The following is a 144,179-nucleotide window of genomic DNA, read 5'->3' on the forward strand; positions in this document are numbered from 1 at the left end:
ATGGCGGTGTAGTGTGTTACTAATGGTAACCGTTGAGACTGTGGTCCCGGCTCTCTTCAGGTCATTGACCAGGTCCTGCCGTGCAGTTCTAGGCTGATCCCTCACCTTTCTCAATTGCGCCAACAGTTGTTGCCTTCTCACCAATCTGTTTGCCTATTGTCCTATAGCCCATCCCAGCCTTGAGCAGGTCTACAATTTTGTCCCTAGTGTCTTTAGACAGCTCTTTGGTCTTGCCCATAGTGGAGAGGTTGGAGTCTGATTGATTGAGTGTGTGAACAGGTGTCTTTTATGCAGGTAACGAGTTCAAACAGGTGCAATTAATACAAGTAATGAGTGAAGGATAGGAGGGCTTCTTAAAGACAAACTAACAGGTCTGTGAGAGCCAGAATTCTTGCAGGTTGGTACGTGATCAAATACTTATTTCATGCAATAAAATGGAAGTTAATTATTTAAAAATCATACAATGTGATTTTCTTATTTAAATAAATAAAAAAAAGGCTGCACACATAATTACTTAAGTTACTTAAAGGGATAGTTCACCATAAAAAAAAAAGTCTGGTGTTGTTCTAATGTTGTATGACCTTTCTTTTTTAGACCACAAAATGTAACTCTCACTCCCAAATCAACATGATTCACAGTCTTCAAAGATGATTGTTTTTGTGTAATTCAAACATTTCTTTACACAAAATCAGCAGAGGAATATTGCTTTGCAATGTCACACTTCTTCATCGCGTTATGCTCCAGTTTCTATGGGACGTTCTGTAAAGTTTGTGTGAGCAAAGAACAGTAACCAATGGGACGGTGCTTAGTGAAGGGCGATTGAAAACGCATCTGACACAGACAACTGCATGTTCTGGAGAGTAAGGTTTATGTCTTCTACATAATAAGTAAGGTGAATTTCAACTTGCGACCCAACATAAATGTTTGCCATCAATATAATGCCTTCGTTTCAAATGGCTGAAATCAGTTTTTGTTTTTTTCTATTTAGTTTTTTTCTTCTTTGTATCTGTAAGAGGCACCTGCAGTCCCTGCAGACAGCGATGGAGCTCTGACTGACTGATGGCCTTCTGTAAATACTGCAGGACTGATGAGTGAATGTAATCAATACTGTCACAAACTGCTTCAAGATGCCTGTTAGTTTTTAAGTGTACCAGTACACCATCGGATATGAGAATGTTAAACATGGCTTCCAATGGTTGTGTCGGCATGCAACGTGCGCACTGTGTGTAGAGAGACCGTGTTAGGAGATGTAAGCTACATTCTAATGGTGCTATCTTAGGCAGTCATGCACTTTCAGATCCTGTGTGCATGCGAGTGTGTGTGTGTGTGTGCGCTCTGGAGTAATGCTACCAACCCCCATCTACTACGGAGTCAGAGTTGAGAGGATCTATTCAGCACCGCTCACCTCAGTCACCAAGATCATCCACAACCAGTTGTCTTTGCCCTCATATGCACTATGTTTAGAGACTATTACTATTATTGTTATTAATATTATTGCTCCTATTATATTATTATTGCCACAGTTATTGATTATTACCATTGTTATTTTGTTCATTAGAGTTAAATTTTAAATTAACTTATATTTTTTATACAAAGTTTAGCATTTTTGTTTTGTACAGAACAAATAGTACATTATGGAATAAAGCGAATGGTCATTTAGAGAAACTGCATACTGTTGCCCGAGATAAATGTCTCGACTCTAAATGTACGAACAGTAATTACTTTTATTAAATATTTCTGACAAATACAAATTGTGTAATATTTATTCTGTGAAATTTTTATTTGTTTACATTTGCCACGGATATTCATATCTAACATGAAATGGAAACAGCACATTGTATTAACTAATAAAATAAACAAAAATATATAAAGTAATACACAAACATTAGTTGTTTAGAAGTTGTTCTGTGACTTTTAAGCAGCGGGTGGCATTGTGTTTTCACACAGGTCTCCTAGAAGAGTAACCACAAATAAAGCTTTTACCTGAACATGATCCACAAGTGTCCAAATAGCTCATCTGAATTTTGAACATATGTCTAGAATGAATACAGGTAAAGTGAGACATTTCAGCTTAAGCGTCTTCATTAAAATCAACATTAAGTTTACTATTCGGAACGACACAAAGGGGTCTCATATCAAGGTGACACAAAAGGGTTTCTTTAATGCCATTGCACACTGAGTCCGAATTTTTCGTCCGAAATTTTCGCACGTTGAAAAATAAATACGACCTCACGTTTTGTCAATCACGTTTGCACACTGCCTCCGAAATTTTCGTCCGTCAAAAAAAAATTCGGATCGGGTTCGATTTTTTGCGTTATTCACATCCGTATAAAGCATTTTGAGATGCTTTGAGAAGGTGTTTTGACAATTCAGAGCCACCGTACAAGCGAAAGCCAAAATCCAAAATAGTGTCAGACAAATTAATACACTTTGTCTTGCAGCACAGCACACTTTATGACAAACAAATTGCGGAATACAGAATATAAAGAACTGCTGTAGCCTATTTTTTATGCCTGGCGCGCACCTTTCCGATGCCGCAGTTCGGTGTGCGTGTGTGTGTGTGTGTCTGTGTGTGTGTGTGTGTCTCTATACCTCAGACAGTCTCTGTTCAGGATAAATTGGTTCACGGAAATTGGTGGTCTTTTTATTATGTGGATTCAGTATCACTAGCAAAGTATCAAACTGAGGCATTGACATCCTGAAATAAACTTTGAATCTCTCGAGATAATCCCGCAGCTTTTTGATAAGGAGGTGGAACCTTCCTCTCTGCGCAATTTAAGGATTGGATGGACCCAATATTTCCTTTTTCTTTTTCTTTTTTTAAAAAGAGAGAGGACAACAAAATCATCCTCACTGCTTGAAGACATTTTGTATAGTTTTGCGATTTTTTTCGCAACGGATTAATTAAAACGCATCGGACTCAGTGTGCAAGGTCTCTGTGCGTGACGAATTTTTAAGATTGCGAATGCGAAAAAACGCATGCGAAAAGAGACCTTAAGGGTGGGAAACATGCAAATAAATGAATTAATAAAAGATCATTTTAAGGTTACGGTTATGAACAGTCAGTCTGGTATGGGACACAAGTGTGAATCAGGTTTCAGGTTAGAAATGCTTGCATAAAGACACTGTTTGGGATCCAGCTGTGAGATAAACTACTGATCATTGAAGTTGAGAATCTCCTACAAAAATAAGTTGAGAGAACTCAAAAATCTGCCTTAAAATTTTAAATTGGCTCAATTTCTTTTTTTTTTTTTTACAGTGTACACACACATTATCATAAAATGATGTTGCATTACGCCAAACATTTTGCCTCGAGGCAATTCACTGAATTTGTACTTAGGAAAAAAAATACAAATAAATAAATGTGCCCGGTGACTATACTTTTTGGCAATAATGTAAGTATTTATATGTGTTCCTTACTTTTGAAAAACATTTTTCTAAAACATGCTGTATCTTTTATAAAAACAGAATATAGGCTATAGTTATGTCCCTCAGACTCAAGCCCCGTCACACTAATCGTTCTCCACCCGTAATAATTTAGAATCCAACCATATGTGACAATCCAGGTCTCTTTAATAGTAGTGCATAAGTGTCATATACTGTCAAGCTTAACAACTAAACCATAAGTATATGCAGTGTACTTATTTTATTCCTGCTATATATGTGAGAACACTCCCACACTACACCAGTAGCAGTGGCCATTAAAAAAACCACAACAACAACAACTCCATCACACTTAACTTTGTCACATATGTATATTTATCATTGTTTTAGGGTTGTAAACTTGTGACAGGGTTGATTCACTTCATTTATCAATAATGTTAAATATAGATGTCATGTTTCAGTTAATATATGCTTACCAAAATCATAACTCATATTTATATTATAAATAGAATATTTGTCCACTTAAATTTTGACAAGCATCAGAAATGGCACCAAGATAATGTTGGGTGTGCTGATATGTTGACCCAGAAAGAAGGGTACAATATGAGAGAGAATCACCAAATCCCAGGAATTACTCATATATTTTTGGATATTTTGAAATACACTTTAACAGCCAACTGCTGCCTTCTAGTGGCACTTCATGAAATGCACTGTTGCACTGAATGAATGAATGCTGGAGCTGAAGCAGATTTAGGTGTTTGGTGTGATCTGTTTTCCTGCCTTTGACATTATTTGTATATTCTGTAAAGTGTTGTCCATTAAAAGCTAAGCATGAATTATTATAATGTATGAATATGATTAATATCTATGAATATTAATTTGCTGCAAGGTCTATGATGTAAATAGAAGTCTTCTTTTCATTAAAACATTTAAAAAGGTAGCCTACGAGTTATTTACATTTGGACTTTTTCACGCTAGGCTAGATATTAAATATTAAATATATTTGAGGTGAAATGTTAACATTGATATACATGACACGCATGATTGCAGACATACAGGATTTAGAAATGAGAGAGTTCAAATCAAATGCAGTGTTTGCACTATATGCTCGGTGTACAGGCAGGGACACTACAGATCAAAAGCAATCTTCACTGTATTTAAACATTAAAAAGTAGCACTTCATGGGAAAATCTGTATTTATTTTAAAACCTGACATGTGCGTGCTAAGGTTTAAAAGTCTAAACTCTGGTAGATGTTAAAAGCTGATAACTAAACAAGAGGACGTCCCCATCTGTATCAGCCAGAACATGTACACGGAGCGGGTTTGAATCAGTAACATTGCAGTCCATACGATAAGAAAGTGTGTGAACAATTGCTCATGAGCAGCAGACACACCTAGTTAACAACTATACAGCATGAGTGCTTACTAAAGAGATAACAGTTCAATTTAAAACATAAATAAACTATTGACAGTTCATGTTGACTTTGAATCAATCAAATATTAATAATGTACAAACTTCTGGAGCTAAATCATCAAATTCTTAGAACCTCACATAGTTTTCAAAGAAAATCCATTCAACTTCCGCCTTTTCTGACTTAGTGCGCTGTTATTTTTGACTAAACTAATATTTCTAACTTTATGCTTCCCAAAAATATCAAAATGAATTTTAATTCAGAAATTAAAAGCAGGTTCCACATAAAAGCGATTCGGATTTCTGTATTCTATTTCATTTTTAAATACATTATTGTATTATAAGAAAATAAACGTCATGTTATTGACCCATAAATCTTATCAAAGCCTTGCGATCCAGTATTACTTCATACATGCAATCACTATGGCTCATACAAATTCCATAACCAATAAGCTGAGCATAGGTCTTTGAGATTACCAACAGTCTGTCAGTGGAAATAATAGTTGAAATGCGATGGCTCTAGATTAAATTATTGTATGTGAGAGGAGACCCTCTTCTAGCCAAAGTGTGAACTGCAGGTAATCAAAGCAAAAAGTTGATTACAGAAGGGGAGTGTGATGATTCACTGAGAGAGCAAGCCTCAGCAAGAGATTGGACCTTACCTTTAACCTCAGCACCAATCAATGCCTTGCTGTCTGCTTGATCTAATCGCAGTTCAAAGTCCCTTCCACGAGGCACTATCAACAGAGTCTATTTGTGCTGCTCACTCTTTTCTTTCTAAGCCCTTCGGCTTTATCGGTCTCCCCTTCTTTTTGGACCCTACAGACCTCATAGGACCCAGGGTCACATCATGTTTCCACGTGCGCTGCCGCTGCTGCTGCTATGTATCTCCACAGGCTTGGCTGCCACGCTTATCCAGGCCTCTAATGATGCAGCTGCGGTGGATTCTCCAGCTGACGGCTCTGTTTTACCTGAAGCTCAGGCTGGTGAAAGCACAAATGACATCTTGATGGCAGATGTCCCTGTTGAGGGAAAACCTGCAGAGACCCAGAGCTCCACGCAAGAATCTGAAGATGATTCAGACTGGGGCTTAGGTTCTATCAGAGGGGGTTTCCAAGCAGTGAATGGCTATTTTGACTCTATACTGGAGCTGATGGGGGGTCGAGATGGTGTATGTCAGTACCGCTGTAGACATGGTAAGTGAAATAGTACTTATATTTTAGTCTTTTTTACTGGAATAGTCTTTGCCTCGCTGATCTGAAACAAGCCCTCGCTGATCTGTCCTCGCTGCTCATGTTGACAGACATGGTGTGGCATAGGGCAAGTCGATCACACCACTCTACAGATGACAGTAATGAATCAGAACGTGTCATATGCTTATACTTCAGAATTTAGGAAGTACTTTATTTATCTCTTGACTCCTGTGTATTACTGATTTAATTCTAGAATGACAGACTTGTTTTTCTTAACCTTTGACTGTTAATTGAATACAAATTAATGGAACTTACTTAATACATACAGAAAATGGTTTAATTAGTTTAAATTTGTTGAGTTAATGTTCTTAATATTTAATGTTGCCTAAGGAGGGCAGTGAATGTAGTTTATTCAATCAGTAGTCTTCATACACAATAAAAGTGGTTAATATATAGGCCTATGTAGTTTTAACTGCATAATAAACTTCATGCGGGTTTGAAAGTCCTACTGAACCTTTGGTTCCAGGGCCTTGACTAAATGCCAAAGCTTAGATAGCAAAGTAGTTGTTGTGTCTAACCTTATAATGCCACCATAATTTAAGACAATTAAAAAAATGTTCCATGGACAGTGTCACCTTCTCTTGAAATGATAAAGACCATGCTCTGAATACCAAATGTGGAAATGTTTGAGACTGTTTCACCTTGCAGGCTATAGGAAGAAAATCGCATTTACTCACAATACAATAAGTGTCAGATATGTGACACAAATATATAATTTATCTTTTATTAAACAGGCAATTAAAACTGTCACAAAGAAATTAATGACTTGAAAAATATATATTATTTCACATTTACTGACATTGGGGTTGCACTTTATTTAACAGTATGTGAACTTACATGTACTTACAGTGTACTTAAAATGTACCTACCTAAGAAAGTACTGATAATATAAGGTAACTACATGGGGTAAGTACAGGTTTAGGGGTAGGTTCAGGGTTTGTACTAGTTATTGTAATTACAATACTAAGTACATAGCATGTACATGATTAACATCGCTGTAAAATAAAGTGCTACCGATATTGGGGTTACCTAGGGCTCTGTTTTAGGACCTCTGCTGTTTTAATTCTATATTTCACATTTAGGTAATTTTATCAGGAATTTTGTGAAATTTTTAATAGCTATGCAAGTGATATTCAACTGTACCCTTCAGTTCAAGTTCGGGAAGATCATAATTCCTTAATAGATACTTCTCAGCAGATGTCCCAAAGTATAATAATACTGAATAAGACTGAATTAACTGTAATGCTTAAATACATTCAGAGAAAAAAATAAATGCTTGGAAAAAAATGGCTTCTTCAGTTTCAAATGTTATATCTGTAGAACAAAAACCTGGGTATTGCTTGTTTAGTTTCTGCTTTTTTGCATTATCCCTTATTTAATTTTATTTTAGGTTACCAAAGTTGAATACTGTAATTTAAGAAACAGCGTGAAGCCAAATTAGTCCAGAAGAATATTCGAGAAAAATAATGTTTTTGGTGCATTATAAGTAGACCTGATTTTGTGCAATTGCTTTAGATTTTTTTTCCCATATTTGTAAAGCTCTCAATGCTATTGTTGTATAAAATGTATTCTAATAAAAGTCAAAACAGTATGTTAATCCCTTATTAAAGATATGATATATTATGTTTTTCAGGTAAAGCTCCTCAGCCTCGTGCTGGATATCAAATGCCGGAGCCTGATGGTTGTAGCACCTCGCTGCTTGGCTTCCAGGTACCCAACAGTGTATGTGTCTCTTTATTTCTACTAACATTAGAGATTAATCTGCCTCCTTCAATCTTTGAAACCGTATGTTCTGTCCCCATGCATGAATATGTGAATCTGGCCAATGAATCAAAGTTGTACTGTAAATAAAAGATCCATCCAAATCAACCGATTCACATTTACATGTTAGACAGGAGAAAAATGTGATAATTATTTTATACCTTTCGTGTCTGATACTTCATAACACAAAGACAGCCCTGCTTGTTAAAAGAAGAAAAGCACTGACAAATGTACCGTACAGTGACATAATATGAAACACTGTTACCGAATTATTATATATATTCATGAAATAACCATTACTGATATACAGACTTGCATGCATTTAATTTCCTTAATTCATATTAAAGTGGGACTTTGACAGGATGTAATAGGTTCTTGCATTTTTTGTGACTAACAAGTTCTTTGTGTGTCTGAACTGTATGTGGTTGTTTGTGTTGTAACAGTGAAGTGCGAAAGAGTTATAAAGCTGAAGTTGTGTAATTTGCTGTTACTCCACAGTTTGATATTGGTGTCCCAGCCATGACCAAATGTTGCAATCAGCTAGACATTTGTTATGACACCTGTGGCTCTAACAAGTACCGCTGTGACACCAAATTTCGCTGGTGCCTCCATAGCATCTGTGGTGACCTGAAGAAGAGTCTGGGCCTCATAGCTAAAGTTGAAGGTGTGAAATACACACACATATTGTGTTTCCATGTTTTATAGGGACATTCCACAGATCTAATGTGTTTTATTTATATGTACAGTAATGTATATACGTAATGGTTTTTGTATATATCTGTGTTGGAACATATCCATTATCTGTTATGGCAAATATTTTTGACTGATTATATGGATTGTCAGTTTTTTTGCACACCAGACAAAACCCCTCATATCCCTTCTCTCCCACAGCCTGTGAGGCCTTTGCGGACACCATGTATAACACCGTGTGGACTTTGGGCTGCAGGCCCTTCATGAACGGCCAGAGGGCAGCCTGCTATTGTGAAGGAGAAGAGAAGGATGAGCTGTGAAGACCACAAAAACACACCACCTTCAACACATTTAAACACTTTACAAGTTTAAACTACTCCACACTAGGGGTCAGTATTAGGATGAATCTCATTAAGACACACCCTGGTCACATTTCACCACATTAATGAAAAGAAACAATTGGGCAGATTTGCTGCAATGCAAAACAGTGGTGGTTTTTATTGGGTTCTCATTAGTTTTATTTATCATTATTTTTTATTATTATTATTATTAACTGTAATTATTATCAGCATACATTAAATGATGTATATGACATACTCCTGCAATGTATAAATACTATTAATTTACATTTACTAATTTAAATATAATATTTATAGAGTTTTTTTGCATAACCGAAATCAACATTTTGCAGAAATTAGCCTAAACTTCCTAAAAATGTCACAAAGAAAACAAACAAAGGTATTGGTCCTAAAAACTGACATGTTTTACATTTCCATCCATATTTTGGTGGGAAAATATTACCTTCACATTTTTCTGACAAGTTTTTTTGAGATTCACCCACTAAACCTTGAACTGGTGCTAGTGGATTAGTTTTAGTTCAGCAGAAACTAAAAATGTTTATGTTGTATATGTGAAAGTGTCTATCCCACAAATTTGCAGTGTGTAGGTTTGTTGTATGGGAAGACAATATCCATAAAATATATAGTTTGTGACAACATATGTCCAATATGATAAACAATATTAATTTGCTTAAAAAAAAAAAAAACAACATACGAAATCCCTACAATATCTGACAGTAGGTTAGTATAGAGCTACTGGTTAATTTATTATTAAAGATCTTTGTTCCAAACTAAAGTTGTTTTATTTAGAAATAATCAAACTATTATGATTGTTGGACCTCCGTTTTTTGTATGAATATCATGTTCTGAAAACTCAAATGTTCACCTAAGCCAAGTAGTTTTATTTGGTTTTTGCTTTAAATGTAATTAAACACAGAATGGGTGCTAAACATTAACACACATGAATGTGTATTGCACTGAGAGAGACTGTGACAAAAATCATTTTATTGTCTGTATAATCATTTTATTTTCCCCAGTAAAACAGTGCTGAACTCATATGCCAATTAGATGCATGCACATGGAAAGAATATTTTCTAGTGAGGATTTATGTAGTAAATATAATGTCTCAACTGATAAATGTAAGATTTCTGCAGATACTGTATGCAGTATGGATGTGTTTAAATACAGTAAAGTAGCCTGTAGATGGCGTTGTGGGTAATAGATTTAATTTTGTTTATGTGTGTGGTCTCATGGATCTGGCAGTATACGAATGGGTCCACTGGAAAGTACATGTTGCTCTTGGTGCTGGTCAGTCCAGAGATGTCTCCTCAAGCGCTTTCGGCAGCCCTGTGTACAACGAGATTCCCCTTGTTCCTGCCCACACACCAGCACATGGCAATGCAAGAACACCTCCTAATACATACACAGTACACACAAAAGTTTCAGCAAAGTAATAGCTAGCCCATTAGCGCACAAAAGCACATGCATCGGACAAACCAGACAGCTGAATTTCCCAGCATGCACCAGTTCCCTACTCACTCTATTGTCCTTGCCAATGAACTTGAAGACAGGGACCTGGTAGTGTTTGGAGAGCTGATCTTTAGCAGAGAACTGACGCACAGTACCGTCTGAAATGCAGCTGAAAAATATAAGGCCATTAAAGCACAACACTCTGAATATAGACTGCCTTTGTTTAAAGGTGTACCCACAACCTCACAGATATGACGTAACTGAAAAAGGTGTCCTGAGGAATCACAGCTGCCTTTGCAACAGTATGTGCTAAACACCCCAGACAGCACACATACGTCTGCAAGATGACTGTTAAAGATCTCTTGATTTGTACAAAGGTCTGATAGACGTCAGTTTTACATGCATTCTAAATCATATACATCTTATATACATCTATTTGACATCTGATAGGAAATGTCCAATAGACATATTGCAGATGAGCAAACACCCTAAAAAATACGTCTTGCAGACGTAAATGTAGATATCAAATAGACGTACACGTGCTATCAGGGACAGCTAAAAAAAATTGACAGGAGAGCCACCCAATCAGCTCCTGTGCCTTTTATCTGTCAGGTTTACTAAAGTATTTAGGTATGTTTTGATGCATGGCAGCTGGTTTGAGCTGGTCCTTAGTTGCTCATGTGCTGGTCCTAAACGGTTTAGCTCCTGCTCAGGACCAGCTTATAAACAGCTTAAACCAGCTCATGACCAACTAAGGACCAGCTTAAACCGCTCAAACCAGTTGCCATGCTTCAAAACATACCAGCATACGCTGGTTTTTCAACAGGGAAGGGATAGGGTGGTCTAATTCTGTGGCTAGGAAGTTAGTAAAATCTCTAAAATCACTTACCCATCTCTGATAAGGTAATATTTTAAGGCCTGGTCAGCTTTGGGACCAGGGGTGGCAAAACAGCTTTCTACAAAAGCAGCAAGGCCATCCACCCGCTCTCGAGGTTCGACGCCAAAGTACAGTGAATCACGCAAATGCAGTTGTGGAGGTTGGTTGTATGACTCTGAAAATTCTGCATTTTTGAAGAGCTCCAAACTGAAGGGGAATATTCCTTCGCTGTGGCCCGCTAACTCGAGTGCTGTGTTACGCAGACTGGGCAGGTAGCCATCCGACACCTCATACTGCCGTGGAAACTCACACGTAATTGGCAGCAGTAGTTTACTGGTGCGCACAATCAAGTCCCCATTGCTGCTGGGACTAGACCGTGGCAAACCTGTTACCAAGTTGGTCCCAACAATTTTGTCATCAATGACCTGGAGAAGAGAGAAAGGAAGATGATGCTCCACTACATTCCCAGAGAACTATCAAATAGTTAACATGTAATTTCAGTAATGTGCGAGTGAGGAAAAATATAAAAGCTGGGACTTGATTTTATCCATTAGGGTTGGATTCTGAGTAGGTGTAATGGATTCGGTCTTGCAAGCTGCAGATTATGAAGGAATACCACTGGCAAGTACATTTGAGGAGACTTTTTGACCAGGATGACAGTAAAGATCACAGTATTTCCCAATGGTAACGGTTCTTTTTGACTCCATTATGATTTACTATTATTGCCATGAGCTGCATAGCGATACCATTTACACTAAGTGCAAATACACTAAGTGCAAATAGCATGTATTTGCTATTTCCGCTAAGCGAAAATAGCATATTTTCTTAGCAATAGATGCTATTTACACTAAGTGCAAATAGTCATCGCGTCTATTTACACTGTGTAAAAATAGCAGTATTTTCTGCTCTTTATACTACTTATTGCAAATAGTGGCAAATATCTGCACCTCAATATTGTAGTATATTATAGAACAGTATGCAATAATAACGTATTGAGTGTAAATTATAAGTTAGGGTAAAATTAATAAATTGATGCTGACTTATTGGTGCAATAAATCCCTCCCTACACCCAATCCTAACCCTACCCTTCATTTTCAACTTTTCGATTATTTTCCTTAATTTTTATTGAAAATAAATGCCTTTTCAATGTGATATGAGATGTAAAAAAAAGGGAAAAGAATGAGTTTGGCAAAAGGCAGATTCGAACTTGGGTCGATTGCGTCAAAAAGTCTGCACTAAATGTTTTACCACTTACACCACTTTGACAGCCGTCTTATATAATGTTGAATATCCCAACCGCACATTGGTGGGTGAAGTTAGTGTAAATAACCTCTGCCAACAAGGTGGGTATTTGCACTTAGTGTAAATAGACACTCCATTAAACTGACAAGTTTTGGTCCTGGTGTGCAATGACTGATCAAAGTTTGAAAAATCCATAATAATTTTTACCTGGACCACAGTGCCACATGTCTTCAGACTAAAGTGGAGGTTAATGTGGGTGCCATTGGAAACGCCCCGGCAGGAAGTGTTAGACAGGAAGAGTTCAAGTCCTCCCACCAGGTCTTTGGGAATCGAGACCACTATGGAACTAGGATCACACTGCACAGGGACTGCACACAAAACAAACATCGAAGTGAAATCTACAAACCCTGACAGAAAGAGGAACAAGGTAGGAGAGATGAGTTCAGCTCACCTTGACAGGTCTGTTTGTCATCTCCCAACGTCAGTCCCCGGGGACAATGACAGTAATAAGAGTCGTCCTCTGAGGAGCATCCATGGCTGCAGCCTCCATTCACACTGTCACAGCCAGCAGTCTCTACACACAACCACAGAAACCACAATGCATGAGATAAATGAAAGCCTGCCCATATTCAGGATGCTCTGGTTTACCATGTTCTTACCTTTACAGCTCTTCCCGTCCTCGTCCAGTACTTTACCTGGTCCACACTCACATCGACGAGAGCCCTTGGTGTTGATGCATATTTCTGCACATCCTCCATTGCCTTTCTCACATTCGTTCACATCTTAACACAACAGATCACAGTTAAAAACAGAAGCAGATAAGTGAATGTGGAGTAGAAACTTTGAAGGCAGCATCCTAACTGAAATACACTTAGTTGGAATGCACAGGCAGCAACTTTGTGCGTCATTCAATGCTTTACCTGAGAAGACTAGACTCGAGTGCATTTGAATTGTTTTCTATATATGCAACGTTGCTTTAGAATTTGTCTGTCTGTCTTTAACAGAACAGTCTTTTTGTCAGGAGCAACTCAAAATGCTGCCTTAAAATGTTCCCTCTGTAGCTGAATGACTGTTTTGCAACAAGGCCAGTAATTTATGTTGTGCTGGAAGTGGAATTGATATAAGTTAAGTTTCTCCTGAAGGGTAAAATGGTTATAAAATGCTTACAGGAAAAACTGAAAGCTAGAGAGAAAGAATCAATGTGCAGGATAGATGGCTTGATGTCCTTAAGTATATCCAATCCAGTAAATGAACACATTCAATTACATCTATTTGTTTTCACTTATTCTGTTTACTCCTTATTTTCCTGTGGTGTTTTTGCCCCTACAGCAATTGGAGTTGACACTTTCCTCACCAGCTTATGAAGTAGGACTGCTTCATGCACTGTGTTCCTTCTGCAAATTAAGGATGGATTTGAGGAGTCTAAACCTTCCAATTAGGGCTTGAATCCCCCAAGCCTCCAAGTCAAACTAAATGTTGGAATGTCTTTTTATTTTATTTTAACTGTGTTTCAAGTGGGTCAGTGTGTGTAGACTACTTGGGCCTAGTGTCCAATCCTGGTCCTAGAGGGTCAACATCCTGCAGAGTGTTGCTCCAACCCAGCAGCCTGGATCAGTGTTGCCAAGTCTGCGGTTTTACCACAGAACTGGGCTACTTTTACACTGTTGCAGGTTGCATTTTTAGTTCACGGCTTAAAGCGATCCCAAGGAACGTAATTTCGATGGAGGGGAAAACCATAGAAAAAATTGCTATTGGGCTAGTTGTGAATCACAATTAGGCTTGTTTTGTTTCATAGACCTGGTAACCCTGACCTGGAGTATACTAGTAATCCTGAAGACCTTGATTTGCTTTTTCAGATGTGCTTAATAAGACTTGGAGCTACATCTGCAGGACCTCCAGGAGCAGGATTGGACCCTATACAGTCTTGCCCTAAACTTCTATATATCCTTGGCCTCTGGCTGTTCTTGTAACAACTACATATCCTTAAGAGACAGAGACTTGTGAACATAAGTTATGCTCATTCTGAGAGGTAACCATAGCAACAGAGCCAGAAAAAGTTCTCCAGTTCTCCAAGACAAACTTCAACAGATTGTATCCTGAAAATTACCTACAGAAATTACTTTAAAACTGTAAACCCATTGAAAGTTGTGGCATAATTTGCACTCTCTTCTTTTCCACCATTAAAAGCATTGATTTAGCTGGCTGCCTTCGTACATTAGTGGATTGTTTCTCAATTTCGCCTTTCAACAGTCTGTCTTGTGGTCTCTTTTTCATCACTGCAAAAGCACTCTCTCATTCTAATCACAATATAACTCTTCGGCTCTATACGCATTTATCTTGGCCAGGCATGGACCACACTGTTACTCACCCAGACATGTCTGTGCATCCGGGCCTAGAACCGTTCCTTCAGAACAGCGGCATTCTGGCTCGACAGGACAGTCAGCTCCGTTACACTCCACCTCATCGCATATGTCATAGAAATCTATGGCAACACACATAACGAAACTGATGGAGGTCACTTTTATCCAACATATCAGAGAGTACCCAGTAAAGCAGGAGGAAGACTTACAGCCACAGTAGACGTGGAAGCAGACGGAGGGTCGGGGCAGGCGGTAGACATAGTAACCCTTAGCACAGGCCTTTACATCCACATTAGCTGTCCAGTGACAGCAGTTATTATTGAAGCTAGCACACGCTGGGAGGGTGACAATGCCATCGCTAGGCCGAGGGTGGCTGCCGTTAAGCCAGATGGGAGCATGGGTACCACACTGGTTCTCCTCGATACAGAAGGTTGGCATAGCATCCCCAGCCATCCCCGTAAAGCGATACCACTCTCCCGCCACATGCCGGTCGCACAGAGGGACTCCCGCAGAGTTGTTGACGTGGTAGTCAGTGTTCCGCCATGGTTCATTCAGACTGATATACGCTGAGCAGGGATCTAGAGCTGAGACTGGTAAAAATTGGTCATAACTTGTCAGCACATATTATGCATTAGTACATGCTTGTGCCGCCACCAGACTGATGGTGATACTTTTTGTTCAAATAACTTGTCCTCTGAATTAAGAGAGATAACTATAAATAATCCCACAACATACTTAGGAAGCATTATCCCATTTGTATTCGATTGATTCAGATTTCCTGCTTCAATTCTGTCACTAGTCATTAACACCTGAGAAATGCCAGTGAAAAACAAGAAACAGCTGATCAAAAAGTAAAATAAAAAAAGCAAAAATGTAAATCAAAATCCTTCAAAGAGGTCTCAGCCATGTCCTCATCTCACATATGAAGCACTTGCATGCATATATAGTTATAGATCTTTTATTTAAAAATATTGATGGTGATGTAGGTGCTGTTTGACTATTTTTAAGGTTTTCTGACCCCGAGACTCAACTATTTTCTGCAATTCTCCAGCTGTGGTCCTTGGAGAGTCTTTAGCCACTCACTCCTTCTCACTGTGCATTAGGACGATATAGACACACGTCCTCTTCCAGGCAGTTTCGTAACATTTTATGTTGATTGGAAATTCTTAATTATTGCCCTGATGGTGGAAATGGGAATTTTCACTGCTCTAGCTCTTTTCTTAAAGCCACTTCACTAATTTGTGAAGCTCAATTATCTTTTGCTGCACATCAGAAATATATTATTTGTTTTTTCTCATTGTGATGGATGATTAAGGGAATTTGGGCTTTGTTTTCCCTCCTATTTATATATCTGTGAAATAGGAAGCCATGGCTGGATAATTTCATGTTCATAATCACACTGGAGTTCTCAAAAAGGGATATTTTACTCATAAGAATTTCTAGGGGTGCCAATAATTGTTTCCAACGTGTATTTGAGAAAAACATTTATTCCATAATGATATTTCCCCCCCCCCATTTAAAATTCTTATTATCCAATGAAAGGTTAGATTTTTGTGAATTTTTCAAATAAAAGATCAAAAGGATTAACAATGCAGATTAATTTTCACAGCCTTGTTTGATCATATTTACCATGGGTGCCGATATTTTTGGCCATGACTGTATGTATGTATGTATGTATGGGATGGCATGAAGGTGGAAAGGATGGAGTTTCCCTTTAATCCCTTTCCCTGTATTTTTTGTGATCCGCTGTGCTGCATTTTAATTGTTGTTGTTGCACTAGATATATGTTTGGCCTTTACTTTTTTAATACTCAAGTACCATTTAAAGTTGTACTTTTTTACTTTTACTCAAGTATGTTTTTGGCCAGAGACATTTACTTTTAATTGAGTTAAATTTTCACTGAGTATCTGTACTTTTACTTGAGTACTTGAGAACTTTTGAGTACTTTTTACACCTCTCCCTTGTGCTATTCCCACTGTTCCAGCCACTAGTGTCATTCCTGCAAACCAGTACCTCATCTTTTTAACTATTTATTTAAGGAATCTCTTTGTTTTGAGAATAGGATACTGTTCACGCAGTGTTTTTTATTTACTAAAATGAAACTGGTTCAGCTCATAAGAGTCGATCAATCATGAATCGGACAGACTACACTCTTTTGCCTGTAAAAGCCTGAAAGGACAACTTAGAAATAATATTTTATGCCATTATTTTATGCTAAACATTGATTTTAATGCATCACATTCATTTGAGTTAACAATCTAAAGGGCTATTTATAGAGATTTTTTATTATTATTTATTGATTTTAAAATTGCGAGAAATTTAACCTGCAAGACTCAGCTTCACTTGAAAGATCAACAAGCTTTACAAGTTTTGCTAGGCCAATACTAAACAGCATTATCTAGTCAGGAAATGTATGCTGGTCTATGCTGGAGAAGAGCCTAATATTGCAGTGCCATCTCTTTCAGAATGTGTTTTTAACCAGAGCAGGTTTACTAAAGCTGTACAGATAAATTCCTCTCCCTACAGCATGAGCATGCAACTGCTTGTTAAATAAGATCTGTCAGTACAAAACGCTTTTCCTTCAGTTGGTTGGCAGCTTTCAAAGGAAGGCTAATCAATACTCTACACTGCACTACTGGGGGAAGTCGTGGCCTAATGGTTAGAGAGTCGGACTCGTAATCGAAAGGTTGCGAGTTCGAGCCCCCGGCCGGCAGGAATTGTAGGTGGGGGGAGGGAATGTCCAGCGCTCTCTCCACCCTCAATACCACGACTGAGGTGCCCTTGAGCAAGGCACCGAACCCCCAACTGCTCCCCGGGCGCTGCAGCATGGCTGCCCACTGCTCCGGGTGTGTGTTCACGGTGTGTGTGTGTGTGTGTGTGTGTGTGTGTGCATTTGTTCACTACTCACTGCTGTGTGTGTGCACTTGGATGGGTTAAACGCAGAGCACCAATTTCGAGTATGGGTCACCATACTTGACAACACGTCACGACTTTAAACTTTTTACTGCACTCTCCCTTACACTCTCAAATGAATTAGGTCCTCATATGAAGTTGGGCTGCTCTGCTGGACCATGTGGAAATGAAAAATGATGCAGCATAAGGCGTGAATGACCATTAGTTAGGAAGCAGCCGCAGCTTGATGAGGCATAGAGGGAGAATCCTTTCCACAGCAAATTATCACCTTAGATAAAACAAAATTCAATCAATCAAATCAATCTAATTCCAAATCATCACAGCAGAGGTCAGCGCTTTTCATGCAAAAACACAAACCTTTAAGTGGATTGACATTTGCCTCCTCAAAACCCTCACACAATGCATTGAAATGTGACTTTTACATTTTCCGAAGGAAATGTGAGCAGTGCTTATCTATGCAAAACCAACTACCATAATGCTAAGGTGTTGCTTTTTGTTTACTAAGAGGGTTTGTTGTTGTTGTTTTGGCTTTTTGCTATGCTGTAGCCAGGGTGTTTTAAATGGTTGCTAGGTGATTGCTTACTGACCCAAGTGAAAAGAGCCCACCCAGTTTCTGTTATTCTGGTTTCCAGATATGGCTCATCTGATCTCTTAGAAAAGTATTGACATCTCCTGCGAGTTGCATGATTTGCCATAATATTCATGTTTAATCATTTGAATTTTCCAAATCACAAAGACTTTGTAACCGTGCCTTTGAAAACAGCACTTTCACACTCACAGACATGGTTTAATATTATAATTAATATTAGAGGGTAGTACTATCAGCACAGGCAGACTGTAGATAGGTATGTCTCCTAGGGATGTTCAGTTGATACAAGAACTGCCGGAGGTCAAGGATAAACGGATGTTCAGGTCATGACTGTTTGCGGTAAACACCGCATTCTTGGACACGGTTACAATAAATTCTCATCTTTCACATCTGCTGCATATCCACATACAACCCAACCTACCCACACCCAGAAATGTTTTTTCACTCCAAATATCGTTTAATTCTTGGGCATCTTTTGATATTTAAAACAAATGGTTTATTAGCTCAAATGGAGAATGAGTCTTGATGAAGAGGTTTTGATTAATGATTAAAATTGGGTTAGAATAGAATAGAATAGAATAGAATAGAATACTGAGCCAAAAGCATTGACTCGTTTTAACCTCCAGAGATGTTTAACTAAAAAATAACAATACGATTTTTTATCTTTATTTCTACAGCTATGATTAAGTAATAACATTATTAATATTGCTTATAATCAGCTTTGGCACATAACTCATCCTGCATCATTTATGGTAGAATTATAATTGATAGTTCAATTTCTTAATAAGCAGATGTCCGCTAAGTGACCAGATTCATGATTTCCATGAACTTACATTGAGGTACATGAATCCTATCTAGAGATACTTCAAAATTTCTTCTTTTGTATTCAGCAGAAGAAAGTCATACAAGTAAGGAATGACATGAGGGTAAGTAAATAATTTTTACTAAATAACCCGGTAACACTTTAGAATACTGTTCCATCATTAATGAATAACTAAGAACACATGAGTAATGCAATATGAGCACTCTAGTAACTCACTAGTTATTACTGAAATCATTGTAAACTTGTTTTTCAAGGTTCTGGTTAGTAATTAATTTTGCTAGATTTGGTAACACTTAAATCATTACTAGTGGGTTACCGCAATCTTTAGAATACTGATCCAAATAATTAGTAGTTCCTTTAGAAGGATTTGGTAATACTTGAGTCATTACTAGTGGGTTACCTTGATCTTCACTTTAAAATGAATTATACATTATGCATATTTCACATTAATTATGACCCTGTATATACACTGTAAAAAAAAAAGTTGAGCCAACTTAAAATTAAGGCAACCAGCTTCAGCAGATTTTTGAGTTTTCTCAACTTCTTGTTTTAAGTTTATACAACAAAAAGTTGAGAATCTCCTACAAAAATAAGTCGAGAGAACTCAAAAATTGCAAAAAGCTGGTTAAGGACATTTTTTACACTGTAGTTCTTAATAGTTCTCCAGGATATATAGAAAAAAAAAGTTATTAGCTAATAGTTAACTACCAGTTTCAGCTGAGTGCTATTACTTACTAAACCGTTAATCAGAGTTTATTGTTAGTTAATAGAAGTTACTACAATTTTAATAGTGCATTAGTCATTTGTTCCTGTGTAGTTATTCATTAACGATGGAACAGTATTCTAAATTGTCACCAACCATTTAAGTCAAGAATTAAGATGGGAAGTTCCTGTAATACAAAACATCAAGGGCAAGCTTTAGCCACCACATACTGTAGCAACACACAAAAACACTCTAGTCATTATTCAGTTGAAATCAGTTCATTGTCGATTAATTTTGGTTCAGTAACTGTAAAGTCCATCAATTTTGGAATGAGTTTAATCTATAAAGCAGCTCTGGAGAAAACATCAGATATGTAATACTATAGCAATATGCTGATCACCGTCATTTGAAAAACTGGAAAATGGAAAACTGGTTGGCAGTTTCCTTTAGAATGAAACTCAAAGAATAAGCACTTAATAATTATAAGCAGTGTACATATAAAACAATACGTGCTTACCGATGGCCTGTGCTGTAGTCACAGCTTGTAGAAGAACAACCAGAGAGAAGAGCATGGCCATTGGTAGAAATAAACTTATTTAACGAGAAAGCCACAGACGTACACCCAGTCATTCCAGTCTGGTCACAGTTTGTGGAAGAGCTTTGTGATTTAATAGTGGATTTTGTTATCTCTGTCAATATGAAGGATGGGTCTACAAACACAATGACTGTTTGTCGTCTTCCCGTGGATAGGACATCTATCTCACCTTGACCTCTTCTCGTGTCCCTTTGTCCCATGTCTAAGAAGACCCACCCCTCCAGATAGAGACAGGACCATCCTCTCATTGTTACTAGAGTCCGGTTTATTCATCCCACTCTAATACGGTACATCTCCCAGAATCTTCCCACCCAACATGTCTTCAGTTGCTGGCTTCACTTACAGCAGTGACAGCAGTGCAGATGTGATGCATTTAGCAGACAGTGTGTTAAGATATTCAGGTGGAGTTTCATCTCATGCTTTCTGTAGAACTTCTCATAGATGTTACTGGCTTATAAATCAGACTATATGCACAGAAGTTCAACACTTAGATTCATCCAGCTACTTCACATCTTCACAGTTTACCATCTTCAAAGTTCTTTCATTTTCTTCTTATTTGCCAGATGTAGCATTTTCTTTGTAATTTGGCATTCCAGAATCTTTTCTTCACTGTTACTGGTTAATGAAGTTTCTCAAACTAGATACAGATCCTGTAGCTGTCCTTATCTTTATTATGCATCAGGGCTGTCTACTTATCAGTGTCTCTTTACCCTGTTTAGATCTGGTTTGATAATGTCAAAAATAGTTTTCAGCCATTTCTAAACCAAAAGACTTGACAGTGTACCTAAAGTTTATACAGTAGGCCTACTGCAGAAACTGAATTGCTGTCAGTTTGTCAGTTAGAGGATATATATTTATATGTATGCATGTATGGCCAAAAATATCGGCACCCTCGGTGAATATCAAGTCAATAGTCAAGTCAATATTATTTGTATAGCGCTTTTAACAATGCAAATCGTGTCAAAGCAGCTTTACATCGGCTTGATATAAAGCTTTATATCAGCTTTACAGTATTTAGATGGGAAATAGTTTGTCGAAATAGTGTCATTCTCCTCTGGCCAGACAAAATCAGCAGTTTAAATCTAGGCTAAAGCAGAATCAGATTGTGCAAAGGACTCATCTGGTTCCTGTGGTCTTGTCCCGATGGCCGTCTTGGATACAGGGTCTTCACTGGGGATCAGTCTCTGGGGTTCATCTGGGCGTCCTGGCTGTAGAGGTCATCTCTAGGTGCTGATGCACCATCTGATCTGGATACAGTCTGGATCTGGGTGGCTACGGTGACCTCGGAATAAGAAAGAAACAGACTAATATTAGCATAGATGCCATTCTTCTAACAATGTAACAAGTACATCAGGTGTTTTGGGAAGTGTTCCCGGTTCCGGTTGACCTAATTAATGCAGCCTAACAATCCTTTAACGGATTTGAATTATAGAAATGCGATAGTGTATTATGTGTAAGCCAGGTTAAAGAGATGGGTCTTTAATCTAGATTTAAATTGACAGAGTGCTTCCCGAACAGTGTTAGGTAGATTGTTCCAGAGGTTGGGCGCTAAATAGGAAAACGATCTTCTGCCCGCAGTTGATTTTGATATTCTAGGTATTATCAAATGGCCAGAGTTTTGAGATCACAGCAGATGTGAAGGACTATAATGCGATAAGAGCTCACTCAAATACTGAGGTTTCAAACCATTCAGGGCTTTATAGGTAATTAGCAAGATCTTAAAATGTATACAATGTTTAATAGGGAGCCAGTGCAGTGCTGACAGAACCGGGCTAATGTGGTCATACTTCCTGGTTCTAAACCTGCTGCATTTTGAACCAGCTGGAGTTTGTTTATTAAACGTACAGAGCAACCACCCAATAAAGCATTACAATAATCGAGCCTCGAGGTCATGAATGCATGAATTAATGTTTCTGCATTTGACATTGAGAGCATAGGTCGTAATTTAGATATATTTAAATGACAATTAAAATACACACACATATACATACATACATATATATATATATATATATATATATATATTACAAATAAAACACACACCCAAAATTTATTAATGTTTAAATATTTAGTTAAACATTTAAATATATTTAAATATTAAATATGATCAAAGAAGGCTGTGAAATTCATCTGCATTGTTAATCCTTTTGATCATTTATTAAAAAATAAAAAAATAAAAAAATCTAACCTTTCATTGGATAATAAGAATTTAAAATGGAGGGGGTGGGGGGGGGTTATGAAATAAATGTTTTTCTCTAATACACATTGGCCACAATTAACGGCACCCTTTATTCAGTACTTTTTGAAAGCTCCATTTGCCAGTTTAACAGCTCTAAATCTTCTCCTATAATGCCTGATGAGGTTAGAGAACACCTGACAAGAGATCAGAGACCATTCCTTCATCCAGAATCTCTCCAGATCCTTTAGATTCACAGCTCCATGTTGGTGCTTCTTCTCTTCAGTTCACCTCACTCATTTTCTACAGGGTTCAGGTCAGAGGACTGGAATGGCCAGCAGAAGCTTGGTTTTGTGCTCAGTGACCCGTTTTTGTGTTGTTTTTGAGGTTTGTGTTTAGATTATTGTATGGTTGGAAGATCCAAACATGGCCCATTATAAGATTTCTAACAGAGTCAGTCACTTATTGATTTTTTATCTGTTGGTATTTGATAGAATCCATGATGTCACGTGTCTAAACAAGATGTCCAGGACCTCCATCAGAAATATAGGCCCACAACATCAAAAATACAGCAGTATTTTGTACACATGGGGTACTTTTTAACCCTGTGTTCACCAAACCCATCTTGAGTGTTTGCTGCTAAAAAGCTCATTTTGTAGTTTCATCCGACCATAGAAGCCAGTCCCATTTGAAGTGCCAGTCCTGTCTGATAACTGAATATGCTGGAGATTTTTGGATAAGCTGGGAGAATTTTTCTTGAAACCCTCCCAAACAACATGTGGTGATGTAGGTGCTGTTTGACAATTTCTTTTAAGGTTTTCTGGTCCCGAGACTCAACTATTTTCTGCAATTCTCCAGCTGTGGTCCTTGGAGAGTCTTTAGCCACTCTCCTTCTCACCGTGCATTAGGACAATATAGACACACGTCCTCTTTCAGGCAGTTTCATTACATTTTCTGTTGATTGGAAATTCTTAATTATTACCCTGATGGTGGAAATGGGAATTTTCACTGCTCTAGCTCTTTTCTTAAAGCCACTTCACTAATTTGTGAAGCTGAATTATCTTTTGCTGTACATCAGAAATATATTTATATATATCTTTGGTTTTTCTCCTTGTGATGGATGATTAAGGGAATTTGGGCTTTGTTTTCCCTCCTATTTATATTTCTGGGAATCAGGAAGCCATGGCTGGATAATTTCATGTTCATAATCACCCTAGAGTGCTCAAAATTGTGAATATGAATGGGAATATACTTCAGAGATATTTTACTCATAAGAATTTCTAGGGGTGCCAATAATTGTGTCCAACGTGTATTTGAGAAAAACATTTTTGTGTTTAAATTATTAGTTAAACATAACAATAAACTAACATTAACAGCTAATTTTTACATTTTAAACTTAAATCTAGGTCTGTTTCTTACACAAAGATATCGTATGGCTTCATAAAGATTGGAATACAAGTAATAAAATACTTTTATTATAGTTTTCAGTTGCTTTGTCTTATCAGTTTGGAGATAAATACTCCTTCAAGTCATCCATTAATCGGTAATCAGTCAGACTAAGCTTTGCACTTTGTGAAGTCTGTCGTCTTTCCTTTGTCCTTCACAGCAGCACAGGAAAGGCACGACAATGTGCTAATCACTGGTATCATTAGCACGGAGTGGAGGAAAGTGTCTGAAGGTTATCGCAGAGACAGAAGAGAGGAGATTGACGAATGAAGAGGTGCTGCTGGTTTTCTCTAGTCTTACAGCTTAACAAGCATGGATGTGTCTTTTTTAGTGTTTTCTTCACATTCAAGTAAAGAAGAGCCTACCTAGTAATCCTGTTTTCTTGTTGCTTATGATCAGTCACAAAATATCAGAGTAAATGCAGGCCTTGCAAGAATGAAACCATGAGAGAAAAACAGTCTAGCTTTCTTCACATAGGTAGAGAAGATACATCTTCTTTAAGGGCATTTGATTGCATACTAATGCAGTTTAGAGTATGCTGCTGGACACTGTGAACAAACAGAAGTCTGCTATCTGGTAGGAAGTTGAGCTAAATGTGGGAAGAAGCAGGAGTCGAGTAGGTCAAGGCAAACATCATTGTTGAGGTAAACATGACTCTAAAACAAGTGCTGCAGCTTAATTAGAAACAAAGTATTCACTGTTATTTTGACAGAGTCCAGTTCACATGGAAACTTATTACATATAGAGTTGCGGTCAGAATTATTGGTACCCTTGGTAAATATGAACAAGAAACCTGTGAAAAGCTTAATCCTTTTGATGTTTTATTTAAAAAACAAAATACAAAAACCTAGCCTTTAATTGGAGAGTTAGAATATTTATTTCTCTCTCTCTTATACACGTTGGCCACAATTAATGATACCCTTTTATTCAATAGGTCTACTTTTTGCGGTCTTCTTTCGCCAAGAGAACAGCTCTGAGTCTTCACCTATATTGCCTGATGAGTTTGGAGAACCTGACAAGAAATCAGAGACAATTCCTTCATACAGGATCTCTCAAGACCCTTCAGATTTCCAGCTCATCTCATTTTGTAATTTTCTTCTGAACATAGAGCCCGTTCCAGTTTGAAGTTCCAGTAGTGTCTTGCAAAAGAATATGCTGGAGTTTGTTTTTGGATGAGAGCATTTTCATTTTAATTGAAACCCTCCAAAAAAAAAAAAAAAACATTGATATTGGTGCTGTTTCAAGTATACTGTATTTTTTTAACTTTCTGATCCAGAGACTCAACTATTTTCTGCAATTCTCCAGCTGTGATCCTTGAGAATCATGTTCCCTTTCAGGCAGATTTGGTGGAAATGGGAATTTTCGGTTCTTTAGCTCTTTTTTATAGCCACTTTCTAATTTGTGAAGCTCAACAATCTTTTCCTGTTTGCTATATTGTTTGGTTTTTCTCATTGTTATGGATGATTAAAGAGATAGTTCACCCAAAAATGTAAATTACCCCATGATTTACTCACCCTCAAACCATCCTAGGTGTACATGACTTTCTTCTTTCAGATGAATACCATCAAAGTTATATACACTCATCGGCCACTTTATTAGGTACACCTGGTCAATTGCTTGGTAACACAAATTGCTAATCAGCCAATCACATGGCAGCAACTCAATGCATTTAGGCATCTAGATGTGGTGAAGACGACTTGCTGAAGTTCAAACCGAGCATCAGAATGGGGAAGAAAGGGGATTTAAGTGACTTTGAACGTGGAATGGTTGTTGGTTCCAGACGGGCTGGTCTGAGTATTTCAAAAACTGCTGATCTACTGGGATTTTCACACACAACCATCTCTAGGGTTTACAGGGAATGGTCTGAAAAAGAGAAAATATCCAGTGAGCGGCAGTTGTGTGGACGAAAATACCTTGTTGATGTCAGAAGTCAGAGGAGAATGGGCAGACTGGTTAGAGATGATAGAAAGGCAACAGTAACTCAAATAACCACTCGTTACAACCAAGGCATGCAGAATACCATCTCTGAACGCACAACACGTCAAACCTTGAAGCAGATGGGCTACAGCAGCAGAAGACCACACCGGGTGCTGCTCCTGTCAGCTAAGAACAGGAAACAGAGGCTATAATTCACACAGGCTCACCAAAATTGGACAATAGAAGATTGGAAAAACATTGCCTGGTCTGATGAGTCTCGATTTCTGCTGCGATATTCAGATGGTAGGGTCAGAATATGGAGTAAAGAACATGAAAGCATGGATCCATCCTGCCTTGTCTCAACGGTTCAGGCTGGTGGTGGTGGTGTAATGGTATGGGGGATATTTTCTTGGCACACTTTGGGCCCCTTAGTACCAATTGAGCATCGTTTAAATGCCACAGCCTACCTGAGTATTGTTGCTGACCATGTCCATCCCTTTATGACTACAGTGTACCTATCTTCTGATGGCTACTTCCAGCAGGATAATGCACCGTCACAAAGCTCAAATCATCTCAGACTGGTTTCTTGAACATGACAATGAGTTCACTTTACTCAAATGGTCTCCAGAGTCACCAGATCTCAATCCAATAGAGCACCTTTGGGATGTGGTGGAACGGGAGATTCACATCATGGATGTGCAGCCGACAAATCTGCAGCAACTGCGTGATGCTATCATGTCAATATGGACCAAAATTTCTGAGGAATGTTTCCAACACCTTGTTGAATCTATGCCACGAAGAATTAAGGCAGTTCTGAAGGCAAAAGGGGGTCCAACCCGGTACTAGCAAGGTGTACCTAATAAAGTGGCCGGTGAGTGTATAAAAAAAAGAAAGTCCTGACTCTTCCAAGCTTTATAATGGCAGTGAACAGTGGTCAAGATTTAATTTATAATATATACTCTGCTTTATAACTGAATGTGTGTATTTTATGTTCTGTAACTGGTCACAACACTGTTGCATTAAAATGTTGCATTATAAATAATTTGAATTTACAATAAATAAATCAAATCACTACCGGTTCCAAAACTGGATAAGTGTTTATTGATAATTGAATTACATTTCTCTTTTATACACATTTCATAAATGATACAGGATTTTACATTGTCATTTTTGAATTCTTCTAACATTACAGCATCCGATGCCAATGACAAAATGAACAAAGAGAGAATATGAAAAATGTTTTTCATTCAGCATAACCCATTACCTTTTTTCCCCAAAATATAATTTTAATTTTAAGTGCACATGAAGAAAACTTTAAAATGATACACATAACTAAAGGATAATCAGTGTGGGAGTATAATAAGGCGCTAAAGAAAGATGTTTGAGAAGGTCAGGTCTTCCATACTCTCTGTTTTCAGATCAGAATAAAGGCAGCACTGCAGCGATCGAGCAGCAGCTTTGAGATTGAGAGAGCAAAGAGAGGCTAAAAACAAGACAATGTAGAGGTGATCCTTGCAGCTGCCAAGAGCGTGCTTGCTGCTGGATCATGAAGGGTGAGGGATTGGTTGAAAAAAAAAAAAAAAAAAAATACTCTTGATGAACCAGGAGTCTGTTAATCTGCAATCAGCATTCATAATAATCTTTGCTTTTTTGATTCATTTATATATAATTTCCCCATGTAAACATACATTCATGCAACACCCGCTTTAGAATAGATTCAATATATTTGATATATTATTATTTAAAAAACCCTGAAACAAACAGAAAATCCTACAAATAAACTAGAAGTAGTTCAACTTATCAGATAATGACCAGACCCAAGACCTCTTATAGATGTTCAGTAGGTCGAGGGATGTCAAGTGTACTGGGCATCTTGGAGAGTGAGATGGTTGACTTTCTGCCCAGAAATGACTTTGGAGTGTGTTTATAAAGGATGAATTTATGACTGTTTATCACATAAGTGAAGAAGAATGGATGTTTTTATGCTTATGATGCGTCGGCTGATTTTGACTGCTATGGATGAAGGTTATGCATGAACAGAAATTTCATGAAGTCTGAGACGAGATGCTCACACCAACTGCATATTGTCACAAATGTGCACAGTGACCTTGATTCTGCCTTCGGTCAACATTCTTTATTGATCCTTTATAAACCAGACAGATTTTAAGCTTGAGGTGTAGGATGATGAACATTGATATAATCAGTCGCTCATTTCCTTTAGGGTGATTAATGCTTAGGTTCAGAACTATGCCCCAATGTTGTTTCCGGACCAATAGTTGATATGCATGTGTCTTGTACCCATCAGCTACGTCTAGAGTGATGGAACCATAGTTTGAATTTCATTTTATAATAGGGCTTACAATCCGATAAACCCTGTTCAAACAAACTCAGATAAAAGAGAGAAGCATCTCCCCTGAAAGCAACTGGGTCAGGCATAATGCAGTTATCAGGCTGTTATCCAACAACAAAAAAAAAAAATCACCTACAGTTCAGATCTTGCTGTGTTAAATCACAAGGTAAATCACTCAAGCACATCCCATTGACCTGAACTCCTCACCAACAATAAATAGTCACTCTTAAAGGGCATCCATCACAACACCTACACTTTTAGCCAGACATGCAAAATCCAAATTGTGGATTGTGATCCCCAAATACTTTTGTCATTATTTACCATAATGTCATTCCAGCCCCATGACATTTATTTATTTATTCCCAATAAGCACAAAACAGAGAAAATTTGAAGAATCTCCTTTTTTTCTAAAACATTAGGCTATATTCCAGGTCTCCTGAAGTCATACAATAGCTTTGAAAAGTTTACCCACCCTTATGATATTTTTAACATTCTCCCATCTTTGTACATCTTTTGAAAGTCCACACAACAAAAACATTGGTGCATCAATCCATATGAATCAAGTGATTTAATCCAATTAGACGCAATTACTTTATATGATGAACACAATTAATTGGTGACACGTTACAATAAATGTACCAGTTTTGTTTGTTCTTGTGTCACACAAGAATGCTTGACATTCTCAGACTTTAAGCAAATAATGTGGAGCTTCCTTTTACCATATTTGATGAGCTCCATTTATATGCATTGCACAAAGAATTAATAAAAGACTAAATTAAATATCTTCTTCATAAACGCTCATGTCTCTTTAGAAAACTTGAATTAAACCACTTGATATACAAACGTTTTTTGTACTTTTTGATACATCGAAGTTTTGGTTGGATGAACTTTCAATGGATGAACAGAAATGTTATCCTTTTTTTTGCATTTCAAAGAAATAAATGTCTTAAAATTTAACAAATATTGTAATTTTTGGTTGAATTATCAATTTCAGTCATCAACTGCTAACAATTTTCCCCATTTTGCAACTGAAATATGAAGCAGTGTTTGAATCTAAAAATGAAACTAAATCAACATTTTTAGAATAAGGTCAATCTGTTCTTCAATTTATGAATGGCTTCCGAAGACTTGGAATATAGAGTCATATTAAATAATGAAGACTTGACAGCCGTGGTCAGTATGAATGTTGTATAGAAATGAGCTGCGCGAACATTCTACTAAATTTCTCCTTTTGAGTTTCACAGAAACAACTTTTTTTGGAGGAACTCTTTCTTTAATGTTCCTTCTATTAGAGCTGTAGGCTGGAATCTCACCCTGTAATATTGAAACACATGGTAAGAATGGACACAAGCTGCTGCTAAGGGCATTTGAGACTCTATGTGCCCCTTCCACCTATAAAGACACAAACGCAACATGAATATGGCTTTAAAAACGCTTAATGGCACAAACATGGACAGCCGGGCATAATGAGCAGACTTCTGCTACAGAACAGAGCTATTTCTCCACGGGGGTCTGAGAGTGTAGGGCAAACCCACAATAGACAACAGGATTATGGGTCACGATAATGCCCAAAAAACTCCTTGATATGATCATTTTGTTAGAGAGCAACAAGAGTCAAGTCAATTTCACATCCCTTAGATTCAAATAGGCTGGTTGCCCATTTTTGTGGAAAACAAAGTGAAATATATATATATTTAATCTCATATGATAAATAACGGGACTGAAAATGCATGGCAAAACCGATGAAAACGATGTTGACGATCAAGCTCAACCCATCTAGAATCATTGCTGTCGGCTAAAGATAGCACATATAGACAAAGGATGCGACGCTCTCTCTCTATAGCATGCCACGAAGTGTGCAAAACACACCCTAATTCTAGATCTAATATATTACACATTCTCTGCATCTTCCAGAAGACTTGGCAGATATATGCAGCTAAAAACGCCACATGAATGATGGGAAATCGATCGCGCCTGGAACCTTTTTCCAGAAAAATAAATCACGCTTTACACAGTGACCTGCCTAAGGACCGTTCGATGGGTCATTTTCTTGGATCGCGTCTGATAAACAGGTGTTTCGTAACAAGCACGCTGCAGCAGATGCTGTGAGGCACTGTGGGAAAATGTCATTTGATGATGTTCGAAAGAAGATTTATAGAGGATAGAGAAGACCTTTAAACAGGATCCATCTGCCAAGCAACCGTGTGTATGTGCGTTTCTCATCAACATGTAAACCGATGGAGTGCATCATATTTCTAAAGAAAAAAAATCAGATGCTCACAGCGACTATTCGAGCTTCATTTGATTATGGGGATCTCAGAAAATAAAATATCAGAGCAGCTGCAGATACTGTATGTAATGTCTGGTGGCATGGTTAAAAAAAAATTAAAATCTAATAATGAGAAGAAGAAAAGTTTCTACTCATTTCTCTTTTTTTCCATCATCATAAACATAATATGGCTTTTAAAATAAAAAGTGGCAAAATTCTTTGATTCTTTGATTCTTTTTGGAATAATAGAACACACAGTGATATTTTAGCTGTTAGATCTGTCTTCAGCTCTTAACAGGCCCGTAAGGAAGCGAGAAAGAAATCAAAAGGGTTTCGCTCAGGCGTTTCAGCCACAAGAGGACTGGCTTGATGGTAAACGGATCTTTTCTGAGATGGAAAAGAGCACCACATCCCGAAATCTCTTCTGCAAAGTGTCAGAGTTAGAGGGATATCAGCAGTACTCCAATGTGGAAAAAACTGTTCAACCCAAGAGCAGATGGTTTTTAGATTTCAAAGTCTGTTTCCCATGCATGACGTGGGGTCATTGTCTCATAGCGATGTTCTGGTTCAATCCCAATGTCTCAACTGTTTCTCCGTGAGGTCCTGTTGCGAAATTAAAGCATCTGTCCTTGCCATCCATTCAGGGATGTAGTTTTGTCATTTCGTTTAATTGTATCTCTTCTCTGCATAGACTTGCCAAATTAAAAGAAACGATAAAAAGGATAAAACTATGAAGCTTGCTGTGGATATGGTTTTTCATTGAGGTTGTAGAGATAAAACAAAAAGATAAAAAGAGACACAAAACAAAACTCAAAGAGGCAGAAAGGGCTTCTGGTTCTCATCAGTCCTTGCTGGCATTGATTTGCAGGACAGGGAGGTGCAACTGCAGCGGGTCTCGAAGACGCTTTAGATCCAACTCTGCCTGAAGCACAGAAAGAACATAAGGATGAATGAATTTGGTTAAAGGAACAGATTACCCTAAAAATGGAGATGTTGGAGAGAATGTCCATGCGGTTCTTTTCCATACAGCAAATCAGACTTTCAAAATAAAAGCTACAAAAATTACAAAAGGGTTTAATTGAAGGGTTCTTTAGCTTTCTTTTAATGACTGATGGCAAAAACAATATGTAGAAAGCAGAATCAGGCAGTTCTTTGCCTGTATTGCACACCTCACACTTACGATCCTTCAGAAATCATTCTAATATATATACATTCATGTTTTGTCAAAACAGGCGAGAAACATTGTCATGAGTGACGTTTTCGTTTTTATAACAGCAACATTTAAAACTAAACTATAAAATAAATAAAAAAAAGAAAAGAATCTTGAACTTTTTAAAGAAAATTAATCCTCAAATAAATGATGATTTATAGATAGCTGAATATGCAAAATAACTATTAGCATTTCATGTGACAGAACAGTTGCTGATTAAAATGAAAATTAAGTACATTATGAATATATTACTATAAAGGGGAATAATATCATCTTTAAACAGCATTTAGTAGTCAAATATATTCACTGCGGTCCATAACAATGCTGTAAGTAAAAAAAAAATGCTGTATTCGCTGTATATCCAAGCTAACAAAATCATACATATTGTTTCCTGCACTAAACCATAATATTGAACACCGGCACATGTCTACGGAGTATACAGTCCAACAACAGTTTTCTGTTCCTTTAAGAGAATGAAAGGAGCATTTGTGTGTGAATGAGCTTACCTCAGCAATCGCGTCCTTCAGTTTGTTGTACTTCTCAATATCAAAACGTGTTCTCTTCGCTCCCTTATGAAAGAACAGCAGGTACTGTCTGTCCCTGGCGTCTGGGTAAATATATTCCTGTGTGAGAGAACAACAGCAGAGAGGTCAGATGGATCTCCTCCTCCCGTGGCACCCGTGTATTCATCACAGGGACCTTGTGAAATTCTTCCAGGGCAAGTCGCGGGGATAAAGAGCTGGAGCTGCTCACCTGACGTGTCAGCACGAAGTAAGCATACATTGCCATTGCTGTACCATAGGTGATAAAATACGTGACGGGCTCCATGATATCCCATGAGTACTCCCACCAGGTCAGCCGTGCCAGAATGCCAAACTGTGTGGCCATGTATGCCATCCCACCCCACAGCACCCATGTAGTCCTGCGCTCTGCTTTCTTACTCAGCTCTTCTCTAACCTGAGAAAAAGTCAATTACAAATTAAATTGCAAACATTCAAAAATATTACCAGCACACTACTGTTCAGTGGCTGTCAACACTATATTTTGCTATGTTTTGAAAAGTCAAATGACAAATCATTCACAAGAATTTCTCATACATATGGTACACGCACACACACACGTTCATAAATTATAAACATTTGTGGATAGACAAGTACTATATGTAAGATTCCGTAAAATTAGGCAAATGTTAATCAAGAATGTGTCACATTAATATCAAAATGCACCAGAAGACTAAAGACACACAACCTTCTCCCATTTAAGAGTTAATAAACCTTTTTATTTTGCTGTCCTTGTGGAACAAACAAACAGTGGCCAGTCCGATCTAAAGTCGGTGAGGTTTTCAGTCCCTTCAAAGGAATTGTTGTTGGCTTTATTAGTTCAGTTTTGCTCATTTTCTAATGCTGACGAACACAAAACTCCCAAAAAACAAGGCTCAGTTGCTTTAACAAAACTTTGCAATTACAAAATTAGCAGTATTCAGACAGCTCTCAGTGTGTAAAAACCCTCTCTTCTACACACTCAGTATACTGTGCAATTAGACTCTCAGCTTAATTACCAGTTCTCATTATGATCAGATAATGTGTGTTAGTATCACTGTAGATGTTCCGTTCGCGGTCTATGATTTCCCACAATCCTGTGTGTGCGGTTCAGTGGTTGGTGGAACTAATAAGAAATGGAGTACATAAATTCATTAACGTAATTATTTTTCCAGTTTATGATTCCATTTACACTGAAAAGTCTTAAAATATATTTTTTTGCATGCATTTTAAGATGTTCAGTAATCACACGCAGAAAAAAAAAAAATAGTTGGTGAGATTTTTTCATCTGAAGAGGCAACCACATAACCAGTGTAGTAGTTCCCAAATCAGATAAAATACACATCTAAATGACCAAATTACGTTTATTATCATATTAAACATGCATCACATGGTTTGGCACTTTAAATATGACAGAAATAAGACTGGAATTGAATCAAGTGGTTGTACTCTTGGTCAAAGTGCCTATTCTGCTGGATGCCATAATGTTATTAGTGAACTGTTATTGTCCATAGCTTTTGAATACCTCATCACAGATGATATACTATACTGTAAATTTACATAATGCAGGGCTAAAACGGTGTACACAAATTTCAACAGTTCGTAATACACCATATTGTGAACAAGATTATTTATCAGTGCAGGAATCAAACTCACTTTAGAATGCCGACTATTTCTGTTTTCCACGGATCATTTTTCATTATATCTCTGCATGTGGGCAGAGACGAATCATCAAGAGCAGGGAAACTGCATACAGTAACATTAACTTCTCCATTTTCTTTGACAGAAGATGAATCATGAGCGCTCCACTGTCTTCACTTCAGCCGTCGCATAACATTGCTACTTCAAGTTACATCTCTGTAGCATTGCTGGAAAAAAATTGACTGTTGGCACCATAGAGTACAAAAAAACTAAAAAGGTAATTGACCATATACTGTATCTCATTTATGACTTTATATCACATTTTGCCATTATTATTGCAGCACATACTCTATATCCTGTAACCGTTTCTTGTAATGGCAACCTTATTTTCATTTTTGCAATGTGAAATCTCGTAAATGCGACTTTATATCTTTCAACTGGGATTTCAGATTAAAACATACTGTAAGTGAATTTTGCAATTGTGACTTTGCTTCTTTGGTAACACTTCAGAATAGGGAACCCTAATTCACTATTAACTATGACTTCTCCCTCAATAAATTCCTAATTTGCTGCTTATTAATAGTTAGTAAGGTAGTTTAGTTTAGGTATTGGGTAGGATTAGGGATATAGAATAAGGTCATATAGAATTAGGCATTAATGTGTGCTTAATTACTGCTAATAAATGGCTAATATTCCAGAAATATGGATGCTAATAAGCAACTAGATAAGAGACCCAAAAATAAAGTGTTACCGTTTCTTTTAAATCACAACTTTATATCTCACAATGTGGCTCTCTTATAACTGTCACATTCCTATTTTAAACTCTGAAATCTTACAATTACCTTTTAATACATACATATATATATATACATATACATATATATACATATACATATACATATACATATATATATATACATATATACATACATATATATATATATATATATAATCTCTCAAGTAATAATTTCTACCAGACATGTCCACGTGTATCTATGGTATTTTGGTGCAAAATAGGTTAAATAGGTGCAAAAAACCTTGTTTGAGAAGAATAAATTGGTCAGGTGTTTTGTGTTTTGGTGACATTAATCCAAAGAGTTCACCTTCTGCAAGGGCTGGAGCTGAGAGTTGAGGTCCTCCAGTCGTCCAATCAGCTCTCTCTCTTTGGTGAGCTGATGTTCCTCTATGTGCAGGGTGGTGTAGAGCTGCTGCACCAAGAACTTGACATCGTTCAGTCGATCTGCTTCCTCGTGCGGTAGCAGATCTGCAACAGATGCCCACAGAATATCAAAAAATCCACTGGGCCTCTGTAAAGTCTTGCACATAATGACCCACAATGCAACAGGGCAGGCTCACCTCTCCTGGGCGGCTGCACCAGGTATGTTGTATCATTAATGACTAGCTTAAAGCTGTCCATTAGTAAAATGTCAATTCCTGTCGAGGACGCCATTCTTGCTCCATCTACAGAGAGAGAAGGAGGGAAATTAGAGGAATGCAATCCTCTCACTGAAATGGTTACGTAATACGAGAGCCAATCTCAATGCTTATCACAAAGGTTTCCTGCTCTGCGTTAGTATGCTCATCAGGAAAAGAAGCGATTTCCAATCTGAGGTGAGACAGAGAGAGGTAAAGACAGCACATAACCTCTCTCGCTCATCTCAAGTGCCTCTCAGACGGGAATAATTGAGCTTGAAACAGAGCAAATATGCGGTTTGCACAGACTACAAATGAGTCTTGCTCCTCAATTAGATTAGATGATGTACTATCAATTAAACATGTCAGAGACTCTGCGTTCATCTGCGATTTGTGGATTACAAAAGAATTTGCTAATAACTTAAATTTGAATTTAATTGTGCCCCTAGAGCTGAGAACAATGAATGCGTTTGAAGGTGCAATGCTACATTGACTATTCTTAAAGGGATAGTTCACCAAAAAATGAAAAAAAACTGTTGTCATTGTGTCATTTGTATACTACCGTTGGGGTCAGTAAGATCTTTATTTTTATTATTTTGTATAGTTTTATTGAGCAAGTGTGCATTAAATTGATGTCACATTAAATATTTAAAATATGTTTCAAATAAAAGCTGTTCTTTAAAAAAAAAAAAAAAATCTATTTACACAAACTATTAAGAAGCACAACTGTTTTCAACCATGATAATCATAATAAATGTTTGTTAAACAGCCAATCAGAATATTAGAATGATTTCTGAAGTATCATGTGACTGCAGTAATGATGCTGAAAATTCAGTTGTCACAGGAATAAATTACATTACCTTTATTTATGTAATAGAAAACAGTAAATTTACATTGTAATAATATTCTGTAATAATAAAGTAATAATAATATTGCTGCCTTTAATGTTTTTTTTGTTTAAGGCAGCCTTAGTCAGCATATTAAATTTCTTTAAATGTTTGCTTGAATGTGTGTTTAACAGAAGACAACATATTAGATATGCTGACTAGCTTGCAAGTATGATGTCAGACACTGTAATATGCTCTGGTCCGCTCCCTGCTTACCGGGGTGATGAGATACATAGCAGACTGTCGTCACTCAATGGCTGGATGTCTAAGTGGTGCCCACAGAATAACATAGGTTTCATAGACAATTGGAAGAATTTTTGGGCCAGACCTGACCTGTTGAAAAGAGATGGTCTTCATCCCTCTTGGGATGGTGCCGCTCTTCTCTCTAGAAATATGGCACATAGTCTTAGAGTTCATACTTGACTAACTGGGGCCCAGCTCAGGAAGCAGACAGACTGGCTAAACCGACCGTGTGCTAGCCGCCTCACGTCACCGAAATCAGTTAATTCTCAGCACATAGAGACTCTTTCGCCTAGATATCACACTATAGAGACTGTGTCTGTTCCCCGAACTAGAAAATACAGAAAGCATCCAAACCAAAGTAAGAGTAACAATTTAATTGATGTTCAACAAATAAAAAACAGATATAATACAGATTAACAAATGATAAAGCTTGGCTTATTGAATATTAGATCCCTTTCTACAAAAGCACTTTTTGTAAATGATATGATCACTGACCATAAACTAGATGTGCTTTGTTTGACAGAAACCTGGCTAAAACCAGACGACTACATTACTTTAAACAAGGCGGAGGTATTGCCACAATTTATAGCAATATTTTCAGTATTTCTCAGAGGTCGGGTTTCAAGTATAATTCGTTCGAAGTAATGGTGCTTCATATAAAGTTATCCTAAGAAACAAGTGTTAATGATAAATCCCCTGTGATGTTTGTACTGGCTACTGTATACAGGCCACCAGGGCACCATGCAGACTTTATTAAATAATTTGCAGATTTTCTATCTGAGGTAGTGCTGGCTGCAGATAAAGTCCTAATTGCTGGTGATTTTAATATCCATGTTGATAATGAAAGAGATTCGTTGGGATCAGCATTTATAGACATTTCTAAACTCCATTGGTGTTAAACAACACGTTTCGGGACCTACTAATTGTCGAAATCATACTCTAGATTTAATACTGTCATATGGAATTGATGTCAGTGGCATTGAAATATTGCAGCAGAGCGATTATATCTCAGATCATTATCTAGTTTTGTGTACATTCCATATAGCTAAAGCTGTAAAGCCAACTCCTTGTTACAAATATGATAGAACCATCACTTCTACCACAAAAGCTGGAGAAAAAAACAAAATTAGAGGTATTTCGTATTGCTTGGCAGGAAAGTACCCTATCCTACAGAAAAGCATTAAAAACTGCTAGATCTGCTTACTTTACGTCTCTTTTAGAAGAAAAAAAAACAACCCCAAGTATTTATTTAATACAGTGGCTAAATTAACAAAAAATATAACATCAGCAGGTTCAGACATTATCCAGCAGCACAGTAGTAATGACTTTATGAACTGCTTTACTTCCAACAGTGAAACTATTAGAGATAAAATTGTAACCATGCAGCGGTCAGCCACAGTATCGCATCAGATAGTGCACTATAGATCCCCTGAGGAACAATTCCACTCATTCTCTTCTATTGGAAATGAAGAATTGTATAAACTTGTTAAATCATCTAAACCAACAACCTGTATTTTAGACCCTGTTCCATCTAAGCTCCTAAAAGAGCTGCTTCCAGAAGTAATAGATCCTCTTCTGAATATTATTAACTCATCATTGTCATTATGTCCCAAAAACCTTCAAACTGGCTGTTATTAAGCCTCTCATTAAAAAAAAAACATAACTTGACCCCAAAGAATTAATTAATTACAGACCGAGCTCGAATCTCCCTTTTCTGTCAAAGATATTAGAAAAGGTAGTATCACCACAACTATGTTCCTTCTTAGAGAAAAATGATATATGTGAGGATTTCCAGTCAGGTTTTAGACCATATCTTAGTACTGAGACTGCTCTCATTAGAGTTACAAACGACCTGCTTTTATCATCTGGTCGTGGTTGTATCTCTTTAATAGTGGTACTGTATCTTAGCAACGCATTTGACACTGTTGACCACAACATTCTTTAAATAGACTAGAAAATTATGTTGGCATTAGAGGAAGTGCACTGGCATGGTTCAAATCGTACTTATCTGACTGCCATCACTTTGTGGCAGTAAATGAAGAGGTATCATACCAATCACAAGTGCAGTATGGAGTACCTCAAGGCTCATTATTTGGCCCCTTACTTTTCACGCTTTACATGTTACCCTTGGGAGATATCATTAGGAAATATGGTGTTAGCTTTCACTGTTATGCTGATGATACCCAGCTCTATATATATTCGTGACCTGATGAAACATAATAATTTGCAAAACTAACGGAATGTATGGTTGATATCAAAACCTGGATGACTAGCAATTTCTTACTGCTAAATTCTGAAAAAAACAGAGGTGTTAATTATTGGACCAAAAACTTTTGCATGTAATAATCTAGATCACTGTCTAATACTTGATGGCTGCTCTGTAAATTCTTCGTCATCAGTTAGGAACCTAGGTGTGCTTTTTGATAGCAATCTTTCCTTCGAAAAACATGTTTCTAGCATTTATAAAACTGCATTTTTCCATCTTAAAAATATATCTAAATTACGACCTATGCTCTCAATGTCAAATGCAGAAACATTAGGTCATGCGTTCATGACCTCGAGGCTAGATTATTGTAATGCTTTATTAGGTGGTTGCTCTGCACATTTAATAAACAAACTCCAGCTGGTTCAAAATTCAGCTGCTAGAGTTTTTACTAGAACCAGGAAGTATGACCACATTAGCCCAGTTCTGTCAGCACTGCACTGGCTCCCTATTAAACATTGTATACATTTTAAGATCTTGCTAATTACCTATAAAGCCCTGAATGGTTTGGCACCTCAGTATTTGAGTGAGCTCTTATCGCATTATAGTCCTTCACATCTGCTGTGATCTCAAAACTCTGGCCATTTGATAATACCTAGAATATCAAAATCAACTCCGGGCGGGAGATCGTTTTCCTATTTAGCGCCCAAACTCTGGAACAATCTACCTAACACTGTTCGGGAAGCACTCTGTCAGTTTAAATCTAGATTAAAGACCCATCTCTTTAACCTGGCTTACACATAATACACTATCGCATTTCTATAATTCAAATCCGTTAAAGGAGTGTTAGGCTGCATTAATTGGGTCAACCGGAACCGGGAACACTCCCCAAAACACCCAATGTACTTGTTTCATTTTTAGAAGAATGGCATCTACGCTAATATTAGTGTGTTTCTTTCTTATTCCGATGTAACAGTAGCCACCCAGATCCAGACTGTATCCAGATCAGATGGTGCATCAGCACCTAGAGATGACCTCTACAGCCAGGACACCTAGATGAGCCCCAGAGACTGATCCCCAGTGAAGACCCTGTCTCCAAGACGGCCATCGGGACAAGACCACAGGAACCAGATGAGTCCTTTGCACAACCTGATTCTGCTTTAGCCTAGATTTAAACTGCTGATTTTGTCTGGCCAGAGGAGAATGACACTATTTCGACAAACTATTTCCCGTCTAAATACTGTAAAGCTGATATAAAGCTTTATATCAAGCCGATGTAAAGCTGCTTTGACACAATTTGCATTGTTAAAAGCGCTATACAAATAATATTGACTTGACTAGACACAATATTCAAGATTGATTTTCCATGGAAGTGGATGGTGATTTAAACTGCCAAGCTCCAGGACGACAATAAAACACCATAAAGGGAGTCCATAGTACATACATACAGTACGTGGTAGTACTGCACAATACCTGTGAAGTCACATAGAACATAAATCATTACAGCACAAGTAATATGAATTTTTGTATGAATCACCTTCCACTTTCATTCATTCATGGAGAAAAGAATTAAGAATGTCATGGGTGATATAATTGATCACCAGTGTTGGGGGAAAGTTACTTTTAAAACTAATGCATTACAATATTACGTTACTGCCTAAAAAATAACTAATTACGTTACTTAGTTACTTTTTATGGAAAGTAATGAGTTACATTACTGTTGTGTTACTTTTTAAATATGAGCAGGGCTTGATTGTTTTTAATATAAGAAGTTCTATTTATAGCAAACGTAACACCAAACAGTGTCATGAATAAACCTCAGGCTGAAGGAAGAGTAAATTCACGTCTGTACAGAAGAACCCAGGAGAAGAAAGTTCAACACTCTTCAGCAATAAAAAAAAAAAACAATGAAGCACAATTGTTAGTTTATCTAAAGTCAGTTTAGTATGGTTGAACTGGATCATCAAAGGTCAGCAGCAAAGACATTGGTTAATAAAATGGGATTAGATACATTTGTGTTATTTAACATTGGTTTGCATTTCACTGTTTTAATTAATTTTGAGGAATACTAAATCTGTTTTTTTTTGTGAGTGAGATGAATTAATATATGTTGACATTTAGTCTAGAACGACAGTCACATCATGTTCACACAGCGCACACAACACCTCTGTACTTCCGATTTCTCCCAACATGGGGACAGGAGACTTGTCAATCAATAAATGGGAAAACAAAGTAACTGGCGTTACTTTTCTGAAAAAGTAGTTTACTAGTTTAACTTTACTAGTTACTTGAACAAAAGTAATCTGATTACATAACTCGCGTTACTTGTAATGAGTTACCCCCAACATTGTTGATCACAACTGTCATGTAAACCCTATAAATATCTGGGAACGCTTCAGCACAAGGTTAAATCAAAACTTGACTGTTATCTAGATTTGGCTTTAGATTTCAGAGATTTTGATGTGTTGTACTCGACCTGTAGAGTAGATGGCGACTCTATCGATGCCCCTGTCCTCCGCCTGCAGCTGCTGAAGGAAAACCCCCACTGTGTCGCTCAAGGGTTTGAGGGTGAATTGGCAGCGTTCTCGTCGGGATGGCAGACGTACGGAGATCACCGGCAAGCCATTCTGATACGCCACTGTAACGTCTACAGACACATAAAGGGCAATTAGATGTATAGTAACCAAATTACACAGGCTTTTTATGGATGGCAATAGTGTAGACCAGTTAGAGCTCACAAGCAATTAATTGAGCCTTCAAAAAACTACCAAGAAAGATTCACAAACTCATTAAGGACATTTAAATGGCAAAATAATGACTCTGTCTGCTGAGAGTTTGTACAAGTGTGTAAGAGACATACAGTGGTGGCAAAAATGATTAGAACACTAGTATTTTCAGCAATTCAAAATGTTTTGAAGTCATTTATTTCTATCTTTTGCTGTAGTCTGTCAGTAGGAAATCATTAATTCCAAACATTAATTTTGCCATTAATTGTAATAATCCAGTGAGATTTTTGTCTGACAACAGCCAGTGCTCCACACAGAGATCTGATCTGATCATCATCCAGTCTGTCTGGAATCACATGAAGAAACAGAACAAACTGAGACCGATTCAATCCAGAAGAACTGTGGCAACGCGTCCCATTTATAAACTGCCTCATTACTGCGGTTGTTATGTTTAATGAGTCTGAGGGGGACCGTGATGCTCTGCAGTGAGGTCTGATGTCTGGATGATAAAGACTGGAGTTGTTCAAACGTGTCACTCAGACCCCTCAGGGTGATGGACCTTACTCTATTTACGCACATTTCCAGTGACATTAGAGCTGAAAGATAATACCTGTAACTATGGACTTGAGTTTTAAGAACCTATTTTAATATCCAAAGCATTCTTATCCACGCCATCAAGAGCTATTTTTTATTTAATGCGCAGAGATTTAAATACATAATGAATAAACTTCAAAGCAATTAATTCAAACATATGCTATTACCACATAAAATAATTTATTTTCCCAGTCTGTGTAAAATGAAAGTGCGATGTGATATTCATACAAACTGAATATCTGTCAGCTGAACGCACGTTGCATCAGGTTTTTTCAGTGTAGACAGCTTGAGTGATTATAATGGGAGCGAACTAGGTTTGTTTTGCATCAGTTTCTCCAGAATGAGCTCCTGGTTTGAGAACAGCAGGTTAAAAGAGCCCATGCAGAGCCACGTAGCACAAGCAGGACATCCCAGATCAGACAGCGGCTCTGACACTGTGACAGAGTAATAGAGTCTTCTCTATAAACTACGCAAATAGTCTGGTTTAAGAAATTATGACACAAATATAGTATTCTTGTACAGCAGTGCAACTCCTCAAATTATTGATAACAATAATAATAATACAGTTTATTGAAATACTATTTTTTTAAGGAATGTCCCACTATCACACAATTTTTCATCCATGTTTTAATTTAAACTGTAACCTTTTGTTGCGAAACACTTTGTTTGGCAAAAAAAAAAAATCGAAAGGAATTTTTTACATTTTGAATTTTATTAAATGAAATACATTTTAAAAGAGTTTTTTAAAATACATTTAAAAGATGAATAAAAAAAAAGTACATTTCACATTAATTTGTATTAAATAACACAGAGAATCAAAGAGAAGAAAGAACAATATTTTTGAAATGTCAGAGTCCTATTATTGTTACTTTTTTCATTAATTATTAAACTGTTAAAGAATAATGAAATCACTTAATTATACATCTTTTTGAGGTCGACTCTCGTGGCCTAATGGTTAGAGAGTCGATCTCGTAACCCAAAGGTTGCGAGCTCGAGTCTCCGGTCCGGCAGGAATTGTAGGTGGGGGAGTGAATGTACAGCGCGCTCTACACCCTCAATACCACGACTGAGGTACCGAACCCCCAACTGCTCCCCGGCCGCCGCAGCATAAACAGCTGCCCATTGCTCCAGGTGGTGTGTTCACTGCTGTGTGCGTGAACCTCGATGGGTTAAATGCAGAGCACAAATTCAGAGTATGGGTAACCATACTTGGCCTCACGTCACTTTCATTATTGAAATTTAATTAAACTATTAAAAAGGAATCCAGACACAGAATTTTGGACAAAATACAAAAAAATTATTTCAGAATAAGGCCTTAATTCATTCATGATGTGTTTCAGGGAATTACATCAGGGGAAAACAAGTCTGATTAATTTAAGCAAATCGCTTCATTCAAATGTTTATTTCAATGATCACCCAAGATCTTTTCTGTTTTGTTAGTTACATTGGCAGTATGTGCTGTAGCAAGATGCAAATAATTGAGATTAATATTAACTCTAATTGAGATCATGCCGCACCGATTTTTGAGGTTATGTAATTAAAAAGACATTGCACACTGCAGAGTAGTAAACAAAAATGGCTTGACTGTAGTTTAACTATTACATTGGGAATAGCTTGTAGTCTGGCGGGTTACAGTTATCTTCCTCAACACCGGTTCAGAATGTGTTTACTAAATATTTAGTCTCCTTCACTGACCAGTTCATAAGACATGAAACAAATGCACATTTTTATACACTCACCTACTTTATTAGGTACACCTTGCTAGTACCGGGTTGGACCCCCTTTTGCCTTCAGAACTGCCTTAATTCTTCGTGGCATAGATTCAACAAGGTGTTGGAAACATTCCTCAGAGATTTTGGTCCATATTGACATGATAGCATCACGCAGTTGCTGCAGATTTGTCGGCTGCACATCCATGATGCGAATCTCCTGTTCCACCACATCCCAAAGGTGCTCTATTGGATTGAGATCTGGTGACTGTGGAGGCCATTTGAGTAAAGTGAACTCATTGTCATGTTCAAGAAACCAGTCTGAGATGATTTGAGCTTTGTTACATGGTGCATTATCCTGCTGGAAGTAGCCATCAGAAGATGGTTACACTGTAGTCATAAAGGGATGGACATAGTCAGCAACAATACTCAGGTAGGCTGTGGCGTTTAAACAATGCTCAATTGGTAGTAAGAGGCCCAAAGTGTGCCAAGAATATATCCCCCACACCATTACACCACCACCACCAGCCTGAACCATTGAGACAAGGCTGGATGGATCCATGCTTTCATGTTCTTTACACCAAATTCTGACCCTACGATCTGAATGTCTCAGCAGAAATGAGACTCATCAGACCAGGCAACGTTTTTCCAATTGTCCAATTTTGGTGAGCCTGTGCGAATTATAGCCTCTGTTTCCTGTTCTTAGCTGATAGGAGCGGCACCCGGTGTGGTCTTCTGCTGCTGTAGCCCATCTGCTTCAGGGTTCAATGTGTTGTGCGTTCAGAGATGGTATTCTGCATACCTTGGTTGTAACGAGTGGTTATTTGAGTTACTGTTGCCTTTCTATCATCTCTAACCAGTCTGCCCATTCTCCTCTGACATCAACAAGGCATTTTCGTCCACACAACTGCCACTCACTGGATATTTTCTCTTTTTCAGACCATTCTCTGTAAACCCTAGAGATGGTTGTGCGTGAAAATCCCAGTAGATCAGCAGTTTTTGAAGTTTCAGACCAGCCCATCTGGCACCAACAACCATTCCTCGTTCAAAGTCACTTAAATCCCCTTTCTTCCCCATTCTGATGCTCGGTTTGAACTTCAGCAAGTCGTCTTCACCACATCTAGATGCCTAAATGCATTGAGTTGCTGCCATGTGATTGGCTGATTAGCAATTTGTGTTACCAAGCAATTGAACAGGTGTACCTAATAAAGTGGCCGATGAGTGTATATCACAGCACTATGCATTGCACAGCATCCTTTATTCTTAATCGCAGTTGCTAGGAGGTTTCTTTATCGACTGTCGAACACCTGCACAGCTAAATATAATATTGCTGTTTTGTTTGTTTTTTTGTCATCTTCTGAGCAACAGAAAGCTATTATGCCAAAGATAATAAGTAGGAATATCCCACATCTGATTTTAAATGGAACACACTGATCAACATTACAGTCCCAGAAGTAAAAATGCCATTTAAAATCTCAGTATGAAAATATATTTATAGTGATAACATGATAACTTTCCAAGACTACCAGTAAATTATTAATTTTCTTAATACTTGTTTAACTTGTGTTTAGTGAATTTCTCACTCTATATGTAATATATGAAATATCCATCCTCTAGCTCAAACTGTAGAGCATGACATTAGCAATACCAAGGTCATGGGTTCAATTCCAAGCAAAAGCAAGGAATGACCAAATGTGTACCTCAAATGCAATGCAAGTCACTTTAGATAAACGTAAATGTAAATACAATCCTGAAGCATAATCCACTGGAAATTGCTTTAGTCTTTATAGCTTTTGAAGGTTAGCTAATGTTAGTTAATGTGGGATATTATAGTATTAAAGCAGTAAATCCAGACTCAGTAACATTTGATTACACTTACAATTGATACAGTTAAGTATGATACACTAAGGATGTTAAGTACATATATTTTTGTCACTTTGTCTTTTCGTCCAGATTTTCAAATATTTATTTCAAACCAAATGTTTGTTGAGTATACTGTATGTTCCCGAAACTGGCTGGATTGGTTCAAGGCTTTGAACGCTTTAATAAACATATTCTGGCATGCCTTTGGAGAAAACTGGATCAAAAACATGCTTCTGAGGAAGGTATTCATGGCAGAGCCCTACTTTGTAAGCCATATCAATGATGCAAATACTCACAAGTATTTGCAAGTGTTTAAATAAAGAGAGCATGAACTTGATCACTCACCTTCTGTAGCAGCGGGTGAACACAGTAGTCTTTGACCCTGCCATGAGGGGGAGCCCTTCCAGCCCTACAACCAAAGAAGAGAGAGAGAACGAGAGAGACGTCATTTGTCTTACAATCTTTTTAAGCATTACAGCTACACAAACACATTGATATTAAACTGCTTGAACAATTGAGTCTGTTTAAATGGTTGCAGACATTCCCCATTTGTTCATGCTTGTCTGACTGCAGCGTGTGAGATATGATGGCAATGAGATCACAGATGGGCTTTTTTCATTTTGAGTAGTTAGTTGCTGTATGTGCTACATTGTTTATGTGCTCGACAACAATCCTTTAGGGGATAAATGGAAATGTTTTGTCTTCACAATATGATGGGGGTTAACACGGAGCAACACACACTGGTATTGAACAAATACACAAAGGCAGGAACCACTGAATCATGGAAAATGTAAGATTTTGTCTTCATATATTTAGCACGGACTAAAAACAGGTGCCATGAAGAACAAAGCTGACTGAGGTTCATACTACTAATGAATGAAATGGCAACATGATTCAAAACTTATCGGAATAGTTCACCCAAAAATGGAAACACTGTCATTGTTTAACTCTCCTTTATGTCATTCCAAACATGACTTTCTTCTTCTGTAAAACACATACGGTAAATATGAGGTCACACTTTAAATATGATAGGAGTAAATGGGGACTGGGGCTGTAAATCTCCCAGAAGACAAAAAAGAATCATAAAAGTTGACACTGTGCACTATAAATCCAAGTCTTCTCACATTATACGATGGCATTTTCATTAACAGTCATTATTCACATTTTGACATCCACCTTTACTTTTATTGCCACGTTGAGGACAGTTTATAGAAGAAGTCAGAATCATGAATAAATTGACATTAAGTCAGATCATTTCAATTAATCAACTGATCCAGTTCACAAAGCTGGTCTGAACAACTCATTCACAAATCCCTTATCCCTGGTCCTAATGACTTATCCCTTGTCCGAATCCTCAATTTGATTAGATTAAAGGGGTCATATGATGCGATTTCAAGTTTTCCTTTCTCTTTGGAGTGTTACAAGCTGTTTGTGCATAGATAAACCAAAGAGATATTCCTTACAAAAGTTAAGAGACTGCCACGCCCTCCTAAAACGTCTCATTTAAACACGCCCCCACATGTCTATGTCACTGTGTGGGAAGATTTAACATAACATCGCCCAAACGTATACGCAATGAAAGAATGCAGAACTCACGCTGTAGTGTTGATGCTTCCGCCGGCGCCAAGTCGTGGAGAAGCTAGGTTTTGTTGTGAAAGCAAAAGTACGTTGTTTGGGCTTCCAAAAGAGGACACAACTAGAAATCAGTGGTTAAGTTGTATTTACAACACTGTTCCAGAACAGTTCAACCCAAATATTCGAGTGTGTGTAGCGCATTTTACGAAGGACTGTTTCCTGAACCTGGGAATAGCCTGCCAGCTGTGCTCAAAGGCTGTTTCTATAAAGTGGGGCAATTCCAACTTTGCAAGGACAGTCTGGCGCTTCTGACTCACAGCCTGTAAGTATGTTTTCATATTTAAAGAATTTGCCACCAACTATTCAAATGTGAGTTTTGAGCAGTGTAGAGTCATGCTTGTTGTTTGTCATTTCTCCAATCACGAATGCAGACATGGCAATATTTACGTGGCGTAAAAAGATCGTATGAGTTATAATAATCAGTAATTATGTCCCCACTGGCTGCAACAAACACCTCATTTATAATGGGTTTTATTGTTTTAGTCTCATAGCGCCGGGACACGGCCTCACAACATGGTAATGGGCGTAACATGTCCGTCACACACTTGAGGTATTCGGCCAATCACAACTCACTGGATAGCTGGCCAATCAGAGCACGCCTTGCTTCTCAGAACAATGAGCTTTGTAAAAATCGACGCGTTTCAGAAAGGCGGAGAATAGAGGAGCAACTATAATGTACAGTATGTGGAAAATAATGTGTTTTTTTTAACCTTAAATCGCATAAACACATTGCATTACACCAAATACACAAATTACTGTTCTTTTTAGCAATGTTATATGACCCCTTTAATAAAAGAGTGACCAGGATATTCTTCAAATATTATTATTTTTTTTTTCATGTGTGTTCCACTAAAGAAGGACATAGCAGTTTAGAGCAGCACGAACGTGAATAAATGATACCAGAATATATTATTACGTAATTATCCCTTTAAAGGTGCAATGATATTTAATATTGCTTAGCTAACTTTTCAGCAGAATTTGCTCAAATTGGTCATGCAAATTCAGCACATGGACCAACAGGAAGGTGTTAGGTGTGAAAATGACTTCTGTGTGAGCTGCGTCTTGCACTACACCATCGACAATGAAAATTGTGTGACAAAATTTTGGTAAGGTGACTGCATATTAAGGCATATGAACTTTGAAAACCCTTTTTACACAAAAAAATAAATAAATATGCAAATGAGACGTGGAAAGAAAAAACATGCGGATAGTAAAACCCAGTATGATGGAGCACCCGCTGCCTCGTCAGTTGGGCGTTTCTGAATTGAGAAGCAGCCAGAAGGGAACCACATGTTTTAAATCGAGGGAAAATACATCACATTTTCCACTGCGCCTCTGGAGAGGACAATCACCACAAAGAGAGAGACAAACATAGAGAGAGAGAGAGAGAGCGTGAGAGAGCAGAGAGAGATAGAGGGTTGTGTCCAAACTGAATGGAGTTTCTATATTGAGATCATGGGAATTCAAGAGACCTTTGCTTTTCATCACATTATTCACGCACACACACACAGAGAGAGAGAGAGTTTGCTGAATAATCAACAGCAGCAGAAGCGTATTTGGGTGTAGAATGTCCAGAGATTTGCAGTGTGGTCATTTCAGTGCACCTGGTGTCAGGCTAGGGTTGAGGTGAACAGGTCTGATCCAGACTCTTCTGTCAGCGTGTTTCACAGGCAGCTCCATGTCTTCCTGAAATAGAGCTCTCAATGTTTCCACCCACGCATCACGCATCTACACACTGACTCTCCTCCCACACACACTGCCCCACTAACCTGACAGCACTCCAAAATACTCCACAGCATTCACACGCACAACTGATTTACTCGCATTGTGTCATTTATGGTGCAGCAGGCAAAGCTCAGGACTTGTAATGGGACGGTTGCTGGTTCAAATAAGGAACCAGAGAAGAACAAGTCATGAACTATCGGCACTTGGTTTTCCAGGTGGACTCTTCCTGTAGTAAACTTGCTTTGGCTAAAAACGACTGTTTACATCTGTGAGTGAAGTTCTCCTTCCACTCCTACTGTAAGCAAATGACTCACTGTGCTGTAGCACCATGACCTACATGCTTGCGTGTAAAACACAAGAGGCCAGCTTCCGGTTTTACTAGCTGTTCGTAAGTTACAACTTAGCCTAGTTTTGATGTAAAGGTGAACTAAGTAACAACTTAAAGGGATAGTTCACCCAAAAATTTAAATTTAGATTTACTCACCCTCAGGGCATCCTAGGCGTGTCTGACATTCCTCTTTCAGACGATCACATTCCGAGTTATATTCGACATTGTCCTGTCTGTTCCAATTTGTATAAATGCAGTGAATGGTGCCCCTGTTTTGAATCCAAAAAAAAAAGTATCCAACCATCACAAAACTACTCCACACGGCTCCGGGGTGTTAATAAAGGACTTCTGAAGCGAAACGATGCGTTAGTTTAAGGAAAAAAGTTGATTCTTCAAACTTTATAAACTGAAACGTGCAGCTTCCGGTCTCTCAAGCAGGCGCGTTCACAACAAGGCTAAAGAGTAAATCTTTGGCTAATTTTCATTTTTGGATGAACTATCCCTTTAAGCAATGTTTAATTATTTTTGTGTCGCACCGTTAAACTTTTTTGAAACGTTACTCCGTGTATAAACTAAATATTTACAGAGGCTCCAACCAGAAGTAAAGGTTGGAATAAAAAGGCTTTTAAAAACATTTTTTTTTTTTTAATTTAAAAAAAATAATAATTGTTAGTGCGTCTTTGACACGATCCCACCCTAAACGGTCTCACACATGCATCAGTCTGTGTTGTGCACATCAAATAAAATCAATCATAATACGTCATTTCTTAAAAAATGTTGTATTCTTTGGCATTTATTTATTGCTCCTCATAAGTTCAAATACAGTTTCTGAATGTGATTTACATATAAAATAACTTATGTTATTAATTCAGCATTATTGTATTTCAAAGGAAATTAAAATATTTTATTGTTAGTTACATGAGACAAAGGGCCAGATTTACTAACCGTTTGCGCCAGCGCAAACCGTCTTTTGGCGTTAAAATAGTACTGTCAGGATTTACTAAAGACGCGCAGTGAATAATTAAGATCTGAAAAAGCAGCTATTTTTGTGCCTGACCTTATTGAATATTGAATACTTGACAATACGTCACGACTAATATGCATTTGTAGTTTTAGATGCAAAATTTATGGGAAGAGAGTATTATCACGCAACATGATTTACTAACATTTGCACTCGACAAATTATTAAATGGTATTTGCGCCATTATTTAACGCCCCCAAAAAAGCATGTCTTAAAGCAGGTGGTAATTTGTGCTGCTCTTGGTAGATTGCGCTGGTCATTATGGAAATGATCGTTAATGTACAGACTCAGTAAATTACCCACGGAATTTTCCGCTTCCCATCAGCCCTTATATGGAATTGCAATAAACGCTAATTTGCCCTGTTTAGTAAATCTGGCCCAAAGAAGTTAAAACCAAGGATAAACTGAAATTTACAGCATTTCAACACAATTTCTGCTCACTCATTTGAAGGCTGCTATTGGATCATTGAAGGTAAACTTTTTATTATCCGACTATGCTTTACTTTACAGAAAACATCTGACTTTCTACTAGTTACGCTCTGGCATAAGAACAAATGGTGCAACCGAATGAAGTACAGAGTTAGTTACAAACTAGCTAGTAGCTTCTAAGCCTCTAGTGGACTTTACATTGCCACTTAAGAACTTACAGACAACTGGCACATCTCTACCCAGGATCCAGGTCTGTGAATGGACAGTGATTGCACTGAATGTCAGCTGTTGGTTGGTGTATCTACATACATGCAAACAATATTCAAACATCCCTGAAATCTGAAGGGCAAGTATGCTGGAAAATCCAAAAATACCTCCTCAAAGTAGCTGGTAGAAGGTTTCTAGCTAGTCAGAACTGGTTCAAGCTGGTTTAGGAGGATGATCAGTAGGACTAACAGATGTTAGTTGTTAATAAATTATTTCAAACAACAGCCTGAAGTGGCTGAACAGCTTAACCAACATAAACCACCAAATAGTGAAAAAAGATCAATGGTATCATTTACTCACTCTCACATTGTTCTGAACCTGCAAGACGTTCTTCTGCTGAACACAAAGCACGAATTTCTGAAGAATACCACTCACAACTGAAAGTGAATGGGGCATGAGGCTATGAAGCTCCAAAATGATAAAAAAAAACATCATAAAAGTCTGTAGCATATAAAAGCATATCCCAAGTATAAAGCTATAAGATACTGTAGCTTTGTCTGCTAACAGACTACAGTTTTAAATCATTACTCACTGAAAGCGGCCACCCCAGCTCTCCCTGGCACATTCATAAGGGTTTTATGAGAGAAGTAGAGATTTAGTAAACACTTCACTCTTTTGAGAGCTTTTCAATAAACTGATGTTTGATCCAGTTCACAAAAATGATGCTTTCAGACAGATCCGATTGTTAAGTTCTGACCTAATGATGAAGACATGGGATATAGCAAACAAGTCATGAACAGCACATGAACGACACTTTACAAGTCTGATTTGAATCTTGAAATCCTCAGTCCCCGTTCATTAAGTGCTTATACTATGGGTTGTTGAATGCTTGAATCTGGTGGTTGACAAATGTGTGCAATTACTGCATCTGAAATGTCCTTGCAACAGCACAAGAACCAAAACTCACATAGACACTCACCAAGCCAATAAATAACAAAATACAATAAAAATCCACTTTGCATCATGGCCGCATTACCACCTCAGGTGTGCATTATATTTCTAACATGATGTTCCAAACAGTCCAGAAGAATATGTTTGGAACAACATGAGGGTGAGTATATTTTGGGGTTAACTAAACCTTTTAAGGTAACCTTAATGATGCTAGGGTTGTCATGACAATTGAATCATATGATACTAAAGCAATTATCAAGATATGTAGTCTTGCCACTATAGTCAGAAAATAAATTTTACATTATTACATTATTTTTTTTACTGGCCTATTTACAATAAACAAGTGTTTAAAAAAATATTATTTACATTATGTGATAAAATAAAATAATAAAATAAACGCCCAGTTTGAAATCTGTTTGGAATGGATGTGTTGTATCTTATAACAGGGCCATTGTTTGGTGGGACTCCATTAATATTAACACACCACAAGGCAAGAAAGGCAATTTATTAGAATTGAAACTGGCTATAAATGTGGGAAAAACACTGATTTGGTTTGATTTAATTAAAGAGTCACATCCACTGACACTACAATGCAGGCACTGGGACACCATGCAACTGATGAAGGTCCATTTGAAGTGTTTACCGCTGCAGTGGGAACTGGAAGTCATAGGTCCATCTGATCTGAAGCCCTAACTGTCATCACAAACACAGTGTTTGATTGCCACATGTCAATAAAACACCACAGATACAATGCCAATGCCAATCAGTGTTCTTCGACACACAAGATCTGACAGCACAGAGGTGTGAAGGAGTTTAATGAGTGAATGTGCTGAGCCTGAGGGGGAAAGGAGACTGGAGGTCACTGCAGTCCTCTGACAGCCGTTTAAGTGCAGATTTCAGACGAGAACTATCATTAATTAGTAATGAAGAGATAACAAACCAATCCCTCCACAGAGGGTGATGTCTGCTTTCATTATCGTAACTGAAAATGTGGAGAGATGTCAGGGGCATTAGACAAGAACAACAGTCTTTAGCTTTACCCAAACACGCATAAAGTGAAGCCTCAGATTCACACAAAACAGACTGATGCCTTCTGCACATAAAAAGGGCAAGAGCCAGCTGAAATTACTTGATCCAATCTGATAGAACTGGCATCTGTGCAGTTTCTGGAAGTCAAGGTGAACAGGCTTTTAACAGTCTGTCAGGAAACCATGTTCCCATGCCGCCACAATGAGTGCTTCTGGAGAAGAGCTAGCAGCTAGCTTTGCCCTAGTATAAAAGGTACATATTTTTTTAAACCTTTCTAATTTAAAACACAATCATGTAACTCATTATCATCAAGTAAAAAGCAATAACATATTATCCTTACACACTTTAATCATTACCATATTACCAAAAGTTCTCACGATTACACTTTATTTTACATTGTCCTTGTTATAGTGCAATTATACATTTAAGTACTGAGTAACACTAATTAACTACTTGCACTTTCTAGATGGTTAAGGTTAGGATGAGAGTTTGGTTTAGGGTTAGTTGCATGTAGTAGTTGCATAATTTATTATTATTACTATAGCAAGTAAATGTAACGTGTAAAAAGGAGACCATAAAGTGTTACCATTTTTATATATATTTTTCAAGGTTAAAAACAAAATTATAAATGATTAATTAACTAACTATCTACTTTTTGCATTTGTATGTACAGTATATATACGTTTATGTGTGTAATATATGTTTTTTTACAACTCGAATGAGCCAATATTTTATTCACAATAGAACATGAAATGTTTAAACTGAGAAATTGTACACTTTTTTCCCACTAAATGAGCTCATTTCAAATTTGATGCCTGCTACAGGTCTCAAAAAAGTTGGCACGGGGGCAACAAAGGGCTGACAAATCAAGAAATTTTTAGACGATTCAGTTGGGAGAACATCTAGCAACTAATTAAGTTAATTGACATCAGGTCTGTAACATGATTAGCTATAAAAGGGATGTCTTAGAGAGACAGAGACTCTCAGAAGTAAAGATGGGCAGAGACTCTCCAATCTGTGAAAGAGTGCGTAAAAAGGTTGTTAAATACTTTAAAAACAACGTTCCTCAATGTCAAATTGCAAAGGCTTTGCAAATCTCATCATCTACAGTGCATAACATCATCAAAAGATTCAGAGAAACTGGAGAAATCTCTGTGCGTCAGGGACAAGGCCGAAGACCTTTGTTGGACGACACTGCATCACTCATCGGCATGATTCTGTCATTGACATTACTAAATGGGCTCAGGAATACTTCCAGAAACCAGTGTCGGTAAACACAATCCGCCATACCATCTGCAGATGCCAACTAAAGCTCTATCATGCAAAAAGGAAGCCAAATGTGAACATGGTCCAGAAGTGCCTGTTGTGTCCTGTGGGCCAAGGCTCATTTAATATGGACTGTTTCAAAGTGGAAAAGTGTTTATGGTCAGACGAGTCCAAATTTTACATTCTTGTTGGAAATCATGGATGCCGTGTCCTCCTGGCTAAAGAGGAGGAAGACATTCCAGCGTGTCATCACTGTTCAGTTCAAAAGCCAGCATCTCTGATGGTATGGGGGTGCATAAGTGCATACGGTATGGGCAGCTTGCATGTTTCGGAAGGCACTATGAATGCTGAGAGGTATATAAAGCTTTTAGAGCAATATATGCTCCCCTCCAGACGACGTGTATTTCAGGGAATTGTGTATTTCAGCAAGACAATGCAAAACCACATACTGAAGCTATTACAACAGCATGGCTTCGTAGTAGAAGAGTCCGGGTGCTGAATTGACCTGCCTGCAGTCCAGATCTTTCACCTATAGAGAACATTTGGCACATCATTAAACAAAAAATACATCAAAGACGACCACAAACTCTTCAGCAGCTGGAAACCTATATCAGGCAAGAATGGGACCAAATTCCAACACCAGAACTCCAGAAACTCCTAACGTCGATGCCCAGACATCTTCAAACTGTTTTGAAAAGAAGAAGAGATGCTACACCATGATAAACATGCCCCTGTCCCAGATATTTTGAGACCTGTAGCAGGCATCAAATTTGAAATTAGCCCATTTTGTGCAGAAAATTGCAAAATTTCTCAGTTTAAACATTTGTTATGTTATCTATGTTCTATTGTGAATAAAAAAAAATTGGCTCATGTGATTTGAAAGTCTTTTGGTTTTCATTTTATTCAAATGTAAAAAAACGTCCCAACATTTCCGGGTTGTTGTCTTTGTATGTTATTGTTCTTTTTGACACTATTAGACATTTTACAACCAGAATTAATTTTGCCTTTTCATAAACAGATCAAATGATCCAATATTTATAAAGATATATATTGACCTTGACACACAGCAGGAGTCCTCACTATGATATCATTTCCTGTTTTAGTTTTTTTTTTTTTCTGCATGTATCTGCATATTGATTGCATCACATGACTTCGATCAAAATACAACAAACTACGACAAATACTTTGAAATATTTAGACAAACCTTTCAAATACTAATAACATTCTAACAAACCTGTTTTCTTGTTAAATAAACAAACAACAAACAACCAACAATTAATAAATAAATGAATGAATAAATTAACTAAATTAATAACTAAAGTGCCAATCCACTTAAGGATTTATTTTCAAATGTCTCATTCTTTATTATGATGCTAACCTGACATTTAACTCCAAATGTGACCCTGGACCACAAAACCAGTCTTAAGTGTAATTTTTTCAAAACTGAGATTCATACATCATCTGAAATTTGAATAAATACGCTTTCCATTGATGTATGGTTTGTTAGGACAGAACAATATGTGGGTGCAATCTGAGGGTGCAAAAAAATCTAAATATTGAGAAAATTGCCTTTAAAGTTGTCCAAATGAAGTTCTTATCAATGCATATTACCAATCAAAAATTAAGTTTCGATACATTTACGGTAAAAAATTTACAAAATATCTTCATGGAACATGATCTTTACTTAACATCCTAATGATTTTTGGCATAAAAGAGAAATCGATAATTTTGACCCACACAATGTATTTTTGGCTATTTCTACAAATATACCTGTGCAAAATAAGACTGGTTTTGTGGTCCAGGGTCACAAATATGTACTGTATGACCATTGATTTCTGATTTTCGCTTTCAAATTCACTGTGGCTGTTCAGTCACTCCCTTTCTGTTGAGATTTGCATATGCAACACTGGCTATATTACAATATAGTTGAGCAGAGTTCAGCTTTGTGCAAATGAGGAGCGATGAAATGTGGCAACTACCAACAGGAATATCTGAGATCTGCCTGCTTAAAGAGTTGGACACCGGATTTGAGTAGGAACGCCTACTAGAAACCATCAGCAGAGCAAGCTGATGAACTATTATACTACAGATATTTACTGAAGAGATATAAAGAGATGCGAGGAGCTTGCTTGCTTTATTTCTGTAGCACTAGTTCAGTAGCTGTTAATGGTGATGAGAAGCACATTGGTGTGGCTAAAGTAAGAAGTGTTAATGAGTTGTTAGTGTAGAGCAGGAGATCCTGCTGGAGTTTAGTTCACACAGTTTGGCTTTGGTTTGTTTGATGATTCAAGAGGCAGGCGAGGCTGTGAAGCAATCATTGACTGACTATTTAACACCGACACTGAAGCATAAGCCCTTGTGTACAGACCTGTGAATCTATCCATCTATACAAATCCACTGAGCAGGGAAACCAACAATGTACAAAACACAACATAACATTCTCAGTTGCCTGTCATGTCAAATCATGCGTCTACAATACAGGTCTGAACAGAGGATTTTTTTTTTTTAAACTTGGTTGCATGAATAGTTCAGATTTCTACTTGCCTTGCCCACATTTTCACTATAGCCCCAAAATATGAAGTAATTTTTTTTATATTTAGAATTATAATTTCAGGTGCATATTTTTCATTTAATATTTATTTTACAATAATTTAAAAAAAAAAATAGTATCATGCATTTATATAAAAAAATTAAAAATACTATTACGCATATCACACAAATAAATGTATAATTTCAATGTTAAGCTGACTTTATAAAGAAAACTTGCAATAATAGTTATTATAGAGATTATACTGTTATTGTGGTCACTTGCGTGGTTCTAACTTGCTGCTTATTAATAGTTAGTAAGTTATATTTAGGTATGTACTGCAGTAGGATTAAGGAATCTAAAACATGGCCATGCAGAATAAGCCATTAATATGTGCTTCATAAGTACTATTAACAGCCAATATTCTGGTAATATGCATGCTAATAAGCAGCGAGTTAATAGTGAGAATAAGTCCTCAAAAATAAAGTGTTACCATAATTATAACTACACATTAAACTCCAAGGCAGCAGCACTTGCTGAAAAATTATGGCATACTTGGTAAAACATTACGGATTGGTTTGTCATTTTTAACTCATTCTTACTTATGCTACTAAGACTATCATAACATGTTCTGAAAAACAAATCAAGCTTTAAAAAGTTTGCAAGAAATTAAAACCAAATGCTTAAGTTTGCAAGGAAAAAACTGTGTGTATTATCAAAAAAAAGTTTAAGATAAAGCATTGACCCAATAAGACATACAGCTGTTCCTTCAACTGGCCTGAAACGCTGTAACACAGGCCTCAGGCTATCCTTATTCTTGAGCCCTGCAGTACATCCCATGTTACATTTACAGAATAAAGTGCATCTCTGATCATTCACACTTCTCAGTAGGACTGAGCCAGTTGGCTGTCAGCAACGTTCACCAGTCAGTCAGCCAGACTCACAGTACTGGTTCTAACTGAAACTGGGATCCATGCAGATAACACTCCAGGCCCTGTCCATTTAATAAACACTATAACGGCATAAAAATACTACTAAAATAACACTGCCGACAGTCAAACAATCTGGCTGAGATTAAGCACTTCAGCAGAATATCCCATATCTGTGACTCACAGTGGACACATACACACACTTCTTTACGATATGTCAGCACTAAAGACCACCACCACTGTTTTCATTCAGGTCCTCCTTTCATCTCCGGGAATAACATGAAGTACTGTTCTGCAGCAAGACCAAACTGAGACTCGAGAGCCGGTTCTTCAGAACTATTACCACTGGAGCTCGTAAATGCCTGCAATTCCTCTGATGTTGTGGATACACTGTAAAAAATGATTTTTTTTTAAAGTTATGAAACAAAGGTCACACTTTATTTAATATGATCATGCAGAATAAATAGTAGGGGTGGCACGGTACACAGATGTCACGGTTCGGTACGTACCTCGGTTCGGGGGTCACGGTTCGATACAATTTCGGTACAACAGGGAAAAAAAAGACATCTACTTTGCTCAGTTTCTTTTATTTTGATGTGAAAATGCTAAATATTATTACATGTTATATATATAAAATCTGTTTTGTTTTCATTGTGAGTGTACACAAATAAAAGCAGACCTTTAACTACAAGCAACAGCACAAATAAAAATACAATAGAGTAAAGATACAAATAAAATAATCAGTGATTTTCAGGGGGTTTTTTAGGTACAGAAATTGAAGTACGATTAAAGTAATCAAAGGTAAAACAGCATTGCATATTTGACTGTATAAATTAAAGATTACTCTTTATTAAAGTTACAAAAGCGATTCAATCAAGAGCAGTGAGTGATTTCTTTGTTGTTGCTGTTTATTTAATATTAACTGTCACTTTAAGAGAAAGCACTGATACTGTACGCCCAGCCGGCTATGTCTGCTATAGTATACTTACCAAGACGGGCATTTTGACAGAATTTTGTGTGAATTTATCCATTAAAACACAATACTTCAGAGAGAGCTTCATATTTGCGCGCGTTCTGAGGCGCAGGTTTGTGCGCTTCTGATGAGCGCACGCACAAATCTTCTCACTGCGCGCGCGAGCTCGCGTCCTCTGGCTCTTAAATATTTGAGCTGGCAAAGCTTACATGACTTTAGTCTAAACACCGATATCAACGTGTGCTGTTCAGGTCTCACCTGTGCGCGCGCTATCTGCACCCAGGTGATGACGGAATAAATGCTCATATTCCAGCATACGGCACTCGCATTGAACAAGAGTGAATGATTTGTCCACTTATTTTATTTTTTTTTCTTTCTCATCGCTGTTATAATGTACTGGGAAGCCAGAATGCGCATCCATTAACAGAAACATACATTAGCCGAACCCTATTTGTTTTACGTGTTATTTATAACAAACCACATGCGTTGTCAGAATTCAGTTGAACCGCGGTCCTAGCGCGTGCCGAACCGTGTGTGGAGAACCGTGCGGTTCGGTTTTTTTCCGCGAACCGTGCCACCCCTAATAAATAGTAAATAATAAACAGCCAATGTGTTAATAAGCATCTAGTTAATAGTGAGAATCGGTCCCTATAAAGTGTTACCGAAACAAAAGATCATTAAATACTACTTTAATCTTTCAACTTCATAATTTCATGTTTAAGTCAATGTGTTGATTGCTGTTTGTTTGTAATTAAAGGGGTCATATGATACTTTTTTAAAGATCATTATTTGGTGTATTTGGTGTAACAGAATGTGTTGACATGCTTTAATGTTCAAAAAACACATAGTTTTTCAAATACTGTACATTATTGTTGGTCCTCTATGCACCGCCTCTCTAAAACGAGTCATTTTCTGCAAAGTCCCTCCTTCTGACAAGTGCTGTCTGCTCTGATTGGCCAGCTGACACAGTGCATTGTGATTGGCCGAACACTGCAAGCACTCGTCGGAAAACACGCAAAACTACGTATTTGAACAGCCAATAGCGAATACTTAAACTAATAACAAAACATACTTACAGTCACTGATTCAGGAGCGCTTGATTGTCATTGCAAAGTCAGAATAACCTCCTCTCCTAGGTTCACGAAACGGTCGTCCATAAAATGCGTTTCTCTTCTGTAATCTTAAAGGGATAGTTCAACCAAAAAATGAAAATTCTGTCGTCATTTACTCACCCTCAAGTAGTTCCAAACCTGTATGAATGTCTTTGTTCTGCTGAACACAAAGTAAGATATTCTGAAGAATTTGGGAAACAGAGCAGTTCTGGGGCACCATTGACTTCCATAGTATTTTTTTTTTCCTACTATGAAACTCAATGGTGCCCCAAAACAGCCTGGTTACAAACTTTCTTCAAAATATCTTCCTCTGTGCTCAGCAGAACAAACACATTCATACAGGTTTGGAACTACTTGAGGGTGAGTAAATGATGACACAATTTTCATTTTTTGGGTGAACTATCCCTTTAATGATTTATAATTGCATCACTTTCGGAAGGCCAAATAAAGTGATTAGTCTCTACTTAATAATTTCATGTTTAATTCAATGTGTTTATTGCTGAATTTCTGCGGGAAAATGGTTCATATACCCTATTTTCAGTGTAGAACACTAAAACTGCTGAATTTACAGGGTCACAGCAAAAGAAATCTTTTTATCTGAGTCGTCAGCTCTCGGTATGAATATTGAATGTGATGAGACAAAAGATTCATGCCGCAAAATAACACAAATGAACAGACAACCCTGCTGCCATCATTCTGCACTGGAAGGAATCAGCGTTGGTTAGTTATTAGAGGAGAACAGCTTGTGTGGGATTAAATGAATAGCACTGCATTCACAGTGCTGTGGCTTGTGTGTTGAACACAGCACTCAGTGTGCAGCAGGACTGTAGTGAACCCCTCCCGTCCTCTCTGCACACTCACACAGCGGCTGAAATATTCAACAGAGGGCTGGTCAATAGCACAGCACCCGTAGAATCAATGTCATTTAGGCAGATGGAGACGGAGAGAGCATGAGTGCTTGGTCTTGACGTTTAAACCAATAGGAAATTAAATTTCACCCTTTAATATTTTTGGTCTGATTGTGAACGATTCATTGGTGAACCCTGACATCTTTATCATCTTTCATCAAAACGTAATAACTTGCTCTACCGCTAAAATGATTTTACATTTTGGCTGATGTTACCTCTCTCACAACCTCTCTATTCTCTCAATCCTAATATGTAATAGCCACTTCCATACTGTAAAATACACTGTTCAGTAACCCTGACCTCACTTGCCAGCTTTCCATCATGTAGTTTTTATGCATATTTTGCATGAAAAATGCTAAATGGAAACAACAAGATATGAATCAAATGTCCAAAACGCATCCACTCTCTCAGCACACAAATGACAACGGAAACATATTTACTGAATAGATTTGAAAAAATTAATGTAACTAAATAATTAAATCAGAGAACAACATATTGAATAAACACACACTTGTACTCGTGTCATAGATGTAATGTTTTTTTTATACTACACAATCTGTATTTTCGATTCCTAAAACTACCCCTCACATAAAACGTTCTGCAGTTTTACATTTTCAAATAAATAAATAAATAATAATAATTCTGTGTAATTTATAAGCTTGTTTACTTCTGTAGACCAAATAAATTTTTGCCACAAGGTCAAAATTGTTAGTAATGCTATCCTTGTGGGGACATTTGGTCCCATAACGTAGGAAATACCAAATACACACACAAACATGGAATTCTGGGAATGTTTTTGTTGTAATTTATAAGATGACTTTTTCTAATTCAATCATTTTGAAATTAAATGTTCAATAAAGAAATATGGGTGTGGTGTCCCAGTGTCCACATAGGCCTACACAAATAATCAATTTAACATTTAATATAAAAGTAGTTTAAGTCCTATTCTACTGAATTTCTTTTGTCTGAGCGGTTCAGTAGAGGCAGAAGGAGAGTGAGAGAGCGTGTCATGCTAACTAATGACTGGAGTCAGATGAAAGGATTTCTGGGGGAACGCGTTTGTGAGAGCGTGCACATGGGAAATCTGCAGCGGCACACACAGAGAGAGAGACTGCAGGAAACGTTGATTACTGCAGTGGTGGAATCCCTTGCCTGGCAAGGAGGGCTACCCCTCACCTCTCACCGGCATCCCCCTCCCTCCCTCTGAATCCTAGTGTTTCCCTGTTTGATATGCTATAACGACCCCGCTACCCCCGCACTGCGCTGAAACAGCTCAGCAGAATGCATTTCACACGGCATGTGCATGTACGTGCAACGTGAGGATTTCCACACAGGATGTGGCTAGTGCATAACACAAGCTGTGTTAATAAAACACCTTAACACATCTACAGGCACACACTCCTCTGCCTGTAACATTAATCAAGGCGAGCTGCAGCACTTTGTAGTATTACTGCAGACACACGACCATCTGGGTGTTTCGCAACAACAGCAACACATATTTCACTGATTGGTGATCTTTATGGACACGTCCATTAAAAGCATGAGATGGGCCCCTAGACACCATTCACTCAGCAGTGTATGCATGTGCACAAACCCACAAATATTTGGGTAAGGCACCCATTGATTTCTGTTCTTAAATTAAGCTAGTGATTTTACATCACTCTACTACCCCTTACAGTCTTATTTTTAATTTTAATATCAATGCTTTACACCTGCAGTGAGACGCAGCAAATCAGTCAAATCTTTTGTGGGCATCATTGATATTTGCACATTTACTTGCAGTAGGGTTTAGGGAAATGTGAGACTGATCTGGTCACCATTAGCCAGAATCATGTTTCCAAAGAGCTCTACTCTATTCACAAATCATCAGAACAAGTTTCACAAATAGCACCCTCCCACCCAAACAGCACTTAACTGAGCCGAACAGAATTCACATCAAATGTAGTAAAAATACCCAAACTACTGCTCCAGCTATTTACCAGGTGAACCTGTGATGATTGGGCTTATTACTGCTGCATTAAAAGGTAAAAGTCATTGGCAGGGTGCTTGTGAAATTATTTTTTGTGTGTTTGGAAGGATCACTCGCCTCACTGATAATCACAAACTGTACGAATCATATTTAGGAACATTTATAGGAAATAAACAGCTCGGACAAAGCGACACATTTTTTAAAACAGCTGTCACGCTACTTAGAGATGCCAAGTTGTAGCCTTTCTGCTTCTGTTAGTTACTTCCCAACATTGGCACACACAACCAAACCTGTTGTGTTTCCTCTGTGTATAGAACAAAACAAGCTTAAATAAGTACTCAGGGTTCGGTCATTTACAGGACTGACAACCACATTATACAATGTCTGACTACTTGCAACTGAACTTTTCATGCAGCGACAAGCTAAATTACAGTAAGTCTGATCAGAATGTACAGAACCTAAACAACAGTTAATGCTGTCGCAAAGAAACCTTGCTATGGTTAACACTGTCAGCGATCACAATTTCAGGAGTGACTCCTCTCTTCCATTCACACACAGAACCATTATTTAGCAGGTTTAAATGTAATTGTCCCTTCTAAAATGTGTATGTGGATTTAGACTCAAACATGAGTCAGACACAAAAGCTCAGATTTTAACACAGCAGGTGATTAAATCTATGAAAAAAGTCAAACTGAACTGTAAAATAGACTAGCTCTAACTATTTGGCCAAATTGTAGCAGTTGTAGCTCTCTGCTGTTGACAATGTGTCTCTGATTGTGCTTTTGGCTCTATAATATTTGTAATGCCAGAAACATACTGTACACAAGTATAAAGATACGCATGATTGTTCAACTCGTTGTAAGTGCAGTCCTGTTGAACATACTTAATATTCCTATCCATCCATCCATCCTTTAAATCACTAATAATGGCTAATTCCAAATATGGCATAGCAATATATTGTGCATTGTAATTGATTACTAATTACTTTATGAATTGGGATCCAATACATTTCAGTATGCAACAACATCGAAGCTAGAAGTATTTGGATTCAAGAGGTGCATTCTTTTATGTAAAAATGAGCGTCGACCTAATGAGTCATAGTCTGGTTGCATATGTAGACAGATGGCATAGGCTCCACCATAGGCTCCAGAACAGAGTGAGTAACCTCAACACAACACACAATCACACAAACCTCACACATGACTCACTGGAGAATCCTCTGTGACAGTTGTGCAAATATGAGCACAAAACCCTAGTCACTGATTTACTGGAGGATCCTGGGCTCCTAGTCCGTCCCTCACTGCAGAGCTGCGATTGACTGTTCCTCTGCAGGAATGATGCTTGCTGGTGGAAACGCTGATGGCTTATGTATCTGAATGCTGGCATCTCCAGGGTCATGGCAGAGTCTGCCGGGCTGTGGGCGCAGCTGGGCTGGGAGGGAGGGAATTGGCCCTTTCTTGCTTTGCTTGTGTCAAAGTTTCCACTGCATGTCTGTCTGCATTCTCTCTGTGGCTCATGTCCTCAGGGTGGATATAGTACTGAGTGATACAGCAAAAAAGTTCTCCAGAATTTTTTTTTTTTAACATTTTGACATTAGATAAGCATTTTGGCATATACCGTATGTACAGTATCTCACAGTGAGTGAGTGATCTCACAGTGAGCGAGTACACCCCTCACATTTTTGTAAATATTTTATTATATATTTTCATGTGACAACACTGAAGAAATGACACTTTGCCACAATGTAAAGTAGTGAGTGTACAGCTTGTATAACAGTGTCAATTTGCTGTCCCCTCAAAATAACTCAACACACAGCCATTAATGTCTAAACCGCTGGCCACAAAAGTGAGTACACCCCTAAGTGAAAATGTCCAAATTGGGCCCAAAGTGTCAATATTTTGTGTGGCCACCATTATTTTCCAGCACGGTCTTAACCCTCTTGGGCATGGAGTTCAGCAGAGCTTCACAGGTTGCCACTGAAGTCCTCTTCCACTCCTCCATGACAACATCACAGAGCTGGTGGATGTTAGAGACCTTGTGCTCCTCCACCTTCCGTTTGAGGATGCCCCACAGATGCTCAATAGGGTTTAGGTCTGGAGACACCTCAGCTTCTTTAGCAAGGCAGTGGTCGCCTTGGAGGTGTGTTTGGGGTTGTTATCATTTTGGAATACCGCCCTGCCACCCAGTCTCTGCTTCAGTATGTCACAGTACATGTTGGCATTCATGGTTTCCTCAATGAACTGTAGCTCCCCAGTGCCGGCAGCACTCATGCAGCCCCAGCCCATGACACTCCCACCACCATGCTTGACTGTAGGCAAGACACACTTGTCTTTGTCCTCCTCACCTGGTTGCCGCCACACGCTTGACACCATCTGAACCAAATAAGTGTATCTTGGTCTCATCAGACCACAGGACATGGTTCCAGTTATCCATGTCCTTAGTCTGCTTGACTTCAGCAAACTGTTTGAGGGCTTTCTTGTGCATCATCTTTAGAAGAGGCTTCATTCTGGGACGACAGCCATGCAGACCAATTTGATGCGGTATTTGCAGCGTATGGTCTGAGCACTGACAGGCTGACCCCACCCCTTCCACCTCTGCAGCAATGCTGGCAGCACTCATACGTCTATTTCCCAAACACAACCTCTGTATATGACGCTGAGCACGTGCACTCAACTTCTTTGGTCGACCATGGCGAGGCCTGTTCTGAGAGGAACCTGTCCTGTTAAACCGCTGTATGGTCTTGGCCACCGTGCTGCAGCTCAGTTTCAGGGTCTTGAGAATCCTCTTATAGCCTAGCTTATAGCTAGGGGTGGGCGATATGGGAAAAATATATCACAATTTTTTTAAGAAATATCACGATTCAATCACGATTCTTTGTCATGTTAGTTTTACTATTTTGGTTTTACAAGTTGTCTGAGCATTACAGCCAAACTAGAAAGACAAAGATGCATGGCAGATATTTAGGCCAAAGTGGGCGAAGATAATCTTTTTCATTATTTTATCTTTCTTATTAAAAAATAAGAACAAAGATACACATTACAAATACACATAATATACAAATATAACACACAGTGCTATATTTTCAGGTACAATATGTGTATTTAGCAGGAGCATTCAATGAAATTGAATGAACAAATATAAAAATAAAACGCTACATAAACTGATTCCTAAAGCAACTGTATTAAAGTTTTTCAGTCAAGAATAGTGAGGGATTTTTGTTGTTTTGTTAACGTTAAATTAATAGTTCCCCCAAAAATAAATATTCTGTCATCTGTCTGTCAATTCTGTCATAATGTTTTATTTTTATACCATCATTTACTCAAAAGTTGTGTTAAACCTGAATGAGTTTCTTTCTTCTGCTGAACATAAATGCTATTTTGAAGAATGAGGGTAACCAAACAGTTGCTGGTCCTCAGTGTCTTCCATAGGATTTTTCTTTCCTGCTATCAAATTCAATGTGGATCAGCAACTGTTTGGTTACCTTCATTCTTCAAAATATCTTATTTTGGGTTCAGCACAAGAAATTAATAGAGGTTTGAGACAATGTGTGAGTGAGTAAATAATGACAGAAATTAAATTTTAGGGTGAACTATCCCTTTAATGACAGTCGACAGCATGTTTAGTGTCCTGTCTCTTTAAGAGCTGCACACATCTAATATACAGGCGCGCATTCGTTTCTCTCTTAACTATTTACTTTTATTTTCGAGATAACCAACTGAGTCTGTATGTAAACCTTGTGTTTTGACAGTATTAGCGCAAAAGATAAGTTAGTTGAGTAATCAGGCGCTGTTAGACAGGCTTTTTAGTGCGCGTGCTTCAGGTGTATCCGCTCAGAAAAAGCGCACGTCAGACCAGCGCGCGAATGAAACATTTCACCTGCAAGGCTTGTGTGCAAATAATGTACTTTTGCGATCGTGAATAAGTGCAGTGTCCTGTCAGAGTAACTCTACTGCTGTATGTCGTGTTGTACAGTATATAGAGACAGAGGCCAGAACTGTATTTGATAATGTGCGCTGTAGCACGATACTACGATACATCTTCAGAAGCAGTTCGTGGACACATTTTTATCGTCCACGATCAAAAATCGTCATATCGCACACCCCTAGCCTACGCCATCTTTATGTTGAGCAACAATTCTTTTTTCAGATCCTCAGAGAGTTCTTTGCCATGAGGTGCCATGTTGAACTTCCAGTGACCAGTATGAGAGAGTGAGAGCGATAACACCAAATTTAGCACACCTGCTCCCCATTCACACCTGAGACCTTGTAACACTAACGAGTCACATGACACCGGGGAGAGAAAATGGCTAATTGGGCCCAATTTGGACATTTTCACTTAGGGGTGTACTCACTTTTGTGGCCAGCGGTTTAGACATTAATGGCTGTGTGTTGAGTTATTTTGAGGGGACAGCAAATTTACACTGTTATACAAGCTGTGCACTCACTACTTTACACTGTAGCAAAGTATCATTTCTTCAGTGTTGTCACATGAAAATATATAATAAAATAGTTACAAAAATGTGAGGGGTGTACTCACTTCTGTGAGATACTGGATATATATGTAGCTCTTTTCTTTTGTATTTATGTATCAGCTTTTTTTTCCTATGAGAAAATTCATTTAGACCAAACAACTAATATAGCCAAGTAATGGTTACCGGAAAGAAGTAAAAATAATATTTAAATTGTTTTAATTTATGTGCACCAATACACAGTATTGAGCAATATTTATATAATGTTTATTTTAATAAGACATTTATGTCAGCCACACTGTAAAAAGTAAAGAAATAAAAGTTGGGCAAACTTAAGTTTAAGGCAACCAGCTTAAGTTGGTTACCAAAGAAGTTGAGGGAAGTCGTGGCCTAATGGTTAGAGAGTCGGACTCGTAATCCAAAGGTTGTGGGTTCGAGTCTCCGGCCGGCAGGGATTGTAGGTGGGGGGAGTGAATGTACAGCGCTCTCTCCACCCTCAATACCACGACTGAGGTGCCCTTGAGCAAGACACCGAACCCCCAACTGCTCCCCGGGCGCCGCAGCATAAATGGCTGCCCACTGCTCCGGGTGTGTGTTCACGGTGTGTGTGTGTTCACTGCTGTGTGTGTGTGTGCACGTTGGATGGGTTAAATGCAGAGCACGAATTCCGAGTATGGGTCACCATACTTGGCTGTATGTCACTTCACTTCACTTAAGCAGATTTTTGAGTTTTCCCAACTTCGTGTTTTAAGTTTAAACAACAAAAAGTTGAGAAAACTCAAAAATCTGCTGAAGCTGGTTGCCTTAAACTTTTAAGTTTGCCCAACTTTTTTTTTTTTTTACAGTGCAGGAACTCCTAAGAATCAGCGTTTAACTTGTCTTCTAAAACTGACAGTTTGAACTAGCATTCAAGTCTACCTGGGAAGTTCGTATTTATGAGTTGGGAAGTCGTAATTATGACATCAGGTGCGTTCAAGTCATTTTGGACAGAGCGAGAGGAAAGTAGACCTTTCTACAAAAAAATTCAGCAATTTTTTTTTTAAATGTACTGCATTCGTTCCAACATAACTGGAATGCACCTTTAATTCATACAGATTAATTGAACTTACCAATTGTAGTGCCATTTTTTTTTAAGTAAATTAGAGACGCTAATAAAACATCTCCAACATAAAGCTCAAACTCATATCTTATACTCATCAGATAAAGATGATTGTGAGACTAGTCTAATGACAGTCTTTAGGGAAACTAATAGCCAATAAATAGCTCATTAAAATCATTTAGATATTGTTGCTTAATATTACATGCCAAGTCAGGATGAATACATCGTGAACATTTAATATATCGCCCAGCCATTACACTTATTCAGCAGTTATTAATAAAAATGAGACAAAGAGTCTAACTTATGAGCGTTTGTGGAGTTTTCCAGTATCGTCTCAATCCATTCTCGCAGCTAAAGGCAAGAGTCCGCAGTCATTTAAAGTTCATGTCACTGGGGTAATGGTGTCTGAGGATGGCTTTGAATAAATAAAAAACGCATGCACTTTACACGCACTCAAAAGCAGAACAGATTTAAATGCCACATTAAAGCGGTTGTAAAATACTCCTCAGTGGCTAGAATCATTAACAGCAGAGCCACTTTGAACTTTGCAGCCATCATGACAACTACCAAGATGCTTGGGCAACACTGTCCACACTTCATTTCCAGCGATATCGTTAAAAGCACTATATAAATAAAAGGTGACTTGACTGTCAAAAATGTAACATTCAAGAACACAATAAATTCTCAACAATTGTGATTCCTGTACATGCTAAATGACACCTTAAAAATATGCAGACACACATGCATTACTAAAATCTCATGCATGATGAAAAAAAAAAAAAAAAAAGGTAAATAAATTTTTTTCAAAAAAATGTTTTTTGGTAACCTTTGACTTGCATTGTACAGACACCCGGGAAATTTCTCAAAATATTTTATTTTGTGTTCTGCAGAATAAAGAAATACGTTCTACAGGTTTGGAACCACATAAGGGTGAGTAAATTATTTTTGGGTGATCTATCCCTTTAATTAAAAACAAATTAGATTTCACAAGCTGCTGCTGCAACTATGGAAGACATTGTATTTGTGACAGTTGCCATCCGTTATTTGAATATTGAATCCTAAAAGCCTTTGGGGCAATAATTCACCCTTAACACAACAATTGCAAATGTATTACTTATAGATAATACAATCTGTATGGTTTCCAATTAACATAACCACATAAAAATTAAACAAACTCCTTGGAGAGATGGAAACAATTAAAAACAAATGATTCACTGAAGCGAATCGATGAACATACACAGCCACATGGGTTTACAGAAACAATCGCCCAGGAGCAATCAGTGATAGGTCCTCATGACAAATATTGTGTTTTGCAAGCTTAATGAAACTAGGATCAAAGATTATAATATCACGACCCATTCATTTTCCTAAGAGACTGAATCAATATTCGTCTTCACTCGTTCACTGCAGAGATTTTGTACGGCTCAACGGGTGCAAATGGATTTACTCTGCATTGACAGGATTCATAGTTATCTATCTAAAAAGAAAACAGACAAAACAAATTACTCCGTACTGTAACATCGCTATAATGCGGTGCCATTAAAATCAAATCTTATCTCTTCAATTCACAGTTGCAGCCCATTTCTGTTAATGATGCCGTTCCTCTCCGGCACTCACGCCTCCCAGGAGATCAGATAAAGATTTGAGCCTTAACCTAAGAGAAAGACTCAATTCAAACAGAGTCCTCGTCTTTAAGATGATTCGGACATTAAATACAGTTTGGTCATGGAAATAGTTATCATATACTTGGGCCCTATGAAATCAGACGCTGAAAACATTGGAGAAACCACACATCTGCGCCATTCATTCACACAGAGACATGCAGAACATGTCTTTTTTTGCAGTTTAATATTCAAGTCTACTGATTTACTTTTGGTTTATTTGTTCAAAATTTGGCAAATTTCGTCACATTTCGCATTGTACAGTAAATTCCATTTTTATGACTGGATTCCACAGTTCCATTTACCATATCATGGAAATCATAGGGCCCTAATATACACACACACACATGCTACTTATTAATCTAATATTTTAATAACTTTATTATGATAGGACAGCAATAGTACCTGTACCACAAATTGGTAACTATTTGCTATTTTACCCAGTTCTAAATCTACAGTGAAGGTGCACCAGATGGCATAATGAGAAACTAACTTTAGTTATGGTCGAACTAAATGTGGAAAAAATAATAATAAAAGTGAAAAATAACACTTCATAGACATTATATTTCTCAGGAGTTAGAAGCTGGAAAAAACAATAGGGCATTAGCTCCATAAAAGACGTGTTTGGACAGGGTTCAGATCACACTAATTTACCTGACGTCCTTACAGAAAATGAGTTCTGTCCAAACTGGGCTTGACTTCATTAGCTTCTTTCCTATAGAGACTGTTGGTAATGATGCTGGTTTTTATCTGATGTCCAGCACAACATGATATCAGATTTCAATATCAACACCAGCAAGGCCAGTTACATCTAATGTGTGTGTGTGTGTGTGTGTACCATCAACACGTGGGCTCTGATGGGTTTTCAGATCTCATGGGGCCAAAAACATTATCTTCCAGTTTTCCACAGGGAGAAAGAAAATCTCCAGGCAACTTTAGTATCACAGACATAGGCTACAATACATATGCCTTCGCCACCACAAAAACACCCGAGAAAGAATCTATTTACCCTTTAGAGAGTGTTTTTCCATCTCTATGAATGAAGTAATCAAACTTTCTGACCCCAGGGTAAGACTGCTGATTCCATAACAGTTCTATTAATAATTCTTTAGTCACGGGGGGGAAAAGCATGATGTTCAGGGCTTTGAAAAATGATTCTTATTGTATCCACTACACTCATCGGCCTGTTGTGAAATCACTTAAAGAAACTAATTCAAAAAAATAAACATGAACTTGTCACATCTTCAAATAAAAGTCTACTACAAATGCACAGAAATGTCACATATTCAGGAAACAAGATGTCCTGTCGTTTACTGGACTGGTTAGGATGATAAACTCTTGTGTTACAATAGAATAAAATGTGATTCTGTACCAAATCATTAAACAAACTGGTTCAACAATGATAAATAGAATTATAAAACCCCACGCGCACACTGTTTAGAGTTGACACTGTGGATAAGTTTGTTGCGGTTACGTTGCATCATGAGCTGATCCCTGAGGAACTGCACTACAATCATTTTCTGATTTCAGCAACTGTAGTGAGACAATATCTTATTATAATACATATATATATATATATAACAAAGAGCCAATCTGCATTAAAAAGAAAAAGAGAAAAAATAAGCAGGTGCTCTGCCTGGCAACCGTGTGCATGAAGGTTTGCCAGCTGCTGATGATTTGTAATGTCTATTAAGAACACGAGCTACATTTTGCTTTGTTTAATTGTTCCATAATTTGGATATACAATAAGGAAACCTTGATTTTTTTTTAAATCTTTACTTTTTTTGGATTAAAAATGGCAAAACATGAAAAACGTGCATTGAATTGTTTACAACACAATTAATTAATACACGCTCTTAAAAGTTTTTTTAATTTTATAAGTAGACAAGTTTTTTACACAAGGTTTTTAAAGAACCTTTTGAACGTTGGAAATGTTCCGTTGGTGTTGAAGGTTCTTCAGAACCATAGCGAGCCTATGTGTAGGGCACGAATTTAACCCACTAGCAGCGTTTGGTTCATTTGGAGTTGGATATGGCCAAAAGCAATGACATGCAGTTCAGGGATAGAGTCACTAATTCAGTCAGTGAGTGAGCTGTAATTGTATTTCACTGACTGTGCTTCATTCACTGGAAGAGAACAATCAAAATCAACAGTCATTCGCCCCTGAATTTAAGAGTGCTAGCAGGAAACAGTGTTTTAGTATGGTGTTCCAGCATACAAAACAAAAAAATGCATATGTTCGAAAAAAAACACGAACACAACCAAATATCATAGAATCACTTGGCTATTTTTTTTTTTTTTTTAGAAATGGAACAAGCCCTTGATGCCCAATCCTACAGTACAGCATAATACAGTGACAGGCAGGATGTGATGCGTCTCTTTACACACTCCCACACTCGTCTAGAGTATCACACGTTATTTAAGCAGAAGTGTCTCTGAGGAATTCAGGGCACCTTTAAACAACACTTTCTCCATGTGACATGTCTCAGACTAATCGAATTGAAGCAGATGCAGAAAATACCACAAGGAATTGGATTGTCTGTGTTCTCAATTCGCTCTTCTGTAGTAACTTGATTTTCTCAGTTCTACAGAATGCTGTTCTTTAAGACAAGAATGGTTACACGGTTGTGCTGAGAGGACAAAAAAGACTTCTGGGTGTCAGGAAACAGCTGACAACTCCATAATAAGAACAGGAGACCTTCACATAACAAAACATCTGTCTTAAAGACAGAACAATAGTCTATTCTGTCAATATGCTGCCAATACAGATCGTTGCATCAATATATTGAACTGTTGTGCACCTGGATGTCATGAAGTTTGGTGGTGCCAAAAATAGATAAATAATAATTAAAATGTCTCTGTGTTATTGTAAAGTCACAAAAAAATTAAAGAATATAGTCTTTTTTGGGGGGGGGGGGGGGGGGGGTAATATTAATAGAATTACTAATTAAGAGAAAATCTCGGCAACACTTCAGAATAGGGAACACTTATTCAAAAAATTTCAGTTTCAACCAAAACTTTTATTTGAGTTCTTTACCATTTCTTTTCTTGCTTTAAGTATAAATCTTTCTAAACTGTCAGGGTTATGTATAAAATAAGAAAAAGAGCAGGATGCCAACAGTATGTTAAACAACCATCTCAGGTTGTTATTTTAGCCACGAAGTTGGCAAAGGAATCCATAACAAAGGAGCAGAAGAAATTCAGCTTTAGTTAGAGTGCAGTTTGCCGAAGGTCAGAATAAATGAGGAGCATTGTGAAAAAGCAATATAGCGCAATTCCTATTCGAACGGGATTACATTCCTTAGAGGACACCAAAATTACCTCCGATAATTTGATCCTGAAAGTTGTTCGAGGACAACACAGACATATCTGGGGTTAAAATCGAGACTTCTGTGTAAAATGTGAATAGGTCTGACTATAAATTAGTACCATCTGAATCTGGAGGATACAGACAAGAAGAAGTGACACTATGAGTGAGGTGGCACATAGAGGATCTTATTAAATGATGTTTTTGACAGGACGGCTCTCTGGACTCACGGGACACACTCATGAAGAGTCTAACTCAGTCCGAGCAAGAATTGCTATTCTCTTATTAGGCAGAGTGACAGAGTATAAGAATGCTAATATTTGATTGTTGAAAACAGGCTTCTGCCATGGAGAGAGCTGTGCTTTGCAGATATGACTGACGAGAGCAATGGCCTCTCTAAGCTGCACCTTTCTGATATTACTCCCCTACAGACAGAACAAAAGTGCAAAAAGCAATGTGTGAATGCCTTGAATCAGAGCAAAATAAACCAGTCCATATCCATGGAACTAACATTGTCATCTAGATTTAAAAAAATGAAGGCAATACTCACAATTCGTCACTATTTCTAGGTCACTAAATTTGTGACTCTCTTTATATGAACTCAAGTTTGGAACTACTTGAGGGTGAGTAAATGATGACAGAATTTTCATTTTTGGGTGACTGTCCCTTTAAGGCCAGCCTTAGCGAAAGGTCAGTTCTCCTAATGCAGCACACCAGCTAGGCCTATTGCTCCATCTTTCCTAGCTGTGTCGGTTAACCTATCCGGCATATCTCTCAAAGTGACATGCTGTTTGTTGGGGTAATTCCCGATCTGTGTGTGCATGCGTATGTGTGTGAGAGAGATAAATCACGTCTGTATGAGAATAATGCTGAGCACAGCTCTCTCTCCCCCTCTCTGAGAGATAACCTGTCAGTGGAGGAAGAGAGCTGCAGTTCAGAGCAATCGATGCAGCGCCTGACCCTCAATACAGTAATGCACCGAGAGAGAGAGACATGGAGCCTTGAAGAGATTTATTAATTAGGTTATACAGCATAGCGGAACATGAAGTTTCTCAAAATATTGCCTAATTTTTGATATTGTTTAATAGGCGAATACACTGTGGAACAACCAAGTTTATAAATTTAAACAAGCTCATTAAACTGTTTTTGCATGATATTACAGACTGGGCACATAAATCCACGACAGCTTTCATTTGAACAAACCCCCAAGTCTATCATCTACCGAAGTATAAACGCAGTCCCTCTAGACATGCAAACTCTATTTCATGCGTCGCTTCCCTGAAACATCTGAACACAAATGTGCTGCATAGTTGCAGTAAGAGGCACTAAAAGCGCTTCTGTAGTAGTACTTCAACTCTTCGTTTTCTCTATCAATAACGATGATAATATATGCAAAAAAAATAAGTTTCCGCAATCTGCTATTGGTCAGATACGCTCTTAAATAAGGCTTAAAATTAAAAGCTCTCCACCAAGAGCCTTTAACATCCATGTAAACTTTGCATTGCACAAATCTTCTTTATAATGGAAAAAGATTCTTCAAACATAAACAAAAAAGTTATTTTAAGAACTATCCCAGCAGGCACAGAGCATCATAAGACCTTGATATTTGGTTCAATTTCGGTTGACCAAAATTCACTGTCAATTCAACGTGTCCCAGTTGTCCAATACCGACGTCAGCTGATGTTGATATGTTGTTGTTTTTAGGCTGTGTAAGAAAAATCCAGCGTCAACGTCAAACTGATGTCAAATACTGACATCCACCCAATTTTCATTCTCAACCAAAATGCAACGTCTGTCTGATGTTGGGGTCCAACGTCAACCTTGACGTTATATTGCCTGCTGGGATTCACATGAAGGTTATTTGGGGAGCCCAAAATGTTTCCTCTTAAACAACCCTTTTATTAATTATCAAGTCATTGGTTAATCTGCAAGCATGTTTTAACCTTTCTTCTAAAGTAACTGAGGCCATGTGGGTGTTGAAACATTGATAACCAATCACATTCCACCTCTTTAACCATCCAATCAAATCTCAAAAGCTACAATGAAATCCAAACCGCTTAAACTGTTTCCTTACCAGATGTGACACGCAATAAAAGGTCTCTTTTCTATGTTAATCAGTTGTTGTCCAGAAGCAAATGTGGTCCGCAATGAGTGACAGTGGATTCTATTTCAGCAATGTCACTGCTGACAGCTCAGATATTGTGTTTTATATGATATTAAAATGGTTCCATTTGAGTTTGGGTATTATTGACTTTAATAGAAATAATGAAAGAGACAACAGAGACCTTTTCAGATCTTGAAAATATCAAGGGAACAAAAAAAAATGGTATCCTTTTTATTAATTTGATTATGTACTTATCCATTTTGTTGGAAGTGCATAAGAGCTGTGCGCCTGCTGAGAGGGCACATTTTGAATTATTTAGTTTTTTTTATGTTTGTTGAAATTTAATTATTAGCTATTCAAATCTGGAATAAAATCTGACAACAATGGGAAGCACAAATCATGCCAAAGTTTTTTTTCAGACTGCACTAGTCAATGCACACAAGACCAATGACAACCTGACATCCTGTTTCACTTGGAAGTACATCAGATTGAAATGGGTTTAGGTAGGACTACGGATTCTGGCGTGCTGCTGGACCTACTACTTTTTCATGAATACATGCGCTTTCCTTTCTATAAAATCATACACTCTGCAGCAGTAAAGACACAGTCTGAAAGAAAAAGGTGAAAGAAGAGAGAGCGTTGATAATGCGCTGTAATCTATTCCTTCATCAAATCCCTCGGGTAGGAAAAAGAACGCACTCAACACTTCGTAAACAGGACCATTTTTTCCCCCCATTTTAATAATCAAAAGAATCCACACACATGCTGAATCATACGAGTGCACCAGTGAGAAGGCTTGCAAGCACTCAACACAACAAATATCATCTGATCATACATTTTTTATGTCGTAGGCACTGGCAGGAAGAAGATACACAGACATCCCTATTTAAATTATGTGAACTCTTTACCTTACAGCGATGTTTTAATATCATGTGTGCGCCTCACTGGTTTTGCAAACCAAACTAGTGTTGCAGGAAAAGCCAATACTAATGTTTCTCTAGGCAGATTTAGCAGAATTGATCTCCTGTCAAAGGGAATTACAATGAGTAGAAACCAGGATGAAATGATCATGCTAAAAACGTTACTACAGGAGACATCAATTTGATTATGCTGGGATTGCTCTTCAGGAACTAAGTTGGACACAGCAACATAAAAAGCTCCTGGGAATCATAATTCATTAGAGATAAACACTCCAGACCTTAAAATGAAAATTACAGGTCAAGTCAACATGGGATGTGAATGTGCACCCAATTTTGCAAATGTTAAAATGAAGTTGATTGTGAAATGAAAGAGCTTGACGATACCATCTAATAAGGGATGGAGCAAGTTGTAAAAGCCAAAAGTATACTTTGTACATTAGGGTATGAATACAGAGCACAAGGCACACATTTTCACTATCAAACACACAAAGCCCAATGTTTCTACCCATACTGTATGTGCTGCTGGAATATGCACCTTTTGCACTAATCGGTTTGTTGACAAGGTGATAACACTGTGGTTCACAGTTAAAAAGTAATGGAGGAGACAGAACAACGACAACAAACTCCTGGAGACAGCAATAAAAAACGCCTGGATTAACGAGTGCTCGTGTGATGCATGCAATTCTATTCTTTTTCATGCAATGAAACTTTTTATCTCACAATTCTGACTTTTTTTTCTCAGAATTGCATGATACAAACTCGCAATTCTGAATTTTTTTCCTCAATTGCGTGATACAAACTCGCAATTGCAAGTTCAAAAAGTCATAATTGTGACATAAAAAGTTGCAATAATTGGTTGTATTTTTTATTCATTGGCAGAAATGGACTTCCATATAAACTGTTCCTCCACCGAAAAACGTTACACCTCAAAAGGACAACTTTTTGATAACATTTATATTAGTATAGACTGTAACAGCTTCACCAAAATATAAAACCCTGGTTATAAATGCTTCTTATCATTAACAAATTGCACGCTTTATGTGGATTAACAGTCAGTAACAGCACGTCTGTGTATATGACGTTACATCACAAATGTGACCCTGGACCACAAAACCAGTCATAAGGGTTTTTTTTATTTTTATTGAGATTTAATAAGCCTTCCATTGATGCATGGTTTGTTATGATAGGACAATATATGGCCGAGATACAACTATTTGAAAATCTGGAATCTGAGGGTGCAAAAAAAATAAAATATTGACCAAATGAAGTTCTTAGCAATGCATATTAAATTGACATTTACGGTAGGAAATTTACAAAATATCTTCATAGAACATGATTTTTACTTAATATCCTAATGATTTTTGGCATAAAAGAAACATCTATAAGCTTGACCCATACAATGTATTGTTGGCTATTACAACTATACCTGTGCTACTTATGACTGGTGTTGTGGTCCAGAGTCACATGTGTAGAATCTGAATGCGACTGAGGGCTTTGGGTCAGCATTTGGGGTAGGGCTTACAAACACTTCTCAAGTGCAGCTTTGCACAGTAGCTCTGGCTGTGAATGAAGCACTCACCTGGGCGGTCAGAGTGGCACTGGGGTGACAGAAGAGAGCAGACCTGGCACCTGTTCTCAGACCGTGTGCTCTCCTGACAGTCTGGTGACCTCCAAGGGAAATGGACAGCGCCTCCTGCAGGAAAGGAGGAAATACAGAATATCAGTATGACATTCAAGAACAATGAATGCTATTCAAATAATGTTCCCTGTAAGTGGATATATTGTAATTAGGAGTTCCAAACACATGAATGACAAAGTGAAGTTGTATTTACAAAATGGGACACAAGTTGCCGAGGTGCGACACTTGAAGATTTAAAACATTGCAGAAACATGGATGTATAATATAGATAATATAACAGTGAATGATTATAAACTTTAAAGTTGCATGTTGTATTTCATTTTATAGGTGCAGGTGACTTTCATTGTTTGCTTTATATAACAACGCAATATTTAATTATGATATCATGTATATGAATTCAGATGTAGTTTTTGGGGTTTGAGTTTCCCAGGTGCACTTGAAAGCAGCACAAGCATTTTTCCATACTAATTTATTTTTAACATGCATTTTTAATTCCAACTAGGGCTGTTCTAAGGACAAGTGGGATAAAGTGGAGAAATTATTTTGGGTGCAGGCGCAGACTGGCGTTATAAAAGTTTCATTAAAACTAAAAAATGTGTGATCAGGTAAAGAAATTAATACCTGCCACCAATGTATCAAATATTTACTGGATGGCAGTGAAACGGAACCATGACACAAACTGAATACAGCACTGAAACTTACCATCCTTACTCATCATATAGCAGCTGTTCCCTATCAAATTAAAACTAGTTACACACATTCAAAATTAATTATGCAAAAGCTCAGTACTACAGACAGCTGCAGGTGGCTATGTCGCATCAGAGGCAGAAAGCAGCGGGGGACAGCGTGTGGATGTGAGGGAATACGTAGGCGAGGTGCAGCACAGGTTGAGCGGGGTCAAGGACTCAAATGTCTGCAAAGCTCTTATCTTTAGTTAATGCAGGCGCCGAGCCCGTAGATCTCACTCTCGACTTCTACAGTGTATTTGTACAGCTCCCGGAGTGATAGATAAAAGGTGTCACGTCCATCACCCCAGGAACGAGAAGAAAGTAATAGAGAGAAAATAACAGGCTAGTGTATGCAAAGCCAGAGATGAGATTTCACATTGTGTCACCGGTGTTTAAACACAAAGCAGTGACAGGACAGTCAATGTGAGCAACTAAATTATTTTGCTGAAGTGTCACAGTCTCAGGCATGAGTGAACCTCTTGGCCACTCAGCCATGACAGTGGCAATTAGCCCTGCCCTGTGTAGGCTGTGAGGATATCCCTCCTTCAAATCGTCTCATCAAAACCTATTACTTTTGTGAGATCCACTTATAGCGTTAGACAAGTTGTTTATTTCAGTCTCAACTGTTAGCACACTTACAGGCCATTTACTGACTATCTGATGCATACTGCACACAAAAAAGAAAAACACTCTCTCAATCTGGCAAAACTCTAATTTGATTGGTTGGCTTTCTGTAACTTCCAAGAATGGACCAGGCTGTGTTTCAGAGGACGAATGTATACATGGATTTGCCTTAAGAAGAAGCAAACTTTTTTTTTTTCTCAAATATTTCTTTGGAATAAATCAGCGTACTTATTTACTTTTATTCTTTTTTACCATCTTTTATTTTACGTGTAGAAGTGGATCGTTTGATTCATCCCCTTGACTCTACAAACTATTATTTTCAGATTTGTTGTGTGATGACCAATGACAGTTTGCATGCATGCATGTTTAAATGAATCATTGTATTGTTCACTTAACTGGTTCATAAAAACACAAGTTATATCATGTTACTTAAACGCATAACAGTTTGTTGATCCTTTTTTTCCCTACTGCAAAAACCAGTCTTAAGTCGCTGGGGTATATTTGTAGCAATAGCCAAAAATACATTGTATGGGTCAAAATGATTGATTTTTCTTTTATTTTCCAGAAACCATTAGGACATGTTCCATGAAAATATTTAGTAAATTTCCTACCGTAAATATATTAAACCTTAATTTTTGATTAGTAATATGCATTGCTAAGGACTTCATTTGGACAACTTTAAAGGCTATTTTCTCAATTTGTATTTTTTTGCACCCTCAGATTCCAGATATTCAAATATTTGTATCCATCTCGGCCAAATATTGTCCGATCCTAATAAACCATACATCAATAGAAAGCTTATTTGATGTATAAATCTCAATTTCAAAAATGGACCCTTATGACTGGTTTTGTGGTCCAGGGTCACATCCTGGCTAACCTCATGCGCACTACAATAGTTTATAGTGTCATTCATCTTTATTTATTTAGCTTTATTTTATTTTATGAACAGTTGCATCAAAGATATAAGAGCTAGAACTCCAACTTGTGTGACTTTTTCAACAGTGCAAAAATAAAGATGATCTTTTAGACTGCAGATATTAAAGAGACATTAGAAGATAAATATTCTGGAACAATGAAAGTTGGACTCCTACTGATGACTCGGAGGTGTTTTATGCTGTATGAAAGGTAATTGAGCATGTATATGTGGTGAATCTATTGTGTCAGCCATTCAGATGAAGGAGGAGGTCTGCTGGAAAGACTTCAATTAACCCAGTACACTGGCAGTAATTGTTTATGATGACCTGAGGTTAAAAGTGCACGCTTGGTATGATTTGTTAATTGTACCCCGCGGATTCATATGCAAGAAGATTAAAAAGACCAGACATACAGTTTAGAGGTTGGACTTGGGATAATAAAGCTGAAATCTTATGCAAGAGAGAAAAATGATCTGATCTACCATCTCTTCAGTCACACTGGTCTGGCAAAAACAGACAGCAGTTCTTCCTCTTCATGTGTTTAAGACCAGATGTCTTCACACAATAGTTCTGCTTATCACCACAGCTCACATCCTTAGATACTAGGTGGGGATATTCAAGAAACGCAAAGTTATGAAGTTATCTTTCTTTGAAGGGCTAAATTATCATCAACCTCAACATCAGGCATCATGGTCACCGGCTTTTTGCCCTGTAGTGTGCGGTCATCTTGCCTCTCCTGTCAAACTGCAGGGCTGTCATAAAGCAACCATGTGTATTCCTATTGATTAGCCGATTACAGTTAACCACAGCATGACAAGTTTCCCCCCAAAGATCAAAGGAACAACCATCCAACTGTCTGGTTTTCTTTTGTCAGCACAGTGACAGTGGCTTTCTGGACATTCATAGGAGATCTGTAGACACAGTGTCCATAAGCAAAGGCTGGCAGATTCAAAATCTGCTAATATAAAATATATTTTTCTAACCGGTATCTGCTTTAAAACGTCGCCGATCAAGGGGGTGGGGGGGGGGGGGGGGGGGGGGGGGTTTGCTGACAGTTACGTAACATCTGTCAGTTCAGAAATGAGCTCTTTCATCACTGTGGGAAACTTAAGTCACAGGAAAGTCACACAGTTTAATGTGACAAAACATGAAGTCGAAACTATTGCATCAGAAACTGGTTAAATATTGATTTTCAGGATAATTAGGAATAAGCTCATCGTGAATTGACAAGAACCTAGGAGTGAAATATTTGCAAGGTCCTCAATACACTAAACTTGACTCAAAAAACTCAGATCTTTTCAGTTGTTAATGGTTTTGAGATTATAAATTTTGCACGTGCCATTTGACATCTTAGCTGAAAATAAAACAAGGAGGAACCTCATTTTGTCATGGCAGTAAACAAACGAATATTCTCATTTTGAGATTCCCTATGAGGTTAAGTTCTGCTCTCGTTCATAGATGAGTAACAGACTTAGAGTTAATGTATGACCTGACATGAGCAAGTGTTACTGAGGCCCACCGTGATACACAAGCCTAGAGCACAGCAGTTCTAAATGCAGACACAAGGCTGAGAGAAACAGGAGTAAGACATATATAAAAGCCATGCACGCAAACTAAACACCCAGAAAGGCTTACAGGCCCACAGCACATGACACAGGAGACATATGAAACGTATGAAAGAGCTGTACTTCGCATTAGTTGTACTTAGGATAGCAAGGCGTGAACAGGCCTCTGTATCTGAGAGATCTTCGCGCCTCAAAATCTAATCTGTGTCCTCCAAGTGGCAATTCCAGGAAAATGACAGCCATAGCATAAGTTTAAAATAATATATATTTTTTTTTAATTGTATTTCACTGGAATTAGGTGCTATAACAGAGTTATTAAGTAAATTGCACTGTTTATACAGTACCACAAATGAGGTGCAGTAATACTGAACATTTTCATATTTTATGGCTTCAACAGAAGGAACAGAGGATTCCTTGCTCTGAAGGTTATCAATAAGCAATTTCGAGACATATATAGACAAGTCATATTTAATAACTTACAAAACTAACTTGTACAGTTTAAAATTTCAAGTCATTGAGAATTTATTTTTTTAAAAATTCAGTTTTGTTTCTACTATTAATATCGTCGGTTGATCTGTTTTTATTTTCTGATGATCCTAATAGAGCTGATTCTTTGAAAACGGCTCTATACAGACAATAAATTGATTTCTGGTTTACTAAATTGGGTATTTCTTGTGATAACAGCCATACATTAATTATAAACGACTATCAAATATTAGCCGATTAGAATTATTAATTACTAACTTGATTGTTCTGAAATGTAATTTGAATGACATGAAGAACGTGACATACACAGAAGAGCAGTATTCTTCACTGTAAAAAAACTAGTTTTCTCAACTTCTTGTTTCAAGTTTATACAACAAAAAGTTGAGAATCTCAAAAATCTGCTGAAGCTGGTTGCCTTAATTTTAAGTTGGCTTAACTTTTTTTTTTTTTTTACAGTGTTGTTACTGCATGTTAAACTTGCATAAAGCCTGACAGACATCTTACAATATTGTGCGGGTAGTTCATCCTATCATTTTATGTCCATGTTGCCATTACAAAGATATTGATGAGGTTTATACTACATTTTAACCATACCAAGTTGAGCATGCTGCAGTATGTACTGCATAAAAAGCCCCAGTGCCAAAAAAGGCACATACAGAACACTTCTGCTATGCAGCATTGCACTAAGTGGGCAATGTGAAATATGTAACCTTTAATATAGGCATAGAAATAAACGTGCATTGTTTAAATGCTTCCTTCATGCTACTTCTGTGTGTAGTGTGAAACAGGCCTTAGTTCAACTTCCCAAATCAAAGCCTGTCTATAGATTTTTCAGATGCCCGATCTTTTTCTGCAGGTATTTAATCAGATTATAGACAATTAATCAATATGCTGGTAATTAGTACTTTTTTCTGCAAAGTTACATTTTGACTCCAAATGTCATGTCCAAAAAGGTTCATCATATGGCTCAAGACTTTGGCTACAGGTGTGTGTGTGTGTGTGTGTGTGTGTGTGTGTGTGTGTGTGTGTGGAGAAAAGCCTTCTCTCACATCCAAAGCAATCTCACTGTAGACAGCTGCTGGAACAAAGAGTGCAAAAAATCAATACCTGCTGCCTTCTGCATCAGTATGAATGAGGGATAAAAGCAGCATTCACAGCTTGAGTGTAAATGTAATAATGAGAGGGGGTCAGTGTGCAGGTACGCTTTGTTGGAATGATGAGACCCTCCTAGACATTAGGTTCTTTTCTGACCCTTTCCTTGTATTAGCAGTGGTTTCTATGACAAGCATCACCATTAGGACATACTACACAAGGGATCTGAACAAACTTTAAGTTAGAAACTTGGTGCAGAAATGTCCTGAACTGTTTGTTCCCAAATCTGGTAGTCTGTGGCTTGTCTAAGAGTATTTCACTTTAAAGGCATTTCAATTTCTAGATGTCAACAAGTCAAACCTCACACATGACTTCTAGCTGCTTTGTCACCTCTCATTACTGTCAATGTGAATTCCTCAAAAAGTCAGTGTTTCCCAAATCTGTTCCCAGAGGCACACCAACAGTACACACTTGGATATCTTCCCTTAAATCAGGGTTCTGGAGAGCCACAGTCCTGCAGAGTTTCACTCCAACAGCTAAACTCTACAGGACACTGGTCCTCCAGGACCGAGTTTGGACAGCCCTGGACTAGAATATATGATGCACTTCTTGCTGACTCTTCATAACCTTTTTCAAGAAGTCCTCTGCTGTGAAGCCAGCAGGAGCATGGGTTTGTCAAAAGTGTGCATAGCATGTTAATAAAAGCTAAACTGACAAATGTGACACTCTACAGGCCCATTAACTTTGCATACAATAGCTATCAAAGTTTCACAAGACCGCAACTGCATATCATGTGCACCATGAGCAACTGTGACTTAGACTCTGCATCCCATAAATGGCTTGGGAAACAGAGAACATGATCTCTTGAATCCACAAACACACATGTGCATTTAGCGTGGTCTTACTACTCACTGAGTGACCCAAAGGGACATGAAAGGAGTGGTTAAGGAGGAGTACAGGGGATGTCTGGAGAATAGGTTTCATTGAGTGGATAAAGATGAGGCACTGTGTTGCATGAATCAGCCTCTTATACAATGCATTCCAAGGAAGTGAGTGTGTGAGGGAGGGTTAGAGGAGGGCAGCTCAGCCAGAAGCAGAAAAATTATGACAGGAGTCACGATTTGAAAATGAAAGGAATCCCTTCTAATGAACCGTATTAGTGTGCTTGGAGGAACACACGAGTGAAGTAAACATATGGCAAACCCGGTCTCCATGAGAATGTGTACTCAGTCATGCACACGTACGCATTCAATTCCTCTATTCTAGACTTACATCAGGTGCACAACCTCTGCCAAGGACAAAGCTGGGTAACTGAGGCAACCAGCAGACCTTTGTCAGAGTAGATGCCATGTTTAATTTGAACACTTCAGTCCCTCACAGCCACAGCCTTGTTTTTAATTTGTGTCAATGTCACCCAGTTGTGTACCTGAATATTTACTGTCTGTATCAAATGCAGATTTGCTGAAAATACAAAATTTCCAGAAAATGTACACAAATTATCATGGAGAAAAAAACATTTAAATCATGAATTGTGAAAAGATTGGTGTCATATCCTGAAGGGCCACCTACCAGCAGTTTATCTCCAACCCTAATTAAATCACAAATGAACCAGCTAATCAAGGTCTTCAGAATCACTAGGTCAGGGCTGGGCAACTTTGGTCCTGGAGGGCAACTGTCCTGCAGAGTTTAGCTCCAATACTCAAACACACCTGAACAAGCTAATCAATGTCTTCAAGATCACTCGAAAGCTACAGGCAGGTGTGTTTCATTAGGGTTGGAGCTGAACTCAGCAGGACAGTGGCCCTCCTGGTCTAAAGTTGCTCAGCCCTGCACTAGATACTTTCAGGTAAGTGTGTTGGATTCATTAAATTAGTATCCCAACATCAGGGTTGTCTAATTTTGCTCATGGAATTTCATCTTCCTGCATTGCTTAAGTACAACTTTAAACCTGAACGCAGTAATTCTTGATTACTACAAACTTTTACGGATTCAAATTTCTGATGCTAAGCTTTGCATGAAGGTGGTCCTCCAGGAGCAAGTTTGGACACCTCTGCTTAAGACACTGTAGCATACTGAACAGCCCGTGCTTTTATCCCAAACAGCCAACGTAGGTGTAATGTGGTGCAATAAGGTGCAATGTGACTGCCAAAACCTCAAGAATCTGTTTGAGAACCACCTACTTTTAAACAAGAACGATCTATCTGACCAACACAAAGCCGCAGTTTTTGATTTTATGTGCTGTTTAATCAGAAATACTTTATTCTACACTAGAAGACCAACTTGAAAATTCAAAAAAATTATAACAGTTTCACAGCAGTTATAGCAAATTCTTTCCAGATGGACTGGTGCGCCCCAGTGGCTGTAAAATGGGCAGAAGAAGCCTGCCAATAATATGGATAAACTATCAGTCCATGAATGTACAGTCCAAGACAGGTTATAGGGTATCTGGAGAAAAAAAAAAAAAAAAAACATATATTGTATTCTGAAAGAGTGAGAGATATATAGACCCAGAGTTCAATACCCCCAGCCAATAACAGAGAAACCCAACATATCCACTCAGCAGGCTCAATAACAGTGAGGTAGGTAATCACTTAAACTATCTGTCCATTAAGAAACAAAGATGAATTACTTTGTTTTTCTTCATTCATAATGAAAGACCCGTAACATGGCAGCCCTACAACGAGACACAGAGATTGCAGGAGTGCCCATTCTAGTCGACACACTCTAATGAATGATATCAAAACCAGATTGTTGTTCATATTTACAACTGTTGTTCACATTAAAATTCTCTCAAAAGGGGAAAATGGGCATATACTGAGAAGCTACTGTCACTAAAAGATAAACAAACCCAGCGAGAGCCCTGTAAACCTTACAATGTCAAGCGATTACAAGGGACTTTATTGTGCTTGAAAATGACGCCTCCGCTCATTGTAGGAAATTACCTTTCGCTTTCTCTCTCCCTTGGCCTTTCTCTTGATCTACGTTTTCCTAACCGTTTTCCTGACATTTTCAAAGCATGCCCTTTTGCTGGGAAAAACAAGAAAAAAAAATTTATATTATTCGGTTGTCAGGAAGTCTTGCTCCTTCTGCAACTTTCACACCTTCACAAAGCAGGTCACATGGAAAGGACCTCACCGTGAATATTAGGAGAAATGGTGATGGTGTAGGCGTGTTGAGGTGAGACAGACATACAGAAGAAACAGCGGACAAAGGCAGATGCCGGAGAGATGAGAGTGCCGGTAAATCGTCTGACAGCAAAGAGCGGCTCTGCTGTATGCTAAACGGGGAATTAGACAGTTGCCCCCTGAGAGCCTCTTTAGCATCTCATTTTCATTCACCCCCTCTCATGCACATCTATTAGCAGATCTTTCTCAAGGCTCAAGTTGTTCCTCCACATGAACATATCCTGCTGCTAGCTGCATCTGTCCAATCAAAGATTATTAAAGAAAGCAGCCAGCTATACATTATAAAATTATATATATATATATATAAATAAACATGATGTGTGTTGGATCATTCTGTGAAGTGCGGCCAATTTAATCACATTACCAACCATGAATTGTGGGAACCAAAATTTTTAATTCTGAATTTCCCACAACGAAATATGTACGTTTGTGTATCGGTGACCACTTAATCTCAGCTTGTGAAAACAGTCTATACATATTGGTCCATAAGGAGTGTGAATGGTCGATTAGCTGAGTTTTCCAGTAGAGGAGAGACACCTATCCCCTTCGTTAGAGTCTGTTATTAGTCCTGCACTGCAGAGAGCTCTGATTATTAGCCACTCTCCAAGAACCGTACTTATCCAGAGTGCGCAAAAGGGCTGGCAAAATCACTCTGGACCCCTCACATCCAGCACACTCCCTCTTTGAACTGTTGCTGTCTGGTCGACGCTACAGAGCTCTGAGCACCAGAACGACCAGGCACAGGAACAGTTTCTTCCGTCAGGCAACCCATCACATGAACAGTTGACAATAAACGTGGAACAGACAACACTATTATACATTACTTAACACATACTTATATTTCAAATTTGCACATTATACCTGTACATACATAATTGTCTATAATTTAGTGTTTTTGCTGTTTTATACATTGCCTATTTTGTATATTATTCTTATTATCTGTGTCCTGTCTTGTCGCTGTCATTCTGTTGCACTGTGGAGCTTCTGTCACTATAACAAATTCCTCGTATGGGTAAACATACCTGGCAATAAAGCTCATTCTCAATATATTACTGGTCACTGGATAGTACTTACCACTCTGGCCTTGACAGAGAAGCCAACCCACTTTTTTACTTGAGACTTACCCACAAAGATCAGATCCTCCATTGGCTGAGCAATAATGTTATGCAAATTCAAAAAAAAAAAAAAGAACTCCCATAGAAACAACTGTCTTCAAACATTTATTCTGAGTGACAGCAAAACATCTGTTTTCACCAAGTGCCTCCTTTACAAACCCAAAGCTTGCAAAATCTAGATGGTATTTTCTTTCTCTGAGAGTTGATTCAATAATTTTTGCATGGAAGAATGTTTCACTTAGACAACTTTGTTGAAGTCCATGACTTTTTAAGAGCACTTGATCCACACTATAGGTATTTTTATAAAGCAAGACTCACTGCTGTATTGATGCAAGGCTACACAATCAAATCACTCTGAAAAGAAATTTGATATGGGCTTAGCGAGTCAATACAAGACCGCATTAGTCTGGGACTAACACTACAGTTGTATGTTAGAGTACACCTTGACAATAACCCGAGAGGCTAACTGCCAATGCTCTTAGCGTAAGGTGTCAGTGCCGACCAGCTGGCTGTACTATTTCACAGATCACATATAAATGAAGGGAGAGTGGGTGCATTTCAGCAGGCTGAATTGGAACTTCCTGAAAAAGCGCCGCGTTTCCACAGCAACTCCATGGTGACTGGGAAAAGTGTGAAGTCATATGAGCCGTGAATGCAGTCTGTTCACTCCTTGCCCGCCTGAAAGCAGCTTGCCCTGAATGTTCATGCTTTCTTTCGAGCTGCGCGTGGAACACTTCAGTCTAGATTTACATGCCTTTGTGGAGTCGCCGCAGGCTCACCCGCCGCAGCATTTTGCCAGTGAAACAAATCTTTTGTGTGCAATGTGTCTGTTTTCTGTGCAAGAAAAACGAGAATCCTTTTAAACCGCATAGTCACTTAGCTTTTAAGTCTCTCTCCCTATATCGCGTACTGGGTAATAAGAGGGAATCCTCGAGGATACCCTGGTGAACCGGAGATTCGAACACTGAGGGATTCTGACAGAAGCACTAATCCTGGCTATAGATTTACTTTGTTGTTTTTCTCTTTTTTACTCCTACCTTCATTTTTTTCCTTTTGTTCCTCTTTTAGAAGGAAAACAATACCAATCAAGACTGCACAGCTATTGAGAAAAATCCATTTGTCAGCAATTGAAACGTGATACACTTTGAGGATATGGAGCAGTGGAGAAGAGCGGTCCATTGCAACCCTCATGAACTACAGAATAGTTCCAAATCATTTGACTACCCTTTAATATATATTTTTTTCACCCTGGTTTAGCCTGTTGGGTCATTTTGAGGAGTTATTTTCAGTGTTTGGTAGTTTTGTGCAACCCACTGCTGGGTTAAGAATCACTGACAGCAGAAATAATGCACCTCTTCACAAACTAGTAACCTACTGCTGATTTGCAGTTTTAAAGCTGGATCAGTTTGTCAATGGACATTTTGTCTCCCATCCAAAAAGAAAACTTCTGTCTGTGGAAGAGGTTGTCTTTGTGAATATCTTTATAGTTTGGATGTACTTGTATTACTGCACAGACTACATCTGTAGTTTCAGCCTTTTTTCAGTAAATGTACTGCTCTGCTACCATTATTTCACATGACCTGTTATTAGCATTTGTTGTATACGCAAACACTCATTGGTTAAGCCACTGTGCCTTAGCCACAATGCAAAGTTCCACTGCACTCCTCAGATGACCCACATATTATAACTCAACATTTTTTATTAAAACATTTCCTCAGTTTCAGAATGCAGGTCGCAGTATTGCAACAGTCTAGTGGTTTATCAGTTGCCAAGGAAACTTGATGTGATGGTTTACAACAGGGTGACCCTCACACACACTGTTCTGCCTACTAAACCCCTCTGAGAATTAACTGTTAGGGCCATTAATGTGTCAGGGTTTTCCTTGGTCTCATTTAGAGTCACACACTGCAAATTCTGTGTTTGTGCGCTAGAGCTGGCACGACTACTTAGTCATTTTTACTAGTGAACTAGTTGTCCATAACTTTAGTCAACTGGTCGGCCAGTGAATGCCATATAAAACACACAGAGAAGTCACGCAACTGACAAACAGTTAAGCTAACCCCAAAGCATTGACTTATGGAACAACTAGTCCAAATGTGTGCATGTTTAAGTGTTATTATTTCTATTTACAGGAGTTTAAGCATGCATGCACTTTGCCAGTGAAATTAACCTTGCATCATGACGACGACATTCAAATTAGGGATGTGCTATAAAAAATAAAAAAAAGGATTAGATACTTTAAATGATAACTACTATATGCCATACCAAAATTACTCACGGTAAAACGGTCTGGGAGATTAAATGGAATAAGCATGCAAAAGTAAAATTGTGTGTTTATTCATCCATCAGTGGTGTTGGGAATGCCCGTATCATTTGACAGCACATAGCTGAAGCAGGGCTGCAAATCTCCAGCTCAAGAGCCAAGGCTGACAGGCTGATCCACAGTGCAAACTCCCCCATCAAACAGGCTGTTTTCCCCGAAGACTCGGTTGATAAACACACACATTTGTGTCTTAACCCCCTACTCACCAAGGCAACAAACAACTTAACATTGTGCTTGTAATTACAAAACCTGCTTTCATTTACAATTATGGTTCACAGTACGGTCACGTGGGGCTTAAACTTAATGCATCAAACAAATCAATTGTTTTACACGCAATTGAAAATAGTCTCATGCCAAGAATTAGAGGATAGCATTCATCCCCTGAATAACCTACTATCTACTAGGGCAGGGTAGTATGAGAACATATAAACGTCAAGATTTTCCTGTTTATATTTCAGTATATATTGCTCACAAGAGAGCGATAAGGAGGAATAACGTGGAATGTGACCCAAACAAGTTGAGTCAAGAATTCAAATAATGTGCAGGTGTAACCCCTCCAGTTCTACCCCCCTCATTCTTGCTCCGAGCGGGATTCGACTGGAATTTCCGTCATGGGAGGCGGGTGTGCTAACAAGCAAGCTAAAAACCAGCCAGTCGCTAGCATGTTTCATGAGTTCAGGGGAGTGAGGTTTACCTGTGCGGCTCTTAGAAACTGGCCTCCGTTCCACTGGCACAGGTGTCCATATGCAAGGATTTTGGTCATACTGTCCCAACGCTCACCTCTATTTTCCAGACATCGGTGTTCTGCAGTGTTGTTAAATGCTAAATGCCAATTCAACTTGCGTTGAGCAAATGCAAAGAAATAGACACACAATTGACAATAAATAGACAATTTGTGAATGAGTCTCTCTTTTTTGATGCATTTCATTTCATATGCAAATTAGCTTGAATCAAGTTCACAAAAATTAAATCTAAATTAGGGCTGCTCGATTATGGCAAAAATCATAATCATGATTATTTTGGTCAATATTGTAATCACGATTATGAGAGGACCATATGACCTAAACATTATATAAGTGATTTATTTAAAGATTGTGATACATATCAAATGTATATTTCCTGTAAATAAGGTTGCAATGACATCTACTTTTAAATTTCACTATTCTCAATACCACAACAGAGTATTAAGCAACTAGCCTAGTAGTAAAAACAAAAAAATAGAAAAAAAGTCCTCAAAATTATTGAAAATAATTAAACTGTGATTAATAAAAAAAAAGCAAATGACATATACATGAATAATCATGAAGCAACGCATTTTAACTAGTGCTGTCAAACGATTAATCATGATTAATCGCATCCGAAATAAACGTTTTGTTTGCAACATGTTTTTGCCCCCATTTTTCATGAGCTGAAAAAACATATATAAATCTATTTAATATAGAAACATAACATTTTTTTTAAATATATACATCCATGTGTGTATTTATATATACACATAATAAATATACACAGCACACACACATATATTATGTAAAGAAAAACTTTTATCTTGGATGCGATTAATAATTTGACAGCACTAATTTTTACACATTTTTGCGTGTATTTGACCATTTAGGCGCGCACCTTGAGCTAAACGTTGACGTTGCATGTCCGTGTTCTGCATATAATGTTATCTTCCTGAGGAGAAGCACAAGTTCTCTTTCACGCTTTTAAAAACATGAATAAATCTAGTATACTTCTATAAATCAAGCACGTCCCATTTTGCAAAAGTCTTACTGATTTGCATGTAAAATTGGGCTTTTATGGAGGAACGAAAGCGCACCTCTGGAAAGGGGGCTGGAATGGGGCGCAATAATCGTTTTATTGTATTTGGATAATCGTTGGAGGCCAAAATCAAAATCACAACTGTTTTTCAATTAATTGCACAGCCCTAATCTAAATTATATGAATAGACAGGATTTCCTTTGGAAATTTCGTGTTGGATTATCATTTGGTGACATGCTAAATTTGCCAATAGCAAGTTGCTTTGTATAGAGGTGACCTCTTGGGTTCAGTCTTCATACATGCAGCTGCAATGAACGTTCTCAATGGACAATGCACTTGCTTTAAACTTGGTCCTGTCTTCTTCGGCTGCACATTTTGAAAGCATGAAACACAAGCAGAAACCGGTTAATAAAATCACATTTATTCTTAAGAAAATGAATGATTCACAGATACAGTTCTCAACATTTCTTCAATGAGGTTCAAGTAGGGCTGCTTGATTAATCGAATGCGATTGCCATGTGCATCGTGTCAGTAAAGCCGGTTCTGTAATCTGTAGTAAATCTCCATCACCTGCTTTCAGATGGAGCAGCATTTACTACACAGAGCCGTAATTCACTGACAAGCTACGCAATATCGTGTTCATGATCTCAGAGTGATTTAATCGTGTGATTATGAAATCAAAGAAATCGTTCTGCGATAATGACAGCTGTTTGCGTAGCTTCTCAGTGAACTACGGCTCTGTGTAGTAAATGCTGCTCCATTGGAAAGCACGTGAAAATACCACATTTAATGTTTTTACTCCAAACTCACTTCATAACGTCAGTCGAGTGTTTGAAATAAATCCTTCTGTGAGATGATGTGGCTTCTTACACAGAATAAGGCACGCAACATATTTCATAGCATCCTCAGCAGTGATAATGAAAATTATAATAAGAACTCCGATAAATCATATATTGTCGTAGTCCTGTTTATTAATGAAAGCAGTTAAATCTTCTGTTTATTCAGCTTCAGGCATTTCCGGTTAAGGCTAGAAGGGATACGTATGGCGCCACTGGGCCTGCGCACATCAATATGGCATAATTTGTGTCACACTGTACAATAATTACTATTTTTTCATTATTGTAAGGGGTAGTAGTAGACGTTAATAAAACACAAATAGGTAGAAAATTAATTTCATTATTCGTTTCCGGTTGGAGCTGTATCCCTTCTAGCCACAACCTGCATTTCCTGGGTTTCTTCTGCGGGATGTATTTGGAGTTTCAGCATGAGAGCGCCCCCTGGCCTTCGGATGGAGATTTACTACTGATCACAGAACCGTGCTTCACTGACAAGATACGCAAATTCTGCCCAATCGCAAATGCGATTTCATTTCGATTAATCGAGCAGCCCTAGGTTCAATGTGAAGAAGCATTTCCTGAGGGATTCTGCAGTGGGACACTGTCCCAAACTGACCCACGGGTGCCTGCGGAACATGGGAACATTGACTGTTTCCACTTAAGAGGCACAGTGCGGCTACAGAGTAATGAAACAGCGGGAAGCTGAGTCATCAACATCAGGAGCACCGTTGCTCAGCACAGACACAGTGGCACATGCTGAATTAAGGATGAGAGCGGAGCACAACTGCCCTCATTATCTCACACACTTTGGTTCAACTATGAGACCTGCTTGAAGCACTTATTCGTATGACTGCTCATATAACATACAGTATAATGGAGAGCTTAGAAGGATAGTACTGAAAGCCATGTGGAGTCCAGCAGAGCCCAAGGGACAATAATGGCAGTGCCTTCCTACAGAACAATTAACCTTTGGCTACATGGCCATCATGAACAATCGCTTCTCTGAAAAGGCTCGTATGATAGTACAGCAGCTAACCCATATAGGTCTGACAATTAGGAAATTGGAAGATCTCTATCTTTCAAAACAACCGCAGTGACATAAAACAAGCCCTATCATGTAGAATAACAAAACCACCATGTCTTAAATGACAGCAGGCAAATTAAAAGCTCCTTTCCACTGTGGTGTCTTGGGACAGTGTAACAACTCTTGGATGCTTTGGATCCTGCATGGAGGACCCATGTTGATTTCTACACACACCACAAAAGAAAAGTCCTTTAAATTTGCCTCCTGTCATTAAGAAAAACATGGTGGTTTTGTGGTCTAGTTGACCACACAGCACTTAAAATTAACATGTTTACAGCTACATGAACATGTTAGCTTCTGCTAACTGTCGTACGCACGTTCATGAGAGAGCGGCGTTCCAGTGGATGAGGTAGGACGTAGGCATAACGTAAGCTCAGGTGAGAATATGCTAGGCTCATAAGAACCAAGTTTTGTTTAAAGGGCTCATCGGATGCCCATTTTCCACAAGTTGATATGATTCTTTAAGGTCTTGATGAAAAGTCTATAACATACTTTGGTTAAAATTTCTCAGTGGTAGGGTAAAACAACACCCTTTTTACCCTGTCAAAAACAGCTCTTTTCACAGCAAGCCGTTTCAGTGTATTTCCCTTTAGATGCTAATGAGCTCTGCTATCCCCGCCCCTCTTCCTCCTTGGGGTGACGCGCAATTTACAGAGTTTACAGAGACTGTAAACTTTAGCTGCATTCATCGTGAAACTTTCTAACTAGCACATTATTAGGAAAGGCGATTTGCAAAATTCATTAAAAAAAAAAAATTATACTTGCTTCTTCTGTAGGCGAAGCTGAATCGCGAGTGATTTGCGTGAACAGACGCATTTAGGTAGATCAGAGTACAAATCCCCTTCAAAAACAAATGTACTCCACTGTGTCTTCAGTGGATCAGATGTCGGGAGTAAATGACATCTGCTATGTTCAATTACATCCAACAACAAAACACCTCAATCCCTTAGGAGACATTCTTGTCTACAAACAATTCTTGTCGAAACAATTGCGGACTGATGACAGATCACTCAGAGCAGGACTAAGGTAAGACGGCCGTGTCAATCAACAATCGTGGGATGGGCCTGGGTTTGTCTGACGTGACACAGCCAAGATTCTGAGAACGGCTTGATTTGAGAAAGGGAATATTATTTATCTGGATTAAAAAAAAAAACACTGGTTGGATTTTATCATTATAGGGTGGTTGTGTACACGCACTGCCAACACGTGTGGATTTTGCATCCGATAACCCCTTGAAAGCAAAAGAAAACCAGTCTCTTCTTAGGTTATATTGAAATCATATGACATTTTTCCTTCACAAATCCTTGTTTTGTACTTCTAATTCGCTTCCGTGTTTGCCTACGTCATCCGCTGGAACACCCTCTCATGAATGCACGTACAACAGTTAGCGAAAGCTAGAGATTACAGCTTATAAAGATTTAAATATGGATATTTTTCTTACTCAAATGCATCAGTTCACTTCAGAAGGCCTTTATTGATCCCCCAGAGTCATGTATGGATGCAGTTGTTTGGGCTTCAAAATCTTAAACCCCTACTGCATTCTAACATTGTTTCACACTTTATACATTCAATATGACAAGTGTGAAATGTTGCATAACCAAGGTTAAAAGTGCAGATTTAAAAGATGATAAACCAGCATTAAGCAGTGTTGAAAATAAGGCAGCATATTGTGCCGAGAACCATGCGGCAGATGTTGAAACCGATCTGGCAGATTAATTTCTGTCTCTCACAAGTAAGGCACAGTTTCAGCTGGTCTCAAATAATTATATCATGATGCATGGTGATAAATTGTGACTAATGTATCACAACGTGCATCATCTTATGAAGTAACAGTGGGCGAATCTCAGCCTTATACCAATTTGCTAAAGGCAAGATTTTGGTAGGGCATCTGCCTTTGATTTTGCCCTCCTGCTCCTAGTCACTTGAAGCTCACCAAAAAAAAAGAGCAGGAGCACCCTGTGAACATAAACTGTAACAGAGTGAATTAGAAGGTAAGTTTTGGATCGGATCTAAAGCAACGAGTCCCTTTGATTGTCCAATGACTACATAAAAGAAGCTAAATCTTTGACCGAAAATCATGGGATGCCAGGATAATCAGTCATGATCTCAGCAGTAACTTTAAAGAAGATGTGGATCAAAACTCTAGTCCACCACCAAGTTAACCCTACAGTCTAACTCACTGAACTAACGCACATAGACACGTGAAAGCACATCTGAGTGGACCGAATCCGCATGTCGTTGTCTAAGCTTTAGTTTTCCAATCTTACATCTCCAGAGGAGGCCAGTGTATAAGGCTGCTTTTGTTACAGTTAATAAAATCAAGCCCCAAAGGTTAACAGATCAGTTTTTGTAGGATGCTTTGCTTTTCTTGTTTTTCCACTGGGTAAAATTTTCCTCATTCTTTTCATTTCTTTCTATTCTTTTCATTCCTACGGTCACCTTTCTCCTGAACAAACTCCCCATTCCCTAACATGCTTAGCTTTTGTGTAATTATATCGATTTCCTGTTGTGAAGCAGAGCTTAAGTGGACGTAATCAAGCACCACAGAATTTGCCTCCCCTCCCATTCCCGTTTTATTCAATGGGGGAGGAGGTCGTGGTGCAGACAGCCTACCGAGAGATCCACGACCGGCCTGGCAGGACAAGGAAGTCAGATGGGAGCTTGCAGAGCAACTGTGTCCTTGGAATTTCTGGGTCAAATACACACACACACTTAAGCAAAAACACAAACAGAGATCAGATAGCCGGTATGAAATCACAGAGAAGCCTGCGGCTTGGGTTTCACATTTGTCTACTGTATGCTGAAGAAATGGTCAGTCGGGGTAATCGACTAGAAACACAACATGGCAGCTGTTGAGCCAGTCAGAGCTGGATTGTTTGTTTATGGCGCTCTCCAAGCGCTCGATGGTAAATCTGGCAGAGCGCTGTTGTTGTGGTAACTCATTACGGTGTAAACACAGATTTCAGGTCATCATGTGGACGGCTGGGCTTGTCTGTGAAATTTTAATTGCACTAATTAGCCAGTATAATATGCAAGTAAAGATTTCCCTTAACCCGTCCGTTCATGATTATTCATCTTGAAGCATGCAACCTTTGTCATTGTATTCTCAATTGACTAAAACAGGTTCGATGAAGGTGACTTATGCTTACTGTGGAAGTTTTTAAAGCCGTTTACACGCTTCACTGAAGAGCAAAACTTTAAAGGGGCAGGAAAACTACTTTATTGACCCTTTAATACTTTTTTTTTTTTTTTACACAAAAAGGACAAATGTTGAAGACCAGCTACTCGTCCATATAATGATCTACATTGTTAATCCCACCATTATGACAGCTTTTTATAATGAATAAGCTGAAATGCAAGTCATTATTCACTGAAAAGTTTGCCGTCTGCTGTCCGTATCCAAGTAAGGCACCTTTAGACACAACACCTTAAATATGACGTCAAAGATGTTGCAACATCAATGCAATGAGACCATTTGGAATTTGAAATATGCAAGCTAATAGGTAAAAACTGGACTATTACTTGAATTTTGGGCTTTTTCCCATACAAAGATTATTTCAGTCTTCAGAAGAGGAATATAGTGCACAAGTTACATGGAGTACTTTGATGTGTCTAGAACATCTTTTTCCTCTTTACATAGGAAAAATACATAGGGAAAACCAGTACATTTCTCTTTTTGTGTGAAAGAAACTCACTCTATGCCATAATGACAAATTTCTTTCAGATTATTATGTGATCGGTTTTCTTTCTGTCTGCCCATTGTGTGTTACATTCATTGAAGACGATTCCCATGTGATGTGGCCTATTACATTGAAATACAAGGCAGAAGTATTTCACACAACATGAACTGTTGACATTACAACAGATCCACCACAAAACCACTAGCAAGGTCACTGCGTGTCACTTCTCCACTTATTTCCCCCTCAATACGTCCTCTGATGGTTTCACTTTAGATTTACATACTTTTAAGTACTTTCTAAATTCCAAATCCAGCCCCTCTGACCTTGCGACAAGCGATCAGGGTCTCATTAACATCCACCAACAAAGTGAGGCCTTTAGCGCAGAATCCTGTATACTGTGTCTCCCTTAAATTTGCAAAACAAACACAACAAGCCTGCAAATGTCAATGCCCTGCACATCGATCAGTCCTGCACAGGGGCTTCTCACAAACCTCCATAAGTTTAGACCTCAAACCAACACTGAGAAGAAAAGCACCAATTTTCTTTGACCATCGTAAAACCTGCTTAAAAACATCATAAATCCACCCTTATTAATTCCACATGGCCATTACGAACAAAAGGGGAGGGAAAAGTAAAAGGCAGAAGGTGGCATGGGTCTTTCAAACGGGTACACCCTTGTAATGCTATGGCTAACTAGGCAGTGCATGCGAACAAGATACAAGCCATAAAAATCCTCTGATAAGAGTGACAAGGGCTGGAAATGCAAATAGCTAATAAAGTAATCTCACTCAAAACCTCAGTAATATGCAAACATTTATGACACAATCAGTGCAGATCTGTTCATTTCCAGATTCTCTGTGCAGTCTACATGCCAAGTACATACTTAAATAAAAAAAAGTGTTCATCCCATGCAGTAATGTCAAATTCACTTCTCGGTCTAAATTGCCTGTACTGACAAGGTTTTAATGCAAAGTGAACACATTGGTGTCAAAATATCATAGGCTTCTATTTCTCAGTGTTTACTTGATAATGCTGCATACTTTAAACACTTGTTTACTTCTCTTGGATCTTTTTTCTGTTGTTTGTATGTGCTCCATTGCTTGATTTTTAGTTTGATTAATTGTTCTTAATTACTGATTTTACTTGTTTTATGCATAATTACTTGGAAAACTTGTAACACTGACAAATACTTGAAGTCCACAAGCTATATGATGTTCATATTAATGAACATTAATATTAGTTATGCATATTTTACTTGCATTCACATTGACTATGGACATTCTGGAAGCATGACAACCTAGTTATAGGCTAACACTCAAATATCTTCATTGCCAGTTTCATGCTTAAATTAATATAATTAATATTCCATGGATACATTCCACAACTTGGCTTAATATTACCCACTCTGATGACAGGGTTTAAAGTCTGCCAGACAGGCAGGCAATATTTTCAGATGCTCACATTACAGTCTGGACAGGAAGATTTTTTCCTAAACTCTTTTATGGATTTCCAGCGAAGTGCTTCAAATGATGAACTACTTCAAATCAAATTTCATTTATTGTTGTGCAATTACATAAAAGGTGAATAATGAAAATTAGCAGAGGAGGGTTAATAACGATGTCCAGATATAAAAAGAAGAATGCAAAAGCAAGTGCAGAAGTGATAAAAGCAGGGTGCGGATGTACTGTAGACACGCAGGTTGGAAATATGACCTTGAATGACTAAAAATATGCATCACTGCAAACCTATAAACAGATATGTATAAAGTGTAAAAACCTTTACGTGACCTTCGGCTACAAGCCTAATTTACCGAGCTGATGCAGATCCTCAATGAACAGAAAGATTTGTTTTCCTGTCAAAAGTAATGACATTGTAGTGTGTCCAATATTCACCAACCGCTCAGATGGCCAGGTTTTGTAATAGTGTGAGAATCTAGGGGGAAACATCAGAGCAGAGGGGTAACCAACCGCCTCCTCATCCATCATCATATTACTCACACTGGCCTCCATTACTGCCTGCATTAAGCATGACTTGCACCTACGGGCAATAGGAAAGCACAGTGTGCTGCCCAATAGCAACGAGGTGGTCCAGCTTTCATGTAAGGGCACTTATACTAAAAGCAGCTCTAATAACCTTCAATATTGTCATCCAGAATGTTAAATACGCCCCTGTCCTCTCCACACTCAAGAACCAGCTAATTTTAAAATGCTTAAACTGATTAAGGTGGCTGTAAGACACAATATTGCATATGGAGGTAAGTGACAAGGTCTTCCTTAAATTAAAGCTGAACTTTATATTTGCCATAAATTGCATGATTTTGACATAAATTTAAACAGAATCAGTGGCTCTGTTCCAAAATCTAGTAATCTAGTAAATTTCCAGTGACAAAGAGGTCACCATATTTTAGTCTAATTCATTTATTGTATCCTTGAAATATCAAAATGCACTGTGAATAAATCAACCAAAATACTGCAAGCAAGAAATGTGTTTTTTTATTATAATACTTTATTGATTTAATGCCAAAAATATTGCTAATAAAATTAAAAAGGACTACATTTGGCTAAATGTTATGCATATTAAAGCACTGTGCTGTTAGCAACATGTAAATGGAAAACTGCACTGACATAATTTGTCAAAAGTCTTAAGGAGAGGAACAGATCCTGTTTTAAACAGTTTCAAATGGGTCACATACATTTGACGTTCCATACAGAATTATGCTCGAGAAAACAGGAGCCCGCAAGTCAGCTCACTAGATTTCACGGAAATGAACCTAAAAACATGTCTGTAGCTGGTTCCTAAATCATATTCTGTCTAGAAAGAACAACATTTATGGAGCAAACTTCACAACCATTAAAAAGTATGGATGAATGCATGTAGTATGAATGAAATCCAGATACGGTACATCCGCCATAATGGCATTGTCATGTGTCCTACAGCATCAGGTGCATGTGTCTGAAATTCATAATGCCTTGTCTGTGGCCTCATATGAATCAAGAATCCACTGCATACTTCAAAATCTCAATATCAGGTTATCCTTTTCATCTACTGTTTTATGAATACTACACTCTAAAAAACGCTGGGTTAAATACGGCCCAGCGCTGGGTAAAATATGGACAAACCCAGCGATTGGGTTGTTTTCAACCAAAAGTTGGGTTAAATGTATAACCCAACCTTCTGGGCAGGAACCCAATCACTGGGTTTGTCCATACTTTACCCAGCATTGGGTTTTATTTTAATTTATGGATTGGGACATTCTATTCGGTCCACTTCCACTGTATTAGATACAGCTTGTGCAAGTTTATGATGTTGTCAACCTCAAGAATAATTGGAATCCTATTTGAAACACATTTTGTGTTTATACTTCTGTGAGGAAAGCAACAAAATGTTGAGCTTACAAAAGTTTACATCTACCTAAATGTATGCAATACTAATAGTCTATTACAAAACTGCATCTAAGGATTTAGAATGATTAAAGGCACAACTGTACCAAGCCATAATTAGGTGCATAACCATGAACACTGAAGCAATGGATCATCTTCTTATTACACAAAGGAACAGTATTGCATAATTTGGAGCTTATTATTCAGCCCAGAGGCTTGCCCTACTGACATTCCTCAATGCTGAATAAATGAAACGCTCCGTTGTTAAAACAGAGATAAAGACTATTCATTGTCTATTTTAAGATCCTAATCCGTCTAATCAGCATCCATATATTGATTATTAGGTGTGTTTGCAAAGGCAAGCATAACTTGACTAGAGAAGTGCAAAACCCCCACAAAAGAAGATATTCTCAAAGATGTTCTAATCCATAGCATAGGGTCCAAAACAACATCAGACCCCGTTATCTTTTATTGTACAGATACATATAAGAAATAAGCCATACACGGGCAGAACATCATGACGGTGAGTAAATTATCACAGAATCATCTTATTTGGGGCAAATTATCCCAGCATGATTGGGCTGGTTTGTCCATTTTTCACAAAACTAAAATATTGTCCCATTTATTGTGTATAAATTTGGCGACAAAGCTTTAAAGGGGATAAAATTGTAAAAATTGTCGATATGATCATGCACCTAAACAAATTTAAGACTGTCAGCGTTCCTATCATAGCAGCGCTCTCTTTTATCACGGTAAAGGATAGATGTGTGCCAACAGCAATCTGTAAACATAACAGAATTCCTTATAAAAGATAGGAGAATGTTTTATGGAGCTGTCCACCGTAAGAGACGGGCAGAACACACACAGTAGTGTTCCACAAACCATCTAAATTACACAAATATGAAGCCACAGGAACATGTCACATGTTCAGAAGCTCCTAAAGCATTGTCGCTTCAGATACGCAGTCTGAAACATAATTAAGGACTATCAGAAACTGGTTGCTGGTTCAGTTCTGAGTTACTATCTCGCCCCTGGCTGTCAATGGGCAGATGGGTTTCTGGAGTTTCCAGCTGGGGCAATGAGAGCTGCAATCTCTAGACCAACCTGCTTTTGTTCCTGCTATTCGAAATCACTGAAACCGTCCAGTCAATCATGACAACAGTTAATCGGATCACTTAAATCCAAATTGAATTAAACTGGGAAGGGTTATAATTCATATCCAGTTCATTTAAAAAAATTAAAATAGCGGAAGTTAGTGGTTTGATGATGTTCATGATCACACACACACACACACACAACTAATCATCCAAATATGTAATAATGTTTTATATTAAAATTACATTTATTTACACATTTGAACTGAAATGCAACCATAATCTTTTTTTTTTTTTTATTGTCACAACTTCCAAAAATGTTTAAAGTTGGCATAGGCTAGGTTAAACTGCTTCATCGCATTTTGCTGCATTCAGGAAGTTAGTTGTTTTATTGTTTTACATTTGCTGCCATGGAAAAACAATCTATGCACATAGACTTGCTTGAGTCGCTTACTTATCAATATGATGTGATCGCTGGTATGTAATCATCCGGTTTAAAACACCAATAACAGACCTCACAATTAATTCATCAGGTGTATTTTGAATGAGCATGAACACTGTACAATGGCTATTATGACTGGAAAACGACTTCTGATCTTCCATATGGCTGGAAACTAATTCTGCATCTTATAAGAAACATCTCTAAGATATGTAAAGGGACACACTCCTTATACTTCATAGGATTACCCATAGGTTTACCCTCCACACATGCTCTCTGCATATGCTCGAGGCTTGATGCAAGAGTAAACTCAATTCACTGCCCGGATTAAAAAGATAGGCCACTGGAGTGGACCACAGTGATCACCAGGGTTATATACCTTTGTTCTTCAGTCAACAATAGTTAAGCGCATATCTCAGGGGCCTAGATTCAGAGTCAGGCTAAATATCTGACACTGCGACTGGTATTTCAGCTAGTGATCCAAGAGGATGTTGTTTTGCCATGGCACTCGTGTCCAGCTAAGGTTCAAAGTGTTTTAGACACTCAAAGCCTTGTTATTTCTACTGAAGTGCATAGTCCTTAGGGAAAACGTTGTTCTGAAGCAATTCGTTAAACACCTCACAGCTGTGCTTTGGATGTTTATGATGAAACGGTGCTTCGAGACTTGGTGCTCAGCTAGCATGTGATGAACAGATGAAGGCAGCATGGCCTTGCTCTCCAAGACCTGTCACTGCAGTGTCTCAGCCAGACAGGTTTGTGCCAAGCACCGTAAGAGGCTATGCATGCTTGGTTTGGGGAACACTATAAATGCCAACAGAGTCACAAACATTACTGCCCAGAGAGAAATAAATAGAGACACACAAGATTGATGATCAAATTGGGACTGCTTAATCCATAGTAGGATGTGAGAGTCTGCTGTTGTGATTTTCTGCCAATCTAAGTGGTATGGTTCTGTAAACAACTAACAGATTTATTTGTATGCTGCAATCTCATCAAAAGCAAATACTAGTTTAAGCTCAGACTTTAAATTCCAAGTCACCCATATCTTTGGCAGGAAAACCCATAAAAAGAAAACTCCTGAGGAGACACCATCAGAATCAGAAAGTATTCCAGTATTTATCATAGTACTGTTTGATTATCAGATTTATACATCACAGAATTTAAAGTATACATACACAATTCTCTGCATTATCGATTAAGAAAGACAATATTTTGCATGGTTCCATGCACAATACTGTGTTATGTCCTCAAAACACTTTTAGCATAGTGAATAATTCGAGTTTTGTTATTTGTATCACATAGCTCCATATTTCTGATATGGTAAACTTGCTTGGTAGCACACCTGGTACAGCACTGCACTTGATGCAGAGCACTCTGAAACACGAGTCGTGATAAAACAGCTTGTAGAAGCAAGTGAAAATGGCATGGTTACGCATACGCAAATGCATATTATCTCATGTTTACTTTTTGTTAGCACTATTAGTTTAGTATACGTGGTATGTTAACATCAATACAGAATTAACCTCCTAGCATCATTCACTGGACATTTAATTTCCAAAGTGTCGTGATGCATACAAGCAATGCAAAAGAATGTTGCCAAATTCACGTTTCAGATCAAACTAAGCGGGACACTTCACTATGAAAGTGTCTTGAAACAATGCAATATCGTTTCGGCAGAAATGCTGCTACAGGGGCGTTTTTCCAATGAGCCAGAGTTTTTTTTTTTTTTTAACTATGGTCCAAAATGGCAGCTTGTCCAAAAACATGTTATTAAGTACAAGTTTGTAAGAATATACACATCCATTAGCAAGCTAGCTAGCTAGTGGATAGCATTGTTGTTAATACAGTAATAATTTTGATTATTGTGCTAAATGTGAATTGTGCTAAGTTTAAAAACAGCTATAACTTCATGGAAATGCCACAGTGCTTTGTTGGAAGGCAACTCCTTGCCTTCCTCCTCACATTTTCTCACTTTGACTTGAAAGTCATGATGGTTGGTCAAATCAAAATCTATGATGGTGTCTCAAGGACTGCCTGTACGTTTTCTTTCCAGCTGACGAGCTTCCAAGCATGCTAGAGCGCCATTGAGCAATGCGCACTGTAGTTTGCTCAAAGGAAAACCCACAGGCTTGCCGCTGGAAACGGGAAACACCCGCAGAAAGGAAGAGAGGGGGGTGTGAGTAAAGAGGAGGAGTGACATAATTAAACGAAGAACTGAAGTGAACATGCATGCCCGTGAGGGAGCGTATAGGGTACTCCTTTTTACCCAACAATGACAGTTCTTCATACGAGCAGGGGGCGTTACGCATTCTTGCGTTAGGTCTGCGCTTTTTTTCATTTGTTGTTCCGAGTACGCATGCGTCGGACGTTACATTGCGTTTTTAAGACGGCGCGTCAAGTTAAGAACTTTATAACGCGTCTTGAAAACGTTTGAAGGCAACGTCCTGTGTGAACGTAAGAGTCCTGCCGCACTGTCACTCTCTCTCTCAATGCACATTCACACAATCGGACACTGCAGTGAATCTAACACACACACACACACAGTTCTGCAAACATTGAAAGAACACGCTTTGCATGCTTGAAATTACTGGAGCGGTCCAATGCCACTGTAATCAATCACGGAGAGCGCACGATGTGTCTCGGAGTCAGCGTTAAAGTTGAGACCACTGTTGCTTTCAAGGTTATCCTGGAAGGGAATGCACGGAGCCCACGAGCGCATCCGATTGCACGCGTGCGATTCTGTGGCATGCATGCAAAGTTCAAATATGATGTGCATACACCAGTCAAGCCATGACACGGGCTCCAAATGTGTAAACGAGACGTCTTGTACAGCCCGACGGAAAGTGCACCGGTTAATGATGCAGCACTGCTGATCATCACTGTGCAATGCACGGAACACTCAATGCGGACAGAAACGTCCCAAAACACTTCCTTGGCGGGTTGTTTTTATCTAACCCTCACCAGAGAGAGGAACCCAGCCCCCTTATCTCTCCCTTCACAACCCTTCCCTTGTCCAGCAGCAGCAGCATGCTCGGTTGGCTTCCATTCCGGGGACTCACCGTTCTTGTGCTCTGATGATGCCGCTGTGAGGAGACACCGAATGCAGGAAAAGCAGAAGAGGCTACGGCTCCGCTGCTCCGGGACAGGAGGAGGACCGATCTACACACTTTCGCAGCCATCTCTGGAGTGAAACCCGGCCGAGAGAACGCAAGTGCTGCGGGCGAACCGACTGAGACTGTTGGAGGAAAGGGAGGGGAAATAGGAAGGGCTGCTGGGCTGGGCTAATATTTCATACACACACACAACGCTACACACAAACGCGCACAGACACGGATATAGCCTACACAAATGTTTCACAACCAGGTTGCTGTAGTTCCGCGTTCGAAGCAAAAGCTCTTGTAATTCTAACGAGTGAAACTCTGACACAGTTAGACGGGAACACTCTCTGAAATGTCAGTATAAGGAAGTCGTAGACTGAAAAACCACGGTCTCTAGGACAACATGAAAGGAGCGTTTTGATTGGCTGAGCGGTTACCTGCTGGCACCGCTTGAAACTCTTTTCGTCCAATGAGAAGGCGCGCAATTCTGTAGTTTTGACAACTCGAATAGAACGTCAGTTCGACCAATCAGAGAGCGCGGGGAAAAAATAACATTTAACTCTATATCATATCTATATTTAACTTTCATGAAACAAAATCCTTAATGTTTTTTCTCTGTATTTTGAGAGAGTTACATATCTGTTCACTGCAGAGAGTGGTAGATAGCCTTGCCAGAAATCACTTGGTGGTGCATCACCTCCTTGTCAGCCATGTTAAAGTTGACATAAACAACACAAGCCTATATATTCTTAATAGTGGTTGATGATCAATGGATTTTTGAATTAACATTTACTGTTCCCCTGTACTCACAATTCCAATGAACTTATAAATAATAATATTTAGCCTATATAAATAATTACATATTGGCTGCGTCCAAAAGCTCTAAAATGCTGCCTTCGGAGGCATCAAGGCACATCCGAATCCAAATTCTGCTTCACTTCCTGTCTCCAAAGGTAGCTTCTTCTGGTCGAATTTTGAAGGCAGCATAGATGTATCCTTCGCTGCCTTTGATATCCCCCAATTCCGTGCTTTCCATTCCATGATGGTCGAGCTAAAAAAAAATAAAGTCAGCATCTGAAAGTTGCGTTTGGTGGTCAGTTTGTGTGTAAATGTATATTTCTGACTAACATTTTGCACTTTTGATGTTATTTCTAGCAAGAAATCAGTATTATAGTAAATAAATATTTGTTTAGTTATCACCAAAACCCGTTCTATTTTGTTGCAGATCATTAAAGTGTTATGCTGCCTCAGAAGCCTGTCCAAAATCAGTTTCATGCGGTGCCTTCATGCAAAAGTCAGCTGCCTAGGCTTTCGGACACAGCCATTATTTTTTATGACTGCATTAACCAGACTTGGATTGCACCAATGTGTTGGATTACACCAATGAAATACATTTTAAAGTTCAGATCAATTAGAAAAATATTAAGGCAACAGCCTGTATACACTTTATGCAGTGTACTTCACAGTCATAAAAAGTTACATTTTCACTGCTAAATTCAATAAACATTCAATAAAAAGTCTAGAAATGTGTTTTAAATCATCTCATAGGCTACCTGACGTTCCACAGTGCCACTGTGCCATTCATTCTTGCTTCTTGGCAACTGATCCACCCTGTGCATAATATAATTATGTCTCTATTATTAGTCTGTCCTTCAAACATTTTTTTGGAGTTATAGGATGAGAAAATGCCAAAACGCATTTAATATACTCTGTCAAGGCACCTAATCCACTTAAAGCAATAACACAATACACACTGAAATTCAATCTACTGGCATAAGCAGATGCTTCTCTGAGTCCTCATGTAGGGCTTGTTGTTTCTGATCTCCAAAGGATCACTAAGCAGCCAAACACAATTGAGGCTTCCAAACGTGTGTTTTGGTCAGTTCAAAGGTTGCATGGTCACACCCTGTAAACTGTTGCTACACATTCCAGAGTTCAAGCATCGATTGAGTGCTCGTCTACAATGACTCTACACGCTGTAACTACTCCAAAAGATCACTAATCAGTCTAAAGCACTTGATCTAAACCAGTGGCATTATTTAGATTACACATTGACAGATGACATGGGTTTTACTTTGGGATAACACTATTGTTTGCATATACAACTTCTGCTAGAAACAGATGCCTGTTATTGATAGTTCCCATGAATCTACCATGTCATTCATTAACAATTTTACATAAATCACAGACAAGTGCATACATCCATGCAGCAATCTTTGCTGATGTTCAAATATTTTAAATCCACTCAATACTATACTATTATCTTAAAACTTCTATTAACAAATGTTTTCCAAGGAGTGAGTCTCCAAGGTCGGTCAGATGGGATTTGCTTGGAGCCTTGGTTCCTCCCAAGGTTTACTGCCATTTGTTGCCTTTATTTTTATGACTACAATTGATAAAAGCAATTTAATGGCTTTTAATGTTGCCTTTTCATTTCAAATAAACATTGTAAATTGTATCTTATATAACCAACAGTACTCAATGACATCAAATAGCTAGGAATTTGCTTTAATACCACTTAATAATATCCAGTAACACTATATACATTCTTTGTAAATAGCAGAGAACATGGGAAAAAAAACACTAATATTAAGTCCTTTCAAACATTCATTAATCAATATAATCAAGTTTATTTAAAAAAAATCATATGCAATAGATAGAACATAAATGACTGTTTCTTTCTGTTCTGAAAATGGTTCTTTTATGGACATTTTTTTTGCAATCTTCATTTTTAAGTGTGTAGTCTGAATGTTTATGGGATTTGTTGCCAGATTAGGTAACTATGTTATCTTTATATTAATATTATAAGAGCTTTTGAATAACTCTAAGATACTTTTTGAATTGTTTGGCAATCGTTTTGATGAACATCTACCCACAAAATCCTCAGCTTATCAACTGAATATACAGCTGGTCACAGTTTTGAAGACTGCATGTGCGTTCAACAGCTGTAAGGCTTATGCAGTTCGTTAACTTGAGCCATGTGATTGAGGCTAAAAAAAGACAGTTTTTTTTATTTTACACCTGTTGCTGAGTCACAGACCTCTAAAGACCCGCTGGAAAACATGGCTGGCATCCTGATTCTCTGCCTACAACTCTCTCCGAGTCGCTCCTCTGTTTCCATGGGAGATAATCGGGCACGTATTTGAGCCGGTTCTTCTCAGAACACCTCAGGAGTCTTATCAGAGAATCTGCATGAATTACAGATGAGTCAGATGAACTCTGGCATAGAAGTCAAACAGAAAAACAAGCTCTGTTCTTAACTGGACAATCTGGACAGGAGTGATTCAGTCATGTCAACAGGTTTGATTTAGCTGACACTAAGTCCAAAGGTATACAGCCAGTGGTCAGAGACTTTAGATCTGAAGCATGTGGGCTGACAGGAAGTTAGATTAAAGAACAAAAGAAAACATCTGTACTCTCACTCACCCTTTCATACATGCAGATATACGGTAACATATTGAACACAACTGCAGGAAACACAAAACATGTCCTTAAGGAAATACCAGTAAAATAGTCTGAAAGTAGTAGTTGAAGCAATATAAAAATTATAAACTCAGATGGATAAAGGGAGAGAAAGATTATCAGTACTATACAAAATTGCAAAAAAGCCAAATTGCAATTCTGCACACAAATATTATGATGATGTCACTTCTATAAATTACATACAACCCATTGTTTTTCCTCATTAAAATATTTTATGGAAATAATTTCCCCATTTAAATTGATCAAACATAAAAATCAAACATAAAAAAGTGAGTGCTATGGAATTGAACAGAAGGCATCTTTATGAGCATAATAACTCCAATACATTTTTGCTAATAAAACACTCAGTACACTCTTGTCTATATGCAAATATACTTATCCTGCTCTCGGATTCATCTAATTGGTTTATTGCTTTAAAACTGATATACATTTACTGCATAACGTGTCAAAAACGTCAAAAAAAATAATAAACAGTTTTTCTGCAGGTAAAAAAATATGGAAGCGAATGACACTAGAAGCCTTGCACATTCAAGTTACAAATGTCTGCGTTAAAAATGAAGTAGTGAGTCAAATTTGTCTTTAAGCATGCAACATTACTTAAGACCTGGCAACACTGCTAACCGTGCAGCTTTAAGTTTATGTGCTCTTTGAATTCAGCCAAGAGTTCAGGAGGTCAGTCTACTGGCTTGACTAATGAGAAAATGTCTGTGCACTATGCCAATTTGCAGGTGTACAAACTTGAACTTTGGTATGTATCAGAAGACGAATGAAGCATGGTGATTAGTGTGACTGTAGCTTTACAAATAAAAAATGTGCAGATGCAAGAACACATCTTGTGTGAACAGCAGAAGGTTCAAATTATCTCCAAAACAAGTTAATTCAGTTAATTCATTGTGGAGAAGAATTAGAAGAACTAGATTTACATTTCCTTAAGGAAACAGAAGTGCTTGCAAGGCAACCAAAGATAGTTTATAATTGAAAGTTTCAGGTAAGAGATAGATAGAACACCTGAGGCCAAGTGGTTTGGATGAATACATTTCTTAAAATTGTGCAGGTGGAGAAGAAGAAAAAGACGAATATAAGGTAACTGTCACAGATCGGTCAGGCTCACTCACCCAATCACAACGCACTCCATCACCAGAGTATTAATCACACGCACCAGCAAGCCATCAACTGCCTCACCAGTCAGCATTTATAAGCACACACCTCACTTCACTCGATGTCCGATCTCGTTCAGACATAGTGGACTCTCTTCATGATATCCTACTGATACATTGAGATACCTACCTTGTTTACTGACCTGTTGTGTCTTCTCCAGAGTTACCTTCTGCTCCTAGCTCCATGTCCTCTCCAGCCTCCATCGCATTGTGGATCATCATACTCATCATCCGAGGTGTGTGCTTACTTCCATCTCCGTCCCACGATCTCCTGCGAACCAAGAACCACGGTTACAAGCTCATTCTTACATCACTCAGGACACTCACCATTCATCTGCACCCACACCTGTTGCTGACAATAAACTCACCTGCTTTACCTTTATTCCTTTGTCCGAGGGTCATTCTGTGACAGTAACCCTTTAGGGACCAATTCTCACTATTAACTAGTTGCTTATTAGCATGCCTATTATTAACATATTGGCTGTTTAATAGTACTTATAAAGCACATATTCTGCATGACCATAAAATACATCCTTTAGTACCTAAACTTAACAACTACCTTAATAACTATTAATACGCAGCAAATTAGGAGATTATCGAGGCAAAATTTATAGTCAATGGTTTGTTAATAGTGAGAATTGGACCTTAAAATAAAGTGTGAGCGAATATAATGTTCTAAAGCAGGGGTCTCCAACCCTGCTCCTGGAGAGCTACCATCCTACGGATTGCAGCTCCAACCCCAAACAACCTGACACCTGAACCAGCTAATCAAGGTCTTCAAGGCTCCTTGTTCATTTCAGACAGGTTTGTTGGAGCGGGGTTGGAACTGAAATCTGCAGGACGGTAGCTCTCCAGGAGCAGGGTTGGAGATCCCTGTTCTAAAACAATAATAATTTAAACTGACATATATTTAAAAAAAAATAAAAAATAAAGCACTTTAATCTTTCCTTAAACAGCGTACTTGGTATTCAACGCCTCATTTCAAGGTCACGTTTCAGGAGCACAGTCATGTCTAGGGAGAGGACATAAGGACTGGTAACCACAGCGACAAGGAAGCATTTGTCAGCACCTGATGAATGCACCGCTCCCAAGGCTCAGAAGAGAATCAAGGGAGAAAGGGAGTGAGAAATATTCATCCACACCACTGTACAAATACTTGGATGAGAGAACTGATTTATTAAAGAGCACATATTTCCATTCATTAGACTCTTAGTCGCCTGAACACCTGATGACTCGGCCTCCCTCTCATGCATGGCAGAGCGTTCCTCTGACACACACACATAGTGACTGGACAAGATAAGCAGAAATCTGAACCTGCATTACTCGTTCTGTTGGAACTATCACACACACCTGATTAACAGCGTGTAACACGAGTCCATTTCTTTCTTTCATACACACACGCAGATGACAGATAGCCAAAGCAACAACATCGGCTACACTTCTATGTCAACAATATCATAAGAGCTCTGCTTTTTCTGGTTTTAAAAATTCTGAATGAGCAAATTCTACCTCTGTTTAGAGATCTTTGTCAATCACAATGAGTGTTTTGTGGCTTTTAGCCTGTCTGTTAGCTTTGAGGTCATAGGTCAAACAATTTTGATCCTTCTGTGTGTGTGTGTGTGTGTGTAACCTGATATAAAAACAATGGAAGTCTATGCAACGTCCTCACTAATATAATGAAACAAACACACGTGCGTGTGTGTGTGTGTGTGTGTGTGTGTGTGTGTGTTTGTGTTACAATATGTCCTTGGTGTACATATAATTTTGCCCAGTTTAGTGAAATGGTCATCTGTCTCATCATTTTTAGAGCAATAACATTCTGAAGTATTCAAAAGTATTGTCAATGTTAAGAAAGTTCAGAAACAAATGGTTAAAATATAATATATATATATATATATATATATATATATATATATATATATATATATATATATATATATATAGATATATATATAACAGACACAATACTGTCATTGTTGCCATGCACACTTTCCTGTGATAAAGAAACATGGAAAGGAATAAAAACAAAAGAGATGAGGGCCCATATGCTGCCAATAAGGCTAGCTTGGTCATGCTGTAGGCGTATGATCTGAATAGGTCTATTGTAATAAAGATGAATTTGCGTGCAGATATTATCAGGGCCACCACTCTGTGCCCATTGTGGTTTCAAAATGGCATCCTCTCTGATCTTTTATTACCACCATCCCCTCCTCCAAACTCAGAGAAAATAGATTTATCAAAACTTTGTTCCATGTAAATGCAGCATAAATACTGAGCACTATAGCGTATAACATCTCCTCCCCCCAAAAATCAATAATAATATGTTTAAAACCAAGCCAAAGGCCCTGTACAGCCCCTGATTATTAAAGGCTTTATTTTTATGTACACTTTTTGGCATTGAACAATAAAACATCATGTTTTATTCTAGCTTAAAGTTGCCACCTAGAAGGCCTCGATGATTAGGAGGGAGATTCTGTCAGTCTGACAGCAGAGAAATTGGATATGCTATGAGAGCACTCAACAGATCAAATTACATTTCTGATAAACTCAAATAGACTTGAATTGAAATATTGCTGTGAGTTGCTCTATTTTTCACCTCATGAATGACTGTACCACTGGCGAGTAGTTGGATCTGAACTAAAATGCACACTTAAAAATTGATTATGGCCACCATGGAGACGTGTATGGAGATTTATAGAGATGCAAAAGGGTGCAGAGAAGTGAGGTTAAAATGAGACACGTCTCCAGTCTGGCTCCACTCGCAAAATGAATGTGAGAACAGTCAGTGGCCTGTGGTTATTTCTGAACAGCAGTGAGACTTCTGCATGAATAGACTACATAGCCAGACTTTTGACTGTAGGCATAAAGTCTGGTCCTCTTTACGTCAAAACATATTTAAATATCTTCCAAAAAAATCCATTTCATAATTTGACTGTGGCTAATGCTAACTACAAGTGCAACTAACTACAACAAAAGAATGATTATATGATGGCTGGCTATAAATATATTTGCAAATATTCAATATATTCCTACATGTACAATTACATTTTCTCTTGGCCATACAGGTGAGTCAGTATAGCTTCTTACAAAAAAGTTGAGGTCAATATGATTTGTATGTTTTTGAAAGACTCGGGAGTCACGTGACGTGCTCATGAACGTAGTTGCACTCGAGTAGAGCTTCGTACGTTTGGCCTCTTTTTGCTGATTTTTGTCATTTTGTTTTAAGTTTTATTCATTGGTGGTGCTCTACCTGGTGGCGTGCAGTCGTAAACATCAGGAGTTGTCTCCGTCGGCTTCTCCGATTAAGAAGTAATCCAAGTCACCGAACTCAAGCGATATGGTGGACAAGATGGCGAACACTGTTACACACTTTGAGGATATTCTAAGAACCGAGTTGACGGCGATGCAGAACGAGTTCGCTTCTCACATGTTAGTTGTTCAGTCGCTATGCTCTAAACTGGATCTTCTTACAGGGGAGATGAGAGAACACAAGAAAGTCGTCGCAGATCACGATAGGTGCGTTGCCGCGCTCGAGCAACAGGTTGTGGACTTACAGGATCGCAATAGGCACAGCAATCTGCGTCTGGTTGGATTGCCTGAAGGTTCCGAAAAGGACGACCTAGATGGCGATTTAACCCTAAATTGTTACAGGATGAAGATTTTTGCTGTCAATTCAGAAATAAATTTGCTGAGTTTATTGAAATTAACCAAGGCTCAGTGGATGATCCTCGAACACTTTGGAATGCAGTTAAAGGGTTTATAAGGAATAACTCAATTTCATTGAACGTTCACTTTCATTTTCCTTCAGAAAAACCGACACAAAAAGATAGTTGAACTGGAATCACAGCTCCAGAATCTGACTAGAGATAATCAGCATTGTTTCTCAAACAATACACTCAGTAAAATCATGGCGGTTAGGTCCGAACTCAATTCATTACTTCGATCCAGGGCAGAATTCCTGATCCAAAGATCCAGGCAGAATTATTATTTTCAAGGGAGTAGACCAAGCCACCTTTTAGCCCTAAGATTACGCAACAGTGAAAAGTTTGCTAATATTTACCAGCAGTGAAATCCCAATGACAGACCCAAAAGACATTAATATCGCCTTTCACTCTTTTTACTCTAACCTCTATACTTCTTCTGCTGATGGTGACCCTGACTCTTTTGCATCTTTTCTGTCCAACCTTGATTTATCTAGGCGGTCAGATTCAGATTCAGAATACCTGGCTGAACCGATCTCTCTTCAGGAGCTGGAGTCAGCAATTCGATCTATGAACAAGGGGAAATCCCCAGGCATAGATGGCATTCCAGTCGAATTGTATATGACTTTTTGGTCGGATTTAGGCCCCATCATGTTAGATATGATACATTTTTCAGTTACTCACTCATTTCACCCATCTATTAATATAGCTGTAATGTCTCTCTTGTTAAAAAAAATAAAGATCCGACTTCCTGTTCTAGTTACCGGCCACTTTCTTTGATAGGGACTGATGTTAAATTATATGCTAAAGTACTATCTCGTCATCTAGAGAAATTTATGAATAGGCTAGTTCATCATAACCAAACAGCTCAGCTTCGGATAACTTACGCATATTATTAATTCAAATAATAGTTTGTCCTCTCCTTGCGCAGTATTATTTCTAGATGCGATGAAAGCTTTTGACCAGCTAGAATGAAACTATTTATGGGCGGTTCTATAGCATCTCAAGATTCAAGATTCATGGGTGATTAGAGTCCTTGATGATTTTGACAGCTCTACTTTTGCAGCGTTTGAGGTAGATGTCCTGCAGAGAGGGGAGAGCAGACCCTGAGATGCGCTCAGCTAAGCGCACAACTCTCTGTAGTGCTTTGCAGTCCTGATTGGAGCTGTTTCCATACCACACTGAGATGCAAGAGTCAATACACTTTCTATGGTCCCTGAATAGACAGTTTTCAGGGTTGCTGGTGAGACCCTGAATTTCCTCAGCTGTCGCAGATGGTACAGTCTTTAAAATTAATTAATATGTGTTTATTATTATTATTTGCTATTCTACCAAGGGGTGGGATGGGTTTTAAATTTGTACAGCTGATTTTTGTTTTGCACTACTGCTCCACAAAATAAAACTCAATAAACAGTTGTTAACAAAAAAAGAAAGAAGACTCTTATGCATTTATTTGATCAAAAATACAGTAGAACTATATTGTGAAAAAATTATGACAATTAAAAATAAACTATTTTCAATTGTAATATACTATAAAATATATTTTAGAATTTTCAGTGTCACGTGTTCCTTCAGAAACCATTCTAATTTGCAGATTTGTGGCTCAACACAGTAAACAATTACCACCTATTTCAACTTAAAAACCTATGTTTAGTTGCTACTTTAAATTTTTAGGTATAATCAACTTGGTTGTACAAGTCATTTCAACTTCAATTACATTAAACCTGCTTGAAAAATTAAGTTGATTTTCAAATTTAAATGAAACTAAATTGAAATTGTTCAACTTATTTTGATTAGTTAAAAAATGTAAAAACATAAGTTGCCATGACTATTTATTTATTTTTAAAAAAAGAAGAAACATTTCTTCTGAATCTTTTGAATACAAAAAGATAAGCATTTATTTCAAAATAGATTTTGTAACATTTTAATTTAATTTGAATATAAGTTATATATATATAAACCATAGATAACCACATTGACTTAGTCCAGTAAATAACCAACTGGCAGAACACCCTATCGACCCCTTACTGACCCCAAACTTCTGAAAGGTAGAAATCAAATGCAGACCCTCGACCTCAGCTGATTTCATTGGTTAAATCGTGCAGTCACCTTAAGACTTCAAGTTAAGACTCCATGGATTGTATGTACTAAAGTTAAAGTTAGGTTTCATAGTGTCTTAATTCACTGTCACTGTTTGACTGTTTGTTATTATATCAATGCACCTGCAGTTGTTTGCCCAGTGTTTAACTTGAATCTTTTGATGTAACTAGATCTTGCAGGCTAACAGTGGCTAATATGAAAGTGACGTGACATACGGCCAAGAATGGTGACCCATACTCGGAATTTGTGCTCTGCATTTAACCCATCCAAAGTGCACACACAGCAGTGAACACACACCAGGAGCAGTTATTTAGTGGGTTATGGCAAAAAGTGAACTCTTTATAACCTGGTGAGAAAGCCAAGCTTCACACAGACTAAATTATAAATCCACATTTAACTTCAAACAATCTGGTCTTTGAGAGCATCCAAAATAGAATAGTTAGCATAGATGGATCCTCTATGCACCCAAGCTCCGATCCTGTTTCACGGTTGGTTGATCCAGAGAGGAAATTTGCCAAAGACAGTGTATTCTGCAGAGGGATAACACTAGGAGATGAATTACGAGGAAACACAGCAGAAGGTTAGGGAGAAAAAGAGGAGGGCCAAAGAAAGAAGGAATTCTAAGCAAGTTCATACATGTAGGAGAAAAACTTTCAAAAATGTGGCCTATTTCTGGTCCTCTTATATTGTGTGCTCTGGGCATACACTTTTGATATTGAGCCATCTGCATCTGCAGGGAGACTGCCAGACGTCTTGAAGGGGAAATTAAATCATTCAGCTGAAACAAATATCCAGCCCCACACCAAGTGAACACAGATATTTAAGTGTTTGTGACCAGGCCCTGCTGAAAAGATCAAGTCATACTGCCTTAAAGTGGTCAAGGTCAACTATAGTCAAAGCTTTATTTTAGAACATGGCTATGTAGTTTTGGATAAAAGCGTCAGCTAAATGAATAAATGTAGTTCCACTGGCTTAGACAAGGTGGTCTACCAGCTTTACCCAACTTGACTTTGGCTCCAATTGCTTGTTGTCCAGTTTCAACCAGTTAAAAGCCATTTAGCTACCATCTGAAGCTAGTTTAGCTGGATTCTCTGGCAAGGTGACACCCTATTTATGACAACACAACAAGAAAAAAAATCTGGTTTTACAAAAAGGTGACATAATACATAATACAAACTTTTTTTCAACCCCACCTAACCTTCTGTGGAATGTAAAGGTTCTTCATGGACGCATGTCATTTTTTAAAAAAGTGTAACATTTTCGAAAGTATGGGCAATAAATACTTTGCTAACCAAAAGTGCATATCTAGCCTATCTACTAGCAGTGAGCCAAGTTATAGCAGTTTAAGCACACCTTGTTTTTGAGACTCGTCCATTTGTTTATTCCAACCCCTCCTATTAACAGTAAAGCAACACAAAAGCGCTTTCTCCTCGCCCATGAATACCTGTGTTTACAAACAGAAGGGAGTTATTCGCGCAGAGGAGGAGGCGGCTCTGGACGCTTGCTGTGGGCGTGTTTGTGCTCGGCCTCCGTAGACGCGGAACTTCAGCAGAGACGGTCGTTAACGGAGAATCTACAGCTGTTACTGAGGATATCTTCCGTGCAGGACTTTAACGGAGATCGCCTGAAGTGTCAGAGTGAGTATATGATCAGATCCGATCACTTTCACTCCACTGACGGAGACAGACAACCACAGGAGCTAGCGAGCATAGCCAGCGTCAGGCTGCCTTCAGATAGCTGGGCTGTCCGTATGTGCATGACCGTACTACAATTAATAATTACAAATATCCATGCAGTCTCTAGACGTTTTACAGTATACTCCCATGTAACAGTGAAAATGAAGCAGTTAAACTGTGTAGATAATGCTAATGCTAATGCTGCTTAACAACGCCTCCGTCCTCCACATAAACTCTGGCTCATATTTAATAAACTCTGGATATTTCAAAGCTCTTATAGTCGCCTGGGACCCAGTTTATGTTATTCTTGTGAAACAGTGTCATATTTATTTAGCAGGTTTTTTTGTTTTCTACATTAAAAGCTTTATTGACGCTCCTGTTGACAAACGCGTTCCCATTTCTGTTATGAATATATCTTGTGGTTGTGGCAATAATACTATGTTACTTTCTTCTTTTTGTGTATTTACATGGTATTTTAGGGGTAGTCTGCAGTAACTTTTATTTAGGAGAACTCATTTCTATAACAATTAGACACTTTTACTGATAAACCTCATAAAAGATGTCCACCACCATTAACTAATAATGACTAATTAGTCATTAACAAGCATTATATAATGTTCAATTGTTCAAAAACTTGAAATATACACTCACCACCATCCGCTTGTACACCTGGCTACTACCGGGTTGGACCTCTTTTTGCCTTCAGAACTGCTGTAATTCTTCATGGCATGAATTCAACAAGGTGCTGGGAACATACCTCAGAGATTTTGGTCCATATTGACATGATAGCATCACGCAGTTGCTGCAGATTTGTCGGCTGCTCATCCATGATGCAAATCTCCCGTTCCACCACATCCCAAAGGTGCACTGTGAGATCTGGAGGCCATTTGAGTATATATTGATCACATTGTCATGTTCAAGACACCAGTTTGAGATGATTTGAGCTTTGTGACATGGTGCATTATCCTGTTGGACATAACTATCACAAGATTGTTGCACTGTTGTCTTTAAAGGATGGATAAGGTTAACAAAAATAGGTAGGCGGTAATGCTCAGTTGCTACCCATAGTGCGTCAAGAAAATATCCCCTGCACTACCACCAGCGTGAACACCGTTGATCCACGTTTTCATGTTGTTTAGGCCAAATTCTGACCCTACCATCCAAGAAAAAAAGACTGATCAAGCTAGGCAAGCTTTTTCCAATCTTCAGTTGTCTGTCCAAGCCTCAGTTTCCTGTTCTTAGCTGACGGGAATGGTGTATTTGCTCTTCTTCTGCTGTAACCCATCTGCTTCAAGGTTATTAGTGTGTTTATTTGAGTTACTGTTGCTGTTACTGTTACTGTTCCATACAAAGTATGGACTCAACTTAGCTTTGCTTTCCAATATATTCTGCTGATTAATGAGGAGAATGGGGTTTTCAATGGGGTTTTTGTAGGCTTTTGCTGAGATAAAGAAAAAAATCAGCAAGCTTGGAATTAAAATAAATAAAAGAGTGAAAATGAAAAACCTTCAATAACATTTACGTTTTACAATTATTTTATCCAAAGCGACATACAAATGAGGAATACAACAAGCAATTCATCAAAAAGAGGAAAATTAAAATTAGAAGTGCCCGTATTACAAAGTTTTAGACATAATCCTGAAAAATACAAGCTTAGAACAGGGTAGATAAATGGGGAAAAAAATGGAATAAGAGTCCAAGTGTTCACTGACTTGAGAATTGAATATTAACGTAACTGACAAAATTACTACAAATGTAGTAACGTACCCACAAACAAACAAAACGCATTGTGGCCTTTGTTTACAAGGTTGGAATCGAAAATCAATTCCAATTCCAGAATCGGATATTTAAGGTCAGGAATCTGATATTTGTTGTAAAATTAAAATTTCAATTCTACCTATCAGTTCTATGTGCGCATCAGTTCTAGTTCTAAGTGGCAAAAATGGGCTGTTAAAATCTCTTCATTCAAGAGATTCTTCTCAATTTATCCAGAAACGTGCAGCACTTTTTTGTTCATGGTATTAAGCAGCATTTTTTTTTCCCCACACTGGAATCAAAACTGGGAATCGATAAGCAGAATTGGAATCTGAATTGGAATTGATAAAATTCAAACGATATTAGAAAAGGTAGTATCATCTATGTTCCTTCTTAGAGAAAAATTATATATGTGAGGATTTCCAGTCAGGTTTTAGACCATATCATAGTGCTGAGACCGTTCTCTTTAGAGTTACAAACGACCTGCTTTTATCATCTGATCGTGGTTGTATCTCTCTATTAGTGCTACTGGATCTTAGCGCCGCGTTTGACACTATTGACCACAACATTCTATTAAATAGACTAGAAAATTATGTTGGCATTAGAGGAAGTGCACTGGCATGGTTCAAATCGTACTTATCTGAACGCCATCAATTTGTGGCAGTAAATGAAGAGGTATCATATCAATCAGTATGGTAAGTGCAGTATGGAGTACCTCAAGGCTCAGTACTTGGCCCCTTACTTTTCACGCTTTACATGTTACCCTTGGGAGATATCATTAGGAAACATGGTGTTAACTTTCACTGTTATGCTGATGATACCCAGCTCTATATTTCTTTGTGACCTGATGAAACTTAACAATTTGCAAAACTAACGGAATGTATGGTTGATATCAAAAACTGGATGACTAGCAAAGAGAAGAAAAGACACATGTTAACTGCAAAAGAATTAAGGTGAGAAACTATCAGGAACCATTTAGTCTCCAGCGCCACCATTTTCCAGAACTGCAACCTTCCTGGAGTCTCCAGAAGTGCAATGTGTCAGGATCTCAGGGACTTTGCTTGGGTAATGAACCCTAAAAATGCTGAAGTGTTGTGAAATACATTAAGACTGATTTTTCATAGGCTTTATGAACTGATAAGTTTTGAGTGACTCTTGAGGAACCAGCATCACATCCTCTTGTACCACTGTTTGAAGAATTTATCTTCCAGAATCTGGCAGTATGTTTTAGGAGCTAATCTTTAGTCCATCTCCTATACTAAAAAGTCTCCTAAACTAAAATGAGCTCCTAAAACTTACTGCCAGATTCTGGAAGATAAATTCTGTTCATAAACCCTATGAAAAATCAGTCTTAATGTATTTCACAACACTTCAGCATGTAATTCTTATTAAGTGAGGGTCATTTTTTTAGGATTTTTTTACCCAAGCAAAGTCCCTGAGAACCTGACACATTGCACTTTTAGAGACTTGCAGTTCTGGAAAATGGTGGCGCTGGAGACTAAATAGTTCCTGATAGTTTCTTCATCTTAATTCTTTTGCAGTTAACGTGTCTTTTCTTCTCCACCTGTTTTTTTTTCTGACTCTGTTGACACAATGAGCATTTCGCTGCTCAGTGGTGATGCCCTTGCTTTGCAAATTCTATTATTGCATTAGTATTGCATCCTTCTCATGGGCATTTAATAATATTTGACTTTTAGCCTGAGTTAAATCTCTTTTTTTGGCTCATTTTATCTGTAAAAGAAAACTTGTCTAATAATTCGGCACATCTGAATATAAGGTATTTTTGACTTCCAGCCTTCATGGACAATTATATATCACTTATAAATTATTAAATACAAAGTCAATAGTAGTTATTAAGATTGAAGTGGTTTAGAATTGGTAATATGTTCTTGGAAAAAAAATATGACCAGAATATCAACTTGCCTAATAATTCGGCACACAGTGTATAGTCATCATAGGTGCACATAGTTAAATGCCACAAAGTTTGGTAAATTTAGTTAATTACAGTCCAAAATATTTTCTAAAAGACTTAGAGCAACTGTAATGGGACTGACTAAGAATTATTTTTCTCTTTCACAGAATATCACGTGTGGTTGATTCAGACTTTTTGTGATGTGTGGATACACTTAAAACCTTATGAACTGTCTTTAAGTATTTTCATAATGTGCAGTTTTTATTACTTTAAAAACTGCTGTAAATTGGCTTATGCAATGACTTTCACCACTCAATCTCCATGAACTGTGAAGGTTAATGTTAAGGAAAGCATCAGTAATCAGTCTAAATGAGGCACTTGGCATGGCGTCTCATATGTATACATTTTTCCAGTTTTTCCTTCATTAGCAGCCTCGTGATGTGAGTGACAACCACATTGTACTTAACCATGATGTATTTGTCTGTTATGAAAATTGTCTATGATGAAAATCTTTTAAAAAGAATGACAAATTTTGTTTAAAAAACTATGGTGTCACCCTAACATTTTTTACTTTATTCCCCTTTAATTCCTTGTTTCGTTATTAATTCAGAAATTAACATGCCCATCATAAAATAAGTAGCTTTAAGTCACCATGAATTACATTTTTAATGCTTTTTCGAAAAAATCACTGACCTAGGAGTACAAGCATGTAGATCACAGACATGGACTAAAATCAATTAAAAAATTTGGTAACACTTTATTTTATTAAATTATACTCACTATTAACTAGCATGCATATTACTAACATATTGACTGTTTATTAGTACTTATAAAGCACATATTAATGCCTTTTTCTGCATGACCATATTTTAGATCCCTTAATCGTACCCATACCTAAATATAACAACTACCCTACTAACTATAAAGGGGATTGTTCACCCAAAAATGAAAATTTGATGTTTATCTGCTTACCCCAAGGGCATCTAAGATGTAGGTGACTTCAGTAGAACACAAACGAAGATTTTTAACTCAAACCATTGCAGTCTGTCAGTCATATAATATCAGTCATGGCTTTGAGAATCGAAACCAAATTAAACCCTGCGGCTCGTGGCGATACATTGAGGTCTAAAGACATGAAACGATCGGTCTGTGCAAGAAACTGAATGTCCTGAGCGCATTCACACAACAGCCGGCGCGTTATGCGTCGTCGTCTTCTTCTTGCTTTACGGCGGATCGCAGACTTATAAGTGCATTACTGCCACCTATCTCTCAAATGGACCACTGACACACTATCTCAATTAGGAGTGTCAATGGTCCATTTGACTGGACAGTTGGACCGGGTGGCGGATAAGAGGTAAAAAACCCCCGATATAAATACTGTTCAGTTTCTTGCACAGACCGATCATTTTGTGCCTTTACACCTCAATGTATCGTCACGAGCTGTAGGGTTTAATGCGGTTTTGTCTGTGTATGTTTTTTTTTCTCTCAAAGCCGTGAGTACCATTGACTGACATTATATGACTTAGAGACTGCAACGGTTTGAGTTAAAAAATCTTCATATGTGTTCTAGTGAAGAAACAAAGTCACTTGCATCTTGGATGCCCTTGGGGTAAGCAGATAAACATCAGATTTTCATTTTTGGGTGAACTTTCCCTTTAAAGAGTTTGAGGCAAAAGCCATAGTTTATAGTTGGTTAATAGTGAGAACTGGACCTTAAAATAAAATGTGACCAAAAGTTGTTTTAACTGTTAATCATACTGTTGGTTTACTGCTGCCCAAATGTGTTATCTACACCAGCTTCAGTCCCCTTTGGAAGTAACATTTTAATGAAAAGCTCTCCGTAATTCCAATTAAACTGTTCAAACTTTACATTAATAACATTGTAATGGCCATAACAAAATCCTTGCAATGTGAAGTCGCAAAAAGTGTTGTTTGAGAAGGCTTATACTCACTCTGATAGAACCCACCAGGGTGTTTACTTGGCTAATGCAGTATCTGCTCCGTTTGAAGAGTTCTCAGTCAAAGTCCCTCAGCCCCAGAGACCAGTGCCATCAGTCTGCAATGTCACGCACAAGTGCTCACTCCAATTAGCATGTAGCGCTCCCACTCTCATTATGTTCTGCTGAATCAGGACCTCAATCAAAATACAGTCAATATTGGAAAACGGACAGGTGGCTCTTCTAGCCTCTACGGAGCTTTTGCCTTCCTACGAACGAGGCAGAGCACACAGGGAGAGTTTGCCAGTCCCTCTCTGCCTACAGTTTGATGTCAAAAGATGCAAAAGACATAAGTAGCTCTTTTCAAGGAAAAACGAGCAGATGCTGATTTGTTTATGTGGGGGAGTCTTGACAAATTTGGCATAAAAGAAGATTGAAAATCACAGGTCTCAAGAGCTATCCTGCGGCTTCACTCAAAAGTTGTTATATGTACACAGTTTGATTGCAATATGTTAACCCCTGTAACAAGAGCAGTTCTCCCAAAACTAAAAATGAGTCGTCATTTACTTTGTGATTGCGACTTTTCTTGAAATCTTGTTTTGAAAGGTGGAATTTGGAAGAATATGTGCTCTTTCAGTGGAGATGGATGTTGTTAAGTGCCAAAATTACATACAAAGCACCATAAAAGCATCCCAAATGGTCCATATATCTTGTGTTTTGTTCTCCAAGTCTTCTAAAGCCATTCAGTAGCATTGTGCAGTGAATATACCAAACCGCATAAACAGTTCTGTAGCTCTCAAATCAAATTTGATGCTTTAGACTGAAAAGCTTGATTAGCTGGTTCAGGTGCGTTTAATAAGGGTTGGAGCTAAACTGCAGGACAGTGACCCTTCAGGAACAAGTTTGGACACCCCTGCTTTAGACACATTATAGGCTCAACATCAGTGACCTCTGCTCATGAGACACATGAGAATTAACAATGTCTTTATGCTGTTTGGCCTATTGATGCAGACATAACTTTGAACTCTGAAGAGTTCCAGAAGAGCTTGAATAACATTAGATTCATAACACCATGATCGCTAACCTAAATGGCATGATATCAAATTAAGCTAATGGTTTCAGTAGGTGTTGTGATGGGGCAGTTGAGAGCAGCTCTCTACTTTTCCTCTTTCATCTGCCTAAATAAATGCCTTGTTTTAAAACACTGATATTTTTAGAGTCCTAAATACCAAGTTCTGTCACGAACCTCTAGATGACGCAGGTGGATAGGTCTAACTCAAGTCTAATATAATCTCATTATTCAAACGGCACAGCTGATTGTTTATTTATTTTTCCACATCAGCAGCCAATGAGCTTGCTGCTCAATATTCAAATTTTGTCTAGTGCTTGCTGTAGCAGTCGCAGTGCACTTTAGACACCCTCCGCCTTCCCCAGCTCCACCTGTATTGATCTGCTATGGGGTGATTTTATGTATGTTATAAATGGGGGTTATTTCATATGTTATATGTGCAGCAGCATTATTCCCTACATGCTCACAGCAGCAGTGTAGCAGATCTGTTCCACCTAGACCAAACACATTAATGTTGTCATGTATATTACCATGCATGCTAAACTCTCAGAGAGTTATCACGACAGAACTGGTAATATAAAGGGTTTAACTGCAGCACTGTGAATTTGAGTTTGAGTTTGATATTCACAATAATGCCTAGCCTAATTTATTTAGCAGTGAAATTTCTATGATAAATTATAGTTTTGTTATGTTAATGTTTCGTGGAGTATATTCCTAGTCACTAGTGCTATATGAATAGTTACCTTTCCAGACCCATCCCTTCCATGGCCTTTTCATGGTATTTTTTGTTGAGGGACAAAGTTTATTTTTGGCAGAAAAAGCAGCTAGTTGCTAATATTTAGATCTAAACATGGCCTTTAGATGTCCTGTTTTTCACTTATTCACTATTAACTATGACTTTTCCCTCAATAAATTCCTAATTTGCTTCTTATTAATAGTTATTAAGGTAGTTGTTAAATTTAGGTATTGGGTAGGATTAGGGATGCAGAATAAGGCATTAATATGTGCTTAATTAGTACTAATAAATGGCTAATATTCTAGTAATATGCATGCTAGTAAGCAACTAGTTAAGAGACCCTAAAATAAAGTGTTACCCAAATCATACATAACTTGTAAAATACTTGTTTTTTCATGAAATTGGGTAACATTTTTTGGACGAGTCAGCTTTTTAGTCTTGTATTTCCCATTTGTATGCAGATGTTTTCCACATCTAACTCAACTAGATCTCAATTTCTAAATATAAAATTTAAGAATAGCTGAGATATGGTTCATCTCTCTTTTAAAACAAAGTAGCATTACTGTATGAACTGTGATTTACTACTGGCTAGTCTGTGGCAGGTGGTATCAGAACATTTGCATTCCAGGTTGACAACTTTTTGCATACGTCCCTTCAGACAGAATGAGTCGTCAGTATTTTTGCACCATTTCCCCAGATGGCAAAATTGTACATTTTAAATACTTACACCTCCTAAAAGTTTGATTTGTCACTTTTAGGAGAGTATGCTCACTTACAGATGACCTCAAAACTAAAAGACGTGGACTTAAAACCACAAAGCCCCATTTCATTTCACAACTTTCTTAAGTCTATTGTTAAAAATGTGTCTTGTTCCTGCACTGCTGGATAATTAGTTTTTTGCGAGTGCAGGGCTGTGGGAGATGTGCTAATGTAGGGATTCAGGCTAATCCATGCAGTGTTCGGGAAAGATCCAGAACCCACATTTACAGTTTTAATTTCAGACAGAATCAAATTATATCACACCATTTGAGGCTGGTCCAAATCTTTGATGAAAGAGAGGCGGAATGGGCTTGTTTGACTTTGGATGAATTTAATTTCATTTGATAGTTTATATGTTAGTTAACTGCCCTGCTTAAATATTTGAAATGGTGTCACTTGTGTCACTCCTGGAGATATTTGCATAAAGATGTAATTCTCATTCTGTATTAAAAGTATTATTTGCATAGTAATCGCTCTGTCTTTCCATCTTCCTGCAGTATGTACCGCTTGCGGGCGCTGACGGCTGCCACCGTCGGGATGGTGCAGTTGTCAAGACGGCATCACACCGGTGCCTTCCGTTCCTATCAGCGGCGCAGACTGATGCTCGCTGCCCTAGCGGGGGTGACAGGCATCTCAGCTAGCGCTGGACTACTGTGGACAAGGTACAGATCTCTATGGACACCTGTCTCATTCATGAAGTGTCTAACAAATAAAATACAGCATTAGCGTATGAGTTACATCAGCTTTTATTGAGGTGCTTCAGTGTTGCTTTATTTTGTTTTGTGATTAGAGTTACATAAAATATATTAATGTAAAAAATCTTGTGTAATACAACTTGTTTGTTTGCTGATTTTTTATTGTATTTGTTATACTTGTATTTTTTAAATAGTTTTTGCCATGAAAATAGCCTAAAGGCCTAAGTATACTTCGTATTTGTACGCGTACGCTAGCACATGTGCTCTAGAAAGCTTCATCCATGTTCAGTGTCTGCTCTATTTTTCCCCGTTAAGTCATGACTGATAACAAATATTTTTTTGAACTATTTTAAACCAAAGCTGAGCTGCCTCATACCCTCAAGCGCGTGAGCATCTGTTGTTGCAGTCTCCGCTGTTTTGTTGTCGTTGTCCGTCTCTCTAATTTAGTTTTCTACTGTGAAACAATGGCTCGGGACAGTGTTGCCACCATGTGGAAAAACTGATAACTGCTAAATATCTTCAGTGCGCATGTGTGACCTGAGCATACTATTCTGATGACGCAATTTGCATCACGCGCACTGCACGCTGTCCCTCGCGTATGCGTAAAAAGTGAAGTATACTTTGGGCTTAAGATGCTGACATGGCATTAAATAAATACTACTACTACTAGAATTACAAAAAGCATTTTTAAAAAATTGGATTTCTTAATGTTTGTACCAGTAGCAGCACTAAATGGAATCAGAGAAATAATGAAATGGCAAAATAACAGCTTTATACATATATATATATATATATATATGTATATATGTGTGTGTGTGTGTGTGTATATTAGGGCTGGGTGGTATATTGAGTTTGTACGATATGTAAGGAATAATTGACGACGGACCGTTGAATTATTAGAAAAATAATGCACACCCGAGGTGTAACGGCCACTCCGCTTCGCGTCGTGGCCACATCACCACCTCGGGTGTGCATTATTTTTCTAATAATTCAACGGTCCGGAGTCAATTATTCCGCTTATACTACGGTTGCCACACCTCAAGACATCGATCAGATTATATATTTCAAGGGATTCGTCCGGTTTTTCTACTTAAATCGCTATTGTGAGTAGGATTATTTCTTCCGCATCTCATCCAACGACTCTTTTGCTAGTTCCAAAACGTCATTTTAAAGCTGGCAATGGAGGCTTGAGCCGTTGATAGCAGACTAATGCAGTTAATAATGAAGTTATTAGAAAGAGAGCGAGAGAGACAGAGACACAGAGAAAGAGAAACAGAGAGAGAGAGAGAGAGAGAGAGAGAGAGAGCTTGTATGAATTAGGCTACCTCTGTGTGTCCCTCAACAGTGCTCTGAAGCACCGTCTCTAAACTGTAAGTCTGCTTTAAGATGCAGCGCTGTTATTACCTCGCTAGTGAGAAATGTCATGTGTAGCCTTTAAGTTGCTACACTAGGCTAACTGATAAAATCGTCAGGGCAGCGCTGACAACGATGCGAAGTGATATGGAACTGTAATGCGGTCAAGAAAGCTGCCTGGAACTACGTTCGCCGTGCGTTTCCCTGAAAATAATTGCACACCTCAGAACGTTCGTCAGCCAATCAGATTCAAGCATTCAACGGCCCCGTAGTATAAATCAATATATTTGATACGCGATACAGTATGAAGCAATATCGTTCATAGTCCCCGACCAGGGATTTTCATAGTCGAATTGGAATTTTCGAATCTTGCCGATAGTCGACTGATACAATAGTGTTACGTATATATGACATTTTTTGGAGCTGTGCACGCTGAAGATGACCAGTAGAATGAAGCATCTGATAGCAGGTTTTTAATCAATGGGATTTAACTAATAATTTATCTCATATAGAATACGCTTCATTATTTATACAACATAACGTTAATATCACGACTTATCTGCACAAAATGCCCCGAATGCACGAACGTGTCTGTGCGGCTCTGAATGAACTCCGTTTGTGAACGCGTTCTTCACGCAACAACGTGCAGAACCGCGGAAACTAAACTCTGAAAATTCACAGCGTTTAATTATAATAGTGTTCTCATTTTAATGTTATGTATATGACAGTCCCATTCATAGTTATTAATATTCGACTGTGAGATTGGGAGTCGAATCAGGCTCCTCCTATCGAAGCGTCGACTATTCGGGGTCACCCCTTTTTTATATATATATATATATAAGCATAGCATGAATTAAGGGAAGTGTAACAAATGTGTAACAAACAAGTGTAAAAAAAGCGTAACAACCATGATATATGTAAACATTATAATGGAAATATGCTTTTTTCAAGAGGTTCGAGGGAGTTTAATGTGAAAATTTGTCTTGAAAATATTGTCACAATACAACAAAACATAATGGTCTACAAAATATGCTGCCTTTTTTTTTTTGATTTGGGGCAGAAAATACATGAAATATTAGTTGGCGCCTGGTATTACTTGTTATTTATTTATTTATTTTTTTTGTATTGGTTGTGTTTGGACCTTTTATCGTACACGCAAATGTTGACTTATTTTTACATTTACGTTGCCTTGTCTTTACGTAACATTCGCTTAAGGTTAATCTAAATGATTTTATAATTCTGTTAAATGCAGCCTTTATCAGATCTTAATGAATGAATGAATATCTATTTTTCATAATGTACATTATTACATTGTGATGCCTACATTTACTTGCAGCATTTAAAAATACACTTTTTTTTTTTTTCTACTGTGCTTTATTTTTATTTTTTGAAAGCAAAACAATGTTGCTTTAACAGTATAGGCCAGAATGTTTATATTGGTGCTTCCATAGAAATAGGGCCATAAAATGTTCCTTGTTTAGTAAAATTCACCTGCAGAGTTTTTGCGGAAGTCACCCTAAGAATGGCTTTCATATAGATTTGTCTGCATATTAAACTGGGATAGGAGAAAGTATTGCAACATGAAAAAATGACACATTTCACCTTTAACACAAGTCTCCTTAGAGCCCATATCTGCAGATTCATCTGCAGTCTGGGCGAAGGCCAGTCCAGTGCTCTGTGTGTGTGTGTGTGTGTGTGAATGGAGCAGCTGACATGTCAGCAATATAGTGAAATGCATCTGGGATGTGATCTATAGAATGAAGGAGTTATGGGACGAGGTGGCATTTTGGTTTTCAGTCTGTGCACTCATTTTCTCTGTGTCTCATTATATTGAATTATTGAGCAAACCTTCAAACACACATCCCATCAACACAACGGCAGGCCTTTTTTCAATTACTGCTTTTTGTCCTGAAGATATTGACCTCCTAGCACTCTTCATTGACTTTTAATATGAGGCACACCTCTAGAGATAAATACACATTGACAATGTTGGTTCCCATGTGTGATGGTGCGTAAAGTAGATTTTGACATTTTTTTGAAGAAAATATGTGAGGGGTTTGCCTAAGCAAAACTCACTACCATGTCAAAGTGTTTCTATGCAGTTACTTATGTGTTCAGAGTGATTTTTAACACATTGCTATGTGATTGCTAGCTGGACCAAACCAGAAGTGCATCTAGAAATGGTTTATATTGTTTTTTGTTATATCGTCCAGCAGAAATTGTAGGTCTGATTGCTTAAAAAGAATGGATCATTTGAAAAATCGACTGAAAATTCAGCTTTGCATCAAAGGAATGAAATACATAAAAAAAAAAAAAAAGTATAATAGAAAACAGTTCTTTTACATTTTAATAATAATTTACAATATTATGTTTTTTTACTGTATTTTTCATCTAATAAATGCCACCTTGGAGAGCACGAGAAGGTTTTCAAAAACATTACAAAATTGTAATTATTAAAATTTTTGACGGGCAGTGTACAGTATTTCTGGTGTATACTTTTCAGTGTGAATTATCTGCATGCTCTCTTCTGATTGGCAGAGCATATGCAGAGGCGGGGTCTTCAGTCAAGCATGAGGAGCAGATGAAGGAGGAGGAGCCTCTGAAGGAAGTGGCGGAGGAGGAGGAGTCAGTCGGTGCTCTCGAGTCGAGCAGCGGCGGGGAGGAAGATGAGGCGGGCTCAGAAGGGAAGAAAAAGAAACAAAGAGTCGGCTTCCGTGACCGCAAGGTGATCAATGCACAACGTGTACATCATCTCAATCGCATCATGATGAGGTCAGGTTCATCCAGCCATTATCTGATGAATTCATCTGGCTTCACCATGTGCAGACGAAATGTGAACCCGTCACATCTAATCAACATGCAAATCCACAGTCATGAAATCAACCTGCATATTTCTGAATTGGGTTTCGTCTGATATGCCATCAGTGGGAAGAGCAGAGCGACAATAGCAGAGTTAATGAATTGTAGCTGACATTAACTGTGGGGAAAATGTGATATTAAAGCAGCATCTGGGACAGGCAAGTGTGGGACTTGCTGATTAAAGGGAAAGAGTAGAAAGGATGAGAGAAATAGGAAAATGAATGATGCTGTTGTTTTGCTAGGTAATTGATTTGATCCTTTTAAATGGGGCACCTAAAAAAAGGCCTTTTGCTAATGTACTTTGATGTTCTAAGTAATAATACATTTCACAGCCAATGTGAGTAGGAATGCAAAACAATTTATCTTCATATTTTTCAGCCTTTTGACAGCATTCTATTTTGTTATTTTCTGAACCACTTTTTTTTTATTATTATTTTGATCAGCCAAACAGTATCCGAACAGTTACTGTATTTTAAAAAAAAATGCTTCAAAAATAAATAAGTGAAAATGAAATGAAATCGTTCACCCCAAAATTATGCAGAGTACCAATGAGGTTTGTTCTCGCAAGCACATTCGAGTTTCTGCAAGAACCAATTAGGTTTGGTCTTGCGTGTCAACGTGCAAGCCGGTCTGGCGGATGACGTAGGATGTATGCGTTGGGCACACGCCAGTGAGTAGTGACGAACGTGGAAGCGCGGAGGAGAGACAGCAAAATGCCGGTCACGAATAAGGACAAAATGAGGATTTGTAAAGAAAAATTTACAAAAAAAAAAAATTGTAATATGTGTTACAAAGATGAACGAACAAAAGTGTTATGGGTTTCAAATGAAACGAGGGTGAGAAAATGATAAAATATATATATATATACACATACACACGCAGTCATGGCCAAAAATATTGGCACCCTTGGTAAATATGATCAAAGAAGGCTGTGAAAATGAATCTACATTGTTAATCCTTTTGATCGTTTATTTAAAATAATTCACAAAAATCGAACCTTTCATTGGAGAATAAGAATTTAAAATGGGGGGGGGGGGGATATCATTATGAAATAAATGTTTTTCTCTAATACACATTAGCCACAATTAACGGCACCCTTTTAGGCAATACTTTTTGAAACCTCCATTTGTCAGTTTAACAGCTCTAAATTTTCTCCTATAATGCCTGATGAGGTTAGAGAACACCTGACAAGAGATCAGAAACCATTCCTTCATGCAGAATCACTCCAGATCCTTTAGATTCCCAGCTCCATGATGGTGCTGCTTCTCTTCAGTTCACCCCACTCATTATCTACAGGGTTCAGGTCAGAGGACTGGAATGGCCAGCAGAAGCTTGGTTTTGTGCTCGGTGACCAATTTTTGTGTTGTTTTTGAGGTTTGTGTTTGGATTATTGTACGGTTGTAAGATCCAAACATGGCCCGTTATAAGATTTGACTTGATTTTTTTGTGTTGGTATTTGATAGAATCCATGATGCCATGTGTCTAAACAAGATGTCCAGGACCTCCAGCAGAAATATAGGACCACAACATCAAAAATACAGCAGTATATTTCATTGTACACATGGGGTACTTTTTATCCCTGTGTTCACCAAACCCATCTTGAGTGTTTGCTGCTAAAAAGCTCATTTTGTAGTTTCATCTGACCATAGAAGCCAGTCCCATTTGAAGTTCCAGTCGTGTCTGATAACTGAATATGCTGGAGTTTGTTTTTGGATGAGCTAGGATCATTTTTCTTGAAACCCTCCCAAACAACATGTGGTGATGTAGGTGCTGTTTGTCTGACCCCGAGACTCAACTATTTTCTGCAATTCTCCAGCTGTGGTCCTTGAAGAGTCTTTAGCCACTCTCTCCTCCTCACCGTGCATTAGGACAATATAGACACACGTCCTCTTTCAGGCAGTTTTGTAAAATTTTATGTTGATTGGAAATTCTTAATTATTGCCCTGATGGTGGAAATGGGAATTTTCACTGCTCTAGCTCTTTTCTTAAAGCCACTTCACTAATTTGTGAAGCTCAATTATCTTTTGCTGCACATCAGAAACATATTCTTTGGTTTTTCTCATTGTGATGGATGATTAAGGGAATTTGGGCTTTATTTTCCCTCCTATTTATATTTCTTGGAATCAGGAAGCCATGGCTGGATAATTTCATATTCATAATCACTCTGGAGGGCTCAAAATTGTGAATATGAATGGGAATATACTTCAGAGATATTTTACTCATAAGAATTTTTAGTGGTGCCAATAATTGTGTCCAACGTGTATTTGAGAATTAAATTCTTTTAAAATTTTTAATTCTTATCCAATGAAAGGTTAGATTTTTGTGAATTTTTAAAATAAAAGATCAAAAGGATTAACAAAGCAGATTAATTTTCACCGCACGTGAAAAATAATTTCACGACTGAGAAAATGCACATGAACTCAAGTCAGAATGCTCTAATAATACAAGTCCAACAAATCATAGTAATGCAAGTGTGCCGTTTTCACATTCCGACTTAAAAGCACAACTCGGGAAATGAGAGCATCTGAGGAGTGAATTAGGGATGTTCATTTTAACCATTTAACCGTTAACCGACCGATAAGAATTTTGACCGATTAATACAATCAGTTAAACGGTTTAAAGTCACTTATTTATTTATTTTTTCAGTAATTTATCAAAATATTTTAAAATGTTTGCTGCATGGTTAAAATAAGCTAAGCGTATAAAAAAAACACTTTTTTTTTAGAGAGAGAGAGAAAAAAACACAAGTCCCCTATAAGTCGCATTTTATTATTTCAATCAGAAATAGGCCGATGCGAATTACAAACATTATAATAAACACTATAAACATCGCTAGGCTATTTTATTTCCCCTCACGCCACAATAAATCCTTTCAAATAACAGTAGGCTATTTAGAAAAGAACAAGAATTAAAAATGTAAGAAGCTATAGCTATATAAACGACAAACCAAAACAAATTAATTTTATGTAGGCCTACTTCACTTTCGTTCCAATATTCCAACTTCACGGCGGTACGGTGATAACGCTTAACGGCACAGATTTTACTACATATTTAAACTGAATAGTTTTTTTTTTTTTTTTCTCCATTGTCACGGTAGAATGCTTAACTGTGTGCGTGCATTCGGCGCTGGTGCAATCACTTGATTTTTTCCCCCCTTCTAACAGTGGAAGCAAATACTCCTTTTAGTCATGAAGATAATCGGAATTGTAAAAGCCGTGTACATTCACAATAAAAACAAATCTTTGTGCTATTGTAAAATAAGCCTAAAAAATAGCATGCCGATTTCTGCTGTCTGGTTTCCTTTCACGCAGCACAAAAATTAACCGAAACTCTGCATAGGCTACTTGTTGCACAGTTTTTCTTTCATTTTCTTAAATTATTATTTAAGTGAAAATATATTTCTCATATAGGCCTAGTTATTCGTTATAATATATATAGAGAGAGAGCGCAAGCCCGAGCACGTAGCTTTATGATGTTTTTCTCCGCTCGCAGAAGCACTGCAGGTGATGACCATCTGAATCCTCATGTTCTGTTTGTTGCTTTTTGCACATTTAAAATTAATCCCCGGAAAACAAATGTTAGTATTTTTAACGGGGCACAGACACTTATTATTTCTAATTTAATTCAGTTCTAATTTAAAATAATCTTGTCGGTTAATGGTTAATAATCGGTTAGCAGGTAGCCTTCCATTAACTAGCTAAGCTAAACATGCTTAAATTAAAATGCCTAAAGCTAAACTTCTCTTGTATTCACGTTTTTAAACCTGTTGTCTAACCAAAGAGAACATTATAACCTTTTTAGTCCACAACTTTTGTGATCTGATGTAGCTTCTTGTCACAGAATGAGGCAGCAAATATGTTCCATAGCCTACTAATACATCGATTATCAATGGATTATAAATATATTCAATTATTATGAAAATACCAGAGATGGCTTGAATAACAAAGATAAACTATACATTGTTGTAGTCGAGTGTTTATAGCGTTTGTTTTATCATTCAAAATGTTTATATCTTCTGTTTACTCAGTTACAGTGATAGCGATGCCTTTGTCCATATTGGGGATTTCCTGCTGCTTCTGTGACTGGATATGTGGATTTTTTGTGCGAGGGCGCCCTAGTACGAATTAAAAACACATCGTGTTTTTAGTGCTAATGGCCAATCCAATGATTAATTGTTAATTTTTTTAATAATGTTTTTATAAGTATCGGTTCAGGCACCGATATCGTTTTAAAAGTATCGGTTTGGCAACGGTATCGAAAAAACCCCAAACGATACCCAACCCTAGTGACCGGCTCGAAGACTTGGAGGGCAAAACATCCATAGAACTGCAGGGCAAGCCCGTCAATTTTCCATCTGTTTCACAGCCTCAAATATTTAGATCACCTCTCAAAAGAATAAAACAAAGGTATGTTAACAAAATGCAAGTTTTGGCCATTTGCAATCCTTTTTAAGCACCCGCGGCAATATTTCAATCATTAAACAGTGCGACCAAACATTGTAAAAACACTTAAAGTGCCTTAAAACGGTAATATTAAAATATCAAATTCAGTAATCTCTATAGTTAATGATGCATTGTTTACATAGACAAGCAGATGAGACCGGAATATGAACGCAATTCGCGTAATGGTTCAGTGTTTTTTTTCTATGGGAAACCACTTAACGTGAAACTTTGCACGTTGTGTTTATATTCTGGCTTCATCTGCTTGCTTGTACAAAATATACATCATCAATAAGGTGTTTACTGAATTTTGCCTTTTAATATCTGCGTTTTACTACATTATTACTTAATGCAAACTGCGTAAAAATAACTGTCGGTCAGTGGAGCAAAGCTTCGTTTTGCCCTCCATGTGGGTGTGACATCACTTGAAAACTATCAATAGAAGTGCAATAAAATTTAGCTTTTGAGTGTAGAACATATTTCCTCGAAACAGAAGGTCTACTGTAGGACGCTGTCACAGTCAAAGAGGAATTCCCCCTCGAACAGTAAGAAGTGTCTGTCCAGTAGTGCCGCTGTTATTTGTGTTTGCTAAACATTTTGTAGATTCATGTTGTTTATTTTAAGTGTGCTGTACGGCGTAAAGCGCTGTGTAGGCCGAGCCTGTTTATCACCATAATTGGCTTTGGCTTTTACATATCTTTGTGGATGATGCTTGTTCACTGATTGAATTTCTGGACATGGTTACTTAGGAGATGTCTTGTGGTTGTTTTTGTGTATGCGTTCTTTAAAAAAGGACAGAATTTATCAGGATGATTTATTTTTGCTACTAAAAATATTTTGTGTCCTAAAATAGCAAGATGCTGCAGCGGATGGCAGTGGTTCAGACCTTTTTGTTTAGAACCTAATCGTCACATTTCATCATAAGCTGAGAAACAGGGAGGGAATGTAGGTATTCTCTGAAATATGGATGCAGTATTAAAATAAACAGCATACATCAAACCAGCAGCACATTAAGAGTGAAGTTGATTCGCTGTAGGATGGTGGGGCTCTGCCTTTGATGGATGAGGCCATTCATCATGCAGTGGGGGTACATTAGATGGCTGTCTCTGTTTACACAAGCACTGCCCTCCAGGCCACGTCTTCAACCAATAGGGCTCATTCATGAAACACAAACAGAACCAATTTCTGTGTAACATTTGGAGACTCAGTGCTATAACCTTATGACATACAGTTGTAACCGTATTTGGGGAGCTACTAAAAATAGCAAATATAATGTTCATAGAATAACTACCTAATCCAAAATGATCCGAAATGGGCATCACCACATGCCATGGATATTCTATTCTAAATAATTAAATCTATACATGTTTCATGATTTAGTCCCACTGTGTATTTTGTGTTGTGTTTTGGTATGTTTCCAGAATTATCTGTCGTTTTTCAAAAAGAGTTATTTTTGAAGTGTCGTACTGGTAATCTTCTTAAAGCATAATTGGAATATTATAAGAAGAAACAAATAAGCAAATACTTTCTGATGAGTTTAAGTCATTCCATCGCATCCCTGTCCTGTCCGCATGACCGAAAACACATCTCACTCAAAACTGTTTGAATTAGTTTAAAAGAAGAACAATTTCTTTCAGAATGAGTATCGATCCATTTAATCCTGGTTCCTATAGTTTTTTTTTTTTTTACTGATAATGGATGCCTCGTCACATTTGGGTCAGATTTGAAGTCTTCTGAAGTGTGACGCTTTGTTTGAGATGTACTTTAAATTTTAGCTTTATTGATATTTTCTGTAATTTTTTTTTTTTTTTCCTTTGACCTAAATACAATTCGTACTATGGCTTCATTAACAGCCAATGGAAAAATAATAACGGACTATTAATTAATTCATGCAGGAACAACTTTGCCAATTGTTTCACATTATGCTAACATTTTAATGGCTATAATGTTTTTATTCAGATATTCAGAGACCACAATCAGTAAACCATTCATAGGCGATTCCCCTGAAAAGTGTAAACATAGTGTCTCTGTGATACTAAAACATTACAATTAATTATTATTCTATATATTTTTTGAGCATCTGGCCTGCTGGAGTCACAGCTACAGTGGTTCCAGATTCAGGGCCATCTGTTAGATGGGATATTAGTAATAAAAGTCCATTTGAAAACTATTGTTGCAGTTCCATTTGGTGCATAAATGATACACTTGAGGTTTAAACTTTAGTAAGTGTGTAGAGGACCTCAGGATTTTTGTAACTATAAATTAAATTGATTAAATAGCCTACACTGTAACAAAAACACAGTTGGAGTATTACATAAACATTTTCTCCCCTGCTGTACCTCTCCTTTTTACATATGAAATGAATAACAGCATTTATAAGTTATTGTACAAATAATAATCTTTTTTGTAATATTAAAGGGGTCCTATTATGCTCTTTTACAAAGTCTTGATTTTGTTTTGGGGGTGCACTAGAACATGCTCTCATGCTTGGTGGTTCGAAAATCACATTATTTTTCACATAATTTACATTATTACAATACCTTTCTCCCCAGCCTGACACAAACGACTCGATTAGTTCCGGGTTTGAAAAGGCCAGTGTTTTTATAGCACAGCAAACTCAAAAGATCAAAGAAAGTGCCTTTTGCGTGAGCGTGTGTGTGAAGTATGCTGCTAAGCATGTCCTTGCTTTGGTGTCTTTGCCTTTGCGTGCTTTTCTCTGTTCCCCTCATTGGTGTGCCAATGTCATCTGGCATCACTGCCAGCCCACTGTGGGTGCCAGTTAGATGCCAACCTGTCTGTTTCTATGAAACATAACGTTTCCATCTAAAACGGAGCCGGAGCCGTGACACATGCACCCCAAACCCCATCCCCCCACACACACAAGCCTCTTTCTGTATGAATGATGTCATACAGATGGCAGTTAGTGATGTAAAGAGCGGCCCGTGTGCAAGTTGTGCACCTTTGCTCTCATTAAACAGACAGGCAGCATGCATAATATTTTCCTATTATTATTTTAGAGACATTTGAGCCGCCTGCTTCAATGCCTGGATCAGTTTGCAGATTTTACTTTTTGACATAGCACATGCTCATGCGCTGGAAGAGTGTTTATTGTATGATATGAAATTTAACTCTCTGTAAATGCCAATTCATGTAATCATGACCTATTTCAAAACCATGTTTGTATCACCATCTCGTTACAAGACAAACTATATATAGTATTTCGGTAACACTTCAGCATAGGGACCAGTTCTCACTATTAACTAGTTGCTTATTAGCATACTTATTATTATGGGCCAAGCACCACAGGTGCTTAGGTACCTATTGTATCTGTTAGGATTCTTCTTCTTCTGCCATTGCGTTTATGGCAGCCCATAGAACCACTTTCGGGAAAGTTGTGAAATTTGGCACACTTATAGAGGATAGTGTCAATACTAACCACAGCAAATTCAGAGTCTCTATCTCAAACTCTCTAGCGCCACCACTTGTCCAAAGTTTCACTCATGTTTATGCTAATAACTTTTGAAGCGTAAGCCGCAAAAAGAAAAGTCAAATGGATTCCAAAATGCAAAAATTGTAAGGTTTAGTTTTTTTTCGATATTTTCAATTGTTCTTAAACCCTACTTTTTCTAACTTGTCCTAGACGGTTAGTCCAATTTTCACCAAAATTGGCTTAGATCATCTACAGACCATGCTGGAAAAAAGATATGGAATTCAAGTCGATTAGTCAAACTGTTCTCGAATTGACATATTGTTACGAAACTTGGTATGGTTCATTAGCACAATGCCCTGGAGGAGCGTGAGAAGTTTCGATCCAGTGTCACCTAGTGGTAAAATCAAATATGGTCGACTTATTTTCATGGGGGTCACCTTTATAGACTCCTGAATCCTTGCCGAGTCCAGCGGTACCAAACTGGCCAGGTTTTGCCTTATGGTTTGCGCAACGTTGCATTTTAGTGCTTAGAAAACATTTGCCAATATCTTAGAAACGTTACTCCGATTGGCAAATTCGGAAACATAGCATGCCGGCTCTTTGCTAATGCCCAATTGCGAAATTTTGATAGTAAGTGGCACAAAAATGCAAACAAAGTCGACCATCTCTCATTTTTTCTATTCTCGTATATAAAAATGTCTATAACTCCAAAACAAAATGAGATATTTTCACCAAATTTGACACACATATGTATGGGCACACTCTAAGGACACATAAAACAAATGGTGGGATTTTGCCTTTTGGTGGCGCTATAATTGAACAAAACATGAAATTGTCATTGACTACAATGGAGTATTATGATAGAAAATGTTTTATTTTTCGAATGCACTGGTGTACTATTACGAAACTTTGTATGCACCATCGAGACCATGACCTGAAAGTACTCAAAAAGTTTTGAGACAGGGTTATGCTGAGAACAGTGATACCAACGTTGCTATAGTCAGCCAAACTTCCTGTCCGCCATTTTGATTTTCTTTAAAAACCTACTTTTTCAAACTCCTCCTAAACCGTTGGTCCGATTTTCACAAAAATCGAATCATATCATCTTCAGACTATGCTGACCAAAAGTTATGGATTTTGTATCGATAGACAAAACCGTTTTTGCGTACCTTAGCAACGAATTTGAGGCATGCAGCCAAAATGACACTTGAAGCTGTATATCTGCAATGCATTGGCATATTGACACCAAACTTTGTGTGTGCCATTGTCAGCTCACACAGAACACACCACATTGATTTGATAACAGCGCCACCCATTGATCAAACGTGATAAGCCAATAAATCATATTACTAGAGGTTTATTTATGATCTTTCAGCCGTTTTGACCTAAAACGTCCTAAAATGGCTTCAATTACTAATTTCTGTAGTTGGTCTGATGCTTGCTTCTGTAGTGCTTGGCCCCGTAATTGCTGCTTGCACCTGTATTTAACATACTAGCATTGGCTGTTTATTAGTACTTATAAAGCACTCATTCCGCATGATCTTATTCTACATCCCTAATCCTACCCAATACCTAAACTTAACAAGTACCTTACTAATGATTAATAAGCAGCAAATTAGGAGTTTATTGAAATAAAAGTCATAGTTAATGGTTTGTTAATGGTGAGAATTGGACCTTAAAATAAAGTGTGACCAGCATTTCCTGAAGGAAGTATCAGTGCTTGCAAGGCAACAACAAGAAAGTATGATTTAGATTTTTAATCCTGAAATAATGGTGAGGCCCAATGCAGTGACCAAGTTTGTTCTTCTGACGCAAGTATAAACTAAAAATAAAAAATAGCGACCTCAGGAATTTCAGGGTTTGATTGACAAGTACACATTACAAGCATCACTTACTGCAGGCATTCAGGCAGTATCCTAAACTCCAAATTATCATCACTTCATCTTGCAGTTACAATCACTTCTGTTGTCTAATAGCGGCTTGCAAACATGCAAAATTGCATTAATTAGCCTACAGTAGCTAAAATGGGCATTTGCAAAAGACAGCTAGATAGTGGAAAAGGAAGCATCATCAAAGGCTGAATGAGAATGATGAAACTGACCTCTATTGCTGCTCATTTTGATGATCTTTGTTCAAAAATACAGGCACATTCATCACAATAAGAGATGCAAACTGCAGTTATGGCTCTAATTTCAAAATTAAATTGTCTCAATTAATGGTTGTCTATCAGTTAAACATTTTAATGGCATGATATGATGAATAAATGCCCCTGATTTAAGATAATTTCAAATATTACATTATTGAGGCCTAAAAATCATTTAATAGACATCATAAATATAATTCAGTCATATAATTGAACACAAGTTCTTTGCGATCCATTCAGTTAAGTTTGTCTGTCTCACATGATCACATGATGTAATTGACAGTGATTGTCTAAATATTTCAGATACACAAACTGGACATTTTCATGCACGAGATAAATTCTACAGAGTTTTGCTTTCATAGCCAACCTGCAATGCATGATTTTTCAGTTCATATATAACATGTCGCCTCAGGCTATTAATAACTTTTAGGCTGCTCTTGATTCATAACTCAAAACAAAATTGGCTGCTGTTTTGCAATTGTTGCTGATATGACTGCCGTAATGACAGGTTATTCTAATGATCAGAGGGTTAGATTTAGTTATGTAAATGACCAGCCTTGGCAGGCTATGTCTATCTAGCATGCTTTATTATATTATTTATTCAGTGCAGCCTTATATAAGATAAAGTTGATCACAAAGTGCTATATAGGTTGCAGATTTCAATAATGTATTACTACTTCACAGCTTCTTTTCCACTAACGAACGACTATTACCTACTCCGAAAATAGCCGCAGGATGGACACAGAGTGCACTGACTTGCCTTTGGTATTTTTAGTAGGCCTACTACACGTATATTCAGAACCTCAAACCTCGACCCAACTCACAATAAAGCTTCAGGTACTTCTGACTGTAAGTCCCAGTACACTTTAACGCATAGCAGACTTTTTATTTCTAATATCCTCACATCAAAAATCTCTTTTTTTAACACTTTTTCTGAAACCACCTGATTTGTTATTAAACATTCACTTTTCAAAATCAAGTCTAGATCAGAATTATTTTCCTCATTGTAAATGTTTCGTAATGTCAAATTATGAAGGTAAATGGTTGTAAACTTTAAATAATTTTGTAAAATATTTATAAAAGCCATATAATTATAATGTATCTGTTCATTTACACAAAATGACTCATTATAATGTTATATGAGTGAGACAGGACATTATACAGGGGTAAACTGTCACACTAGTAAAAATGTTGATTTTATAGTATAAAAGAGAAAGTTAGGTAGCTAGTTCCCAACACTGATATTGACTGTAAGTGTGTGTTTCTGTGTGTGTGTGTGATACAGGTGATGGAGTATGAGAACCGGATCAGAGCTTACTCCACCCCAGACAAGATATTTCGCTACTTTGCCACCCTGAAGATCATCAATGAGCACGGAGATGCGGAGGTGTACATGACACCACAGGACTTCGTGCGCTCCATCACGCCCAATGAGAAACAGCCAGAGAGTGAGTTTCAGTCTTGGGCAAAATTCAGAATTGATTATTCTAACTGGACTCATCAGAGAGGATGTTGAATTGGAATCACCGGTTAGAGGCATTTACAGAATTGAAAAGAAATTCAGCAGTCAGCTGAGAGTCTAAATTGTTATTATTATTATTTTGACTGACTATAGGGCCTTTCACAGCATGGGAACCTTTTCATGGTACCTGAACTAATTGTGGAATAAATTAGCTTCTACTTCAGAGTAGGCTCTAAAACAGTTCTATAGGAGCTATCAGTGACGTAAGTGTACGCTGATTGGCCAAATGCATGCGAAACACCGGCTACCCAGCATTTTTAAAAAGCTATGTAAACAGCAATATCGGCATTTACCTGTTGTGTTCGTTTCTCAGCGTCGATGATATGTAACACTGCAAGTTGTCATAAAAAATGTTTGTCTCTTAGCCCAACCTTTTGCTCTTGCAAAAAAATTGTGTTTACATTCCATCTCCGTTATCACAAAACCCGCTACACACAACAAAAACAGCTCTGACCACAGCGTTCGCCATTCATCGGTTGTTGACGTTTATTAATGCCACGCAAAAAGACATCGATGTCGGCCGCTTCAGAGTTCCTGCTGCCAGTGCGAATGAAAACCAGGAAATCGGCCCGAGGGAGAAGTTGGTTTTGCTGGCTAGTTCCTAGAACTACGTAGTGCGAAAGCCCCTTTTGTCTATTTATTCTCTAATATATCGATTTTTTTTTCCTCAGGTGAAACTAATGTTCAAAAATACTATTTTCTCAGGTTCAGTACAGTTAAAAAATGACAGCCATGATTGACAAATTAGTGAAAAATGTACTTATTTTACAACAGTTACAAATATTTATAATTTAGTTTTGTTTTAATTCTACTTGATTCAATTAAAATTCTACAAACTGCTCTCTGCATCATTTCAAATTCAGGAGATTGAAAGGCATTCAATTGAATTCCGAATGGTGCACAACCCTATCTTGCTCATGTATAAAAACATCACACATCTGTCATGTCTCTTCGTGCTGAGTTTCCTTCTGTATCTGTAAATAACTCTAAGCTTGACACACTCATAAATACACTGGTAGCCACTGGCTTTGGAGCGGCGTGACTTCCTCACTCATTTCCTCTGCTCTAATCCAAGTCTGTAACATTCCTCTGAGGGCTGAAGCGCTGATCATGGGTTTTTAACCTGCCATGATCCTAACATAGCAGTGAAGAAAACTGAAAACTACTCCACGGACAGGTGGCGCTGTAGTGTGAAATTCAAACCATTGTCACAGTGTTGACCCAGATCTACCAGCTGATCTGCCAAACCAGGGCTACGTTCCACAATTGTTATGCCCCTTCACTTTGCTGATCTGCCTATGTCTCACGAACATGCTCTCGTGCCCACCACTGCAGAAACAGAGTGGCCCAAGCCCTTAATCACTAGGAATCCGCTACGAATCTGATTTATTATTTACTACCAATGGGTGCAGGTTCAGTGCAGGTCATCTATGATGTCACAATCAAAGCTGAATTTTGGGAGATGGAGCTGCCTGAAGCATACATATGAGTTGACTCCAAATTTGACAGTTTGAGGATCTTTCAGCAGAAACTTCTTTCTCAGGGACTCCTCTCAAGAGAAGTGCTTAGGGAAGGGAGTGTATGTTTAAAGTGAAATGGAAAGCAGCCCACAACATAAAATCCAAAAACAACTAAGTTGCCATTTTTTTTTTTTTTTTTTTTTTTTTTTTTTTTTTTTTTTTTATACATATTCTGTTGTATTCTGTGCTATAACCATATAAAAACATAAAAAATGTGGTCGATGTACCACCTGTCAAATCAACATGATGACATTACATCCAGTTTCAGTTACACTCTTTATAAATACCGTTAATCAAATACCCATACCCGTACTATTAAATACCCATTTCGCACTTTGTTTCTACTTTTTGTATATTTTCTTATTTTTTTATTGAAAATAAATGCCTCTGTGATCTGATATGTGGTGAGAAACGGGAGAAGAAGAGGATCTGAAAAAAGCAAATTCGAGCATCTAAAGCTAAAACTATTTTTACTCTCAATGTTCAATATCAGTTACCAGCTTGGATTCTTTTCTAATTTTGTGTGGCTCAACCAGACAAGCTATATTTTAAGCCATGTTGCCAGATAATGTAGCCTATACTTTGTCAGTAATGTGGGATAATATGCTTTCCGTGGATTTTCACAAATCGTTTTGTTTGAGGGAAAAAAATATGAAATTTTTGGGTTTTCAGATCCAAGTGGAAGTGCTCTAAAGGAAAGTCCCACCTTTCATTTAAAAGAGA

The 144,179-nt window shown here is 37.9% G+C and overlaps 4 protein-coding genes across 6 annotated transcripts in view; 2 read left to right on the forward strand and 2 right to left on the reverse strand.

Annotated features, from left to right (window-relative positions):
- The first annotated feature begins 5,561 nt into the window (after positions 1-5,561).
- Positions 5,562-9,794, forward strand: LOC306882491 (group XIIB secretory phospholipase A2-like protein). Of its 2 annotated transcripts, none has more exons than XM_079437147.1 (4): positions 5,562-5,992; positions 7,683-7,759; positions 8,309-8,474; positions 8,702-9,794. In XM_079437147.1, exons 1-4 carry the CDS (start codon positions 5,647-5,649, stop codon positions 8,818-8,820), a joined length of 708 nt encoding a protein of 235 aa, XP_079293273.1. In that variant the 5' UTR covers positions 5,562-5,646; the 3' UTR covers positions 8,821-9,794. The 2 variants fall into 2 exon arrangements, with proteins under 2 accessions (XP_079293273.1, XP_079293272.1); XM_079437146.1 differs by having other exon boundaries at positions 5,563-5,992; positions 7,683-7,771.
- On the reverse strand, positions 9,448-20,563 carry LOC306882490 (oncoprotein-induced transcript 3 protein-like). 2 transcript variants are annotated; one of them, XM_079437144.1, is made up of 9 exons: positions 20,333-20,563; positions 14,997-15,377; positions 14,796-14,909; positions 13,087-13,209; positions 12,879-13,001; positions 12,635-12,795; positions 11,198-11,610; positions 10,378-10,477; positions 9,448-10,251 (listed from the first exon to the last, which is right to left on the reverse strand). In XM_079437144.1, the coding sequence occupies exons 1-9, from the start codon at positions 20,391-20,393 to the stop codon at positions 10,087-10,089; spliced, it is 1,641 nt and encodes a 546-aa protein (XP_079293270.1). In that variant the 5' UTR covers positions 20,394-20,563; the 3' UTR covers positions 9,448-10,086. The 2 variants fall into 2 exon arrangements, with proteins under 2 accessions (XP_079293270.1, XP_079293271.1); XM_079437145.1 differs by having other exon boundaries at positions 14,997-15,371; positions 20,333-20,443.
- Positions 20,564-27,029: 6,466 nt separating this feature from the next.
- On the reverse strand, positions 27,030-105,362 carry LOC306882817 (calcium uniporter protein, mitochondrial). The gene is made up of 9 exons (XM_079437730.1): positions 105,172-105,362; positions 77,744-77,857; positions 45,942-46,005; positions 41,181-41,351; positions 35,315-35,419; positions 35,062-35,222; positions 32,532-32,735; positions 32,285-32,401; positions 27,030-31,490 (listed from the first exon to the last, which is right to left on the reverse strand). Exons 1-9 carry the CDS (start codon positions 105,289-105,291, stop codon positions 31,410-31,412), a joined length of 1,137 nt encoding a protein of 378 aa, XP_079293856.1. The 5' UTR covers positions 105,292-105,362; the 3' UTR covers positions 27,030-31,409.
- Positions 105,363-116,973: 11,611 nt separating this feature from the next.
- Positions 116,974-144,179, forward strand: part of LOC306882816 (calcium uptake protein 1, mitochondrial-like) — a 69,130-nt gene continuing 41,924 nt past the window's right edge. The window contains exons 1-4 of the mRNA XM_079437729.1: positions 116,974-117,288; positions 125,993-126,157; positions 130,082-130,268; positions 141,700-141,862. Coding sequence (XP_079293855.1) covers positions 125,994-126,157; positions 130,082-130,268; positions 141,700-141,862 — 514 coding nt within the window. The 5' untranslated portion in view covers positions 116,974-117,288; position 125,993. The remainder of the gene's footprint in view (positions 117,289-125,992; positions 126,158-130,081; positions 130,269-141,699; positions 141,863-144,179) is intronic.

This window comes from Barbus barbus (assembly GCF_936440315.1).
Source record: "Barbus barbus genome assembly, chromosome: 16".
Lineage (NCBI taxonomy): Eukaryota > Metazoa > Chordata > Actinopteri > Cypriniformes > Cyprinidae > Barbus > Barbus barbus.

Coding starts and splice junctions, on each gene's coding strand:
- LOC306882491 (XM_079437146.1), top strand. CDS start 5,647: ATGTTTCCACGTGCGCTGCCGCTGCTGCTGCTATGTATCTCCACAGGC. Junction 7,772..8,308: donor GCTTCCAGGTACCCAACAGT/GTATGTGTCTCT, acceptor GTTACTCCACAG/TTTGATATTGGTGTCCCAGC. Junction 8,475..8,701: donor CCTCATAGCTAAAGTTGAAG/GTGTGAAATACA, acceptor TCTCTCCCACAG/CCTGTGAGGCCTTTGCGGAC.
- LOC306882490 (XM_079437144.1), bottom strand. CDS start 20,393: ATGGCCATGCTCTTCTCTCTGGTTGTTCTTCTACAAGCTGTGACTACA. Junction 14,910..14,996: donor CTTCCACGTCTACTGTGGCT/GTAAGTCTTCCT, acceptor GTGTTGCCATAG/ATTTCTATGACATATGCGAT. Junction 11,611..12,634: donor CATGTGGCACTGTGGTCCAG/GTAAAAATTATT, acceptor TCTCTTCTCCAG/GTCATTGATGACAAAATTGT.
- LOC306882817 (XM_079437730.1), bottom strand. CDS start 105,291: ATGGCTGCGAAAGTGTGTAGATCGGTCCTCCTCCTGTCCCGGAGCAGC. Junction 46,006..77,743: donor GTGCCACTCTGACCGCCCAG/GTGAGTGCTTCA, acceptor CTTTGGTTGTAG/GGCTGGAAGGGCTCCCCCTC. Junction 41,352..45,941: donor TTCACCCGCTGCTACAGAAG/GTGAGTGATCAA, acceptor ATGTGTCTGTAG/ACGTTACAGTGGCGTATCAG.